This window comes from Falco punctatus (genome assembly GCF_963210335.1).
Source record: "Falco punctatus genome assembly, chromosome: 3".
Lineage (NCBI taxonomy): Eukaryota > Metazoa > Chordata > Aves > Falconiformes > Falconidae > Falco > Falco punctatus.
Window position 1 is genome coordinate 64,517,034 of NC_137582.1, and position 144,179 is coordinate 64,661,212.

Below are 144,179 nucleotides of genomic sequence, written 5' to 3' on the forward strand. Positions count from 1 at the left end.
TAATACTTTAATATTTTTTAATAATAAATTAGAAAGGAGTCTGTGGGCTCAGAAGTTCAGTTTTGAAACTTACTGAGGTATCTGATAAGATCCTTTTCACCCTTAACTAGCTCTGATTTCTGTGGAAATTGAAGGTACTGAATATTTTCCAAGAGTGAAACTAGACAGATAGATCTATAGGCTATAACTTCATATGACATAAATCAGCATCATTCCAGTAAACTGTCCTGATATATACCTCCTGAACTACAGATTCATAAAAGTTCCTAAAAAGTTAGCATGTATTTCTTAAAATTAATGAAAATCTGTCAGTTTTGAATATATAAAAAATATTCTGATAAAGTGTATTTTGGGGAAGAGAGTTCAGTATGGTCACCTAAATTCTTTATTAATAGCGCCAAAATAAAGCTCTCAAAGTTGAAAATCTCATATTAAATATTTAAAATGTATTTAAAACTCTCAGAATATATTTAATTAATTAAACCTAAATTACTTAGAAAAGCCCCAAAAAGATAGCTATGAATGCGAGGAAGTATGTCACTTCAGCATCTGTTCTCTCAGCATTGACGCTCCTGTAAAATATATATATATATTGTATGCCTGCATTTTTTACCCTTGGACATCCGTGACTCATTACTTCTTCTCCTTTCTTTGTCTACAATAGGACCTTCACCAATTAGACCCAACAATATCTTAACAAGATTTACTTTTCTCCTCAAAATATATTTCACAGGCTGTTCTCTCACAAATATCAAACACAATTGTACTGTTCGAGATGAGACATTTTTCTTCAACTGCTAAACTTTAGCGAAGAATTAAGTTATTCTATTTTATCATATCTGCCATCATATCTGTTTTCAGTAATACTGTAACACACACAGATATAGATAGATAGATAGATAGATAGATAGATAGATAGATATTTGACTAGAATTTGGTGAATGTGTTGAAGATGGGCCTCAGTCAGTGTAACATACATTTCTACAGAAGGCCTGAAGGAAACAGGCTGCAAAAACTCTGACTTCCAAATCATCTGTAATTCATTCTAGAGATATATATCTACATTTGTAGTGATTGTTTTGTTTGTTTGTTTGTTTTTAGTTTTTTAAAAAAAAAAAAAAAAAAAAAACCTCTTTAACTCATACTACAGAAATGGGTAATGAATAGTATGTTGTGGAAAGGACACAAATGGATTTCCTGAAGAAACACTAGGTAACTGGTAAACACAATAATTTAAGAGCAATCAGTGCTTAGCTGAGTTCCTCATTATGAGAAAGATTAACCCTCTGTCCCTTGGCTTGATTTCAGAATTGCACCATAGAAATTTATTGGAGAATCTGTGTACATGGCCAAAGAGGGTCCTACACTTCAAAAGTCTTTTCCCCAGACTGTGATGAAGAGGAAACACAGTCAGTGAAATCTAGAGAGCTCTGGATGATAAGGAAAACAACCCTGCAGTCCAGGCAAAGGTGGAAAACCCACAATGCCCTCATTGAACAGCAGTTCCTCAGCCCTGTTGTCCATTCCAAAGCACTCAGAGGGCTGGTCCAACACAGACTGCTTTACTGAACTTCTCAGTACCACAGCCCAATGAAAGGAGAAGAGGATGGAGGAGGGGAGCTGAGTCTTGGCTTAGCTGTTCTAACTACTCTTGAGTGTTGAAAGATGATTGTTTTTTCCTTAATGATTTAAAAAAATTATCTCAAAAACTTCCTTGACAAGTTAATTTTCTCAAAGCTACAACTGAAAGCGCTTTTGAAAGGAACACAAAAAGCCAAGAAATATAACTTTGTGCAATACATTTTGGTTAAAAAAGCAAATTTTGCCTTATTTGTATTGCTTTGTTTTTTTTCTTTTTTGACCTGATGAATCCAGTTCTATGTGCGACACAATCCCACTTGACCCATTTTCTCACAGATCTGTTTTTGACAAGTGTCAAAACAGTTCTGTCCTTCTTTTCTGAATGACACAAAACAGCACAAGCTATAGGTTTCAAGTTAAACACTTAAATATAAAATAAGTCAACATAAAGATTGCCAGAAAAATATTATGCATCTAGCACTGCAATTACAAACAAGTCTGTTTTCGTAAGCATGCTTCCCTAGCTTCAGAAGGGTTAAAATACTGGCATGCATTCATAAACTAAATATAGAAAGTTATTTCAAAGGAGTTGGAATGAATAAACATTTATAAATACCCAGATGATTAATAAATTCAATTTATTATTGTTGTTATTATTATTATTGTTATTATTGTTGTTGTTGCTGTTGTTATCATCATCATTGTTATTATCTCTCTGAGACAATATTTTCCAGCCTGGAGCCCACAGTGATAAAAGACATAGCAAGAAGAATTGTCAGCTTCCAATTTGCATTGCTCTACTTTTTCAGCACCTCTTAATCATGACGTGTTTAAAGGCTCAAACCCAGCCCCTCAGTGTGTGATGGGGTCGAGAAGGTGATACAAGAGTCAAGGAGTCAGGATGGGTCAATCAGGAACACGTTGAGAAGACTAATTTTACTGCACACCACATTCCATAAACAGCTCCAGCCTCTGAAGCATTCCAGACCTAGGTGTGTGGGTTGTTTAAACGCTCCAGAATCCCTCTTGCTGAAGGATTGTACATTTGGTTCTGTACCTGTTAATCAGAACTAGAGTAGTCTTACAAAATCATCCCACCATCTGCATATGTAATGTATACTTCTGGAGTATTCCCATTATAATTGCATATTCTGCAGAAAAAAATAAACAAAGTAGCAATATAATTTTAATAATCTTACATATAACTATTTTAGATTGCAGGAAAATATTATGCTGATACTCAGAAAATGTTTCAAAAATAGTGCTGTATGTTTATCTTCAAAGAGATTATTTTCTGGGCTCTTACTGTTTTACAATTTTTTTTTTTTTAAAATATTTCAATCAATTTCTATTTTACAAAATAGAGGAAAATTAATTGCACTGTAATTTAAACAAAAATGTCTCTAGGTGCTGTTTCTGTGTCCCTTCTCCTGAGAGAAGTCTTTAAAGTCCCCAAAAAAATGCTCATTTGCTACAACTGTCTATAATTAAAATATAAAAATAGCTAAAAATACCCTATTACCACAAAAACAAGCAAGCACTGAATTTCAGACACTGAACAACATGGATGAGTAGACAAAAATATGGTATAAGTTTTTAATCTATTCTCAGTAAATCTCAAATATTTAATATTTTTTTGAAAAAATGTTCAATAACAGTTATTCAAGTTCTTTCTGCTCCTATAAAAATAAAGCCAAAAAATATCACAAACTGTGTTGCTGGTGTCAGCAATTATTATACTAAAAAATCAAGACATTATAATAATATATTATAAAATACAATAAAATATGTATAAATTTTATATGATATAGAAACAATAGATATTTTATATAGCTTAAGAACCCCCAGAAATATAATGTAGCTGCACGTTCTCAGTTTAGTGAAATTTTTTTCCTTACACCCCTAAAAACCCCATTAGATATATTTACATAAGCAGGAAGAATACAGACGATTTTTTATGGCAAAGGATTTATTCCTTAGCAAATACTCTATGTATGTGTATGTGAAATATCCCTGACAATATATGATTGTTATCTTTTCGAGCCTTAGCTGGATATCATCTGCTCATTAATTCAGATTAACGAAAGGGAGTTCATGGCATTATGTTTGAGGGTGACATATCTGGGACATTTTGGAAAACCATAGCATTACCAATAGTGTAGACATATGTTAAGTGCTTATAAGGTTGAACTTCCCATTTCAGGGACAGTATAGGTCATAAATCTGCCCAGAAAAAAAGTGAAAGTAAGATTTTTCTGTGGATATGTACACTTATTTTTATTGTCTTTCTCCCAGCACAGAATATGGAAGTATTTGATAACAACAGACAAAAGATGCAACTCTAGTTTCAAGTCATCTGGTAACAAAACTTCTCTTGACTTTATTTGGGTTGGTTTCTGTGACAAATATAATAAATTAATGTAATGTATAATATAATTTCTTGCAAAGATTATACTGTGACTGCATCAAGTACATTACAATATATGCACAATACCCTTTCTCTTTCTTGGTCTTAGTCTAGGTTTTAAATGCATTCTGAAATCTTAAAATGTAGTTGTTATTTTCCTCACCATGGCAGCAATATTATTTGAGGTTTTATATGCCTAAAAAGAAATGCCAGTATTGGTTTGTCCAGTGTGCTTTCTTAATATACTTAACAATGTATGAGATCTTGTTTGTGCTATCATTCTAGGTGGGTTTTTTTAAAATGTAAACTTAATAGTTCAGATAGGCTGGAATGGGATCTCTAATTTTAACTTGTTGCTGAAGAACCTCAGATCCTGAAGCAAGTGTGCATTTCATAAAGCCATGCAAATTCACACCAGCTAAGACAATAGCCCATTGGCACTAAACCCCTGCTTTCCTCATGTTTCCATATCCTGCTGAGTGAAGAAGGTTAACTTGTCATTGTCTGGATCATTAACTTTTCAGAGAGAGATTTTTGAATGCTCTCATACATAAATTTACATGGCAAGATGAGCTTCTTAACTCCACAACTAGACATTTCAGAATCTCCCAAGGATAACATTCAGAAATCATCATTTTGATTAGTAGACATTTTTTCTAAATGGCACTGGAATACCATTACTGAGGTACAAGGATGATGGATGCACAAGGTAAATAGAGAAGGAAAAGTTCTCTGTTTTCTTCGTGAAAAGGTTAACATTCCCTGAAGACAAATTTGTTTAACATATGTGGAGCGACAATTTGATAAGATGGCTGCAAGTAACTTCCTCTTATTTTTTTTAGTCACTTTTGAAAGACAAGTGTAATGAAGAGAAGAATAAAGTCCTACCACGTTAGCTTTGTATTCAAATGTTACTGAAACTCTATGCAGCTGCGTGCTGTCATAAATTTTCCACAGGTATCTGGCATTTCACCTACTTCATCCTACTGTTGTCGGCTGCCTTGTAAACAGTAACAGCGCTATGCCTCTGCATCTACACACACCAGCTTTTTGACAACAATTAAAATTGGCATGTAGAAGCATTCTGAGATGAAATCTTGTAATTGACAGACTGAGACACTAGCCAAAGGGGTATACGTTTGGGTAATCCCTGGGCTGAAACACTGCTGGTCTGTCAGCCTTTGAAATTATTGGCAATCTCATAGTCCCTGTCTTGCAGCTGAGAGGAAGCGGTGCCAACCTGTGGCAGGCTTCAATAGCTTTAGAAAAGCCATCAGTTTAATTGTCATCTTTAACACTGAAAAGTGCTTAGATGCCATTGTGGTAAGTGCGATAGAAACTGTCTAAATAGAAAAGAGCCAGCAGAGTCTTGGAAAAGGCTTTCTGCATTTACTATCCCCCACCGCTCTGAACTGTCTGCAAACAGAAAGTTTCAAACAACAGATAAGTAACTCATCTCATCAGATCCAAAGCATTATGAGAATGACTTCAATGAATTGGTCTGATTCCTTGTGCTACACCGCACCGTGTCATGGGGAGGAGGCCAAGAGATGGCGGAAGTTTCCTGGGTCACATGGCTGCAGCACAGGACTGTATCCCTCTCCCTGACATTGGGAAAACCACAAAGCAAAAGGGACAGATAAACACTTATTAGAGTGTTTTGTGCTATTGGTATCTTTCTGTATTCTGCGGAGGACAAACCCCCTCATATTCTCAATGTTTTAGGTACTTCAGTACAAAGTCTTCCAAACTAGCACAGAAGTATTAATGATATTCAAGTCATGCTGCACACTGTGAGGCTGATAAGCTTTTTTAGTTTAATGGGTTTTAACAACAAACAGTAAAACCAAACAACCAGACATCTATGTGGCTTTTTCATCATACCAAGATGGTTGCTTGTTGATAGATCACCCATCACCCAAAAGTCTGTAAGTCCTAAGGCATGATATATTAGAAAAAGTCTGGATAATTATGAGCCCATTTCATTGTTCAGTGCCATAGTACTAAATAAAATAAATACAAGAGAGAACTGTGTGAAAGGTTTTCTGTAGCAAAGTATCTCAAATAAATTGTCTTTGTATATTAGCTATTTATTTAAAACAGCCAAACTGGAAACACAGGGAAAAGGACTAATTCTAAGTTATTGATAAAGTAATTGCTTTCCTGCTTTTTCCAAATAATATGACACACACACACTTGTGCTCACACAGAGGAATACTTATTATCTGTCAAACAGAATTATGCATAAGAATTATAAGCATAACACTTGTCTGTCTTGTTTGCCCTAGTGCTTTACGTGCAGAGAGGCAAACTCAGGTTGCATGGGATGTCATTTTAGGGAAAATATTGTTACCTTTTGGTTGATTTATAGTGTGGGGATTTTTTCAAGCTAAGACATGAGTTTCATTTACTGTGTATAACAGAATGGTCAGCACAAGTATGCTAAATTCAATTGAATGAAGATTTTTTTAAAAAAGTCTTTTTAAAGCAACACCTAGAGATCACTGAAAGTAAAATTTTAGGGGAATTTCATATGCATTCTCCTTAGTACACATTGTAACTAAGGATTTTAGGCCAATATCAATAAAGATAATTAGGTGCCTGCTAAGATAGTGTTGGTCCGTATATACCCAGTCCCCAATTCAGTGTTGCACATCTGTGCACACCTAACCTTGAAAAACATTTGAGTCTCCTGCATGACATTGCCTGAGGTACCTGCCACTCTGCTTCCAGGCAAGCTTGGCATTTGTATCTTAGGCTCAGGAGGGGGTTTGTTCCTACAGCTGGGTCCACTCACATCTGCTGAGTCTGGCTCTACCCAAATTGCAGCAGGAGCTAACACTTCCTTTCACAGAGACCTGCTCAAAGAGCTGTGGTTGAATGGAAGAGGACAGTGTTTAAAGTCTGTTCACTCCAGCTGGGGAGAGAGCTGTGCTGAATTTGCTGCTCAGGGAGTTCAAATAGCCTCTAGAAAAGTGTCACAAATACCAAGGTGAAGGCACCTAATCAGCTGGAAAAAGTCTTTAGATTAAAATTGAGTGTTTCCATGAAATGATGTTAGAGATTCTTCGGAGCAGAATGAGAAAAAGGCAAGGGTGATCCACCCACCTTGAGGTGAGATGCCTCTGCTTGAGGAGCTGTGGAGGCTGTGTTTGTGTGGACCCTGCTCTGCCATGCCTCATGCCAGCACCCTGCTTCCTACACTTCTGTGTGAGAGCCTGCCAGCATGGTTCAGGTGATGGCACAGCTTGACTTGAGACAGGGCTGGCAAGTACCTTCCTCTCATAAAGTCAGGGAAGTCCAACCAGAATTTTAGAAAAATAACAAAGAAAAGCACATTTTCTTAGTGGCTTCCTCTACAGATGTCTGTCTTCATTAAAATACCTAATAATTTACCTAAAAAATCACATTATTAAATTATTTTTTTTTAAAAAAAAAAGTGGTTTCTGCTCTGCTGTGAGCAGGTTGAATAACGCGCACTTGAAGCACAGGCGTGACTTCAGCACAGGGCATACACTATGAACTGTTACTAAGATTGCAGATAGCAGCAGGGTCTTTTTTACTTCTGGTTGGTAAGAAGAGTGAAGATTTTCCTTTGAATGCATAATGTTCTGACATCTATCTACATAATAAATCAAGATGAATTAATGTATTATTAAAACATCCTATTTGTAAAATAATTCAGAAGCATCTGCTTACATGTCCTCATTTAGTAAATATGATGCACTTTGGTTACCTGTAGAGAAACGGCACATGTGAAACAGCACCCAGTGGTGTTTCCATATTTTACTAATATACATAAAAGGATATAATTTCTTGCTGCATCCTACTGAAATAATGCTAATGCAATCTCAGGTAAATATGTTCTTTTCTGAATTACCCTAAGATTATAGTTACTTTATACTTCATGCAAATCGGGCTAACTAGTTCACTAGTCTAGTAATGTCAGTTTCTAATTTCAGAATTGCCAGCAACCACTTAGTGTAGATTGGGCATTTGGTGTATATTTAATGAAAAAAAAAGGTTTATGCTGATCATGGTGGTTTTCATTTGTATTTAGTTATAGGAGGTACTTGAAATGGTTAGTGTTTGTTTGTATCAAGCAAAGAAAATAGATGAAGATTAAACCAACAACAGGAAAAGACTTTTATAAAAATAATCCCACCAATTGCACCACACTGCTCCTGGTCAGTCTTGGCTGCTTTTAGTTCATTGCTGTTGCTCCAGTTAAACAGCACTCTTTTCTCATGGAATGCATTCAGTGGAAAGCCAGAAAGTGAGTCTAATGTTTGAAATTTTTATTCAGTACTAAAAGATGTAAAAGGATAATCACTTATATGCTCGGTGAAAGAAAACTTGAATGACTGTGGCAAGTGAAGATTCACTAATAGAATATAATCCAAACTCTGATAGCGAGTTATTTTCATAACTCGCTATAATGTGGTTTTTTCTCCAAAAGTAGTTGTTCTTAGATATTTTTCAATGGTGCAGACAAGCCCTACCAAAAATTCTATAGAATTATATGGACAATGTTTTCTGCAAAAGATCTGAAGAGCTCAAAAAGTGCCATAGAAAGGATGTAATATTTCAGTATATTTTATTATAATTGCCTACCACATTTCTCCCTCTTTATTAATTTTTCTTAGACTTTTTATGATGGAGGATTGAATCCTTTCCCTCATGTGATTCTCTCAAGGAAAAAAATCCCCAAATATATTTTAAATATTAATATAAAAATCAATAATAATAATAATGGTCTTATTGCTCTTCTGGGAATCTCCAAACGCTTCTCCTTTCAAAGGAGATCTAAACTTCCTCCATTACTTTACTAGAAATCTGCAACCAAATATGTATGACTGAAAAGCTTAATATCCTACACTATTGTAAATGTAAAATGATACTTGCCTTTCTACAGTTCTGTTAATAACTAGCTTTTCATTTGGAATTATAAGGCAAAAACACTTAAAATGCATATAAATGAATTTGAGTGGTTAATATTGTTCATGGGTAAAGTTCTCAGGTTTATGAGGAGTGAGAAACAGTAAATTATTTTAGGAGGATTCTGAAGATTAAGTCTTCAATAAAACTATTAAAAAAAAAATCAACTCTGAAAACATAAAATGTGATCTTCATTGGGAAGCCTCAGCTCCTTGGAAATTTCACTGGTTTTCCACCTTTGAAAAATATCTCTACAATGTCTTCAAAATTCTTGTTCAATTCCTAAATTCATTGCTGAATTTCTAGCATCAGTCTTTTGAGTCACTCAAGAAAACCTTTGTCTGTTCACAGTTGCCTTCAGTAGACTGACATGCACAACAAAGCATGTGTCCTTGTGTGTCCCGAATGATGGAATAAATTTCCTTTCTTCACAAACAAAAGAAAGGTATATCACAAATGGATAAAATTCCTTGGATTAGAAAGGTCAGTGATCTCCTCTGAATTCCTAGTATCTAAATCCTGCTTGCTATCCATTTTTTTGTATACTATAACACATACAATATAAACAGTCTTGAAAGTGTATATCCAACTACCTGTGCCCCAGGAGTATAGAGGAGGACAGGCTCAGCTGGTTTTGTTGCTTTTCTTGTTTGTTTGTTTTTTTTTTTTTCCAGTTAGATGCTTTTGAGAAGTGGCTGTTAAGGATTTCTCTTTGTAAGATATAACTTCATGTAAGTATCTGGGTGGATTAAACATATGTCGAAACTCCAGACTTTTCTCAGATGTACTCTTAGGGTGATACTAAGCAGTATTTCCCCTTGCAAACTAAAAGACAATGCTAAGGGAAAAAATATCTATAACAATTACATAATCAGAAAGTATGCAAAACAACATAAGGAAGAAAAAAGGTTAGCCTCTCCTAGAATTCAGTTTTGTAAACCCTGATGAGCTTCTTGCTGGATAGAAAGAGATGGGTAAAATTACCTAGAAGAGTCAGATGACTCAACACGGCTCAGTATTTAACAAAGACAAAAATAAAATAAATGCATATGAAAAGAAAACTGAGAGATCAGTTTTTTGTGAGCAATAAATGGCAAATTTTTGGAAGTATAAACTCAGAAAAGAAAGAATAATAACAAAAGCGTCTAGATTAATAAGAACAGTGATAAACTAAGATGATTAGAATATTTTGAAAATTGGTTTCCAACATGTTCTTCCCTTTATGTGTTATAATAAAAACCTATAATTTTTTTGCCAACAGACTGGAAAACAACAATTTTTAGACATTTGACACTAGACTGCCTGACAAAAAGAACAAAATCATTCTGATTAAGGATAAGAAGATACATAACTGCATTTTATAATGTTAGGGTCATTCAGTGAACATATATATGTACCACATGTAATTGGGTGCAAAAAAATTACTATGTACACAGAGCATACTGTTAAAATGTTCTTATTACTGTTATAATTATTTTCCAAAGAAACTAATGAAAAGGTACTAAACTATACAAAATGCTTTGAATAAATCTTTGTTGAATGTTGACCTGAGCTGGATCTTTTTTTTTTTTTTTTTTTTCTTTTTTTCTTTCCAATACAATGCAATCAGACCAGATACCAATAGACATTGTTAATGAGCATCTTTCTTCTAAACTTTGTGGTAATTAGTGACTATGGCCCTCACTTCAGTAAAACTGGAAACATGATTAACTTTGTTAAAATGGAAACTTATGATGAAATTGAGTAAAGGAACATGAGTTCTGTTAAACCATGATATCTCTGAATCTCTTTTCCTAGGCTTCATCTGCACTGTAAAGTATGGTTGTTTTGAAGTTATTAAATCTGATTTCACCCACATGTCATGACTTCATATCAGCTGAAAGGAGGAGTATGTATCATTCCTAAATTTCTTTGCTATTAATTCCAGTCCCATACAAATAAAACATAGTTTAGACAACTTGCAATGATCTATCAGTTTTCTGATGAGTGAATGAAGAATTTGGGCTTTCTTGTGGTTCTAATTAGAGTATATAGTTACAGATGTAGAAATCTGAACAGGCAAATGATATGGATAGAGCAATCTGCCTGATCTTTTGAGGAGTAATGAGATATTGTAAACATAATTTAATTTTAATTAATTTGTTTCCTATCTGGTGTTTTAGGAAGACACTAGTGCGGACAATAATTCATCTTGTAGTTCTCGTATTACCCCCATTCAAGCTGCTTTTTTATGTGTATTTGCTTTGTTATCTCACGATTATTACATATTGGCTAACTTAATCATATAGCTTAGAATTAATCTTTCTTAAATGTAGTTACCCCAATTTTTATTGTGAAGAATACCATAGTGAGCTGTTGAGTTAAATAAATATATTGTTCTGCGTTTGCATCATTCAGGGTGAAAGAGACTTCTATAAAAAACTGAGTAGATAGACCAGTTGAATGCACAGGGTACTTTAAAACAAATTAGTCAAAATAGAAGCTTTTCTAATTTTTTGAGCACTCCATTTGATAGAAATAAGAATTTTATTTTAGGTTTTTTTTGTTCAATTAACATACTTTTTCTGGACACCTGATGGTCCTGCAAAATTCACAGTGTCTGTTGAGACTTTGGCAAGAACATTATCTTTGGGCAAGGGTGGTGGGGAGGGAAGGCGAGAGGGATAGACTGCTGAGCTGGCTCCTACATTTCACGCATACAGTCCCAGGGTCTCAGATGTCTGTAGGAGGCTACAGAGGGTTCTAAAACACCTTATACCATAGGAGAAGGACACATGCAGCTACCATATCAAAAGTCACTTTGTAAGTCTAGAGAAAGTCTCGTTGACTTGTAAGTTTTCACAGGATGGACACTTGAGTCAGCCTCGGGGATATCTCATATAATTGGGTTTCCTTTTGTCAGAGCTATGATGCACTGAGGTATTTCCCAGGTGCTAGTGTGTGGGAAAATCCCTACATTTTCATCCAGTAATGAAAGGAGTGTTGTATGAAATGGTGGACATATTTCAAGACTGAATCTTTATGGGGAAAACTGAGTTTGTTTCAGGTTCAGCTGTAGAGCAATTAACTTCAAATTAACAAACCATCTACAATTTTTAGATGAGAATGTCTTTTAGCTAAAAGATACTGCTTCAGCATATCTGAACTGAATGGATGATACGTAGCCAACAGTCTTTGATTACTTAAAAAATTACATGTTATTATCTCAAATTTTTGCTATCACAATGTAGATTTTTATGAAGGTGTGCAATGCACCTAAAAAGTTACTTTGCAAATATCATAATAGCATAAACATGTAGGAACTTCAGCAACAAATTAAATAATTTGTTGAAGGTCACCTAAGAAGCCAGACAGATCCAGAACCAAAAATCAAATCTGCTTACGAACTTGTGTTTCCTTTTCTAAGGGAAAAGATTTTCTTCTGATGTCCTTCTCTAGTAAAGTAATATACTGGTCATTAATTTTAAATGAAAGATAAAAGCTCGATGTCCCTTCACACTGTGATGCAAAAGAAAACATTAATAAAATACAATCTGGAAAGAGAACATAACTTTACAAGTAATGCCTCAGCCACAGGGCCTTCCTTAAGCTGTAGCAAAATATTGAAAAACATTAGGTTACTGTTCCTTCTAAACTTTTAATTTCCTTCCCCACCCCCCCCCAAGCACCCCCTGCCCCGACTTTTTAAAATTTCAAATTCAAAGGGGCTGGGGACTTGGTGTCTTGAGTCCAACAAAGAGTTACAATTCCTTTAATAAAACTATGCCTCTAGATTTCTACTAAAAAACAATTTTAGTTTACATTTAAGTGTTCCTACCAATAAATCACATCCATCTGATTCTCTGTTTTTATTCATTCACTGCCTAGAAAAAGAACATAAGCATATGCTGAACTTTGAAATAAATCCAGTGTTTGTTTGCTTGTTTCACTGGTTTTTTTTGAGTCTTTTTTGTCTGCTTCTTTCTGTTTCCTGTGAAACTGGTTTCAGGGTGCCTTATGGGAATATAATCATAGACAAACAATTACAATGGACAAAGATAGAGGCTGCAATTAAAAAAAAAAATGTTACAATAATTGTCTTATACCTAAGTCTATTTTGAAAAAAAAGTCAATGAAAATTAAATGTAATGGAAAACCAGGAAAGATCGGATAGCTATGACCTATTCAGCTGTATTTACCTTCCCTATGGTTTCATTCTTCTACAGATTTTGACATAGTCCCTTACGGATCAATACTTTGTTTCTGAAGGCCAGATCTATGTTACCTTCAAGACTGTGCTTGAGGTCAAATTTACATTTACCGATACTGGCTGTACAGAAATAAGTCTTAAGAGACAGACTTTGGGAAATCTTCCAGCCACAGAGTACAGAACATGGAAAGGTAGGGTTTTTTATATATAAAACCACACACAACTTATTTTTCAGTCTGGCTAAATGATCATCACCATGTTTCAGTCATTATGTACCTATTACGCTGTGCAACCTTATTATGTGACCAGCTTCAGGAAGGAGGATCCCATAAAATTCCAGTGTTTATGGGTCAAGACACTACAGATCATACATATGTGTGGTACATCAGAGATTGTTTACACCTCTGAGCTACAGGCAGCCTGATGCAGACACAGAGATTGCAAGTCTCAGCAGAAATTCTGTACTCACTTCTTGTCTAACTCCATTCAGGCTTGCAACCTACGTGTTAAAAGGCCTAGTTCCCAAATCTTATATCATTTTGGAGACATGAACAGGATTTTTTTCTTAATTAAAACCAATGACAAATCACCTTTTTCCTAAAATCTGCATTGACAAAGTTCTGAAGTGCTCTTACAAGGTTTGATGCTTTGCCATTGTTGTATGACTTGAAGAGTCTAAAAAACACAGCATTTTAATAACAACATAAAGAATGAGAAAAAGGCAAAGTGGGATCTCTACAAAGAGACAGCATCTCTAAAAATATCAGACAAAATTGTGGTAGTGTTGTTGCATAACTAAGAAAAAAAGTACATACTAATTGTATACCATTTATATCTTTATCAGTCTGGAAAGCCTGAGTTCTCATGTGTACTAGTAATGCTAAAAATCACATTTTCCATTTTGTTTTGCAAACACAGCTTATTTTCATCAAGAAAGATGCACATACTTCTCTTGTTCTTTTACAGGGCACTACTATATAAAAAAGCCAGAAAGCAAAACTGTACTGCAAGATCATTAGCTCTCTCATTGCCCCTGTTTTGCACCATTTCAGCTGTCCTCAAAGTAAAATCTAGGCTTGAATCAGAGGACAAGGCCACTCCTAACAGGAATTGTCACACAAGACTCAGAAGATAGATCCAGCATTTTGTCTTCTTGTTTCCCTGAAGGCCTTGTATGTACATGGGCAGTGTTTTGGGTATTTTTGATGGTGTTAACTTGTGAAGTCGTTGAAACAGATGTCATTTGGATCACAATTTCTTTACTACTAAGGGTACCAGGAACTCAGCCATGACTGCCCTAGGAGCTGTGGTAATGTGTTTGAAAGTATATTTATAAAATGGAAATTTATCTCTGCACGTGTATCGTACAACTGCTGTTGCAGCTAAGAACACACTTAATTGCACATCAATTGAGCAGAATGTTGAAGGTAATGCCAAATGCAGATTAAACCCCACAGCTCTGCAAATGCAACACATACTTTTTTCTTGAAAAGAAAGAAGAATTAGTATTCGTTTGAGTTTAATATGGTAGGTGTCAATTTGTTGGTTTTGCAATTAAGAAGATAAACAGTTTTCCTATTTTTTTTCCTTTTAAACTACAAAGATCACATCATCATAGAAAACGCAATTTTAAAAATAGATAATAGAAAAGTAGAAATAGACTACCTGGGACAGGAATATCAAAAAAGAGAAGCAGCTTAAGCTGTGAGTTATGGAAATCTTTCTCATTTTCTTACCTATCTTGCAAATATGAACAACAGAGAATCACAACATGAGGACTAAAGAAAAAGCAAAGCAGGAGAAAAAAAGAGAAAATATTATTTCAATTAAACTGTATTATAAAAACATGGACATAACAATAAAAAAAAAAAAAAAAAAAACAAAAAAAGCACAACAATTTTAAGACAAAAATACTGAACATGCTGAAAACTGTAAATATAGGTTTTGTTTAAAGATAAGCTAACCTCAGGTTTTAAAAGTCTGACCTAGTGGAGGAAATCAGTAGTAACTCAGAAAGGATAAACAGGTGAAAGTGAAGTATAGTGAATAACCTCTTTGACCTCACTAGTTTGCAATAGTTGTTATTAGGGCTTTATGAGAGAGCTGTGCTCCCTCTCTAAACTGAATTCCTTATAATTAATAAAAGGAGCAAAAGCACTAGGCAGAAATCCTCCAGTCAGAGAGGTAAATACGCTACTGAAATTTTACTAATGAGAGAAAAAAGTAGGTTTTCCACATTTTGTGTAATTAGTTCTTGTATAACTACAGTGATGGTATAGAGAGCAAATTTTGGGTGGTGCAGCCTCTTTCACTCATATCAGAAACCATTTCAGACATTCATGAAGATCGAGTGATAAGGACAAAAAGCACTGACAATAAATTTGGCATTCTTGAGTTCTACGTTCATTTTTTAGCTGTGATTTCTGCCTTAGATTTCATCAGTGTCCGAATCAGAAGGCTTTTTAATTGTTGCCCAATTTAACCACCAGATACATATATGCCACCAGGCATATGAAATTCCAGCTGTGTATTCTCTAACTTCTAAAAAATTGCAAAGACCATGCAGTAAACACACAGCCAAAAGTTTTGCCAACTATTATTCAAGCAGAACACAATAATAGTTTTTTATAACTGTTATTTTTAAAGTTGATGCATAAAAAAGCCTTCTTTGTTTTAGAAAATAACATATGCATCTAAAAATTGCTTAATCCAACAAAAAATGGAGGGTAGGAGAGGAAATAATACATGACAGTCTATTTTTCAAATAGTTATATTATTAACCGTTACATGGTAGTTTTAGAGCTGCCAATGAATGTGTCTTTAGCGTAATACCTATTACTGCTTGCAAGTGTCAGATGTTATTTATTGGAAGCCAGAAGAGAAAAAAACAACAGCAACAAAACACACCCACCACACACCCACCCCCTTGAAAAATACCCCTTTCTCTGCCCTCATTATTTGTGATGGTAGATAGGAAAAAAATGAAGGACTCCAAAATAGACACTTTTAATAGAAGCCAGTATTTGATATGAAAAGTGAACACTGACAAGCCTTCCATCAAGTTAATTATCTGAAATTTGTAAATAAATTACTGGAAATTGCCCAGCTCCTCTGTAGATTAATGAAGTCACTACTTGGTTCTCATGTTTAGAATTTGGTGCTAACAATTTATTGCCAAAATGAATTTGGAAGCTAGTCTACGAAATCAACGCCTTTATAAATGACTGGAAAGATATTTCAATGAATGCCAAGTTACAGCTAATTATTTTTCTTCATTGAAATCCCAGGTAATTTTCCAGAATTCTGTTAAGCTTGGAATATGATACTTTACAGTCTAGCAGCTACAAGTGTACTCTAAATGTACCAATTTTTTTTTATATATTATGCACTAATCTAACATATTCTTGGGTAAATTGTACAATGAATTAATTGATGTAAGACTGCTAAAGCTTTTCCACATGCTTAGATGTGTCAGGAAAAAAAAATAATAAAAAAAATTACAGATTACTTCTAATTCAGGAGCCAACTTAAAATGAACTTATTCTGTTCCATACATACGAAGCAGTAAAATATCATTTAGCCTATTTTACAGATATGAAAGTAAATCAAGATTCTTTCAAAGTCATTAGTACTCCTCTAGAGGTTTGAAAGTTGATTTCTATGAAATGCTATCGTGAAAGTGGCATGTAAATACAGTAGAACATAGAGCATAAACAAAAAGTTAAATCCTGGGAGAACTAATTGTGCAACCAGTTTTAGGTACATGAAGGACAAGAAGGTGATTGAGAGCAATCAGCAAGGATTCACAGAGGGGAAGCCCTGCTTGGCCAGCCTGATAGCTTCCTATCGGTGCAGTGACTGGCTAGGAGGGGAGCAGGGAGCAGTGGATATTGCATGTAGACTTCAGGAAGGCTTTGGACTCTGTCTCCTGTGGTAGCCACATAGAGAAGCTGATGAAGTATGGGTTGTATGAGCAGTGAGGTGGATTGAAAAGTGGCTGAACACCTGAGCCCAGGGGGTGGTGATCAGCGGCACAATGCCTGCTTGAAGGCCAGTAACCAACAGTGTATTCTGGGGTCCAACACTGGGTCCATTCCTGCTCCACATCTTCATTAGTGATCTGGATGGTAAGGCAGTGTACCCTCAGCAAGTCTGTGGATGACAAAGCTGAGAGCAGTGGCTGATATGCCAAAGGTTGTGCTGCCACCCAGAGGGACCTCAGCAGGCTGGAGAAAACAGATGATAGGAATCTCGTGGAGTACAGCACAGGAAAGTACGGTCCTGCACCTGGGGAGGAACAACCTCCCTAGGACATGCTGGGCAGTGCTGCTGGCAGCACCAGTATATTCTGGGGGCCGACCAGTTGAAACTGAACTTTGCAGGAAAGGACCTGGGTCTCCTTCCTGGTAGGCATCGACTTGAACATGAGGCAGCCATGTGCTCTGGTGCCAAAAAACCTCAGGGTATCCTGGCCTGCATTAGGCGGAGTACTGCCAGCAGGTGGCAGGAGGTGACCCTGCTCTGTTACCACTCTGCGAGGCCACAGCTGGAGTGCTGTATCCCGTTCTGGATCCCCGGTACAAAAGAGATACGGAGCTGTCGGGCGAGTCAGCAAAGCACCACAAAGATGATGAAGGGCCTGGAGCATCTCTCCTGTGAGGAAAGGCAGAGAGAGCTGGGACTAGTTACTCCGGAGAAGGAAATGCTTAGAAGGGGTATCTTATCAATGTGTGCAAATACCTGAAGGGAGGGTATAAAGAAGACAGAACCAGGCTCTTTTCAGGCAGCCAGTGACAGAGGCAGAGGCAACGGGCACACGTGGAAAAACAGGAGGTTTCGTCTGAACATTAGAAAACACCTTCTTTACTGTGAGGGTGACCACACACTGGCACAGGTTGCCCAGAGAGGTTTTGCAGTGTCCTACCTTGGAGATATTCAAAAGCCATCTAGACATGGTCCAGGGTAACAAACTGTCAGTCTCCCTGCCTGAGCAGGTATGTTGGACCACATACCTCCAGAGGTACCTTTTGACTGCAACCATTCTATGATTCTGTGGAAGTATAGCACTGTATGACAGTCAGTTTCAAATACCTGTTTTGTGAAACAGAATGAGAGTGGTTTCAGCGTTTCATGCAGATCTTTAAAGGTGCGTTCTGGAGAGCTGGCGGGGGAACCTAGAAGCTTTCCTTCCTGCCAGCACCAGATATGCCAGTGCCGGTCAAAGGCTAAATAATACAGATCTCATAAGGAGCACTGTAATATTTTTTTCAGGGGGGGCAGGGGGGAGGAGGGGACAGGAATCTTTCAGATAACTAGTAGAAGAGTGAAAAATTATGAGTTAAATGTAAAAACAAATATTGCAAAATCCCAAAGTCAGAGAAACTATTAGTAAACTAAACCAGAAGTTTCAGAGGGAGAAGAACAAAATATAGATGTATGTTAAGACTTCACACATAACTAGAGAGAAAAAAGCTTTTTTTTTTTTTTTAAACTAATGTTTTCTTGGAGGTTTGTGGTTTGTTTTTTGTTGGTGTTATTTTTTTTTTTATTTCTAGCAATCTTTATCCTGTTTTCCTTATCATAACATTTTTTAAAAACAATATAAATACATGAAATATTCAGTTCCCTAGTTCAGAATTTTGAAATGTTTGTTTTGTTGTTGTTGTTTTTTTAACTTATTGGTTCATCCTTTAAAAACTTGCTTTTACATCTAAATATTTAATTTCTTTTTAAAAATAAAAGTAATTTACTACTTTGACGGGTTCTTCCCACAGATGGATGTTAATATATAACTGAACAAAATATTAATGTCTTTTAAAAGTAATGTCAATTGAAATGATAAAGACAGCAATCAAGGAGGAAGTTAATATTGAAGCCAACACTTGAAAGCCTAGAAAGAGTAGAAGAGAAACACACCAATACAACCTTTAACATAGACTAAGTCTGGCTTGGTCTTCTCTGGGCTCATGTTGTAATCCCATCATACCTGACAAACTCAGATGAATGTCATGTCATTGTCTCAAATTTTCATTAGGAAGACATATACATACATATATATATATATATATATATATATATGGACCTGATACAAACCCCGTAAAACATCTCACCCCAGAAACCTCTACTAAGAACATGAACAAAAAGAAGAGTCTTTTCAATGAAGCTGAATGAGTGCCATCAGCTGTGATAGCTGGTGATAAAAATCCTGTCACATACTGAACAACCAGAATTTGTCATTCCTGCTTGATGCCAATTATCTGTGCTGGGATATCAGCCAAGCGACCTGATGGACTCAATGGACCCTTCATGTACAATTCTGTAAAACAGGTTAAGGGGAAAGGATGCCAACTGCATGTGAGCCTCTGTCAGAATTCCTTACATGGCATTTGGGAATATTTGGTTATTTTTTTATTCCTCTTACACAGACAGTACATGCAAAGCTCATCCTGCTTTAGGGAAGTTCAGTGTGGAGACATGTTCCTTCTGGCTACCCGTTTAACTTTTTCAGCCGTAGATTTGGATTTTTTAGAGCAATCATCAAGCCTAACTCACTGTCAGCCAAGCAAACCACCATGTAGGCAGTGAGGTTTATTTAGAAAACCATGTAGTCTTCAGACACCCTGAGGTCACTGGGCTAAATAGTCTCTGCTTTTCTTCTCTAACCTTTCTTAGTGGGCAAGACACTGAAACAAAAGATGTAGGAACTTATCCCCATCATGCAGAAAGTGGGTTTCTCCTCGCTTGCCCTCCCCACAAACAAATATCCTTAATTTATGATTGTCTGGTCATAAGTTGCCTCTGTATATGCCCCCTAGTGCTCTAGGAACGTGCATCTGCAATCACTATGGGTGGAACTGCTCAAAGTAAGGCCTTTTGCATAAGATTTGACCTCGTTACCTAGGAGGAGGATGAGATGGGTGCTTCTCGACATTCGTAAACTATGCCTCCTTTAAGGGGAAGCTGGTTCTATCAGTCACAGTTCACTTTCTCTGGCCTCTGGCTCTCCTACAGAAACCACTTCAACCCCCAAACAGCAGGACACTCACCGTGGTAGAGAAACAAGGAAAGCTCAGTCCATAACCCGTTTCATTCTCTCCTGGGCTTGGTTTTTGGGTTTGTTTGGTTTTGTGGTTGGGTTGTGGGTTTTTCTGGTTTTGTTATAAGAATTCTTCCCTTATTATTTTCCTTAGAGACGTTTTAAAATAATGCACTGTCTCTGATTTCTCAGTTTGTGCAGTATTTCAAGGCTCTTCATTTATAGCAATAACATTTCTCCATTGGCTGGGATCACTTATTCTTCATTATTTTTATTTATAACAATAATAATGACAAACCAAAACAAACATCTGCCTGACTGCAGTAAATTATCTGGCTTTCCATGCTATGTGTAGGGTAAAGATAGCTGAAGTTTATTTCATAAAGTGAATGTTTTCAGGCTATAGTCTGTCCAACATGAGTACTGCTCAAAGGCAAAATTTAACCTTTGTTCTTTCATCACTGCTTTGAAGTGCTCAAATAGTCTCCAATAGTTTTCAGTAATTCCCAGGCTTGAGTTTCTATAAGTCTTATATGACCAATTAATTAGACCACAGCACCGCTTGAAGAAAGAAGTGATTTATAATGGAAGGTTTACTTCTGTAATTTGCAGTGTTATTGGATGCTGTTAAAGTAGTTAAATCAGAAAACACTAATGCCTGTTCCCCTGAGAAGTAGCTCATTTGAATTTGACCTCTAATAGTATAATAATCCTCCCAGAAGTCTGGGCTAGGCTAATATCAGAGCACCTCTCTGCAGAGAGGTCCAGGCAGGCAGGTCTCAGTATGTCAAGGCAGTTATGTGTAAGCCAGTTATGACCCTGGAGCTGCATACTGGGGCTGTGTTTAGAATAATTTAGCTTACTTTCTTCCTAATAAGGGTTTATTTCTGTGCTTGAATGGTAATATGGTTCCCATATCTACATCTGGCTGGCATCTGGACAGCTCAGGGGATGGTGGGAATATTCAAATGATGCTCTGCACCTATATGTGTATTTGTACATACATACATACACACGAACGAGGGTGACAGGCTACCTCCTGTGCAGACTACAACCTGTTCCACACTTTTGTTGCCATCTTCCTGGTAGTGTCTCCTACAGCAGGTCATACTACATGACTTGTTACGCTGCACTGGTATCACTCTGCACAGCATCAAGTCTTCCCAGTCCCTTGCACAGAAGCCCTTATTGTCTATGTATGCAGTAAAGTGAATAATTTTTAGCTGTTGAGGCTGTGGATCATACCCAAACAAGCAATTTATGTGTTTTGTTTTTTGTTTTTTTTTTTTTTTTTTATAGTTAGCTTCACTATTTTAGTAATTAGACGTAAAAGCAGCTCATGAGGCAGAGAGATGTTGCACTTACAATGGGATAGACTGGGGGGGAGGGGTGGGAGAGGAAGCAAATTTGAATAACATATAATCAAACTGAATTGATGGGCATTATCGAGACAAAATAACAAATCTGCGTAGAACAACCTTGGATTATCCAGGCCTTTAAGAGCTCTACAATGGATCCATACCTGTTTCAAGAAGAATATTACTGTAAAGTATCAAATACTTTAGCCTATCACATACAGAATAGTAATAAAAATAATAATAATAAAAAAGAAAAACACTATCCCATAACCAGAAAGCAGTCACCTTTTACAGACGCCATGCCTCAGGCTGCTGTTGGGTGATAGCTGGTCAGCTTGGGATTCAAAGTCAACCCTTAGAACTGTATAGGTGGACATTTTCTGAACATAATTGTTTTGTTTTGTTTTTTTCTCTAATGTCCCAGAGTCAATAACAGGCGTTAAACCAATTACTTCCCAAAACTGTGACAAGACCTTCAGTATCATTTAGGTCTTTGTTATTTATGATTTTTCTCCTCTCCTTCACCAGCTGAACCTGTATAGGTAAGTCACAAACAAGCCTGACTTATTTAACAGCAGATGCTGCCTTAACAGTTGTGTGTGACTCAAGAGAAAAATCACTTGGAAAGGAAAATAACTGAAATATTAAGTTTTAAAGCCTTGTGTGAGTCTATTTTGAAATGAATCCTTTAAGAAAGAAAAATAATTATTTGCAGAATTGGTTTATGAGAAGATGAAAAAAAAAAGTGGATGCAGAATAAAGACACCTCATAAGAGAATAGTGCATTTCTAACCAAAGTGTTCAGCTGATAACTGACATAAACTTATTAAAACCTAGAATTAAAAATCTCATCCTGCTGCCACTGAAAAGTTAATCGCAATGTGAAGCTAATCCTGGATATCAGGATTTTACTACCAATAAGCTCTGTGGTATATAAAGTAGACCCTACAGTAGCACATCTATGCTTTACATGCTAGTACTTGAACCCATATGAACCATCTTCGGGGTTTAAAGAAAAAAAAAAAAAAAAAGAAAAAGAAAGAAAGAAAATGAAAAAAGAACCACAATAATCAGCATTTAGTTAATATAGGAGCATGAAAGGATGTATATAATCATCTACTTAGCGGAAGCTGCTTGTGCAGTAATTCTCAGTAAGCACTGGCTCTTCAGGTCTCTTGTAAAGCAATAAAAAATCACTTCTTAAACTGAGGAAAAACTCTTTTCTGCAGTCAGCAGAAAAATAAATAAATAAAGTCAGCAGACCTAGCTATAGTTCATTAGGATTGTTTCACTAACTTCACAAAATAAATTCAGTTGATGAGAGCTTTCAACACTGCACATAGCATACTGCAATAGTGAAGACACATTAGAGTAGCGGTTCAAAAACCAAGGGCTTAGTCTTATCACTTCACTGATGTTTTGCAATGAGGTGCAGAAACCTAACAGACAACTGACATGGTTCTTAAAAAAGTTTTTCAGCTAGTCTAGCAATGCAGAATAACACTAATATAAAAGTGTTGGGCAAACATTTTCAGAATTGTTTCAGCAGTATAACAGTCTATAAAATGGCTCAGTGGTAAAGCATTTAAGTATAGTCTTAATGAACCTGTGTGCTTCTACACACAGAATTTGCAGCAGTGCAACTGTGTAGTGATTTTTTTTCGCATCCATTAGTCTAAGCAAACCTGCATGAAACATTACCATCAGTAAATAGCTCTATACTTTCACCATAAATATCCCCACAATAACATTATTTTAAGGACTTTTCTAATATGACTTTTCATTGTATGGATGATTGATTGCTCCGAGCTGAGTATCCTGTCTCAGTAAAAAGAAAAATGCCTTCTAAGAAAATCAGTAGGCACTTCTTTATTTTCTACGTATTTTGCATAGGATAGGGTTAAGTATGTACTGTACCTTCAGCATATCAGTAAAAAGGTGGTAGGGATTTAGAGCACATGTTATAAATTGGTTAATTAGCTTTTTTTGATGAGGAAACATGCACAATAAAAAAAGACAGCTGAGACAAGAAGAAGGAAGGTTTTGAAAGCTATAATGTTAGAGCAAGCTGGACTGTTGCCTGGAATGTGCTCAAGGATTAACTTAGAAACTTGAAGTGTAGATAGCATTGAAGAAAAGAGTCATTCTATCAGAAAATTATTTTTTTCCTATGTTTAAACTGTTGCCACATATGTGCTTTTGAAAGCTCGGAGGATGGACCAGAGGCATAGTTACATTTTAAAATAATCACAGAGGAAAGAAAATAAATGTTTGTATCTAAGATTCATCTCCTAAGGCTTACCTTTCGATGGCTTTTCAAGATCTGTAAAATTTTTTGTTTGCTTCTTTGGTTTTACTATTTGTTGTCAAAGATGACTTGTGACTTAATTTCTAATTTTGGTTTTGAGTTGCATGACTTAATTTCTTTCTTGTTCTCCCACGTTATTCTCTAATGTACAGGCTGTAGGAGTTTCCTTCAGCAGCTACTATGAGAGATAATAGTAAGGAGGCAGGAATACAGAAAGTCCTTCAGGCATACCTGGATTCAATTTACCTTTTTCTGGGGCAGGGGTCCTCAAACTTTTTAACCAGGGGGCCGGCACATGGATGAAGCGGCAGGCAGCCATCTGCGGCTGCTTGGTTTCCCCCCCCCAACCCTCGGTGGTGTGTGTCTGTGTGTGTCTAAATACCGGGGGGCGGATTGAGGACCTTGGGGGGCCCTATCTGGCCCGTGGGCCATAGTTTGAGGACCCCTGTAATCTAGGGTATGCCAGCTTCTGAAAAATGGCAGGGAATATTATGTTCCCAGGAAGTTATGCAGTTCTCATATGTTTTATTGCTTCTAACTGTGATGAAACAAAGAAATAAGCAAGAGTTGTTTGGTTTAGGACAATGTTATTTATCTAAGAAAACAGTTTGTATGCTTTACCTGCATATACATATTACAGTGTTGGCAAAAATTTGCTTACGCCTCTAAAATCATAAGATTTAGATAAGCAGATGGTTATGCTACTTATTGTATACCTTTCCTTTCTCCCAACTAGAATATTTCTGGATGTAATTATTACATTTGGTGAAAATTATCCCTGAAGTTAAATTGGCTAACACATTGTTTCCTTATCTGAGTTAGATAAGCAAAAGAGGTGACAATGAGTATCATGTTAGCATGTGAAACTCCACACTCAAACAGCTGCTGCATCTTCCAGTGTACTGGTGGCATTTGGACAGTGCTTGTTTCGGTTGTTGCTGGTTTTTAAATGTAAATCTTAACAAATGCATTCTATTATTCATAGAAATAAGTGACTCTTGTCAGAGCAGAATAGCTACGAGCAATCACAGAGTAGCTTTTCCCTATGATTTCAGCATACTGCTACCTGTGCCTCTAGCTTCATTAGGAACCTTTTGAGGTTCCTCCCAGTTTGGTGTTGTCCATGAACTTGCTGAAGGTGCACTTTCTACCATTCAATTCCCAGGGAATTTTTGAAGGTGATAAGCAGTATTAAGCTCAGTAACAACCCTAAGGAAACCCACTAGACTGGGCACCACTGAAGTGCAGGTCACAACCCATTCAGACTAGTAGTCTAACCAGTTTCTCACCAATATTGTGGTTTCTGCTTCAGGTAGCATACTTCCTAGGTGGCCCATGAGGTAATCCTGTAACTGGCCCACCCGATTCATATGTCAAACAGCTGTCATCTGTCATGCTGGAAAATCCTGGACTGCTTGCACCCTACTGTGTTGCTTTCCAAGTAGATGTTGAGGTGGTTGAGGTCCAATGGGGCTTCTGTTGCCTTCTTTTTTTTTCTGTTCTTTTTTTTTTTTTTTTTTTTTTTTTTTTCTGTGCAGATTGGCATAAGGATTTGATTATCTTTTCCTTAAACGATTCCTGTAGGCAAGGAATATCTATTCTTAAACATTTTTAAACTGTCACACTTCAACTTTCAAATTATTTAAAATAAAAATAGTAATGATAATAAAAAACAAAAGGAATATCAGATCAGATTTTCTGTGTGTAACAATCCTGGTTCTATCTACTTTAGAAACATCTTTCCCATTACCAGTTCCCAAATAAGGGTTACAAAATGCTTACCAATACACTATCACAAGCTTAAGAGCTACAGTGAAATATCTGTAACATGCCACACCAAGAGAAAAGCATGAGGGAAAGCATCTCTGATGTCCCAGGTCTCAGCAACAGCAGATATGTTGTTAGGTGTCTATAAGGGTACTTCGTGCCCTACAAAGGGAAAATAAAGCTCCAAATTCTGCTTTTATTACAGCTTAAGTTATAGAACTGCTGGTAGGATACGCTCCTGATTGCATTTAAAACTGCATTCCACAGTGGCATTTCTACTGCTTGCTGAGTTTTTGGTTCCCTCCTGCTCCCTTCTTTTTTTTTTTTTTAAAGGAGCACTCAAAAAGGACAAGTGCCCACCTGTCAGAATCCTACAAGCCAATAAATCAATAAGAAGGAGAAACCTGGAAAGCTAAAATTGTTTCATATGATCTTGGGAGTAAACCAAAAAAGTGTGAACTTTACAAGGAATGTCAGGAACAGTTAATTTATATGCTGGAAACTGCACAGAAAATTAGAAAGGGGGTACAAAATCATGCAATTTTCAGTGTCCAGAAATACATTGCTTTTCCTTTAACTTGCTGCTCAGGCCTAATCCATGATATCAACATTACTAACAGCCTGCAAAGATCTGCTTTATCCCCAAGGAATGAAGTGGGGCTCCACAGAGGTCTGCTACAACAGCTGTTTGGTGCATTTTGATTGTCCCCACAATGACTTGCATTACAAAGTTCTTTTCCTGGACATCAAAAGAAAAGCAAACAAGTAAGCATTAGCCAAGTAGATTTTTCTTTGAATCTCTGCTGTTCCAAAATTTTGTAAGTTTATAGCAGAAGCATTCACTTAGTGGATGTTTTTTAGAAGATTTGCCCTCTAATCATCACGTCCTTATTGTCTCTACCACTCTCCAATAACAATGGAAACTAAATAACGCAATCTTGTTGCAATAAGTATTGCACACTGTTTTGCTTTTTTTTTTTTTTTTTTTTTTTCACCTGGTTTGGTGGGTGCGTGGGTAGGTTTTCTTTAGTGATTCTGAACCACCTAGTACATAGAGGCAGTTATACAGCAGAAGGCAGAGGAACTTTTCAGCTGAGAGCAAGATCTGCAAACCAAAACATGTGGTGAACACTCAGGAATTTCATATTGCAAATATACCATGAAGAAATAGCAAGGATGAAAACAGTTCTGGTAAATGCTTACAAAATGCATTTGTTTTAATGTTGGTTACTTTTTCTCTGGTAACTCAGACCAACAGAAAGGTCAGGGTTACCCACTCCTTTTGGAGGTGATTACTTTTACAGAAAAACTTGAAATTGTAGTAGACAGTTAATTCTTAGTTTTTGATTGTGATTTCTGTTTGGAAAACTTGCAGGGATTATACACTTGTAGGTAATAAGTATGGCGATATCACTGTTTGTAAGAGTCTTAGTGTCAGGATAACACAGGCCTCAGGAATCAGCAATTCCCTGGATTTATTTTAGCCTGACTGGAGATATGTTTTGGCTTCTTTAACCATAAATTAATTACCTAATGATTAGGTGAGTATCATCTAATTTATTTTAGCTTTTTTTAGCTTTGTATAATTGTGTGGTGTAACTATATATATTTTCAGGGGGGAGAAAACGTAGAGGGATTTTTAAAGGACTGAGGACATATGTTACCATTGTCTGGGTTGGACAACCCAGGCCTGTTAGTTGAAGCTGCAGAGCAACTTTAAATTGTCCTTGGAACAAGCAGTGTGAGAAAGAAAACAAGCTACGAATTAACAAGAAGCCAGGTGCAGAGCAAGTCCTGTGAACCGTGGAATCAACACACGCTCATCAGCACACTCTGATCAGGCGCCTGCAGCATGCTCACCAGTCAGCGACATGGACGCCAACGTGACCAGAGACTTTTATCCAATCACCTGTGTGTAAAGTCGTGTGAGAGGTTGGTTCAAGTTATAAATATGACCTGTTTGTTTAATGAAGGGAGCACTGCATGTAGCCATATTGGTGTGATTGTCGTGACTTGGCCAACTTTCCATGGGGGACCCTCTTCGAGAAAATAGGCAATGAATTGAATGATATGATGTTAATTTTTATATAATATTGTACACTGTCACTTCTATATGACCATTAGTGTACTGGGTGCCTAGTGGAGCCCATCTCTAACACTTTGGATTTGGAGATCTGAGCCTGACTCCCTTCCAATTGACATATCAACGAAGAATGACTGGTTAAACCAGACCAGTGCAGCCATGACAGAATCAGAACTGCCTTCAGCATGCAACAACCAAACCTTGTGCCACGCTCCCTACCTCGAAGGACTGTTGTAACAGGTGAAGCCCAACATCATAGACTAAATTAACTCAATGAATTTTAGAGAGATGCTCAATAGACTGAGGGAGTGATAATCTATGTATTTATGTTAAAAGACAGGAAAGGTGATGATGCATTGGAAAATGTAGCATGGCGTAAATGGTATGCAATAAGGGGTGGATACTGTCCTGGTTTCAGCTGGGATAGAGTTAATTTTCTTCTTAGCACTTGATGCAGTGCTGTGTTTTGGATTTGGTGTGAGAATAATGTTGATTGTGCATGTTTTTCAGTTGTTGCTAAGTAACATTTATACTAAGTCAAGGACTTTTCAGTTTCTCAGGCCCTGTCTGCTAGAGGGCTTGAGTGGCACAAGAATCTGGGAGGGGACACAGCTGGGACAGCTGACCCGAACTAGCCAAAGGGATATGCCTTACCATAGGATATCACGCTCAGTATATAAACTGGGGGAAGTTGGCCAGGAGGGGCTGATTGTTGCTTAGGGACTAGATGGGCATTGGTGAGCAGATAGTGAGCAATTGTATTGTTTTCTTTTCTCCTTTCCCTTTGGATTTTGTGCCTTTCCCCTTCTCCCTCCTTTTCATTATAATTACTATTGCTATCATTTATTATTATTGTTGTTGTTGATATTATTATTATATTTTATTTTAATTATTAAATTGTTCTTATCTCAACCCTTGAGTTTTACATTCCTTCCCGATTCTCCTCCCCACCCCTCTTAGATGCGAGGGAGTGAGTGAGCAGCTTTGCGGTACTTAGTTACTGGCCGAGTTTAAACCACAACAGAGTTTAGTATATAATGTAGCATAGGATAAAAGCACAGAATGAGAAGAGACTTGTAAAGCATTGGCACAGGGTAATGCCATTGGCATAGGATGCTATGGGGTACAAACAGCTTACTAGTGCTTAACGTCTGACCACCAAAGGGAAATACTGGGAGCTGGGTACATTGAGCTTTAGAACAAAGTAGTATTCAGCCTATGTAAAACAAACCATATAAAGTATATTTAGACTTGTAGACCAGTGAAGAATGATTAAAGTGTAAAGAATGATAACAAACATAGAAAAATGCCCCCAAGCAAATGTTGGAACAAGGAGTAAGACATGACCAACATCAGTGTTGCATTCTTCCTGGCAAAGGACTAGTGATACTCATGACTTGTGGCAACATTCATCCTGTTCCAGATTGAAAACTTAGGAGCATGAGCATAAAAACAGAAAATAAAAAAAAAAAAAAGAAAAAAAAAAGAAAAAAAAAAAAGGAGTAGAGAGGAAAAAGTTTGATTATATAGCACATTAACAGTATATGATTTGAACTTTGAATTTTAACTACTAGACTAATAATAACTTTAATTAGACCAAGAGTAAATTCTTGCTTTTGAATATAACTGTTTCTCTATAACAAGATACTGTGTCTGATAAATTGGTGGGTGCAAGCAACCTACTCTTGACTTAGCTACAGCTAATTGGTATCAAGTCAATGGTGATTTCCTTAAACATTTCAACTCTCTTTCATCTCATTTCCTTTTGCTTCTCCACAATTAACTGTAAATCCTATTCATAGACTGTTATTTACAAAGTTCCTATACAAAAAAGAACATTGTGAGAGACCAGCATTTGCTAAGGCTTTCTGTTTCTTTTAAGGTACAAAAAAGGCAGATCCACATAAGTTACGTATCAGGGAGAGAGCAAGATAAAGTGTTTCCCTGAGATGTACCCTTAACTCATTTTTTTTTTTTAAAGCCACTCATACACTTCTAGTCTAGGTTACATTGGGAAAAAGCATCATAAACAAGAAACAAGCAGTTGCATTACATTCACCTGGTTTGACAATAGTCAGATGCAAAAAGGTGTTCAAAGTGACCTACAAAACAAGAACAGACCAACTTAGGTGAAAATAGAATTTTTATTTTAAATCACTTTATTATTCACCAAGAAAGCACAGCTAGAGCTGCAAAAATATTAACTGCAGCCCAGGGAGCTGAGCAGTGTACTGAATATTTCAGGATCTACAACTTGTTTCCAGCTCAGGACCTGACCAGTTACATGAATCATTTGACTTCCCTTGACCTTGATTTCATGTCTCTTTCACTACATTTGCTGAAATTTGAGATTAAAAAAATAGCTATCTCCACAAGGAGCTGACTTGGAAACCTTTAGCTGTTAACAGAATGCTGTAAAGCAATAATAATCAAAGACTGATGGGAACTATTGTCAAAGAAAAAAAAATATTAGTTTGTTTGTGGTTTGGGTGTTTGTTGTTTTTTTTTTTTAATAAACCCAAATGTACATGAAGGTAAGAAGACAAAGCAGAATCCTTATACCTCTATCAGGTAGGGAAAAGCAGATGAAGCTTTGGGGGTGATTCATCAGTGGGTTAGAGTCCTCAGTGACATTAAGGAGACATAGCAGCAGGAGTTTTTTGCTGTGGAAGGTCCGCCATGTCTAAGTCAGTCCCATAATGAGGGATGCCTCTCTCATTTTGCAGCCAAGGACAGTGTTCAGCCTGCCCAGGACTTCTGGGGTGCCCAAGGGAGTGGCAACATGGGATGGAAAGTTGAATAACTTACCCTGGTTATAGGTGGCTAAGGTTGGGTGAGATGAACTGCAGTGGATGCAAATGCTTTCAGAATCAAACTAGAATGTTTTTATACTCAGCAATAGTAAAAGCAGGGTAAGATTTCTGTGAGAATATGCTGCTTTGACAACAAGAACCTCCATAAAGTATTATTAAAGTCATTATAATATTTCAGAATTCTCTTAAAATATTTGTAAAGTCATTGCAATTGAATTCATAAGCGATGTAAGTAAAGACATTGAAACCAATGAAATGAGATTCACTGAATATATAAATGAATGTGCATATTGCATTAGACGGTTGAAATTACAAAAGGATATATATAAAAGGATATGAAGGACAACTTCTTTTATCACATCTTTGTGGTTCATCAGAGTCTAACAAAAAAGAGTTGTCAAGTAAACAGGTAATTTCATCTAATCTCAATCTAATTTAATGGTCTACATTTTCTTTTTTCTACTGCATTTTCTAGTATAGCTTTGGTTCATATTTGATTTTTTGGGCTCTTGTAGGCTGAATCTTGTTGGCAGCTCATAGTTATTTTAGCAGCTAGAATATACTTGTCCTGTTTAATCACTTTACTGGACAAGTGCCCAGTATAATACCAGATATTTTTTTAGGAACTATTTCCAGAGTGGGTGATCTTTATTTTTTCTGTTACATTTTAATAATTTTCTATTCTCCAGTCTTCAAGGATATCCAGCTCTTGCTTATATCTCAGGTGTCTTCACTATTAATAATGGGGGACATTTATGACATTTCTAAGTCCAACATAAAGAATCAGTACTTTACAAAATTCTTGTTCCAGCCTCTAAGCTACTAAAACAATTCTCCATTATATCCCTTGTCATGATATCCCTGTAAAGTCCCTTTACAGAAGAATTTGTGATGACAGAGATTAATTTACTCATAACAATGTCAGAAGGGAAGCATCACATATCTGTGGGTAGGTTTAGATTTTTTTTTAAACTTTAATTCAAAAACTTGTACTATTTTGGTCACATATATGTATGCAGTTGTTAATGTTTTGCTACAAACAAATCCTACTTGAACACCCACATGTGGAGTATTGTTTAAATTATAAACTTTAATATTATTAAAGACTGGAGGTTAGCCAATGTAATGGCCATCTACAAGAAGGGCCAGAAGGCAGATTCAGGGGACTACAGGCCTGCCAGCCTCACTTCGGTGTCTGGGAAGGTGATGGAGCATATCTTCTTGAGTGCCATCATGTGACCTGTACAGGAAAACCAGGTCATCAGGCCCAGCCCAGCATGGGTTTATGAAAGACAGGTCCTGTCTGATATGACCTTCCTAGTGGGTGAGGAAAAGGCTGTAGATGATGTCTACCTGGCCTTCAGTAAAGCATTTGACACCATCTCCCACAGCATTCTCTTGGAGAAATTGGCTGCTTATGGCTTGGATGGGTGTACTCTATGGCCAAGCCCAAAGAGTGGTGGTGAATGGAGTTACGTCCAGCTGGCAGCCAGTCACAAGTGGTGTTCCCCAGGGCTCAGTGTTTGGGCCAGTTCTGAATATTTGTATCGATGATCTGGACAAGGGGATTGAGTGCACTCCCCATACATCTGTAGATGACATCAAGTTGGGTGGGAGTGTTGATCTGCTTCAGGGTAGGAAGGCTTTGCAGAGGGATCTGGACAGGATGGATCAATGCGCTGTGGCCAGTTGTATGAGCTTCGACAAAAACTGTCAGGTCCTACACTTGGGTCACAACAACCCCATGCAAAGCTAAAAGCTTGGGGAAGAGTGGCTGGAAAGCTGCCTGGTAGAAAAGGACTTGAGGGTGCTGGTTGACATCCAGCTGAACATGAGCCAGCAGTGTGCCCAGGTGGCCAAGAAGGCCAACAGCATCCTGGCTTGTATCCCAAACTGTGGCCAGCATGACTAGGGCAGTGATTGTCCCCGGTACTCAGCACTGGTGAGGCTGCACCTCAAATGCTGTGTTCAGGCTTGGGCCCCTCACTGAAAGAGGGACACTGAGGTGCTGGAGCGTGTCCAGAGGAGGGCAATGAAGCTGGTGAAGGGTCTGGAGCACAGGTCTTGTGAGGAGCAGCTGATGGAACTGGGGTTGTTTAGCCTGGAGAAAAGGAGGCTCAGAGGGGACCTTGATGCTCTCTACAACTGCTGAATAAATATGAGAGCATAAGAATTACTATTTTAAAATGAGTCAACCTTTTTTATAAACATTAATCCACTCTATTTTTCTCTATAAAATATAGGTCTACCAATTTTCTGGTAGAGAAATCTTACAGACTTTGCTATTAGCTACTGATTCTTTTCATATCACTTCTATTTTATTTGTTCATATTCTGGATCAAGGGTAAAATGTATTCTTTTCCAGAATGTAAAAATATATAATCTCCTTCAACTTCTTCTCCTTAGAGAGCATGTATTAGATCTGACTTTGAAGCATAAAATGCACATTGCCTTTTCAAAAATATTTTACTCTCATCTGACAGAGTTACCCCATACAGTTAAGAATGAGTGTTAAAACAACCACATTTCCAATGCAAATGTTAAAAGCAAAGCTAGAAGCATAATGACAGTGTCTGTGAGAAAATGTGGTAGAAAAATTATGTGAATTAAAGACTAAGATTTTCCTCAGTGGCAAGCAATACTGTTTCTTAGTGTTATGATAATAAAAAAAGCCCTACATCATGATGTAGAAAATTATTTAAAAATAAAATATGATGGGTGAATTGATAAACAAAATATTATTTTCAATCACAAGTCTGAAGCCAAAATGTGCTATCAAGTGATTTTGTTTGCATAGTCTTCATTCCCTTGGTTTTTAAATAATAAAACCAACAACACAACATTTTGAATCCCTGTGAGCAAAGAATGAAATAGGAAGCTGATCTTTTGTCAGGTATTTCACCAGTTCTTTACCTTTCTCATTAACATGTTACAGAAAATAAATATACAGGAACATTTCTTCAAAGCAGTCACACAGAAAAGCCTGTGTATGACCATAGTTTCTTTGACCAGTCAACAAGTCTTCCTTATATTCCCTCAAGCAGGTCATGAACAGCTAAATATATTTTTACCATCTGGTACTATACTTGCACTCTTCAGTTCAGTCAGTAACAGCTAATTCTAACTACTAATGAATTTTAAAAGGTAAAGGTAATGGAAGATTCTCTTGGGAAAACCGTTCCACAATTTAATAGATTTCATCAGCAGGAACTCTGGCTTATGATTTATCCTTTCTTTATTTCATACTATTAATTACTGTGATATCTCTTATGTGTTTAATTTTGCTTCCCCAGAATGTTTACTTCCTTGAAAGAAGGAGATACGTCTACAAAACCTTTTTGCAGACACTGTTCAGCTAAATTCAGTGTAGTATATTCAAAGAAGTATGAAGTTACTAGGTAATTTCAGTGATTCTTTTCTCACATGTGGAGATAAATGGACAAGTTAGACTTAGTTTGAAAACCGGGAACCTAATAATATGTGGCCCAGTAACAGCTAGGAATAACTTCTTACTTCAGAGCAAAACATTACCTTTCTCTGCTGTGCAAATACGATCCTATGCCTTTTCAGATAAAGACCATTTAAGACCCATTGTAGGCCATTATTTTCTGTCATACAAGTGTTACTGAAAATGGCATACATTGATTAAAAAAATAACATGACATTGGTATGCACTGGTTACAAAAATTATTTATTGTTAAAGTTCCTTACATTAAAAAGAGGAAATTATGATAAAAGTGGAAATCTGGTTGATTGCTCAAGGCCATTTCCCCACATAAATGGGCAAAATCTCTGGATTGAGAAAGGAGCAGACACTGCTATCCTTTTTGTGCTAAATACAACCTGAAAGCATGAGGAATTCTATTAATGCTACCGGGACCATTGGTGGAATAAGAATTTGTTTAGGGTATAACCCACATAAATCTCTAGACTTAATCCTAAAAATATGCTTTTCACCACACGCCACATCTACAGCAACCAGTGCATGTATAGTTGTTCTCTCTCTATTCCTTTCCATGGAATAAATACTAATATGAACAAGATTATCTCAAAAATTATTTTGCCATATCTTTTTGAGAGCCATTGAACATAATCATTAGTCATTCATATAATGGGTTTACTTGTGCATCTTGTAAAGCTGTCTTGTAGGTGCTTATTCATACTGGTGTCCTAGTGTGAGACTGGGAAGAAACAATTTTCCTTATGAAGCAGGTGCTGGTTCATCTGCACCTGGTTGGGTGACACCAACCCTGTATTTTTCCAGCTATGAATATCATGAATAACGTTTCTGCCCTTAGCAGATCTCAAACTCCTCCACATGTTTTATTTTTAGCTAACAGGAATTTAAACTCTGCCCTGGAACCTTTCCACTTAGTTTTCTTCAATCATCAGCAATTGTAGCAAACATCACAGAGCTTGTATATTACATGCCTTTTTCTGTTGCATTTTTTCATTAGGTTGTTTTTTTTTTTTCTTTTTCCTTGCAAAAGCTTTGCCTGGCTTTTTGTAATTCAGTAACATTTATTTAAAATCTTATTTTAAAAAAGAGAGGGGAAGAGAAAACAAAACAAAACAAAGCAAAACAAAAAAAGCAGCATGTTGCGTAATTTTCCTTATCCTGATGCCAGCTTTTACTTGTGGAAATGTATGAATTGATTACACCATGTAATTTCTGTAAAATAAGTACATCATGGAAGAGAGATGAACAAAAAACAGGTGGATTGCTCCTTCCAGACAGACCATTTTCAACATTTTTGATAACCCTCAGATGCAAAATTGCTTCTGGGTAGTGGTATAACAAAGAGTAAAACAATATTCTGAGACAGATTCATATTCATTACTGAATATTTGGAAAAAATACAGTAGGAAATTAATTTTGACTGACTTGAGTCTTGCAGAATGATTCAGAACCATTTTCAGAAGTGGATTAACATTAAAGCATTTTATTATCTTATTATCTAATGTTATACATAAAGTTTTATAACCATCATCTTAGCATTTTAAAGATTCTTAATATTGTTATAATACAACTGACTGCTGCAGATGATTTTCTATTCCATAATAAAAAAATAAATCTGTGCTGGTAATTCAGTCATCCTTTAAACCCTTAATAAAAGGAAAAATGCCTGTATTTGTATAGCATTTTGTTCTAAGTACAGTAATATATAACGTGGTCGATTGCAGTATTTATGTTGACTATTGATTCTAACTTGAACTGATTTTTTTTTTTCTATCTTATTTGCTAAATTAAGTATTGGTTTATACATTTTCCAATAGTTCTATTAAAAACTAAAATGGCAGCAAATACTTGCTGATGTTGTAATAGGTCTTTATTTTTACACTGATAGGAAAAGACATTTGTTTTAGTTTTATCACCCTAAGAACAATAAATAGATGACTCTATGAGTGCTTCTGACAATTGTATTAGAATATGTAAGGTCCACTTTTTCACACAAGTAGATTTATATAATGAAGCATTATACAAATATGCATGTTTAACACTGGTTAATGAATATACTCAACTGCAACTGCAAAAGTCTGTCTTAACTTTGGAAACAGTTTAAAGCTTAAGGATGACAGAATATTTACAATAACCATTTATGGCTTCTCCTCCTCCTTTTGTACTTGCAGGACAGTTTTCAGTATCCAGAAAGGGACCTATGTATCCAGAGCAGCACGGTTTGCATTTGGGCACCTAAATAACCACAAGATTTTAATACAAGAGTCTCCACCCCCTCACCTCATGACATACCTGGTGTGGTTTTTCAAAAGTTCTTTAAAAGATTTTAAAAGTTCTTTTTCCAGGGAAAAAAACAACAAACCACCTTGGGCTTTTATTTTTCATGCTTAAATGTGGGATGATCACCTTTTTAAAAATCCACAGTTCTTTTTGATGGCCAAGATCTGGGAAAATAAAACAGCAAACCAAAGAGTAACTAATCCCCTGCACTTCTACTGGAAGTGTACATGCCTGCAAGCTGTTTGAAGTGAGGTCCCCAGTTTGTAAGATAGTCATAACTCTGATCCTCATCTGACATATTTGAACCTAAAGAACTGAGGGATCCTGCCAAAGAACCCATTCCCTCAAATGCATAGCATTGAAGTGAGTCATATGGAGGAGCACTAGGGTCTGTATTTGCTTCTTCAAGCTTTTCTGAAATGAATTGCCTGAAAATTGCACTGTCAGGGCCAACCTGTAGAGACTGTCTGTAGAGGCTGTGGATCTCTGTGCTGACCTTCTTCCGAGGTTTGTGCATTCGCATGACGGTACGGGTCCTCAGTGCTGAAATATCAAAGGCTTCTGTATCCTCCTCACCGCCTCCTTCATCATCATACCTGACAATATTTTCTCTGAATTCTTCTGTTTTCTCTGAAAAAGGAGACCTCTTCCTCTGCTGCCTTAAGGCTATGATTGCCAAAAAGAACACTGACAACAAAACAAAACAAAACAAAACAAACAAACAAACCACACAAAGAGAAAAGAAAAGAAAAAAAAGACATAAACAAGGGAAAAAATAAACAGAACCAGACACTTTGAATGTGCTTGGAAAGATTAAAAAAAATGGTAATGTTTCTTAATACTGATGCCATTGCAAAGTGAGGCTATCTTAAAAAAAATATGGAGCTGTAATTCTTATGGGGTTTATGGTTTTGAGGTGAGCATAGTATGTGGTGGGAAAATGGCTACAACGGGACCTGTAAAACAGGTGAATGAAATGGAGCAGTTCTTTTGGTAGATGGGAGTTTGAAACTGATGGAAACACAGGTTATGCTTTTTGAAACTGCTTTGGTTTGTCACATAATACGTCAATTTCACATTCAGAATTTAAATTCTTTATCTCTCACTTTCTCTCAGAACAAAGCCCCAGGAAGATCAAATGAAAAATGAGGCAATAAGATATTTTCCTCAGCTGGTTGAATCATTCAGTTCCATAGACCATGCAGGGTATGGTTCAATTATTTCTGTTATGTTGGTTTGGAAATTTGAACATTATCACCAAATTTTGCATGATGTTGTAGCAGTATTTACTACCAAGGCCTATTTATCAGGGCACCTTGTTTCTTTCATATATGAAACCTTTTTTAGATTTTATTTTAAAGCATTATTTTTTAATCATAACTCATTTCATTTTCAGCTGAATAATCCCTTTGAAACAGTCTATGACTTCACAGAGATTAATGATTTCAGTTTTTAACTAAATCTTACTGCTTTTCTATTTAATAAGGAAGTAGTTTGTGGTGTTTATTTTTTTACTCAACAACTACCAACAATGGCAGGATTCTGCCTCACTTAGGGATATGAAGGACCTGAAGTAGTTCTTTATTTCTATATATTTACTTTATACTATTTCATTTGATTGGGAGACACCAACACCAAACTTGAAAGTGTTGCAAATAAGAATTTCTACAATGTTATAATACATTTTTAAACCCCAGATTGTTTCAACTTTCTAAACCCATTGCATGATGAACTCTTCCAATGGTACACATGATGATACAGAAAAATGGAAAAAAAATTAAACTTTAGTTTTCAGATATGTGCCAAACACATTATGCATAGAAATTTTTATAATTTCATTTCAAATAATCACAAAAATACATTTGAAAACTTAATGCATTTAAAATATGTGTGTCTGTAAGACATTTATCTGTATCCCTGCTTTGGCTTTTGTGATATGCATAGGCCCAGTAGACACCAAGGGCTTATTCCATCTGGAGAGAGGACCTCTCTGCAATAATTTCACTGATGGCTTGGATAATGCAGTGATATAGTTTGTCTGACCCTCAGTCCTTTAAGTGCATAACACAAAATGATGAAGTTCAGATATCCTGCAACAATCAAAAAAAACCTTGAAATGCGTGCTGCAACTACACTGCAAGGTTTAAAACAGGGACTACAATCAGGGGGGCTGCTTTTGAGGCCACTACTGAAGATTGCCTGAGACAAGGAAAGCTCAGATTTAAATAAGGTGACTCTGAAGTGCAGACCAGTCTAGAAACCAAAAATTCAATTGTGAGTTCCTGCTTTCACTGTTGGAAAACAAGACATGTAACTAGGGGAACTAGTACATCCCTGGAGTTTGCTATGGAGTCAAGAAATGGCTAGTGTCTGGCCAGAAGTACTCCTATCTAGACACAATAATTATGAGATAATCTTCCATTGTTTTCGTCCTTGCCCTGTTTATCCAATGTGTTCATAAGGATAAATAAAAGCACATATTGTTTTGTAGGCCATTCTGCTTCTGCAGTTTCCTGCATGTTACCTCATCTTGAGACTTCAAAGCCATATGAAGGTGCTGACTCATAACTGACAGGTAAGCATGCTGCTTCTGGGCAACTCATTAACTGTGGAATTAAATTACAGGGTTCCATTTTAGGAGAAATTTCCATGAGTTCTCACCAGAGATTCAGTCAGGAGGTCAAAGGTACAACAGGAAATATTTAGACCCAGTTTTTATTCCTTATTCTAAGGAAAATAAGCTGTGACCTTGTGGACATAATGCAGAATATGGGTGATTTTTAACTTGTTAAATTTCTTTTTTCACTGGTGTAAACTCAAAATAATCCCATTAGCTTTACTGGACTTGTCTTTCTTGCCTTCTGTTGCTACTATGGCATTAGAATAATGCTGCAAGCCTTCATTTTCTAGCCTCAGCTTTCATGTAGTTAATGATTGTATGTTTGGTGTTGTATGCTGTTATTTATAGGCTAGTAGAGGTAATATTGCGTAACAAGAGTAGAAAAAAGAATGTTCTTTACCCAGCTAGCCATCAGGGGTGGGGTGTGGGGTGGGGGTGTGTGTTTGCTTAAAGTTTTGTGTATTTCTTTCAATAATATAGGACTTTAAAAATATTACTATTATATTTGCTGTGACTGACAAATACACTGTGAAAATAATTTTCACTGAAAGTTTTTTGTTTCTTAAGGCAGTGTAATTTCTGTTATTACTTCTTTCTTTGTGGACATGATATTTGGTACTAGTTATTATGCTGCAGTTTTGTTTTAATTCTGGTCATATTTTGCCTTTTGTAAAAATTTTATTGAAAACAAATTTATGCTATGTTTACCCAATATATAATGATGATGTGATATCACATTGCTTAGTGAAATCCTGATTCTATTGTAATTTTCTTACTTTGGAGTTGTTTGTTTGTAGTTTCACTGGTGGAAGAATGGTTTTACTATATATAATCCATTGATCGTTTTGTGGTATTTTTGGATATGGCACTTTATGAAGCATACTGCTTTATGGCATAATATGGATATGCCATATTATTGCACATTATTGTATATTATTTTTGCTGGAAGAAGACAAATTCACTGTAGCAGGGATACCTGCATGTTTCACCAGGTAAAGAAGCTGTTTCCCTGTGTGCTGTCACTGCAATTTGCCTTGCAGCAGCCATGGCCCCATGCAGAGCAGGAACAGCCAGCCTTGGGTAGTTGGTCTGGTTCTGAGTGCCATTTCCCAGCTATGACCCTTTGCAGCAATACAAGTGCAACTCTTGTGTGCTTAAAATGCTCTCAAACCCATTTTGACACCCCCACAAGCTCTACACTTTAATGGAGGTTAATCTGGTGTCTGCTGAAAGGTAAAAGGGGATGTCCAACATTTGGAGAAAAGGCTGCCTGGCAATACAGCTTTATGAACTCACAGAGAAACTCCCCATTTGTTTCTGGAGTTGCTTTCTGAGAGTATCAGATTCTCTTTTTCTTTCATTATTTTATATTGATCTTACCTCTACATTTGGCATACCTAAGGCAGAACAAGTAAGGTGTTGCTCTTTTACATATATTCTTATACTAGCGAATTTTCTTGTGTAACCCGGTCTTCAGCTTTACCCGGGCTAAAAACAGACCTTGGACTCCCAAGTCTTTATTATTATAGAGCTGGAGGAGTAAGTAGGACCATGATTCAACTAGAGCCAACTTTGTGAACATTGTCTTAGAATTCAAATTTTACTGAAAACTGGAATTGTGGGAGGTGAATTATAATCAGGAAAACAGAAAAATGGATCATTTGCCTTATTGCAAGTTTTCTGAATAACACAGTACTTCCAGTCTTCCAGTCAAGGAAACATCTTTGTCACTCAACCAAGCCCACTGTAGAAGGAAACAAACCAATTTCTCATTCTCATACTTACCGAGGAGTATTAGGATGCAAGCCAAAACAGCTACTAAAGCTTCTGTGCTGAGACCCATGGAATACATGAAAGCCCCATATCGACAGTACAAGGCATTAACTTCAGTGTCACAGTCACAGACAGTGATGGTGAGAGTATTTGTGCTTGACAGTGGTGGAATTCCATTATCCAGAATTAAGATTGGCAAGTAGAAATAAAACTGCTCTTGCCTCTTGAAGCCACTTTTTGCTGTGAAAATTCCAGCTGTGTTATCTAGAAGATAAATTATTATGTATGATACACATTTATCACTTTTTAACGATAAAACTCTAGTGGAATCTGACCTATTTAAAAACAATGGTACTGTGCAAAGCTACATATTAAAAAAGTTAAAAAAGTAAAACCAGGCATTGACATGTGGTGGGTGTTTTGTGTAAACTGAATAAACTGCATTTATTTTTGACATATGTATTCCAGGGGCAATAATAATAATAAAAAAAAATTACATAGAGGCTTTTTTTTTTTTTTTTATGTTCAAAGCTAAAAAAAACCCCACTTTTTCCAGTACCTGAAACCTGCTCAGACTAATTAATTGATTCTTAAAACGATTCCATGTATCCAGCTGCTAGCAATCCAGCAGTTCACAGATGAAATATAGACAGTTTACCAATCAAAAGGCTTCAAAAGTGTGTCTGGCAGCCCACAGAGAAAGCAGGTGGCAAGGAAAAGAAGAGAAAGCAAGAAAAAAGTCCAGTGAACTAGTCTTTTATTTATTTCCCTGACTCAAAAACTAGACCTATCTAAGCTCCTATCTAATTTAATGACAAGCTGCTATAGGGTCTCACCTTACTTTGTATTTAACTATTGGAGTTTAGAAATCAGTTCTGTACCAAACCCAGTAAATGGCTCAAATTCAGTTCCTGTTGCATATCAACTAATTCAAATCTGAAACAGCTTGTTGCAAAACAAATTAGCTCTGCCTAAATCTCTGTATAATGGAAAGAAGAAAAATCTATAAATATATACATATCAGATTTTTTTCATTTTGGCAGGGTGAATTGCTGCATGTGTGCATTCATGTATGTAGGCAAAAAAAAAGTGTTTCTACCATAATCTGTGTAATACATCTAATCAAAGTCTACTGAAGTTAACTCCCTCACATTTAAGTTCTTCTAGGTTTCTTTCATAGTTCAGAAAGTAACTCTGAGGTAAAATTCTCCAGATCTGTAGAGTCACTTTTGCTTTTGCATAGGACGATCCAAGTTCACCCAGCCATTTCTATGAAATGCAGCAGAAAGAGAGATTGCACTGACAGTACCATAATTTAAAAATTTCCTCCTCTGCCCCCTCCCCACCCCATCAATAACCACCAAAAAGAACTGGTTGTATTGCCACGTGTGTGGCTTTGCTTGGGCCTTGCAGAATGAGCAAAAGTGGGAAAGGCTCGTGGCTTGTACACAATTTGACCTCAGTGTAACAACTTATCTCTTCCTGGCACTGAGTGAGATGTTAATGAACCTGGGAACTGAAATACATATTAATAGATTGACTAACTTTAGAGGTATTGAGAGAAGTAGTTTGCTCTTTTAACATAGTCTGAACATTCCAAAACTTATTTCCATTGATTTATTCACCTAGGCAGAACATTCAAATAATCAGAAAAATCAGTAAGTACAGTGTGTACTTTAGCTGAGTCTGAAGAAGCTCTTCTTTGTAGTCTCAGCAAAGTGACTCTGAGCGGTCATCTTCCCTGAAATTCCATCAGATATTGTATCGACGTTTTCACAGCAGACTGGTTTTGTTTGATATCTCTCTATATCATTCTTTTAATAAGACTCTCAATCAATATAATTTCTGAATACATTAGAATATATATAGAAGACATTTGTATGATGTCATCAGTAATAAGTGTATGCAGTTTCAAAAGTATTAAGACATAAGACTGCATTCCTGTTTATCTGTGTTTATAATTTTGGTCTTGCTGAAGGGATGAAGTGATGGACTTACATTAACAACAATCTTCTCTTTCTGGCCATCTTGTTTCTTCAACAAAGAGATAATTTTAACAAGATTCTTGGTATTTCCCACCATATCCTACATTAAGTAAATAAATTTTAAAGAATACCAGTGTATTTTTCATCTCAGCATTTTTTTCTTTCATTGAAATAAAACTGTCTTTTGCTGTTTATTTGGCTGAACAGGGAAAATAAACTTTTTGGTATTATTGAAATGCATGTTCATATCTTATAAAGACAATTTATATTTAAGTGGAAATTTTTACAGAATGTGAGGACCACTAGAAGCATGCAACTTTGATTAGGAAGGTCTTAAAGAGCTACATGAAAGACACTACCTTGATTATCTTTGACAGTAAAATGTGAATTGTTTGTGGCCTCCTGAGCCAATGAGAAGTAAAAATGGTGACCATTTGCTGAGTCATCTTGATCCACTGCACTGATGCTTTGAATTAGCTGGAAACACAGACAAACAGAATTGTTTAAGAATAAAAGTATTTACTTGTCTTTAAAAGAATAAAATAATAATAATAAAAAAAACCAAAAACCAAACAATCAAACATAAAAGTATTTACTTGTCCTTTAAAAGAATAAAAAAACATCTTAGGCATGTTAAACTGTTGTTAGAGATGTGATCTGTGAATACATATTGAGTGCATGTTAAAGCACTCACAAATATATACCTTCTATACCAAAACAGGCTTATTGAGACTAATACTATGCAAATTCTCTGCTTTGATTTTTCATCAATTTACAAGAGGCAGGCATTAAAATCTTGAGAAAATATAAATTATTTGCTGGATCAAAAGACCAGGGGTAAATGAAGTTTCCATAACTGAAAAAAGTAATCATATTTATGGTGTTCTGTACTTTTTTTTCAAGGTGAAAATTTGAACAAATCCTTCTATACAAAACCCATTTCCTTCCAACCCACAAACAGATTGACATCATTCAACTGATGTATTGTAGCTCCAGTAAGTGATATATGGTGACAACGTCATGTGTTCAATTGTTGAAACTGGATATTATAACAGATTGATTATGGAACCTCTTGGTTGCTTTTTCTGAAGAAAGCAAAACAGCCTTCATTTACAAATATGTCAAACTACATAGTCGTTCCAAGATAAAATAAAAAATAACAGTTATCATGCAAAGGAATATCTTCCATCTCTGCAAATAAATAACTAAGTTACAGTTAACATAATCAGCAAAATTTATGCTTTAAAAGAGCTTATTTTTGTTACTTTTATCAGTAAATGTTTAATGACCTGAGCATCAGCATTATTAGTAAGTGATCAGGAGGAAAACAAACTGATGCAAGCCCACCCACTTTCAGAAAAGATAGTATCCAATTTGAACTTGGGTTCTATTTTATCAGTCATGTCACGCCTTGCAGAGGTTTGTACCCAAGAAACTTAAAGCCTCAACTTTCCTTGAACCAGAAAGAACCTGAAAGTTACAAGTGGTGCTCTAAAAGTAAAGCAGTACGTCGATGGAAATGACTACAGCTTTCCATCTGTGCCTTTGAAAATTCTTTCTTGATTAAACCATTTCTCAGTCAAAGATCTAAGACTTCAACACACATTATTTTTCTTTTCAAGAAGCTAAGTTTGATGAAACCATCACAGCAGAGTGCAAAATGAGGCTTACACCCCAGAAGATAGCACTGTTCCCTTTTCATATCTGAAATTTATTACAAATTTATGTTTTCACTCTATGGAAAAATGACTACCCTTGAGATTTTTTTATTGCCACTAATGAGAGGAGTGATTGTTCAGTGACGTACTTCATCAGGGAATTTTTTTCCCTTTCCCCAGAGAAAACAAAACAGCTAAGGTGACACAAAGACAGGTATAAGCATGCAGGTCAATAAATCAGTGAAGAACAATAACTATTCACTAATATTATCTTGATAATAAACCACAGGCTTCAGTTTTAGAAGGGGATACCACTCCTAAAATATGCCTAATATGAACCCAGCCTAAAACATGAAGAATGGCACATTTTTATGATAATATTTTACCATATACCTCCAAAAACTTTTAAAGGCTCTGCTTTGCTGCTAACATCTCCATGGTTGCCACTGAGAAAAAGATTTGTATGGATATATGTCTATCTGTACATTTCAGGGTCTATCAAGCTAGAATAGACCGAATATGAGAAGTAATATAGTAGTCTACAAAGACATCTTAGCCACATCTAATTTGTATTGGTTTGGTTTGGTTTTATTTTAGTGACATGCTAGTGAAAAGTTACCTACCTAAAAAAACAAAACAAAACAAAACAAAACAAAGCAAACAAAAAAACAACCAAAAAACATTAATTATAGATGTGATTTTTATACTTTCACTTTTCAGTCTGATTAATAATTATTTTACTAGGTATTAGCAATGTCTTTGGAAAGTAGATGTTTAGGAGTCTATCATGTTTGAAAATCATAAAATTACTGCAGTTGTGAGTTAGATACTGTTTTGCTATTTCATTGTTAACTTCTGTTATTCTACATACAGAATGTATTTGCCCCAACAAATTTGATTTATATGTGATCCAATCAATAAACTTCTGAGGAGTATGTGGCTAGCTGAAAAACAAACAAAACAAAACACCTTCCCTTGTTTTGAACTGTGCTGTTCTCCACAAACCTAAGACTGTTATGGCTATTCTAGACATATGAATATACCTTTAAGGATTCACCTTAGAAGTAGGGGAATATTTGGAACACAAGGACAGGGCAAACCCTTATTGTTTATTTCTTTCTTACTGTACCACTTCCACTAAGATTCAGAAAAACTCAGATGAGTCTATAAAATATTCAGAGCAATAGGCAGCTCTGATTTTGCTGACTCTAAAGGAAAAATCACCCAGGAGAAGGAAACTGTTTCTTTTTTTCTCGTTTCCTAGGCTTTTGTACATCTAATGTAGGATATTCTAGCCTTTCACCAGGTAGACTGTTATCACAGACTGAAAAACTGCACTTCTTGCTAGTGATTCAAGGTTTAAAAAACCATTACATTTTAGTGTGTAAACAAAGAGTTTAGACTGAATGATTTGTTGCTTCTGCAAGGTTGTATCGGTTGTATTGAATAGGCTGACATTTAATTGCTGTAAAATTCCTTATAGCAGGTCTCATGCATGTAGAAGCTGTAATAATCCAGCAGACCATTTGAAAATGTACATTTCTTTAAAACTGAGATTAAGTCACTTAATTTTTCTTGAAAAACTGATTTAAGTTCATGGTGGGTGGGCCTCATTTACTGTTTCTTTCCAAACACAATGAGATCATTGCTAGGAACAGCAGGAGGCCCTTGGATCAAAGGTCACAAAAAGATATGGCCTGTTACATTCCACTTCCCCTTCCATCTGATTAGGGGGCACTTGCAACTAATAAATGTCATCAGTGAGGGAGTCTAGGATATTAGTAACAGCTCTGATCTTTCATTGACTAATTACTTTGCGTAAAGAGATTTTTTGTAACCCTTCTGTACTGAACATCTAGCTGGGTGTTGTTTGTCTTGCAAATAACAAGTTTGGAGTATGGAGTAGCTGACTGCCAGGTAGTCTTGATGAAAATTCATTGAAAATGTATTTCCTTAACCCTAGGTGGTCTCACTGAACTGGCATTATGGAAATGCCCAGAAGGAAGAAGAAAGCTTTTCTATTATAATCCTTTTAGATTCTAAGAGTTTTCTTTCTACCAGATTCAACTTAAGGCTTAAACTATCCAACTGAACACAAGTACCATTAATTTTCATGCTAAAGTACTCTGAGTGTATAACGTTAAGTCCTTTGTGCATGCTTCCATACCCAGGTATAGTCTTATCATTCCCATCAGACAGGTGGAAGCAAGTAGGCACAGATCTGCCACCTCTCCCTTCTTACTTTAGTTTCTTTTGGTTTGTTTTCCACACAACATCCTTCAATAGGAACTGCTATGGTTTGTAGGATGTAAGATATCAGATCACCCACCTGTTTGGGGAGTATAGAACTGGTTTTGTTCAAATTGGCTAGTGGGATTTTTCTCATTGCTTAATGATATTTGATCACCATCAAAGTTTAGTGTAGGTAGATTAGTCAACACCTGCACTTTCCAGATAGACCTTCTAACTCAAGACTAAGGTTTTCCTTTTCACTGCTTCTATTTCATTTTTGAAAACCAAATTTGCACAATATTGATCTGATTTCACTGGGTATACTGTAAGATGTTTCTTCTCAGCTATAAATAAAATGGTGTACATCTCAGCAAAGGAATAACTATTACAAAGCTCATGCCATGACACTTAGGTGCATTTTTATGTTTGTTTGTATATGCTGAAAAACTATTCTTACCTGTTCCATTCTGCTTTGAGATAATGTTGATGAATCATGGTCTGTATAAAACAGAAAAAGGAATTTTCCATGGGCCAATGTGGCCACTGTTGCAAAATGTCACAAATTATGATCTGTGAATCTGCAGGTATAGCTTAGAGTAAGGGACTTCTAGGATATATGGTGCTTTCACAGCTTCACAATGTTTTTATACTCTAAGTGATGCCCTCATTCTTTTTCTCTTTTTAACGTTTTATTTTCTTATCACTACTGCTCAGATGTTTTTTGTAAATGATGAAGAGAATCTAACAAGGTGAAATAACAAACATTGGCTTACTAACATTTCACTTTCACTTCTCTGCTATCAAAAATCATTTTACATCACGGTTTGTTAGAAATGATCTGTTTTAGCAAACTGCTCATTTATGACATTAATCATAAGTTAAAGATTTCCTCTCTTTTCTTCTGTCAATATTTCATTATGTAGCAAAGTAATATCAAATGAGTACTCCATTTTCACTGTAACACTGTAATGAATGATTATTTTATTATATGCTAACTATCGAGTAAATAAATTTGTTGGGTTTTTTTGTTGTCTCTAACTCAAAGTGCTCTGCATACGTACTCACTTCTTTAGATCTAATGAAAATTACTAAGCAAGCTACAACATCGAAGTCACTTTATATATGACCCCCAGATTACAAGAACTCAGAATAACCAGAATAAATACTCATTAGAGAAGACAGCATTAATTCAGAATGTAGGTGTATTCATTGTAGCTTGTCTTCAGCTGAAATCTGTTTGATATGAAGAAAGACCAATATCCACTAGTGCTGAATTACCATGCATACAAATAGGTACATTATAGATGGTCAGCTTGCTTACACATAACATAAGATATTTGATACAGCTTACATCAAACTTTTAAGCTGCAGTTTCAGGCTCAGTTAATTTATTAATGCCTTGGCAATTAAGCTTTTTGCGTAAAATTCATTCTTGTTGAAATGTCTTTAGTGTTATCTTTGAGACAGATTTGGTCCACTTCCTGTTCTGATCATTTTTATAGAATATTTCCTCTAGAATTCAACAGTTTGTAGTTACTGTACACACACATAAAAGGTAAATATAAAGAATTAATATCACATTGGAGTCATCATTTACTTGCCTACATATAGATATAAAGTCAAAAGGCCTGATCAAAAGGGAAACATGGGTTTGGATGCCTTATTAATACTGTTCCATTTGATCTGATGCCAGCTATAGCTGTATTAGGAGAGAAGTTTATTTTACATAGCAACTTTCATGTTCAAGTAATTTTGAAAATAATGTATTTAATACTGGTGGTACACTGAAAGTGTTTTTTCAATGTGCAAAAGAAATCTTTGGTTCTGGTTAGTATACGGATAACTTTTGTATTATAGGACAGCACAGACCTATAACATGAAATGAATAGTGAAAACTCCACTGATATGAAAAATGTCTAATAAAGATGAAGAATGGATTTAGACAATGCCAAAAAAAACTATCTACAGTCTTTACATCCATTTTTATTGTCAGATTTCAGACTATATTCTCACATTCCAAAATATATCTTTTTGTTTGAATGACTTTCAGAGGTTAAGTATGTCTGTAACTCACAAAACCACTATACAGGGACATGAAGATCAACGCTCCTTCAATAAAGGTAGACAATATTTTTTTTAATGTTGCAGAAAATTCAAAACTTCAAAACAAGCCTTCTTCTCTAGAATGAAGGCACTAATAACTGCCTCTGAGTTTGGATAATTAAACCAACAATTAGTTTTATTCATGTACTATTCTATTCTACACATTCTTTATCATAACCTAGTATACACTAAGGCTATGTGAACTTATTTACCACATGACTCAGCGTTGCTTTTATTGTAAACCAGGCAGAAAAAGTCACCCAAATAAGACAATTTTTTTGACAGTATCTTGCCCTCTGTGGTGACTTTCCTTCCTTTTTCCCAAACACTATAAGCTGTAGGATGCAAATATATGTTGAGGCACCCATGAAACCAGAAAGAACTCAGCTGAGATCAGGGAAGGAAGTAAATTCTAGAAGTGGAGAACATCTCTGAGAATATCTTTCAGTGTATCATTTCCAGCTAAATGGATAGAGATAGCTGCTTTAGAAATTGAAATGCAATAGAGTACCTATACAACTTTGATCTCAACTTATAACATGTAAGCAGATTCCTGAGCTGTTCAGAACTGATTGTAGATATATGACTAAGATAAAAGCCCTTCAACTGCTGTAAGAGATTCTTCTGAAATGTGAAGTAAGTGTGTTATGCAGTGGATAGCCAGGCTATGGATAAAATCAATTTTGAACCTTTTGGCTTCTTGCTGATGAAAGTAAATAATCATTTTCCTGTGAGTAAAAAGTAAAACAAACAAACAAACAAAAAACAAACAAACAAACAAAAACACCAAAAAAAAAAACCAAAACCAAAACAAACACTAAAGGAGACACATCAGCTATCAATTCTGTTTTAAATCATAAACATTAAATAGAAGATCATAAGCTCTGACTGTGATAATTATGCACTTCAATTGCAATTTCCTGTTGTTCTTCCTAAGGTCATTTGTTAATGAGAAGATTATTTAACATTACTGTCATGGTCTCCAAAGGATAAACTAAAGATGCCTGTGACTCTCAAAAACCTATAGCAATGAAAAAAGAAAAAAAAAGATAGAAAAAAAAAATTAGACAAACATTTTGCCTGTCTGTAAAATGGGAAATATATCATGTGCATCCTTCCTTCAGATATTACAGTGTTAAACAGGAATAATTCTGGTTCTTATGCTTAAAGAGTTTATTATTATTGTTACTACTACTATTCTTTACAGTGCCATTTTCACCAGTGATTCTCAAAATAGTTAATACATATATACTTAATTGTTATTGAAATGGAGCCATTAATGGGTTAGCATACAGATGTTATTTGTCAGTAGGTAATTATGGAATAATGAAAACTCTAAGAAATAAATCATCTAGGTTTTTATATTGTAGGCAACTCCAAAACATGGATTACAAATATCCATTCTATAATCCTCCATATTTAATTTGTGGTGTCTTGAAGGCAAGGAACATGAAGTGGCATTTGTTTTAATGCCTGTACTTTGATCTGTTAATGAGTTACCAAAACCCCAAAAGAAATGGCTTGCTGCAAGTACCTCTGAACCAGAGGTAGCCTTTGCAGAGTGGAAAATTACCAAATGCAGAACAAACCAACCAACTGCTGATTGAAGGACACATAAATGGATGAAAGCTGTAAAGAAATTACTTCAGCAACAGGGAAAGAGTTATTTCACTGCAGACTAATCCCGGTCAAAGTAAACCAAGCTGGTGTAAAAAGAGAGGCTCTGCTCTGTGGTTCAGAAATCAAAACACAGCAAAATGTTTGAACAGAACTATCACAGATATCCCAAAGGTCCTTTTCATTTGTCCGAATAATGCTTTAAAGTCTTGAAAAAACATATAGATTTTTCTGTCTATAGCTTTTTGTTGTTGCTTTTTTTTGTTGCTCATTTTGTACTTCTTTTTTTCTTTTTTTTTTCATTTGTTTTCTGTTTGTTTTTAAGCTTGAATAGCCTATTTTTCTTTTTGCAGGAGGAAAACAGAGTCAGTAGTGTTACTTGGGGGATCAGCTGACTGATGTTACTCCATTCACCTGAGAAAGGAGTAGGATATGGAAAAGAATCCTCCAGTGGAGGATACTTAATTCAACAATCCCTTAAGCTGCCAGCTAGAGAAGGTATTGCAAGGGGCGTGACTTAAGCATCTTCATACTTCTACTGAACTAGACAGGTTTTGAATTCAGTTTGCAATAAATGATTGCTCACCAAAGAAAACAATCTTGTTTGAATTATGTCTGAGTCTGGTTCTTCCAGGCTACATTATGCTGTTGCTGAAATCACCATGCTTAGGTCCTACATCTGTGACATTAGCATGAAACAAATCTGTGCCTTACGTTTTCTTTAGAACTTTCTGTCTGTACATGTGTTACCTGTTTTTACAGATGAATGAGATATACTGATTATTTTTTAAGGGAGGAAATATACACATCAGCCTTCCAAAATTTAAATCTAAAACTATACATATATCAACAGAACTAATTTTGGAAATACACAAAATACAGCCTGTGCTCACAGTACTGAAATAATCAATAGTAAAGGGAACAGTAACATATCAGGCCAAATCTTCATTGTAATGAGAAAACAGGTGGCTAACTTCTTCACCTTACCTGGCCAGGAACCGCATTTTCACAAACAAATGTTTCATAATATTTAGGGAATTCTGGTGCATAATCATTAACATCGAGAACTTGGATATACACATTTGCTTCTGAAATTTTTTCAGGATTTCCTAATAGTTAAAAAAAGACAGAAATCAAAAGTTATAAATAATCTACTACATATTTTAAAGTACTGTAGACATTAGAAAAATTTAAGTATATTCTACAGAGGAGAACATAGTCACTGAGACCTACAGGCACATTTTATACTAATTCTTTTTAATGAGTTCAAATACATCCAATACATATAAAAAAATGGCATTCTCTTTCTTTTCTGGGGTTCTGTTTACAAAAGGTGGTGGGGTTTTGTTTTTGTTTTCTTCACCAATCCATCATGTTACATTATAATAGTATATCTTGAAATAATGTAAGGTTATTTCATGTAAAATTTTGGATTTGTTCAGTCTTTCACTTACCAAGTCAGAAACTGATCTAAATGTAAAAAATAAAATCTGATCTGAAGAAATTAAATGAGGTTTCGTTCATGCAGTCTGATTTACTATATTGCAGAACAACACTAGACATATGGAAGGTTATATGAAAGGAGAGTGTCTGCACCTCTAACAGTATCTGGTCAAGGACCTTACTCAATTGCAACAAGAGTTAATAAGAAAAGGAGGAAGCCATAAACAAGAACATAAAGGACACAAACTTTGGGGAAATATAAGGGAGGGGGTAATGAGAGCCAAACCTGGTAAAACACACTAATTGATGGGGGCAAGTGAAAGTGTAAGAATGCTTATCCCTGCGAGGTTATCAGACCAGGGACCTTGCCAGCTGGGAAACCAAGGGAGAAAAAGGGGAAAACAGTCACAAAATATACCAAGACACAGACTCTAAGAAAGCAAACAGAGACTATGACAATAAACAAATCTCATGATAATTGATGGGCTATTCAGAAACCACAGGGCAACAGTTCCAGGTAGGTCAGCCTGGACTATGCAACTGATAAGACTGTAAACCAGAGGGACCTCAGACCCGGAAAGGCACAGGAATCAACGGAGCTGTACAGACCCATGGAGAATATGCAGGGAGAAACAGAGAGGGACATACAGAAAGGGATGTAAAAGGGGCTGGTTACATGGAAAATGGAACCAGCCAGTATACGTGTCTGGCTAAGGCCTGCACCTGATCACCAGTCAGTCCTAATGTCTTATTTCTTCTTATTAAATTTTTTCTTAATTATCTCTCTGTATAATATCACTCTGCCGCTGTGTATGTGTGCCGCAGGGACTAAGTGCCAGATACTGCTGACACCTGCATAAGTGTGAGTGAAAATTGGTGCCAGCATCTGGAGTCAGATGGGGTATGGATGCCCCTGGCCCATGGTGCCAGCTACTGGAGTGACAGGGAGGTGCAAGGAAAGAATATCTGTATCTTCCCCAAACAGTGTGCATGGAGTGTGTGTGTGTTTTTGCTAGCAAACTTTAAGCTGGACTCAACATTTAGTAGGGGGTCCTTTTTTCCAGGCCACATGCTCAGAGGGGTCCACGCTGGTATGCTCAGGGGGGATTTGTGAATGTAGGGTGCACAAGAGACAAGTGCGTGAGTGCTGTGGGTTTGCAAGCAAGCATCAAGCATGCACTAGTTGGTGAGCTGGGGATCCACAAAGTTGATAAGAGGGCCTGGGGTCTGGGCAGGGGTGCTGGACAGATAGAGGGTCCACACAGGTACTGAAGGGGGTGTGTGTCCTTGTGAACCTGGAGAGTGGTGTGTGTGCCTGTGCCAGTCCTACACTTGGGTCACAACAACCCCATGCAAAGCTAAAAGCTTGGGGAAGAGTGGCTGGAAAGCTGCCTGGTAGAAAAGGACCTGGGAGTGCTGGTTGACATCCAGCTGAACATGAGCCAGCAGTGTGCCCAGGTGGCCAAGAAGACCAACAGCATCCTGGCTTGTATCCCAAACAGTGTGGCCAGCAGGACTAGGGAAGTGATCGTCCCCCTGAACTCGGCACTGGCGAGGCCGCACCTTGAATACTGTGTTCAGTTAGGGTCCCTCACTGCAAGAGGGACTCTGAGGTGCTGGAGCGTGTCCAGAGGAGGGCAATGAAGCTGGTGAAGGGTCTGGAGCGCAGGTCTTGTGAGGAGCGGCTGAGGGAACTGGTGTTGTTTAGCTTGGAGAAAAAGAAGGCTCATGGGGAGACCTTATTGCTCTCTGCAACTACCTGTTGTAGGCAGGTGGGGGTAGGTCTCTTTTCCGAAATAACAAGTGATAGGAAAAGAGAAAACAGCCTCAAGTTGCACCAGGGAACATTTAGATTAGATATTAGGAAAAAATTCTTCACTGAAAGAGTGGTGAAGCATTGGAACAGGCTGCCCAGGGAGGTGCTTGAGTCACCATCCCTGAAGGTATTTAAAAAATGTGTAGATGTGGCACTTAAGGACATGGTTTAGTGGTGTATTTGGCAATGCTAGTTTTATTGTTGGACTTGATGATCTTAAAGGTCTTTTCCATTGTAGATGATTCTATGATTCTATACAGAATACCTCTTGGAAGTCCTTTGCCTGTCAGTGCATTGAATTCACATTTACAGAGCACAGCTCTGAGAAATGTCTGCCTTCCCCACAATCTAATTTATTAGTTTAGTAGGCAAGATGTTTCACTGCAATAATAACACTCACATTAACTTGGACATGTTGTTGGCTAAGGACCATAAGGAAGACATTTTTCCAGTTAATAAAATAATCTTAAGACATTCCAGGAAAACTAAATATCTATCAACTTAAATATCTATCAGTATCTCAATCCGCTCTGTCAAAACCAGTTTGTCAATCACAAGAATATTTATTATATTTAAAATATGCCTCATGATGAATGCTAGTGTCACTGCTTCTGACCTGTTCAGAAGTTTTTAAGGCATTTTCTTAAATTAGTCAAATGGACCTTTAAGAAGAAAATAAAATGAACTCCTTTCTGCCTCACTTCAAACTATATGGGTTTGGTTGGTTATTGCATTGCTTTTTTAATGTATAATTCACTAGATGCTTGGAGCAAACATTTGTTTTCTTGGATCTTATGAAATCTGTGCTGATGGCTTTGAGTCTTTTGCCAAAGGAAATGGCAGCAAAAAGCAACTGCTACAGAGATAAAGGGCTAGATACTCAGCAGTTTCACGTTGCTTCTGTGAAATCATTAGAGATGTGCTAATTTACCAAAGCTTATGATCTTTCAGAGTCATCTCAAAAATACTCTTTTGTGAGACAACATTGCTCTTATTGAATCCCAACATCCATAATAACACAATAGGCAATGAAATAGTGCTTGGCTTATTTTTTAAATACACATAAAAAGTAACACACATCCCTTTTAGAAATAATACCAAGATTGTAGGACAGACTTAACCTCTTTTACTTAAGACAGAACTGGATGTGTAGGGCAGATATCTGGCTGGCTTGGCATTGAAAGGAAAACTATCACATTTATTAGGAGGCTGGAAGTACCCTTGATGGCTTCAGTCACGTACAAAGTGGCATACAAAGGAAGGACCCAGATACCTTGGCTTACTCCTGACTTGCTTGTTCATAAGAGTCACGGATACTATATTTTCTTTAAAGCCTACCTTTTTGCTTGCACAAACTTTTAGATAGTACCTTTCAGCCTAGAGCTGTCATTCAAATCTATTTTCTTTCACTAAATACCCCTCCTTCTTTGTTACTGGGAAGTTTCTAAATTTTGTGATATTACAGGTAGGGTTTTTAGGGAAGGAGCAACACATACAAAACCAATCTTGGAATCAGTGTGTGGTAAATATCTAATGAAGATTTTGGGTGAAGCAGAATGACTCCTTCGGTTGCAATTGGGGAAGATGGTAGGCAACACTTACTTAGTCTTTTATCCCTTACACGGGAAAAGAGTCGTCAGAATTTTAATACAGCTATTGTATTCATATCCTACATTAAGCTAAATATCTTTCAATGAGCAGAAAATTTCTTTGATATAATCTCGATGAGAGAGATCAGAACTTGAAAAACAAGGTCTGAGAGAACAGAATATCAAGTGCAATAGGTTGGATCAGTGTGAAAATGAAGTTGATGCTTTAATTACTATGGAGAAATTTAGTAACTTGCTCATTATGGAGCTGGGTGAAAAGAAAAAAAGTGACCATCTCTAGAGACAAATTAGAACTCAGTACTTGCATGGGATTAAAGAAAGCTTAGCATTGTCATCAGCCAGTAAAAGGAAATGTTTAATAATAATAATAACAACAGTAATAACAATACTAATACTAGTAATTGTTAATTATAAATTAGGCTAAAGCAAATTTATTTACTTGCTAAAGGAAAATGACATGATTTTTTTCTTTTTTTAAAAGGACTAATCTAAAAATAAGTCTGTCAACAAAAGTATGTATGACCAAAGTAGGGTGACAATTAGGCATTGAATTAATTATATGATCGATAACTGAAACCTTCAAAGAGCTGTAAGTCCTGTAGTCATGTAGTAGGTCTGGAATCCACTATGAAAGGACATCTGCAAGACCCAGTGGGAAAACTACTGTTGTCTCTTGAGGGTAAGTAAGTTTGCTTATGACTGATAGTGCACTTTTCCAATGAGTGTACGGAGAAATGAGGATCAAAGTAAGCTCAAGTTAGTTGCTGTCACGGGGAATTTTTGTTAATCGTCTATAGTTCAGTAGAGAGAGAGCTGAAACAGATACTCTTCTTCTAAATTAATTAATTGTCAGTCAATTATCATCCGACTCAGTAAATCAGTGTTAAGTAAAGCTGATGACTTAAGGATTTCTTGCTCTCATGTACGGTTAGAATGATGTTTACGCTTCAGCCTTGTACAAAGCAGAAGCTAACTATAACCTAGTAAAAACTGATTAAAAGACCTTTGATTTCTCTTGAGCTAGAAACATCTTAGGCATAAAGTGGAATAAGACTCAACAGATTGCAGGTTCTGACTGCTTACGTTTAAATTCCAATGAATTAGATCTAATTCTGCATACCTTTAAAATATGCTATCTCAAAGTTGTGAGGATAGGATGATCCACACCACAAGCCTGCAATAACAGAGGCAATCTCCTCTTACTAATTCCTGATCCCTGTCATTGCAATGGAGGCAAAAGTCTTGTGTCTTGTACAAATGCCAGGACATCAATAGGCCCCAGGGGAGGTTGCTGTTTTAATGCAGTTTCAGTATCTGTCTCAGCTGCAACAAATATCTTGTGTGGATGAACTGTAATGGCATTTTGATTTGGCTTCAGTGGAGCCACAATGCCATCCACCAAATGTCTCATTCACACAGTGTATGTTATGATTATATTTGAAGGAATAAAATGCTACTAGTCCATGATATAAATCATTTCAGGTATGCTCAGATAAAGTGACCTAACTTCAATGCTTTTGAATACAGTGTTATAGACAGTGACCTTATCATCATTAAAGAAATAAAGAATAAGCCTATGAAGATCATAAGGGCTCGGTTTCCCTACAATAACTTTCATTACTGTGAAAGGCTCACTTTCTTTTGCTGCAGGAGACACTTATTCACTTATACCATTTGGTTCTTTCCTATTTTATTGTTTAACTAAACAGAAAAGTCCAGACCAAAGTCATCCTGCTGTGTTTCTATAGTGCCATTCATGACATGACATGACATGACAAAAGTATGCCAGAGATCAACACCTGCCAGCTGCCCAACAACATGAAAAGTAAAATACATTAATGTTTTAAAAGGCACAGAGAAGCTGAAAAGGAAGATAATGCTATGAATTCCCAAAGACAAATTAAAGACTTCAACGAAAATGGCTACTGACTATCCTGCATTACACTTCTAGCAGTAATATTCTACATATATACAGGGAATGCTCCCTCGCTCCCTTTTGGGAACAGTGAAATTTATGAATATGTGTTTAAAGTAGTCTTAGCAATAAATAACATGTAACTGAGATTCAGGATCCAAAAACATGCTAAAAATATTTGGCAAAACCTGTCTGATTTATTGTTTGGACTCTAGTTCCATATGTTTTTCCTCCTTCCTGAGGATGGATGTAATTAGTTTTTAAACAATATCCCAATAGTCTTGTTAAACTACGTTATAAATCAGTAGTTGTTATTTTTCTAAAGTGTTGTCCCAGACTTAGGGTAACCAGATCACCAAAAGCACAAACAGAGGCAATTTGCATTTGATTTTCAAACAAAACTGACAGGTGAAATCTATACAAAGGATGCTTCACAGATATAATTGTCACTGAAAAGAAGTCTAGCTGATTTAGGTCTAAATTCACAATTAGAGCCAAAGTTTCTGACTGGTGTTAAATTAAACACTGGCTAATTTCACACTAGTCAAAAATCTGGTGTGAAATTAACCAGGGTCTAATTTAACATAAGATCTTGCACTGCAGGAGAAATTCATATGCTTCAGTGTAACTTGAAAGCGTTACAGTCTCTATCTTATTACAGTTCCCTTTCTTTTTTATAAGGTCATCTTTTATGAAAAAGCACAGGACCTTGGAGCTGAAATACATTCCACTTCTGTTTAAGTAATCATTTTAATAATGTTCCTTAACATAGCAAGCAACTGTAATATAATGAAAAAGAAGCATGTATTCGCCACTTAAAAGAAGGTGTATTCAGAGGATAATTACAGTTCACAGTATATAAAACACAGCATTCCTTAAATTTCTTACTCACTTGTTTCTGTGGCTGTAACAGTTATGTTGTGCCAAGAAGCTCTCTCTCGGTCCAGAGGTTTAGTTGTAATGATTGTTCCATTGTGCTCATTGATGCTGAACAATCTCTTTAAATGCTTGATGTGGACAATAGAGTACCTGAACCAAAAAAAAAAAAAAAAAAAGTAAAGAGGTTCCCTAATACTGAAATGTTCCATCAAAGCAAGGACATAGAAAGCTATTGTCAGTTGAGAAAACAGAGCTGTGCATATATACATACAAATGCGTGCTCAGAAAACTCAGAAATCATGAAAAATGTACGCTTATAAACATTTAAAATTCACTGCTGCCAAGATCAAAGTTCTTCCTTTTATAAAACTAAATATATCTCAGATCTATATTAATGCGAACTGAATCTGAAATGCATTATTCATTCTTACTTTTAAGTCAGGCTCACAGCAGGTGAATGACTTCATTGAAAAGAAAAAGCATAAGTGCCACTTGTGAGATGAATAATAGTAACAGCTAAGTGGAGGTATAATGGCAAATCTATTTTATCATTGCTGACATGCTTTGATGCCAAAGGAACAGACATTATAAAGAAAGGCAGACAACTATCTGTAATGAGGTGACACCTAGGCAGGGTACAAAATCCTAATGCAGGACATGATTGCAAACGAGTCCAGTGTTCCTAACTCTTCACTGAAAAGGCTCTGGATGCTATGTCCATACATACATACATACCATTTAAAGAGTTAAATCTAACCAATGGTCACAGGCCAGAGAGAGACTGAATAAGACACCAAAGATACTGGTTCAGAAGGAAAGGGTATTTACCAATATTTTTCATGACGTACAAAAAAAGACTGCATGTCACAGTTCCTAGAAGTGTCTGTTTCATGGAAGTAAAACCTGTTTGAAAAGTTTGGAAATTCCCATTTGGAATTCCCACATGCAACTATTCCCTCTTTTATTGTACCTTTAATTGTGCTTGACAAAGTCTTTCTATCTCCTGTTGACACTTAGGACTCCTGATCAGAATATATGCCAAAGGTTGGATGACTTTCTAACTTATTTATAGTTACATTTTGTCTGTTTTGAAAATCAGCAAGAGGATAAATCAAGCCAGCAAAACAGTCAGTGAAAGTTATTCTCATGAGCCAAAGATCTGACATTTATAAACTTCTATTTTAGGGATTTACAATTCAATTATTTTATTTTATTTTTTTTAATGTGAGTATTCCTCATCCTCTGTATCCAATGCTTGTTTAGGGTTCTCTGACATTGATATTTTTTTGTTTGGGGTGTATTTGGTATTCTGATTTTTAATAGATAATTTTCAAAAAATCCATGTTGGATATTTTTAGTTGTTTGTTATTATTGATGTAGTGAAAATTTGTTCATGTCTTTTTTACTTTGTTTGTTTGATGATTGGCATCCACAAGGCAGCACAGCTGGTTTTCTGTATTATAAGCAACTGCTGTCATTTACGGTAGCAATGGTTTCAAAATGAGATTCATATGCATGGCACTTACCCAACAAATTTATCTTTACATTAGAAGTGACATAGTCTATTTTTTAAAAACTCAGTGATGCAATATATGCACCACTGTTTTGGGACTATGCAGACATTCAGCAAGTTCCATCAAACTATTTCAAACTAAGAAGTCATATATATGCCCTATGTTTAAATGTTTTGCAGGAGAAATTGCAGTCCTCTAAATAAACAAGACTACCCCCACCCTCCTTTTTTTTTTTTTTTTTTTTTTTTTTTTTTTTGGGTGTGTGTGTGTGTACATATATATTTTGTTTTTATTTTTGTTTAATTTAACCTATAAATAGCTTAGTAAATAAAAGAAAATGAATGTAAAATCATAACAAATGATTTGCATTGACCAAACTTCTGAAGACCAAACTATAGGTAGGTAGGTAGATAGATAGACACACACATATATTTCTGCTATTAGGAATATACACACCATAAAGTATTTTGTGAATCATCCATTTTTCCCTGTATGCTAGCCTGTCTAAATCGTACAGTGCACAGTGACGTCAAATAACTTAAGAAGCCATTTTAATTATAAACCGTATGTTAAAGATTAATTACCTGTTTTTTCCCTTAAGAGACAGAAAAATTATTCTGCAAAATTGAAAGACTGAAAGACTCTTTTTATATAGTATCTCTGTGAGGCAGTTGTGGTGGATGTAGGTTTTGGTCATGCTGAAATGAGCAAATGCCAGTGGAGTTGTTCTGTGTCTCCCTCCTAGCAATGAATCCATCTCTCCATATCTCCAGAAGTTATTTGGAACAGACTGGAACACCTCCAGACACTTACAGCTTTGGCTGTGGTACCCTACCTCTGCTGCTATGCACAGCCTCTTCCAAGCCACCGATTAAAACATTACCCCATATCAGAATTATTGCAAAGGTGCACAAAAACGCTCATTTATTGAGACTTTGGGACAGGGGTCAGGATTTACTCTACTTATTGGTTTTGGCTGGGATAGAGTTAATTTTCTGCATAGTAGGTTGGATGAGGGTATGTTTTGGATTTGTGATGAAAACAATGTTGATAACACAAGGATGTTTTAGTTATTGCTGAGCAGTGCTTACACAGAGCCAAGGGCTTTTCTGCTTCTCACCCCACCAGCGAGCAGGTGGCGGGGCATAAGACACTGAGAGGGGATACAGCCGGGACAGGTGACACTAACTGACCAAAGGGACATTCCATATTGTATGACATCATGCTCAGCAGTAAAGCTGGGAGAGGGTGCTGTTCACTGGGGACAGACTGGGTATCTGCTGGCTGACAGTGAGCAATTGTTCTGGGGGGGGTTTACATAATTTGTTTTTCTTGGGCTTTTGTTGTGGTTTCTGTTGGGTTTGGGTGTTGTTGGTTTTTTTTTTTTTGTTTGTTTGTTTTTTTTTTCTTTGTTGTTTTCTTTGTTCTTTTTTAAATTATTAAACTGTCTTTATCTCAGCACATGAGTTTTCACACTTTTATCTGTGATTCTCTCCTGCATCCCAATGGGTGAGGGAATGAGTGAGGGGCTGTGTGGTTCATAGCTGCCTACTGGTATTAAGCCACTAGACGCAGAATAACTTAGGCTATGACAATGAAAGCACGGTTAACTGTAATCATGAACCAAGGAAAGGAACAGAAATAGCCTTTGAAAATGCCAGCTACATCTATATTTGAGGCCTGTCCACATTTTAAGTTAAGTACCTGACTGGGCAGTTATCATCATCTGGATCTCTAGCAGTTACGACGCCCACCACTGAACCACTCACAGCCCCTTCAATGATCTCCATCACATAGTTCTCCAAGGTGAAAACCGGAGGTTCATCAGCATCTTCCACAATGATTTTGACAATGGTTTTGTCTTCAAATGGTCCTTCTTTCAAAAAACGCTCATCAATGTACCTGTTTACAACTTTTGCTTGAATACTGTATCTCCTCTTGCTCTCATAATCCACTCTCTGTTAAGAAAGAGACATGTGGAATATTTCTTGTTTCATATTTGAATTAAATATAATTGAATAGGTGGTGTGAGATTAAAGATAAAACAGTGCTACCCTTCTTTTAGGAATGTTTCAGAAATAGTTACTTCTAAAATTTCTTTTTTATGTTAAAAACACTTTACAATGAAGCTATGCTAAGCCACTGTTTGCTTTCATATGTAGACTGGCTTTAATGTTACAGTTAAATAACACTGCAAAAGAAATCTTCCTGTAGAATGTCACCCCTAAAAAAACCAATTTCTTCTCTTAATACTTTTATTTCCAGCATAGGTGTAACCTAGTGAACACTATTCTTTACTCTTACATAAACAATGTGAATCAGTTAATTTGTAGGGGTTAAACTGAGTATCTTAAAATTTAGTATCTAAAGGAAATATATTCCAGAAGGCAACAATGAGTGTTTGATAAACACATATTTACATTACTATTTTAGATAGTAATTTTCTTCTGTAATGAAAAAAAAAACAAAAACAAACAAACAAAACCTAAATAAATACTTTCCTGAATTGTAATAAATCCAAAAAAGGGAAAAAAAAAAAAAAAAACAAACCCAACAACCAAACAAACCAAAAACCACAAAACCAAATCCAACAAATTTATAGTGTTCAGTTCTTCAGGGTCCTGGGTTTCACTAAAATATCAAAACCTATTATCAGTTCATATGATGACCTGGAAATTCCAAAATAAATCACACAGTATCAAAGCCTCTTAAATATCTTAATTCATAAACTGGTATCTTTTTGAGTGCATTTAGTGTCTTTTCAAAGCTATATCATGACAAAAACTCCACTGTCTATCTAGTACTTTAATATATTCTAGCTTCAGTTAAGTTTAAAAGGAGGTGTTGGAAGTAAAGAAATATTGTGTACAATTTATCAATAAAGAATTTACAAAAGATGCACAGAAGAGATAGATGATTTTCTCACAATGGGATACACTGTGTTGCACAGCTAGGAATAACATAAAAATATTTTGACTGCCACTATTGTATTCAGCAGTAATTTGAATTCAGTACTTCAGAAAGAAAAGCATGTTTCATTTTATCCCCATAATATCCCAATCGAATCATGAAGACTGAAGAAAGAAAACATAGAATACAAAGCAATAAGCCTTTTTAAAACATCCAGGTTGCTTGAGGGGGTTCTTTACAGTATTTAGAGATTTTTTAGAAGGTTTCTGAGATCTCACCTTTTTTAGTAAGATAATTCCTTCCTGAGTCTCATTGTTAGTAATCATGTCAAAAACATCTGAAGTATCTCCTTCAATGAAATAGTTCATGGCTGCATTCTCCCCTATGTCGCTGTCTTCTGCAAAGACCTTGCCTACAGTAGTGCCCACAGGAGCCTCTTCAGAGACACTCATATAGTAGATTCCTAAAGAAACAAATACTGGCACAGGTTAGTGATCTGTCATGGTTAACAGCTGCTGTAGCTATGATGGCCTGAGGCTCTCAGAAAGTTGTGAAAAGCTCCCTGCTTTTATTAGAGCAACGGATCTAATCCATCAATGGATAGATCTTGGAGGCAGAGGACAACAACCTTTGCACTCATGAGTCCTCCTCTCTCAACCCACTTTAGCAGTAAGTAAAGAGCTAGGGACAAGGGGTAATGGTTTTAAACTAAAAGAGGGTAGATTTAGACTAGATACAAGGAAGACATTTTTTACTGTTATGGTGGTGAATCACTGGAACAGGTTGCCCGGTCCCTGGAAACATTCAAGGTCAAGCTGGATGGGGCTCTAAGCAACCTGAACTAGTTGAAGATGCCCCTTCTCACTGCAGGGGCATTGGACTAGATGACCTTTAAAGGTCCCTTCCAACCCAAACTATTCTTTGATTCTCTTCTATGATTCTATGAACCAACAGGGTGAAAAAGCAGTGGAGGGCAACACTTTCCAACTGCATTTCATTAGTTCTTCCTGACAGACCAGCTAGCAGCTCCCATGTCTGCTAGAAACTCCCTGGACAGAGAAGGTCACATCATTTGCCAAAAGGTTTACAATATCTGTAAGCAAAGAATGAAGAGAGGATAAAAAGAAAGAAGCTGAGTGAAAATGGTACTAAATATCCCATTGTCCAGATTTTAGGCTTAGGTACAGCAAACTATATGGAAAACAATTTGGTAAGTCATTTGCTTCCAAAGCCTAGTTATAAACACACCAGGCTTGAGGTCTTCTGTAATGATAGGTTTTCTTTTCCTCTTTACTTTTGAGATTTTGTGTGGGATTTTTTAAATTTAATTTTTATTTAAAACTGTATGATGACGTCAAAGCACAGACCTGTCTTGAACAGTGAACTTAATGGAGTTCCAGTATATCTAAATTTCCTCAAAGCTTCAACTAGTATAAGTAGCCTATACTCACGCTGTTGAAATTTAGGTGGATTGTCATTGATGTCAGAGAGGTTGATGGTAACAGTGGCTGTTGCTGAAAATGCCCCTGCTTGCCCAACCATATCTTTGGCTTGAATGATGACCAAATACTGATCTTTTGTTTCTCTATCCATTTGGGAAGCCATTCTGATGACCCCTAAAAAGGAAAAGTATCATGTAATAACATATAATAGTCTTATTTTTTCCAACATGTGACCATATAATATGGGTATAAAATGCATCATTGGACACAGTTATGAACTTACATTTTAGACCATGCACAGCATAACTGTCCTAATACTGGGAATTAGTACTAGTGGTAACATCTATGCTGTATGACAGATCCATTATGCATACCTAGACTTCTGGCGAACAGAACACACCATATATCTCCTCTCCCATTATAACCAGCTTTCTTCCCCAGAAATCGGGACTTTGGACAGATGTCACATATCTGTGTTTTTTCCAACATAGAGATAGTAATGTCACACAATGAGTCAGAGATGTTAACCCAGAAGCGGTCCCACATCCATTTGTTGTATAGGGTAGTCAGAATCCAGCTCTTCTCTTTAGCAAGATAATTTGTTAAATACATTGTTGATTCTCTAGAGATAAACAATTTCAGCTTCCTATGGGAAAGAAAGTTTTGGTTTTTTTTTTCACTCTAAGAACTATGCAAAGTTATACAAGTGTAGGGTGATATCAGTTGATCTTTGTGTTGAAATGAATGCAGACATTTTTGCTTGCATCCATTTTATGTTAGTTTATGAATGTTTTCAATTTACAAGATCATTTGTAGTACCTGTCTTTGGCTCCACAGAGAAATAAGGCTGTCCCTGAATGAGACTGTAAAGCAGACGGGCACTATTCCCATAAGAAGGATCATCACCATCTGTAGCTGTTACCTGTGTAACTGACGTACCTCAAGGAAAAAATGAAATAGACTATGTTTATTTTCTTCTTATATAAATTACCTCATAAAAGCATAAACTATTTAAAAACTTTTTAACATATATATATTTTATGTATGTATATATATATATATATATATATATATATATATGTATGTATAAAAGTTATATTAGCAAGCAGACCTGAAAATTTACAGAAGCAGACAGCATACAGGAGCAGACAGCACTTCTAAAATTTGTCATTAAAAAGGGAAAATATTTCCTCAGAAACTATTCTTGCTGCATTCAGACTTTCAATTAAAATAAAAATAAATAGTGTAAGACTTTTCAGAACTATATTTATACTGTTTAAAATTCTACATGTCTGATACCTTTTTCCCTAATTTCTGACACATGAATGGAGTATAACAATTTTTTTTCTCCTTCTCTTGTATGTTCTTCAAAGTATTTTATGGAAGTTTCCCATGGGAATAATAAAACACAGCCACTTTATCAGCAGTAGGCCCGCTGGTGATAAAGAAATTAAGTGTTAGCAAACAAAGCAGCCACAATGTATAACAAGGCTCTGATATTTTTTTTTTCTCTTTGAGTCTTTAATGAGACTGTCCTAGTGCAAGAGTGACGGCAAAATCCCCAGTGCAAAGACACAGCAGAATCAGTCTGCAGAGCTTGATTTCATTTCTGGCTGGAAGGCGGTTATATCCTAGATACAAGATTGACAGCAATCTCACAAGCTCCATCAGTGATGATTGTCCTTTGAAAGAAAATATTCACAGTAGCATCACTTTGTAATGTAATCATTATTTTTGTCTTTTTTCCTCATCTAGGTTCTGCATAAGAATACAAATATCACTTGTGACGAACAGCAGGAAATCAAACTACTTTCTAAAAGTTTCTGACATACAATCACATGGTTGCACCTGCTTACCAATACAGCTGTATAGTTATGCTGGAGGAGAAAAGAAGAAATGATGGAGTGCAAGGAGTTAGAACAGAAACACCTTTTTTATGACAAACTCAAAGTTGATAATTATCCCCACTAAAACACATAAATTAATTTCTGAATTTTCTAGCAGGTCAATAATTTTATTTTTAAATGGAAATGAAGATGGCTTTCTCATAGAAGGATATGCTGAATGAAATATTTTGATTATTAAAAAAAATATTTTTTTGCATTTTCTCTCATTTTATTCAGCAACACTTCAAGTGATTCCATAATGCATGTTGTCTTCTCTCAGAGTGGAGGTACACTAAAATGTTATTAATTGCCACCAATTTTAGATTTATATGTCCTTCAAAACATACCCACAATACCAAACTTCTGACCTTTAGGTGTATATTAGATGTGTGCATAGAAGTATACACATATATGCTGTTCCCTATTCCTCTGGAGAAACGTTAAAGATGAAATGACAAATTAATATTTAATCAGGGCACTTATGTGCTTCAGAAGTAACAGTCTTTTTTAATATGACTGAAAAGTGAAGGAAATCTTCAGCTACACAACTGTTAACTTCTCATCAGCTGCAATCTATGGAAACTGTTCTAACTAATACAGGAAATTAATCCTTTAAGACAATTTAGCATGACTAGAATGTAGTTGCTTTGGGAAAGAAAAAAAAAAAAAAGGGGGGGGGGGGGGGAAGAGTGTTAGTTAGAAAGGGATCAAGAACTTTGAATAATCCAATAGGTGTAGTCTGTTATAAATGTCATTTTCTACTAAACCGAGGTACCCGTGACTACATTTCGAAATTGACTCATTTACAGCACCATATTTAATAAATCAGGAATAAGATCCAACATATATGGGACTGCAATGCTTTTGTGCATCTCACTAATTTAAAGGTAGATTTATTTTCTGCACAGTTTCTAACCATTAGAAGGAAATGTTGAATCTAAGCCAGTATTTGCTGCTTCTCTAAGCCCCAGCCTACTTTTCTGCTTGCCTGTTGATCTTCCAGAGTCTAGCAGAAGGCAGGACAGAAGCACGGAATATGTCTAGTGCTCAGTGTGATGCAGCTGCTGGCTACAATAGAAAGATAAGAGGCATCTGGTAAAGAGGGAGCTGACCTGGAGGAAAGCAGTAACAGATCTCCTGCACTCTCAGAAGGAAGGCTATTTCTAAAATGGGATAGCATGAGACCATGTAAAGAGAGGGCTATGGTTTTCACATTTTTTCAGGCCAAAGATTTCATGATTGTTGTATGAACCTCCACATTAAATAGGGACTATGTAATAAACAGAAGAAAAATATTATCCTAGGTTTAGAATACTTTTTCCATTTTTAACTTTTCACTGCTATGAAGCCTGCATTTCTTTATACATTTAACCTAAGCACAAAAAATAGCAAGACGTTTACTGAATGGAATCTTGTTTACCTAGACATTTGTATTTGAGTGATAGAAATTACAATGTTAATATTAGGTACTCAGAAACTCCAAAAAGTCATTTTTGGTAACGCCATGTTTGGGAGAAGTATAGTTGATCAGATACAAATAATATATTGTAGAACAATCCATTAACACAGTCCCACCATCCACAAACAAACAACAACAACACAAAAGAAAACCCAAAACAAAAAACAACAACGAACCACCAAACCCTCAACTCTTGACATTGCAGCCATGACATGATGTAATTGACAGTCAAACTATGATGCTATGATAGAGTTTCACAATATTTATGTGAAAATGGATATCATAGCAGAGGCAAATTAACTAAATATGCCTGTGAGCTTTCAAACAATCATTTTGAATATGAGAGTCTGTGTGACGTTGACATAAAGTTTAGCCTTAAATATATTTTTTATGTACACAGCAAAGTCTTACGCCGGATAGTAAACATGCTTACACATTTTTTGCTTTTTATTATCTTTATTTAAGGCAAACTACATTTTGCTGATTGCTGTATAAGATTTTTCTTTGCATTTCTGCAGCCCTGGTTTTACCCTTCCTGGGCAAAACATAGTGGTGCCGTTTATACACTGCAGGCTACTAGGTAAACTGTAGGGCCTTCATATGGCAAATAGTTATTTATTTTTCTAACTAGAGCTTCAATTCTATAAAAACCTTAAGTATGATATATTATTGCATCTAACTCTTAACCATTCCATCAGATATACTGTATTTGTACAAGTTTAACAGCTATATGGAAAACACTTAACATAAAATCGTACCAAATGCCTGAGGGAAAACCAGTCCTGTGTTCTCAGAAGAGTCCATTTGCTGACAGGCTTTTCATTTACTGTGACACTTGCATATAAAATCCTAATAAAATTTAGTAGTGAGGATAAGTAGAGAGCTAAGAAAGAAGTAAAATGTGTTCTAATTTGTTGACTCATTGGGATATATATATATATATATAGATATTTGTACCTAACTTTAGACAAAATTATCTGTGCTTATTTTCTGTTTTTCTGCAATTCTCTGAGGCAAGTGGCTGGCTATAAATTATTTTTTTATTGCTTTCTTACGTCCAGACAAAATGTTCATTAACAGTGAGCTTTTTTCCCAAGTATCGAACATGCTTCCTAAGTGTGTTTTCTGTGATGAAATTACTAGGAGATCCCAGGTCTAGCATCAGTGAGCTGAACTGATGCTAGAGAAATCTGAAACAGATCAAAGGGCAAGCCTCTCTATTGCACTGCATCACTGACATAATACTGGTCTACATCCCTTATTATGCAAGAGGATGGTTTTTTTTTTACTGAGAGAAAAGCCCTGATATAATGAACCATTATCGTATCAATTATACAAATTTTAGTTGGTTACTGTTTCTATCTACTGGGAAGGTAGAAATCTCCTTGCAAGGATGAATGCTTTACTATGCATACTGAAACAGGTTTCACCTCAGAATTGCAGTCCTTACCCTTTGAGAAGCAGAGCAAGTAAGCCCAGAGAAGTGTCATTGTGTGTGGCTCAGCTGTTTCATGAGTTGGAGTTGATCACTGTTAAGGTATATACTACCATACACCACTCCACTTACATGCTATATGAAAGACATACACATCAGTGTGCCAGTAGTGTTGTAGTGTCTATGTGGAAGAAGTAGGTGAAAGAATGATCTCTGAAATAGCTATGGTATTAGGGCTGGCAAGGTCAAACATAGCAGCAGTGTAGAAAACATTTTAAGATCCATAGGACTGACTTAGATTCACATATCATACACTGGATGATTGCAGATCTGTGTTTACCATTTCAGGTAGTTTGCATCTGACAGAGGAAGTACACAAGGATCTTATTTTGTTTTTCACCCATTCGGAAAAAATGAGAGGTGATGTTACTTCTGGGTTTTTTTCATGTCATATATTTCTATATTTTATTGGATTTTTTTTTTTTAATAATCTTACCAGAATATCACAAAATAATTTTTTTCCAGTTTAATTAATCTTATGCTGGTGTGATACTGTATTTTAGGAATTTAAATATGTAATAGATGACAGAGGAGACTGGATGAAGGCTGGTGAACCTTTCAGTTTTAGGGTATCAATTTATAGCCGACAAGTCAATAAAGGTTGAAACTTCTCATCTGTCAACTGCTTGTTGATGGTTTCAGGTGAGAAACAAGTACATGGGAAAAGATTGCTGCTGTTGGTTTTGGCCATAAGTACTGCCCTACTTAACTTTTTCCTTTATTTTCCATATAACCATCATTAAGACAGGATCTCATCATTAAGACAGGAAGATAAAATAGAAGGAAAACGTAACTTAATTCTTGATATACTTCTGTGAGTAGTTACAGGTTGGCGTGAGTATAAATCAACGCATACTAAATAATCTGCTATTTTAAAACCATTTTTATAAGGACCAAGTCTCTTGTAAGCAATGCTTTATCACAGGGGAAAAAAGAAAGGGAGGAAAAAAAAGAAAGAAAGAAAGAAAGAAATTGTAAATTTGTAAATCTGCATAAACCCAGATAAAAATACCCAGATAATTGTAGACAATAAACTATGTCCATTATTACTGCGAGAACATTAAAAAAAATGCAAATGTCCTTGACAAGGCACCTGTCTTCTATTCTCCAAACTTCAGTGAATGAGCAAGATGCAAAGGCTAGAAGTAACCTCTGAATAAGTGACTGATAACGTTAGAAAGACCAAGGGATACGATGCAGAAGTCTTGAGACAAATATGTCTGTCTGCATGGAAGAAAGTAACAATGAAGAAACAACCATACACCCAAAAGTGATTTCCCTGGTAGACGGTGGTATAAGCAGGGCGACTAGGAAGCAAATTGATTAAACGGATGCCTTTTGTAGCTCTTGCTGGTACCGATGCTGACCTACTGCCTCCTGACAGGAATTAGAATATTCACCCCACTTTTGATTAAACCCCAGGCATGAATATCCTTTTCTTGCAAGTGCTATCCAGGCTGTCAGAAAAAGATTAACTTTACAGCTTCCTGTGAAAGATTCGCTGAATCTATCCTAAAAGTTGAATGGCTAATGCTCAATGAAACATAGGTTTTATTACTTTTTATGATCACTGATGCTGTTACATTAATGACCTCATTAATTCATACAGTTTTAAGTAGTACAATATTTGGATTTCTTTTCAATATTATTTGGTATAGAGACAACCAAAAGAGATAGAGGTTTGAATTTAAAAGATTACTGGGATTCTTTCTGTAAGAATTTGGTTTTCTTCTGAATTTGAAAATAGTTATTTGGAGATAGCACTTTCTATAATGTGCTTGTTTATGTCAGCTGCATTCACACTTCGGGTTTTTTTAAGGATTTAAATGTATGTGTATACATGTTAGGTATACACATGTGCATGTACATATATATATATATATATGTATACCTATATTTCCCAGGTGTTGACTTTGCTTCATTTTTATTGTATTAAGTTTCCAGATACATGACAGATCCTAGTACAGGTCTGTTTGAAAGTGTGGAGGTGGAAAAGAAGAGGTGCAGGAATTAAGGTGCTCCTCTTGACAGAAAATTGCCATTTATGTGCTTAGGAAATTGGAAGCCCCTTTCACACAATCTAATCTAAACAAAGAGAACCTGATAATTGGGAAGAAGGTTGGCAACGTAGATAGGCAGGCATCATACATGGTGTTACTGCGGTCATCACATCAGCCCCACATCAGCTCCATACCACTCCTGCTCTGAATCCATTACTTATAGGAAGGAAATTAACCCTATCTCAGGGGATAGGGTGGGGGTGGTAATTTTGAGTGCCTGTCTTGTGGATGGGATTCTTTACCAGTTGCAGTACAAAATGTTTTATATTACACAGGGTATAATAAAGACATATTGTTTAATCGCTAAGTAGAATCACAGTATACTGAAGGATTCTGTTGAGTACTTTTCAGTTCAACCAAGCTTATATTTATGTCCTTAAAAGAGCCAGCTGAGGTCAGAGGACTTTAAAGTTTATGTGCATCCTACTCCTCTTTCAGATTGATAGAGGTTTGAAAAGCTGACAGACAGGTTGTAACAATAATCATAGACTGACAAATTTTCTAGAGACTAGGATGCTATACTGTTATGGTTCAACTCCAGCTGGCAACAAAATACCACTCAGCCACTTTCTCACTCCCCCCTCACTCAGAGAGATGTGGAGAAGAATCAGAAAGTAATGTAAAACTTGAGGGTTGAGATAAAAACAATTTAATAGGTAAAGCAAAACCCACATGCACAAGCACAGCAAAACAAGGAATTCATTCACTACTTCCCAATGGCAGGCAGGGTTCAGCCATCCCCAGGAAAGCCGGGCTCCATCACGAGTAATGGTTACTTGGGAAGACAAACCCCATAATGCTGAAAGTCATTCCCCCCTTCATTCTTCTTTCCCCAGCTTATATACTCAGCATGATATCATATGGTACGGAATATCCCTTTGGCTAGTTCAGGTCAGCTGTCCTGGCTGTGTCCCCTCCCAGTTTCCCGTGCCACGGCTCGCCAGCCCCCCCAAGCCCTCTCACTGAAAGGGTCCAAGGAACCAAAAGTCCCTGACTTAGTATAAACATTCCCCAGCAACAACTAGAACCATCAGTGTGCTATCAGTGTTGCTCTCACACCAAATCCAAAACACAGCACCGCTAAGAAGAAAATCAACTCCATCGCAGCTGAAACTGGGACATATACTGATTGAAAAAGTAGTGAAATCTGTCAGTCCCAAATCTTTGCAGTATCAACTGGCTATAGTACTCCACCTATTTTGAATAACAAGTACAAATTTCAAGGCTGAATCACTGATGGGAAAGACAACTCTCGATAGTCAATCCAAGCATGTATTCAGATTCTGTAAAAAGACTTAGATACATGTAAGTACCTAAATATTTAAAGTCAAGGATGTTAACTAGAGGTATGCACAACCTTCGGTTTAAGCATATACCTTTCCAAATTTTCAAGCTTGTAAAATACTTTGCTTTCTTCTCACTGAAAAGCAGTCCATAAAATATGCTATTAACATTTTATATCAACATAGCTATCTAGAAAAAGGTCAGGAAATAAAAGAGTTTAGTTCAGGGCATGTCATACCTTCAGGTGACATCTCTGGAACAGTGGCAACATAAGGTCCATCCAAGAACTGTGGTTCATGATCATTGACATCTTGAACCTTGATAATAAATTCTGATTCAGGTTCAACAGGAAGCTGAGTGCTCTTGTTAATTGCTTGTGCTCTTAGAGTGTAGAAGGATTTCTCTTCTCGATCAAGCTTTTGTATCACATAAATTTTGCCATTATTTTCATCAATAATAAAAATGCTTCCAGCTCCCTCCCCAGTCAAAATGTATTTTAGCTTGCCATCCTGCTTGTCTAAATCTGATTTCAGCTGCAAGTAAAAAACAGAAAAATAAGCCGCATTATAAGAGGAATAAAGTTTTGGGATATTCATTTTAGGTTTTCATTGTTTTTATTCTACAGTGAACCCTGTGATTAGTAAGCTTTCTTGGATACTAATATTTAGAAAAGCATACTGTCACATTTTCAGTCAGTCATGGCTCAGTTTTAAAGTATTGATATAACAGAAATATAAATGCATGGTAAACCTTAAAAATGATGCTTCAGCCACTTTGAAGTGAAGGGAATGACTGTAAGTACCTACTTTAAATTGTTGCTTTATCATCTTCCATAAAATTCTTCTGAAAATGATACAAAGGTCATTAAACATTATCTACATTTTTATTATTATGAATGCCAAGTGTACTTTATAAGTTTTATATATTTCTTTGTACTCAGCAATACTAAGTGTAAATGAAAGACACTGGTGTTCTATTTCTGTTGAAATATTGTATTGAAGAGATGAAAAGCCGTTCTATGGTATAAGCCTGTATTATTTATTCTAAAACAAATTGATAGACATTTTCCATTTCTTTCCAGGATGATCTGCATCCTCTGTTTTTTACTAGGACGAACACCCTCTGATGAAGCTGAGCCCTGGACACCATTGCGGTCCAGCTGCATTTGTTTATGCCAACAAAATAGTTCTGTTAATGCTAACAGTACACAACAATACCTTTTTAATAGCAAGCATCCAAAGTTGAATTTTATAGGAACAACAATTTCTATCATATATTTATTTATTTATTCATTTTGGGTTTAGAACAAAAGATATCAAAATCTCTAAGAGCCTGGATAATAATTGAAAAATCCAATGTAACAAAAAGAAAAAAACCAAGTTTTATTAAACCTGCTTCTCCTACAAAGCAGCAAGTTTAAAATTTAAATAATATGTCTAGCTTTTGACTTTTATAATCTCACTGTTCTTCTTTATGTTTATTGACCCCACAGCTCAGTGTAGGATATAAGGCCACAGGATGGGGAAGAAGTGACTATGAGGTGTAAAGGGCACATTTCCCTATTGAATCTACTCAACATATTTTGTAATAGCTTTTAAAGCTGCAAAAATAATTTTAACTTTTCTTTGGAACAATGCCCATACCTTTTGAAGATTTTCATAATGCATAATTTTCTGCATGCATTAAATGGATAGTTTATTCCAAAGGCGATGAGGACACTGCTCTGAGGTATGAGGAATAGTTTTGAGTTCCTGCTCTGAGTTCTGTCACAGTATTTAAACCCTAGATTATACAGAGTTAATTCCTCTTGCCAGTACAAGACAGAATTTTCAAGGCTAGGGAGTTTAGAAACATTTAAAACATGAGCAACTTAAAGCCAAATATTTTCAACACAAGTCGTTGTGTGCAAAACATGGAACAGGTTCACCACTTTATGAGTGATCTGGTAGAACTTAATTTTAACACCATCCAAAACTGGCATATAGATAAGGGGCACCACAGTTTCTTTTTGAACCATAAATCTTGGTTTCCTTCTCATGAACCCCAGGGCATGGAAAAGGTGTTGAGTATCTACACCTTTAACCTAAGATGGGGTTCAGATGGGATCATAGAGTGTATCACACTCTTAGAGACTGGAAGCATGCCTCAGACTGGCTTTTCAGATATAACTTATGTTGAACCACTTCACTCAGAATCATTTCTCCCCAAAAGATTGACTTTGACCATGACAAAGCATGCTGAAGGTTCTCAGTTTACCTGTTTTAGTAAGCTAGACACGAAAAAAAAAAAAAAAAAAAAAAAAGTTCTTCCCATTGTAAATGAGAACTGGAAACAAGAATGTATGTACTTGTCCTCACATATCTGCCATTGCAGTGCTGATGGATATTTTTTTTTTCTTAAACATGATAGTGGGAAAGGATTTATGCATCTATTTTAAATGAAATTTGAAGATTGAGCTCTGCATCTGACTGTGAAAAGATGTTGATGTGGAATAGTGCCTTAAAAACAGACTGTCTACCTTTGTATTTTTGTTGATACAGTTTCCTTCAGGGCCTTATTTACTAAAAATTCATGGTTTGGTCATAGTCTATAACTTAGTTTCCTGAAAGCAAAGTATATTCTACTCAATAAAAAGACACAAGTAAATATGTCTGATTAGATAATGGTTAGACTGTAATAAATTAACCATAATCTTCAATAAAAATTCTCCATGTTTTACCTGTGAGAAATAGAAAGGAACTATTATGAATTTTTTCTAAAGCTGTATGAAAATACATGACATTTATGAAGTCTTTTTACAGGAAGCTGTTTTCCAGCTATGGGAAAAGTAATAATAATTAAAAAATAAGTGTGTCTACACTTGTTATTTCAGAAGAGAGACATCACACTTCCATAGTAGTTAGTTTGAAGGGGCTGTGAAAAAGTAATTAATGAATTTTAAGCACTTTACCCTTTGGGCCAAATTAAATTTTAGTGCTAGTTAATTAGCAGTTAAACTTATTTTGGTTCATTCATCTAGAAAGTGCCTTAAAGAAAAGAAAAGTAGATCTCAAGATAAGAATTACTTCTAGCATACAAATATGAATAACATTCAATAATGATTAATAATAATAACAATAATAATAATAAGCAGAGGGAAGAAAGGCACAGATAAAACCTCATTAAGGCAATTATCTTCTAGCACATTTTTAAAGGAGGGTGAAAAATAATTGCTCACTTTGCTAACCCAACATTAATCTAATGAACCATGCAGATTCCTGTAGTTTCTCAGTAGTAAAAGGATTTAGTATTAATCTGTTTCATTAAAAATTAATGAGGGGTAAATCAGCTGCTACTTAGTGTAATAGAAAATCAGACTAAATACTGTTTGTAAACTACACTGCACTCAGTTTGGCTGCTTTAATGCTGTGCCAAAAATAGCACAAGCAAATTGCCAGATGTTGATAAATGAGTCCTTAACTTTCATTCAGAAGACAGAAAGGAACTTTCAGCTTGATATCTCTATCTGTTGCGTATGGAACTAGTTTTAGTAACACAGTGAATGTGGGGTTTCCTTGACAGCACACCTAGGTGAAGGAAGGTCCGTGGTACTGTCACAACCTCCAGCTCTTGGATCTGTACTCTGACCCTAAGTAAGGTCACAGGAAAGGAGAGATGTTGTGCCCTGATTAAAACTTCCTGAGCTCCTCTTTCTATCTTTCTTGATACTTTCAGGTCACTGGAGATGTTTGGTCTTCCAGGTGAAGGTACTAAACTGCTAATCAGCACAATAAATCTAACCTCGTACCATCCTTGAATGATTACTTATCATACCTGTCCAACGTACACAGGCACCGTTGAAGTCTGCTCCTCAGTCACAAGAAGTGGCTCACTTTTCACCCAGCTACGTTTCACTCTTCGAACTGCTGTGAAAGGCTGATCTGTGCTTTGAACACTGCGGTTCTCTGTGCTTGGAGAGCCAGGCCAGAGCTGAACCAGCATTAGCATGAGAGATAGCAGTGCAGAGCAATTCATGCTGAACCAGTCTTTCAATCAATTTTCATCTGTGGAAGAGGAGAAAAAATAATAATAAAAAAAAAAATGACAAAGCATCACTTTTGGTTTTCTGCTTTTACATATTGATTCTGTGCAAATGTAAAAGCTCATCTGCAGTCTTGAAACTTCCTCCTCTCCCTAAAACGAAAGAGCTGAAACAAAGTCTGTTTCTGATTAAACCAGAGATTGTCTCAGACACTCTGGCATGAAAGTCAAGTATTCAACTTTCCTTTATGAATATCCTACATAGGGACTTTCTATGAAAAAAAGGAAAATCATCCTTCAATTAATTCATCTTCCAAATTAAGCTGGGTAATTGCATTGTGTAGCCTCAGAATAATTTGATTGGAATAATTGTATGTTTCTGCTTTCTGCTTAGACAGGGCTCATTTTAGCAGCAGCCACAGAACTGCCTGAAGGGTGCATATCAAGCCTTAGTGGCCCCGATGAGTGACAGTTGAAATAGAGTGGTGTAGATATTTTTTTTAACCTCTTCTTTCCCTCTTTCCCAACTCAGCAAAATGCCTGTAAAAATGCAAAGGTGGTAGGGTACTATGAAGAAACAGCAAAAATGTACAACTTTCTCCTTCCTGGTCAAAAGAAATCCTCTTAACTGATTTTACCAAGTCTGACATTCTTGTCTTCAATTAAACAGACAAAGGGCAAATGCATCTTGAAAGCTGTAGGTTTCTGCATCTAGTTTCATTGCCACAATGAAAGTATTCTTTCAGAAAATGAAGGCTTTGCACAAACGGTATGCTGTTATTGACTTTTCAGTGATGTAAATTAAACTAAATTTTAGATAAAATGTAATGCTCAATTAAGAATGGTCACCTTCTATAAGGCAAAAAAGGAAAACTTTGAAAATCCTTACCACATACATTTCGGGTCTTAAAACTTTGCCTGGCAAAGACATTAGTGATTTTATTCCAGGCTTTAGCATTGAAGAATAACTTTTCCTATGCAGAAGCAGTCTGTTTTATTAATTTATCACATGCCAGTCAATTTGTAAAACACACTGGAAAAAAATATTTGGCTTTATTTACTTTAGGCCTGAAAAACCCATTAGCCTTTTACCTGTCCAGGATAAAATATGAATTTATGTATTTTAAGATCATGATTTTAAAAGTAATGTTATTGATACCCATGCTTATTCAAAGGGAAATGCCATAATTGCTTAAAATGACAGACAGGTTGTATAGACAACTGTTTCTTTCCTTCCAGCAATTTTACATGATGTTGAACATTATTCTGTTAAAAAGTAATCTGCATATGCATATTTAGTGAGAAAAATGAAGGAGTTCTAATAGTAAGGTATATTGAATTGCCAGTGTTAAAGTGCATGTTCCAGTTTCTTAACATTTTCTGATTTCCAACTGTAAAGCTGTAACGGTGCAAGATGACACTTGAATAGAAGGAATGTGACTTGGGTACTTTCTCATTTCAATTTTCTGTGGAAAATTTGTATTTTCTTATAGCTGCAAGAATAATATTTGTTACATGGAAGACAAGGCCAACAAAGCTCAGCTTGGCTCTCAAATAAAGCTTGAGTGAGGTTTAAAAGGCTTAAGGGCCCTGGAAAGTCTCTCTGTATAACAGGTATATTTAACACTAAACAGTAATTTCCACAGAAGCCAATCCCGAAAATGAACATTTTTATTGCAGTACTTACCAAAGGACAGACAACTCAGACAATGAAAGCTGAATAGTCAAAGGGACCTTTCTGAGGTATCATAAAGAAATTTATTTCAATCATTATTTTAAATGAGGAGACAGGTATTCAGCCTGGGCCATAGCAAATGCTTCTGTCTACCCATTAGCTGGTGTTTTGGCCACTTGTTCAACAAATTATTTCAGGTCTGTGGGCCGGTATTTCATGCAGAGTGAATGCCAAACAGGCACTCATTATCAAACTCACCTGCCAGACACCTTGTATACATATCAACATAGGGAGGGTACAGAATATGGCTACACTGGTCTATCGTTGGCCATCTTTTAGCAATACAGTCAGCAGTTAGCCATCAGCAATGAGGAGCTTAAAGAGCATAATTAATGTTTCGGTCCATTTCAGTGTCGCCTCTTTACTGATTTATGTTAATAGCCTATGATACATGGATTCAAGCATCATATCTTGGACAAACTTGGAGGAAATAAGCATTTTTAGATTTTGACGTGTTGCACATTGTTATCTGTATGAAGACTTTAACTGGGAAAATACAGATGGTAGGCAAATTATTGTAAAAAAAAACCATAAAGCTATGTAGTGGACCTGAGAAATATGTATTTCTGTTTTCTCTTCTCTGCTGTATCAGACATACTCACTTTGCTTCTACTTTCAGGACCTTTCAAACCATATTTTCTTCCAATGTCCTCCGACTCATTTGGCCTTGAGACACTGCCTCCAGCCTCTGGCCAGCACATGTTGCCATTCCAATTACTCACTTGTGAAACAATCACCTTCTTTCTATTCCACAGACTGTAACTCATCCTCACAAGTAGGTCTTGTAAAATATTCAGAATCAACTTTCTTATTCCCTCCTCTATTTCTAGTCTTTCCTTAAAAAAAGTCTAAATTTCAGTGTTACCTGCTTAAAGGCAAAAAAAGTGTTCGCAGTGTTAAGGTAATTCTGTGCTGAGACTGCTGCCAATCACAGTGACTAGTATTGTCTCATCATTCTCTTATACTCCTCTGTCTTTCCCTATCCATCAAGCTGTCTCTTGTTTTACACTCAATTTGTAAGGTCTTTGTAAATGAAATGACCTTGTACTTTGTGTTATAATTATAATATGCAGCACAAGGGAGGATTAGTAAAAGCACAGGGCTTTTAGGTACTATAGTAATGTGCACAAATAGGTAATTGTTAATAGAATAATCTTTCATTGAAAACAAAAAGACAAATATATTTTCAGAGATGAGCAAAAGCGCTATCACTAATAATTTCCCGAGGGAACAAGAGGAATGGGGACTATTGTTCTGTTCCTGTCTTATTCTTCAGGAAGTACATCTCTACTCTCTCACTTGCATTGGCTTGCAATAATAAAGACTGATACTTAGAACAGAGTAATGAGAATATCAATTGCAGTTGCAATAAACAGGCTACTTTTAATGTACTATCTTCCTTTTACACCCAATAAAGATCATGAGTTTCCTGCCTAAGAACAGATTTACCCTCTTTGCACAAAGTTGCAGAGTCCATTGTTAGGTTCATTCTAGAACCACCACTAAGTGACATACTGTCACCATTTGAAACTGGATATTACTTTTAGGTGTGCTGATAGTCTGACTTGGTTCTGAATTTCCTTTGTTTAAATAATAGTGATTAAAGTTGAATTATGACCATGTCATTACATTACAAAACAATACCTGTTACTGCTTAGCATTGCAAGAACAACAATAGGAAAAACAAGAGATTTACAAAATACAGCCTCTGGGATATAGTGAAGTTGGTGGAAAAAGTAAAATACAAAAAAACCAGCCTTCTAAAGCATTAAAAAAAAAATACAAACAAGAGATTACAATAAAGATGAGAATAAATTCTGGTCCAGATATGTTAGCTGAAGAATAAGGGGGAAAAAACCCCAACAAAACAGTTAATTTTGTAACACCACCCCCACCCCTAATTTGATATAAGTAAAGCATTTTAATTAGGAGGTGATAAAATACTCAAACATGGTAACCAGGGTCATGGTAAATACTACTTAACTAGACACCATTAGGACCATCTTGTATAAGTACTTGATCCTGCTTTATATCAGGGTTTTGAAACAGTGGCTTCTGAGAAAAACAGATCTCTCTGTCCTTAAAAGTACTGATCAGAACCAAAAATGCCAGACTAAAAAACATTTCTTTTGTGGAATTTGGTGGGTTTTGCTTGTTTTAATAACATCAAGTAAACAACAACAAAGTGGAAAAAATCATGTAAGCCAATCTAATTCATTAATATGCAGCTTCTGAAACATATTTCTTATCTCAAGAAGTGGCCTACCATGACGTTTTAGTTGCAAGTTCTCTTTTCTCTATCGGTGTTGCTATAATTATAGTGAAAGTTGTCTCCCTTATATGGTGCTATCTTTAATTTTCACTTAATAGGATAAAAAAGAAAGGGTATTTGTAACTAACATCTACACATTACTGTGTTAGGAAAAGCTTAAAAGGATAGAAACCTTCATAGTTTCAACTATACATTTGTTCATTTGTACTATGTCTGTTGGCTGTTTGTCCTAGTTACATTTTATATGGATGGCTGCTGACCAACCTCATTTCAATTGCAGTGCTGCTGCTCTATTTACCTTTCAGAAAAGACTGTATAAAGACTGTATATCGATTCATTTTCATTAACCAGGTTTCATACAATATGGTAGACACCTAGGCTATATTACTTATAGAATTCCCAAAGAATTAATCATATGTATATCAACTAGTTTAATTAATGCATATGTATTGAGATGTTGGTTTGTTGGGTTTTTGGTGTGGTTTTTTTTTTTTTTTTTTTATCTGTATAGAACAATGACAAAATCTTCCAGAGTGTGCAAAGTAGTGGACTTAATCTTATTATTGCTTCTTCTTGCCATTGTTGAATTTCACAGAGAGGCAGATAATAATTTTTACAAGTTTGATGTATTAGAAACTCTTCATTACCATTTTCATTGATTTTTAGCTGTGATTTGATATTTTGCAAACAGTACCAAGATATTTCATTATGTAAGTTTTCCATTCTTCATGTAATTTTAAGTATTTTATTTGGAGGCATACTAAAGCCCTAAGGAGTAAATATGGCATATTCAGCTCCAACTGTGCTGGATTTGCCCTCTGGTTCCACGGATACCTACCATCACAGACTGGCACAGAAGTCACTATTTTGTCAGTAATGTTTAACTGAGTTGATAAAGAGCAACAGTGGGAATAAAAGACTAAAATTTGCAATTTATTTTGCTATTTGAACTTAATGTTTTACTGAATATCATAGTTGTCACTGTGATTGATTGTTTGATTGATTTATTGATTTTTGTGAATGGGTAAATTTGTAAATTTTATACTAGTCCTTTTGTAGCTCAGGTCACCTTTTCTATAATTCCTCTTAGCTTATATTTATCGGTCTGATTTAGCTTCTTTATGATCAGTTTAGTGTTTAATAATGGATTAGTTTTCCCTATTGTTTGTATTGACTCTAAATATTTTGACTTTCTGGCCTTTCACACACTTTTTTAAAAATAAATTTGAACTGCTACAGCTAACAAGTATGCTGAATTTAATTTTACTGTGGCTATCAGAACTAACATCTAAAATGTAATAACGTCTTGACTCAATTAATTATAGCTGTATCAACAATAGTCTTGCTAGTCTGTTGCACAACTAAAAGCCACTACTTAACCTTGAGAAGTCTTCCTTAACACATGACTTGATGTGACGTCTGACCAAATTACATTGACTGGTAGTGCATATTAATACAGTACAACTTCATGTATCTCCACTAGTCACTCAGCACTCCAATTGTGTGGATAGTAATTACTTAGATGTTATGAATGTAATATAAATTTCACTTCATTCTAATTGGTACATTATTTTCTCTATTTTGTAAATATGCTATCACATAATTAGGGAAGACCTTCAAACTATTGCATAGAATTGCCAGAGTAATTATCTGTCTGTTATACAAGGACAAAATAGCTTTAGAGAAATTACTTTTTTAGTTGATTAGTGCCTTTATGCCTGTGGATTTTATTCAGTGTAGAGTTGACTGACTAGAAATCCTGTCATTCCTATTGTTTTTTAATGGTTTACTGATTATCTTTTCAGGTAGTATATTAACACACATTATCCAACTCCAGTATTTTACTAGAATATCTGTGGCACTGTAGAAAAAGCCCAGATGTCACTTCAAATGACAAAAGCCTGAGTCTTTAAAGCATGACAAGCAGTAGCCAGAAGTCTGTCCATACCAGAGATTCCAAACACCTTTTAGAGTATCAAACTGTGTTACTTATTTCTTCAAATCCTTTCTCCCATTTAAAAACTATAGGAACTGTAGGGAAAGGTAAGATAATTCTTTTAAATTAGGGGAAAGGTGTCAAATGTGAAGGATGAGATTTCCTGCAGTGACTTAAGTGCTAGAGCTGTTCCCTGTTCAGCCCACAAGCCAAAGGAGGTACTATAGAGGATGAGGTGACACATTTTGGTTTACAACCTCACACCGCAGCATTTTTGGTCATTCCCATTCCTTAGTGACGCTACATTAAATGACGAGTAAACCACATTTAGAAACAGCCTTTTTCTGAGTTAAAGCCAGTGAGTATTGGTGCTATTCTATTGTGTTTGAACTTAGGCACAGAATCACAGACTGACTGGGTTTGTAAGGGACCTCTGGAGATCATCTAGACCATCAATCTGCTGAAGAAAATTCACCTGGAGCAGGTTGCACAGAATCGTTTCAGGAAGGCTTTGAATGCCTCCAGAGAAGGAGACTTTGAGAAAGGCCTCTTTGGGAGCCTGTTCCAGTGCTGTGTCACCCTCAAAATAAAGAAGTTTTTCCTCATATTCAGATAGAACTTCCTGTGTTGCCCGTTGCCCCTTGTCCTGTGGCTGGGCACCACTGAAAAGAGCTTGGCCTTTTCTTATCACCCTTAAGATATTTGTATGCATTGCTAAGATCCCCTCTCAAGTCTTCTCTTCTCCAGGCTAGACAGGCCCAGCTCTCAGCCTGTCCTGATGAGGGAGATGCTCCTGTCCCATAATCATCTTCATAGCCCTCCGCTGGACCCTCTCCAGTAGTTCCCTGTCTCTCTCAAACTGGGGATCCCAGAACTGGACACAGCACTCCAAGTGCAGTCTCACCAGGGCAGAGTAGAGGGGATCACCTCCCTCCACCTGCTGGCCACATCAGTCCTAATGCCTCCCAGGATCCCTTTGGCCTCCTTGGCCACCAGGGCACACTGCTGGCTCATGGACAGCTTGCTATCCCCCAGGACAATGTATATCATATGTCTATATGTCATATGTCCACATGTCATATGTCCACCAGGACAGCATATGTCATATAAACCTGGCTGCATAGTAGTTATTTCCTAATGGATGTGAGCATACATATGAGAAAGCGAGTCTCTTGTCTTTTTAAACTCTATTCTACCAGTAGTTTTAGAGCTGAGCAATTGGTTGCTGATCTGCAGTTTGCTGGAGATAAATGTAGCTGGGACCAGCTCAGTGTTTCTGGGCCTCGTCCAGCATTCCCATGTTTGACTTCCTTTAGGTCACTGCTGCCACTGCTGTGACTGTGGACAAGGATTTTCATGATTTTGGAAACATGAAATCACTGTTTCACTGTGATGTGTCATATAACACGGAGCTGGAAGTGCAGCCTCAAACACTTCCGTCATGCTGAAGACAGAAGGAGACCCAAGTCTTTTCATTGCAATTCCTTTGAGCTTCTTTACAAACAGCCTGGTGAAGATGGCCCAACCCATCCAAAAAGTCTCTGGGTACAAAGAGAGAGTCATCTACACCATTCCCATCAACAGAACAGAGTGTGTGGGGAAGGATAACCTACCGGTGGCCAGGACTCTGTCAGACCGCTTTTGTCCTGCAGAGGTGACCTTTGAGAACGCTGGTTAAGGTAAGCACTGTGTATGGATGGAGCACGATATTACTGTAAACTTTCCCTGTGAGTGCTTATGTTGTTGTTTTTCTGCTGGAACCAAGATAATATTCAAATTAAATCTGGAACATCAGGAAGTGATAAAGAAAAATTTAAAGATTTCTTTTGGAGTCAACTGAAATCCCCCAAAAGGGACTAGCGGTTATCACTGAGAATGTCACAGTGACACACACAGAACTCCAGCAGATTCCCCAGAGGTAATTAAACCTTTAGGATTTTTTCCTGGTTGGTGTGGCACTTTCACTTCTTTTGGAAGCATACCTTTTCCACATGTAATTAACCACAAAATAGAAGTTATTCAGTGAATAGTTTCATAGACAAAAGACACAGATATTCCTACTTCAGTTTCTTGTAAGGAAGAAAAAGAAAGGAAAACTTAACTAGGAATATCTGTGTCTCCTGTCTAAACATGGGTAACAATGATTGTGTTTAGTTATTTTTCTCAGACTATTTTTCTATACATCCTACTTCTGTCCAGGTGCTTCCTAGCTAAATAAAAATTGAAATGCTTACCTGAGGACTTAACTTTATGAAAAATTGTGTTAATTTTCTACAGTCATTCAATACCTTCAGCAATTTTATTCTGATGAAAAAATCAATTTAGTAAACAGATGCTGAGATGCTAAAAGACTCAGTTATGCCAGTAGTTGTGGTACACTGCACTCTTTACACTAGAAATAAGTAATTGTTTAGTTTTAATTGTAGCTTTCCTTAACTATGACTATTATTTATTTTTAAGAGAGTTTGCACTATAGAAAATTATGACTAATCCCATATCTTTTAGCATAAACATTTTTCCGATTAAAGAGTCTAACACACATACACAGTAAAAACCGAAATTCTTGCCTTCTAGCGTTTGCTTTTTGTTGTCGAGAAGTAGCAAATCCAATTACAAGATGTTTGATTCACCGGGTAAATCCTACTGGAACATTTTCGGCTCTGCAGGATACCACTCAGTACTGAAGAACTACTTGTCAGCATAATGATGTAAAGGACCACATTCTGTGATTCACATTTGAAACTGTTTGCCAAATGATTTTCAGGAAGGCACCTTATAAAATGCCCCAAAACTCTCTTTAGTATTTAGATTCCTTTTTTATTATTATTATTTCATAATTATTATTTGCATACCTTAAAACTAATAATGCAATGAATTCACCTTTGCCATGTTTTTTTGAGGAGATTTAATTCCTCCAAACATGAAACTCCCCAGGATAAAAAGAAGCTTCAAGATTTCAGTTAAGTAGATGCTTTTTGCTATAATTTGACTTTTTGTTAAACTGGTGGTTTTGGCTTCAGAGTCAATTTTCTTCATAAAATGAGGCAAATCAGAAACACCCTTAACTGAGCTCATTCGGTCTATGTTAATGAGAAATTGGACTGAAATCAGACTCATATGTTTACATTTGAGGAAACATACTAGGACTCATTTGTAAAGTCAATAAATAATCACAAAAACAGTCTCTCACAAGCACTGAAACAAACCATACTCCCACATAAAAAAAAAAAAAAAAAAAATCTTTTTTATTTTCATTAACTCACTCTGTGTCTGTTTATTAATGAAACACATTAAAGTAAATAAAGCAGGGAATAATTACTTTTAAGAGTATTAAGAGTTTTTATTATAAGCTATAAAATTTGCTCTGATATATAATAGAGTTTAAAGATAAAATTTCAATTCATGGACAGACATCTCTTGCATACATACATACATGCACTCTGTGCACCACCACAGAGGAAGTCAGTTGGAAAAATGCCGAAAGAATGCACTTCCCTCAGAAAGGTTACAACAATATCAGGTAATAAAGGGTAGAATTTGCCTGCCATTTGATAGAGACAACAAACTGAAGAGCATTTGTATTTTTCAGAATAGTGAGAAGTACAGATGGAAAATACCTAATTGAAAACTTGCTAAAAAATTAATATTGTTTCTTGCCTTTTTATTCTCTTAGTCTAGTTTTCAGCTGATGAATCTTCCATCACTTCCTGCAATAAGCAGGAATAATAAAAATAAACAAAATATCCTCATTTTTGGTTCTGCTTAGGTCTCAGTGAGCAAAGGGTCATCTCTCCCTTATTCCTTTTTTTAATATTTCACTGTTCTGCTCCACTACCAAGAATATATCTTATCCTATTTCTTCACTCATTCTATCAATGATGTTAAAGGCTAATATCCTTTTTTTTTTATCTGTCTCATATACCGAAGATATATTAATCAAATGCAGTTCCTATTTGATTTCATTAAACTTTGTAAGCATTTTCCAGTCACTGAAGTATGCAGAACAGGATAGGAACAGAGCATTAGGTCATCCAGGCAAAATAAAGGGTGTTGTATAATCAGTTTCATGTAGAATATTTTTAAAAAAGGATTTCTTGTCTTTTATGTTCTGTTTCAAGGTGTGGAATAAAATATTCCAGGTATAGTTCAACAAACCCCATCAGATTTGCAAAAGATGCATATTTTAATTTTTTTTAAATTAAATCATTTTATGAGAGTTATTTAAAAAAAATCTTAAAAGAGGAATGATTTTCTAGCTGTTGCATCTTCCAACAATTCTTGACTTGAAAGCCATTTCTATAGGATCTGAGTTACTTCAGACCCTTCTGATAGTTCTATACTCTAACATAACATCAAAGAATAGTTTCAGTTTAAAAAAAAAAAAAAAAAAAAAAAAAGGAAATTTAAACATCTAAGTTGCATAGTATCTGGGACCTAGGTTTTGGCACTCTTCATAGTCAAGTTGCCTGTTCTTCCTGTGATATATCAAAGCATAAATTTTGTCCATTACTTTCATGTTTATCCATAAAATGAAGTTCCATTTTTCCACATTTCCAGGGGAAAATACTGTTTATACTTCCATTATCATTCAACATAGTCCTTACCTCAGATCAAATTAAGATCTCTTGAGACATCCTTATGAATTACAAGACTTCTGACTGAAAAATCCATTAATCAGAAAGTCAGGAGCACCACCAGAATTTGTGTTAAAACTTGCCTTTGTAAAATTGTTCAGGTTGTAGTGTGTTGTTGGGTGATTTTTAATGTATTATATCTATGTATGAAGTAGCCTTTGAAAAGTTCCTAGTTATTATTTCTGCCTTGAACATCCACAGATACTGCTGGTAGTATGCTGCCTTTTTAACACTCGTTTATCTCAGGTCCTTAAACTCTGGTCATTCTTTAAGTGTATTATATTAATTTAGAGAGGAAAAAAAAAAAAAAAAAAAGTAGTGAGAGCAGTGGAAAATTGGATTAAAAATCCAACATGTTTAAAGACTTCATGGTAACCCCCAAAATTCAGCTGATACTATTTCAGCTAATTGTTATTGTTAGTTGATAAGACTAACACTCTTGATAGAAGAAAACCAGACTTACTGTTCTCTTTGAAGCTGGTAAAATATTTTGCTTTTTCTCCATATTTTCTGTTCTATGGGAGTTTTTTTATTATTATTTTTTTTATTAATTCTTTCCATTTTCAACCAGTTTTTACCTTATTACAACATGATTCTTACTCTTCCTAGCCTACGTTGAATCTTTCTCACTGAGAAGCTGAGGCACTGAGGATCCCTCCCCACTTTTTTCCCATTCTTCATTTTAAAAAAAAATCCTGTTTGCATCTAAGATTGATGAGCTACCTACTTATCTATCAGTTCCGTCCCCACTACTCTGACTCATCTGCAATAACAGTTTATTGCATCTTTATCCAAGTTTTTTACCTCTATTTAATCTTCATCTGTCATTATCCCCTTTTTACCTCTGTGAGCTTTTGTTGCTTCTCTGTTCAATGGTATCTCTCAATCAGACCTCTCTGTACAGTTTTCTTTTGATATTTTGCTTCATAGAAACCAATTGTAAAAACATAAATTGTGCTGTATTATATTGTTGAGCCAGGGTCCCTGTGAGACATTCAGAGGGTAATTTTGCCTATTTCAAGAGCGCTTATGTGCTTAGAAGTCTTAGCTTTTATATCTCCAGCTGAGCGGACATCCTCAGTACTTTATGAATTACCAGAGTCAAAATGCACAATCATACTCAACATTTTAAAACTTCATCAACTACCTTTTTCTTTCACTCAAAGAAGCTTCTTAACCCAAAAAGAAAGTGGAGGAAAGAGGCAGAAATAGGAGGAGTTCACACTAAGAGTAAATCCTGGCTAGGGTGACTTTAATAGGCTAGGAATCATGATAAGTGTTAAGTGACAAGAAGTGACAGGCTAGGAGAGCCTGGTGTTTAAAATGCACGACTAGATTTTCATGCACTCATTAGGAAAGAAAGAAACGAGACATGGAGTCAGCCCTGAATTGGAAAGAAGCGCCAAGTGTGTTGTGCCAGGGGCTTTTCATTCCATGGGAGACATTCACAGGATTAATTGACTCCTGATCTATGCACACTGCTGTACAGCAGAGCTGTGGAAACCAGCCAGCAAGTCTTTTGCACATTTCGATTTTCTCCTCAACTTTAAGAGTCAGACTTACCTAAAATCTATAGGTATAGACAGTTTAGCCTAATTGAAATTGCTCAGGAATATTACTTCTTGAATGGTTCTGTGTCCTTTCAAGTGATATCTGTAGGAGCTGCAGAAATTCAATACAAGAGCCCCATGTCTGGTAGAAAGCAGCAGAGCACTCTGTTAAGTACTCACCTAGTTGTTTCCAAAGAATATAAAAAACACCAAAGGCTGATATTGGTGCTGTGACATCAGTGCAGTGTGTTGCATGGTCAAAGTAGTTTCTCCAAAACAGAGGCAGCAAAATAATAGATTAAGAAAATTATATCAGTTACTACTATCAGACCTCGATGGTGACATGGCACAACACATAATACCAAAAGAAGTTTTGCAGTTGAGAAAGAGGCAGATTTATGGAAGGCAGAAGTAGTCTGAGAAGATTTCAAAGATCCATGAAGAATTGTGTTGACAATCAGGAAACAGAAAGCTTGAGAGTTGAACCAAGGAAGAAACATGAGACCTTTGCAAATAACAAACTTATCCACAGATGATGCATGTTTGAAGAGATAACAGCTCCAGAAGTTCTGTGGGTTTGTTTTAGATAAGAATGTGTAAAGCTGAACTATTAATTTCCTGAATAGATTTTCTGAATAAGGAAACAAAGTAACAGGGTGAAGAGTGAAAGAACTAAAACCAAAACCAAACAACAACAAATTAAATGGAATTTAAAAGTATATTATGGGCAAAATTTCCTTTCTACAACTAATTTCATACCATTATCTGTATTAATTTTCTTAAATAGAACCAACCATATAATTGCCAATGTTTGAGTTTGGAAACTCACCTATAAAAATTAGAGACTTACAGTGTTTAGTTGGCAAAATATGACCAGGACTAATTCTTTCATCACCATTTCAATACATTTTGTTGCTAGTTTTATCTGTAACTTTTATATGTCTCTGTAAATTCAGCTGGCAACTCATAGACAATAGCAGGAAAAACAAGCATGGATTGTATTCCCCATCCCTCACTGCATTAATTACTATGTTTGTGAGAAGAGTCGGGGGTGGGAGTTTCCTCTATAAAGTAGTATTTTAAGAAAATCCCAGGATTGGAGATAGGTCTATATTTTTGTGAAATTGATGCGCAAGGCTTTAGGTACTTCTTTCAAATTTCATCCCTTTACAGTGGCTCACAAAAAATTGATGTGCAAGGCTTTAGGTACTTATTTCAAATTTCATCCCTTTACAGTGGCTCACAAAAATTTGTAGTGAAGAAATAGGGCTTTGAAGTCCATTGAAATGAGTGGTACTTTTAAAACTACTTCTTGGCCTTGGATCTGGCCATTGGCATACTTGTTCTGTAGACATTTCTTTTCCTTCATCAAGCTTGAGAGCATTCTCTGGTTTTTATGCAGCTGAGTGGATAATTTCAATGCATATAAACATATGAATATGTATGAGCTCTTATGAGCTCTTGAAGATGCCATGGTTCATTAAATCAGATTGTTTAAATTTGCCCCAACCACGTAAGTTTTTCCAAAAGAAATTACTGAAATAGGTTTCTATGGATATCTCAGTTATTTAAAGCTCGTTTCGTCCACATAATTCCCTTTTTACAGGAGTCTTTCAGAGTTTCTGACTTTAATTCATTGCAAGCCAGCTGAAACTGGGAAGTCCATAAAGTTGCCATAGTAACTGAATGGACAAAGGCTTAATTCACTAGTTTATATAAGCCAGAACTCATATCCTGCAGATAGTAATGGTCTTAAATTATTTAGGTCTATAAAGTCCACTATTAATGGATTATATATATATTTAATAAATAGGTGTCAGTTCCTTAGTTAGTGAAAAATGGTCTTTGATTGCCCCATGCTGTCTCAAAAGTAGTTGTATGTTGGGTAGTAAGCCAAAGCCAATCAAAAAGTCAAGGGGAATGAAAAGGAACAAGAAACCAGCATATGGTAACATCTTTCCATCTTAAGAGAGGATATGAATTATGTTATTTATTTATTAAGAGTTTATTTTTTTAAAATCCCAACACTGAGCTGTTAAACTCCACAAAGTCAATGTGGATTTAACAGTAAAGAGTACAGCACATTTTGAAATTTGCAATCTAATGAAAACAACGGGACAGAACTCAGTTGTTATTGCTCCCAGCCCATGGACAGAATTTGCAGTGACACTGCTCAGGTAACAAGATAGATGTGGAAAAGCAAGACTCAAGGAGAAATCTCTTGAAGAATGTTATGAATCACCTCATTTTGTCATCGGCAGCATGATTTATTTAGGGGCACTGCATTCTTTTGGATTAAAAAAAGTGTGACATAGCCAATGGTTATGCTGGGTGGTATCAATATGGATGTCCCAAAATTAAGCAATAATATATATATATATATATATTGCTCAGTTCAGACAATTCCCCACTTCTCAACTTCTTGTTCATGAACCAAAAGTCTTTTACTTTGAACTGATTTGAGATTATCCACTAACTTTGAGAACAATAACAATAACTTTTTCTGTCTGCTTGACTTTGCCTTCTTTCCCCACACTTTCTGCTTTATGCAACATTTAGCAATTGGGCAGATTAAAATCGTAAACCAGGCCTGCTGCACTGCAACTTTCCTATACAGCATTGGTAAATATTATAATAATCATAAACATTCTTTGGGAACTTTGTACTAGTAAATGGATTGGGACATTTTCATCATCAAATCTACCTATAATTTCAATATCTTAGAGAACAATTCTATATAATTTAATTCCCTAGATTAATGAATTCTATAGCTCTTTTTCATGATATTCCTGAGTACATCAGTTATTCATTTTAATCCTGCAAGCATGAAGAGAACAGCCCAGGTGGGAATTGCCACTACAGCTTTATTGTATTTTATGTTGATTTCATTCTTTTCTTGCATTTTAATTCTACTGCCAGTTTTCAGCAAGATGTTGAAACTAAAACTTTCCCCTGCACATTTAATTCAAAGAGCAGATTGACACCTATATTTCTCCCTGGATGGGATTCCACTGCACATCAGGCGATCAGACTTTATAACTAGATTTGTATTTTGTGTCATGCCAGCCATGTCCTATCATTCCAGGTGGTTTAGGTCCTTTTGTAGATTCTTGCCCAGGATGTATAAATACTGGATAAATGGCATGAGGCAATAGGATGTGGAAAACCATTCAGAGAAATAAAAAGCAGATTGTTAACAAAAGTGAATGAAAACAGGGAATAGTTAGATACTCCACTATCATAAATTTATTTTGCTGTCACATACAACAATATAAGGGTTGGTGTGGTTTGTGATTTTAGGTATGTTTTGCTTTGTCCAGGAGCCTCTCATGAGCTGTGAAATAGCATAGGTTGCTGCCTTAATGACAGGTTTACTCTTGTCTCCCTTCTCCAATCTCCGTTACTGTTCAGCACATTTTGACTTTTTAGAGATCTCTTATGGAAAATGTTTTTTTATAAGAAGATGTTCTATAATTTAGGATTTATGATATAAAATTTACTTGTAAGGGTTTTTTTTTTCACACACATACACACACACACAAAAGGCTGTTACACAGCATACAAAATTTGTATTGTGTGTGTTACAGCCTATGTAGCTTTTAACTTTAAAGAACATATCTGTCTGTAAATCAGTGCTTAAATCACAGAAATATATTTAACTGCTTTCACAAAGGGCATCACCTACCAGTGTGATGAGTGGAAGGGTATTTTCTTATGCAAGGTGTTTGTAAAATACAGAGATGTTCTCAACTGCCTTGGGTTGAAACTTCATTCAGTAGTGCATCATATTTCCACTGGTGCTTTGCTTCACTAGTGCTTTGTTTTAAAAAAAAAAAAGCCTAAATTTAAAGTATTTAGACAACCGTCTGAAAATTTATGTAGAGACAAACTGGGAGTACTCTGTGGTCTCACTGTTTTGCCGTAGAGAAAGATGTACAAAAGAGCACTAAAAATATTTTATTCCTGAGTTCTTGCTGTTATTACCACCAACTGTCAGCCAGGAAAGTAAATTCTGTACATTTCCCTTCTTATTTTCCTTCAAATTACTTTTGTGACCTCACTGCCCTTAACTGAAATATGACTCAAAATGTACGTTGCTAATGCTGATTATGTTATTGTACTATTACACCCTTGCAGCCATGCAGGAACAAAGGAGTAGAAATGGGATACAGTATTGGCGTGGTGCAATGAAATCTTAGGCACGGCACAGAAATTCCCCTCTCTGGGAAGGGGCCAGTGTTGTTATACATGTTAAGACCAGTGGCATAGCAATGTGAAAACAAAAAAAAAAAAAATCCCAACTGGATAGGAAGTATGATTATCCTAACCAATAAATAAAAGTGTTTCAAGCTTTCTTAGTAGAGCATGACAATAAGCTCTACTCTGTAGAGTAACCAATAAATCTAATGCACTGACTGTACTCACTGCTGAAGTAGTCCTAAGAAAGGTTAGGTAAAACTGAAGGAAACAAATGTATGAAACATTCACTTACAACCTCCAAAAGAAAAGAGGTGGTACGTCAGCTGGAACAGGGAGTAGGTAAGGTATTTTAGAGCTTCTGAATTTGTCTTTTGGGATGTCTTGCCATTTTCTCTACCTGGTATCAAGTGAGTTTTACAGAATGTACACAGTAATATTTAAAATAAATAAAAATAAAAATAAAACAAACAAACAAACATCTGCAAGTGTCTTGAAAAAAAAAAAAATTACCTTGAAGAAACAGTTGAACTCTGAGATGTTTCAAAGTTGAAAAATTCCAAGCTGATCAAATTCTCTAAAATGCTTCAAAGGAGTATCTTTCTCTGTTAAAGAGAATAAATCAGAAGGAAAAAAAATACCTAGTTATCTCATACAAATCCAATTAGTTCATACAAAGAGGAAAATCAGGCATTTTTATCTGTGGATCACACCACTTGATGTTGTTTTTTTGAATATTGATATCAGACTGAATGCTGAACTATTTGCAGCTAGGATCAAAAAGAGACCAATCAGGCTTTGTGAAAAGACAATCTTAATGCAAAGCATGATCTATTATGAGGATCGCTGTAATTAGGTCTATTCGGATTTGCAACACCATCTTTGTAGAAACAGCAACTGATTCAGTATACAGGCCACATAATTAATCTACAAAGAAAGCACTTCACCTTGAATTCACTTCCATTGGCTCGTCTTAGAATATCGTTCTGTAAAAAAAAAAAAAATCAGTTCTTTTTGTGCTAAGTGGTAAATGAACTGTAAGAGGTCCCCTTTTACCCCCTCAGAAGCATACCTTCCTCTTCTGCAATCCTCTTACAGGATAGTTTGTAGTTTATAGCTTATAGTTTAACCTAAGCTTTTCCAGTAACACCATGACTTTAGGCTGCCTTTTTTCTCTCTTCTGACACCAGCTACTTTTGTTACCCCTGGTCAGCCCCTGTTGTTGTTTGAACACAGAAATCATGTGCTATGAACTGAACAAACTGGGGGGCATGAGGGGGAGTAAAGAAGAGGTTTCTGCCAAGTTATTTACTACTTGTACAATAAAGGAGAAGGTTTGAAGGGAGAAAATGCCTGAGAGGTAGGAGAGTGACTGGGATGCTTACAGAATGTTTATGACTTCAGCTCCTTAGTAAGGATGGTACTGTTTCTTTTCAAGGTTAAGGCTAATCTCTTCATGTTGCAGGGTTTTTTCTTGTATAGTGTTCAGTCTGTTGAGCACCTTAATACAATATCAAAGAACTACTTCCAACCTCATCACATCTAAATCCACATGCTTCCTCCTTTTTAGAATGCTTAGACAGTATCTCCAAAACAATGGGGGTTTTCTGTGTAGGAAGCATAGGGATGAAAAGAAGTGAAAGAAAATTAGCATTTCAAGATAATGCCTTTTGATAAGATTTTAGCACAAATTTGTAACTGATACATAAATATCACAAAGATTTTCTCAATACAAGAACCAGTGCAACATAGAAAGGATTTGAAGCTTAATCACTTTACCCATCTGAAAATCAAGATTCTTCCTTGCTTTCTCACTCTTTACAGAAAGAGGTCTTTGATTGGGTTGAGTTTAATTGAGTAAATAGAACTCCATAGATTTTGCCTAAGGTTATCAGCAAATGGCAAATTAATCTCAAAATGTGGTAAAAGATTCACATGCTGTAATCGTAACCTGCAAGAAGGTTACAACAGAAAGATGTTATAATTTATATTTTTTTCTTTATTACAGATTTAGAAATGGGAGAGTTATAGGGCATTATGAATACTGGAAAACAAAACATAAAGGAAATACATACACAGTTACTTCATTTTTAGAAGTATTACAGAAGTTCAAAGTGTAAAGTAATTTCCAGCACTAAAAAGGATGGGGTTTTAGCACTCCGTTAGTATCATTAGTGGACTATTGCTGTACAGCGAGGTTGTGGCCTTGTACATGATCAAAAAACAACCCAAACCTTCATTTGCAAATTACGGAGCTTATATGTGATTTAATGAACATGCTATCAAATAATTTCCTTTTTTTTATGTATGTTGTTTATTTTTTAAATAAATTGTAAATAGTGGTGAATGCACAGACCTTCATGTAAACTTACCAATATGTATCTATACCTAGCTATCAGATGGAGAAGTCTTGAACTTCTAAAGCAATTACTGTTGAGGTATGCCCACTAAAACTCTTTACATCATTGTGACTTCATTGTGAATGAAACTTTTTTAAAAAAGAAAAATTTGTTTCTGTGACATTTTATGACCATTGCTTATGAGTATGTTGGTGTTTAAAAATTGAAATGGTGGATTTTGCATGTGAAAACCATACAGTTTAGCATTTTAGTTTTTCAAAACTTGAAAAGTGTTGGTTTTTTCTTTAAATCATTTTCTGTCTTGAGAGATGTATGTGCGAATATAGAATTTAAAATTTGAATTTTAAAATTTATTTTTAACTAATTGTGAACATGATACAATACAGGGCAAGACTGAACAGGTTGATACTAATAACCCTCCTGTGATTTGTCAGCAGTGCAGCTGCAACCTCATGCGTTTGTGGTGTGAGTGGCAGCAGGGCCAGGCTGGCTCAGCATCCCCCAGTTACCTCCTTCCCCCAGCCTCGGGAGGCAGCAAGCCATCAGCATTGCTGAGGCTGTCACCTCCCTTGCATCAAGCAATCGATGTGTCTGACGGGCAAATTCTTTACATTGTGTTTTACACAGATGAACTTGCCACCACTTGACAGACTTCCAACCTTTTACACCTATTAAGGGAGGAAACAATAATGCTGTCCTCTTCTCTCTAGGGTTTTCTGTATGCTACCTCTGACTGTGTCCTAAATTAATCAAGAAATCAATTTGCAGCCTCTCTGCTCAGTTAAATCAAACTTATTCACAGTTTCTGCTGAGTAAAAAACATCCAGGGCTTCTACACAGGTACCTACTGTCACTTTGACAAGATGTATCAGAGCCTTGGACAAAGTTACAATGTTCAAAATGTTTAATTTTCCTCTTTTTTCCTCTTCCTTTTTTAGCTTTACGTGTTGCTTTTTCACTATTTTAATACATTACCTTTACAAATACTAATTTTGTGAATTAATCTATTCCTAGAATCATTGCTTGCTAAATACAACTGCTAAATGAGGTAGAAAAAATAATGTTATTACCAGAAGAACAGAACATAATACAGTACAAAGTTCCTTTTTATTGAAAAATCATGATTACAACATGAAATATTACAGTGTTTATTAGGGACTTGTAGATATTATAGGCCTGCTAATAACCTAAGGGTTTAATTTTTTTCCACGTCTGTGAATGATTATTCTTTATGGCACAGATAGAATTTTTGTTTTAATAGTACAAAGCCTAAGGCTCACATGTTTTCTTAAAGCTGCAGTTATTAATTAAAGCATCTGAAAGTTAAAGACCTAGTGTAATGTGCCTGTGCAGGCCTCTTCAATAGTCGATGGAAAGAGAAAGGCATCTGAGTTTTACTGCTTTGTAAGAAACATAACTAACATATGTAATCTAAATCACCCTCTTTCTGTCCAGAGAGGATTTGGACAGTTAACCTCAGCTAATAAACAGGCCAGATGAACTGCATTCTTAATCTTATTGCCATCCCCACAGAAATATCTTATTTTTGAGAAAGTTCTTTCACTTCTGAGTTCATCTTCATATTAGTGAAGATCAAGATACATCTTATTAAATATGTTAGCACCGATTTACACATAGGTGTATAGCTCAAAGTTCCTCTGTTAGATATATTTTTCATTTTAAGTAGAGATAGACGATACCAGTAAAGGAATTCAGACTGAAACAAAGATGTTTCACAGATTAACTATCTTAAAATAATGTTTGAAATTCACATAAAACACACTATTTATCTTCTTGGAACTATTTTGAATTAGAATATAAGTACTTTATAGAAACCAGTTGTCTCTAGATTGGACTAGAGGAATAATATTATCCAATGGAGTTGACATTTCTTCATGTTTTCCAGTATATTAAAAAAAAAAAAAATCTTTATGATATTTTTTCTCACACATTTTGAATCCCTACTTAACACAGCTGATTACCAGAATGCTTTTCCTCCATATGATTACTATGATCAATATGATCATAATGTCATACTATTATGGTATACTATCATATCCAAACAATAATTACTATGGCATAGTGCAGAAAGAAACGTGTTTCTTTTGAAAGTGAAAAAAAACATCAAAGCAAAACTAAGTTTTCTTTATTTCCTTAATTTATAGTTTTTGGTGATTTTGTCGTGTACATATTAAACCTTTCACATTTTTCATGCATTACACAGGTGAATACAATTTCAGTCTTTTACTGACATCAGTTCACTCTGCAGTGGGTTTTGCTATGTGAGCCTGTAGGCTCATCTCGCTTCCCTGGTTTAGATATAATGAGCATTGCTCTAACATACCCAGATTTAAAAAACAGAAAGCCTACACACAGTTCAAAATTCCTAGAAGTCTAAAGTTGCTGTCAGTCAGTAGGAAGGCCACTGAATTTGTTCCAACAGAGTTTATCTTCAGAATTCCTCCTGAAATAGTATACTTTTTACTGTTTCCCTGATATTTATGGTTAATACTCAGGACTACAGTCTATCATTTTTATGATGCAGCACTTTTTGCTGTGCTGCCTTGTTTTCATTTGAAACAAAATGGACTTAATCAGTTTATAGTAGCTCAGACTTAAACAGTATTTCTTCACTTGGAAATCAGCTTTTATTCTGGAGAAGCTATCTATCAGGGATAGAAAAAGGAAAAAAAAAAAAAAAAAAAAGAACAAAAAAAGGCAAACCACAGAACAAAACCCCCAATGGACAGAAAAGTAAAAATCCATTATTCATGACAACTTACCAGTTATTCACATTTTTGAATTTATATTTCCAGTTTCTATAATATATCTAGAAAATGTCATTATACATTCATATTTCAGACTTTCTTTGAATGCTTCATATGTGCAACAAACTCGTGCTATTATGCACTATATTTGGGGGTAAGTTCTTGCTTTATATTTTCTTTTCTTCTGAGCCGATAGTTCTGTTTGTGGGAAATAACCATTACCTACTTGGAAAAACTTTTTTTTTTTTTTTAATGTAGCTTAATTCTTGGGTTTCGTTTTAAGGACTCAGTGTAATAGGAACTTTTTGTTTGGTTTTGTTAATGCTGAGCTGCTAAGAACAGGCAGTTACTTGTCTGGGTCGTTCAGGTGGTGGTGGTGGAACTACCTACCTCTGCCCACCAAGAGAGGATGCTTCAGGATCTGGCCTTGGGTTAGTACCTAAAGGGGGGGCTCAGGCTCCTAGCAGTGCTGCTCTATGTTAGCTGCTCCTACTGATGTATCTCTTGAGAAACTTGGTACCTGTCCATATGTGCATGGTTGGGCCTGGCAGTGCTAGGATGTGAACCCCACTCCACAGGGGAGCAGCCCTGTCACCAGAAAGAGCAAAGCACCTCAGCCACCATCAGCCTCCCCATGGCTGTGGGAGCAAGCCCACAGGGGCTTGGCCACAGCCACAGCCATGTCCATGGGCTGGTGCAGGGTGTTGAGGAGATTTGGGCAGGGGATCCCAGGCAGATATTGCCTGTGGAACCAGTAACTGATGGGGTTGGGGTCACTCAGGGAGAGTCCCCAGAGGTACATGGAGGAGAGACTCCAGGGGTATGTGAGGGGAGAAATTATTTGGGTAGATGTGGAAGGACTCTAAGAAGGAACCAGAGAGACCCCAGGGACCCCCACGGCGCCACGCCAGGCTGTGCACCAAATGGTAGGGACTGCTGTGCTGAGCTGCCTGGTCTTCCTCCTGGAGGCCACCATGTCTGCACACACACACACCTACCCCCCAGATCAAGGGAGTAGTATCACTTGTAAAACATAGTTTTTTTCAAAATGCTCAGGCATCTGAGTCCATTCAGTCTCTACACTGTCAAATTGTCTTTGATTCTAGGCTCTGTTTTCCCTCAATCTTTAAGTGGAAAAAAAAAATCTTTTCATAAGTTGATCACTTGAAAAAATAGCTGAGATAAAGAAATGAGTAGAATAATATTACATGTTAGGCACAAGAAAATGGGTCTAATTTTGTAACATTTGCACACTCTTCAAAGTGCATATATGAAAAGCTGAGCAATCAGCACAGTTTATCTCTATGTGACATTTCCAAATGCTATTTATACATTTCATGGGTCAGTCTTTTATGAAAATAGCAGTGTATGCCAGCTATCTAATGATCTGGCATTTGAAACCAATTCAATTTATATGTTAAAATTGATGTTAGGGGAAAACCAATACACTTACCACATTTTCATTCTGTAAGTCTGGTTGTCATCTTAATTTGTCTGGAAACGTCTTTTTATTTTTCAGGGGTATCTCATGGGATATAAAGTAGTATAAATCATTCTAGCTCATCTACCACTGGAAATTACCGTCAAGGGTAAATTTTGGTCCAGCCTATATATATCACAGTGATACATAAAAGCAGCACCAGCAATGCCCTTAATATTCTCCAACAGCCATCTGCATCTCATGGAGAAAAGCAGAGTGAGAGATCAGCTGTCTGAAGATGAACAGGGCAGTAATTGAAACTAACACTATTTCCAATTTGTTTGCAAAGATGTGGGGGAGTGTAGTTTGCACTGTATTGGCACATGTCCTCCTCTCCCTTCATTCTTTCCCTCAAGTTTTCTGCAAGCTCCATGGGAAGCTGAGACACCTGTGAAGGGTGTCATGAGCATGACCCATTGTCATGGCTCATGGACCCTTAGACAATGGTGTCTTTTTGTGTTCTTCACTGAAGGATGAAAAAGAGGAGGAATTTGCATGATTTGGAGAAAAATTATCCTATTTCATATCGCCTCAAATGTCATGGATTATCAAAAGGTAACCAAAGTTAGGACTAATAGCCTGTGTCCATCTTCTCAAAAATACATGCAAATACATCAAGATGCCACGGAGCTTCTGTAGCAGTTTGCACATTCATACTCCTTATGCCAGTATGTAACACAGAGCATGGTTTTGTGTATGGTGATGTGTACTTCTACGATCTTTTTCAATAAATTTCAAAAAATATGCGGAGATCATTTAGAGTATTTTGTATTATACAAATTCTTACATCTTGCTGTGTTATGATTTTCTCAGCTTTTATTTATGAAGTTTGTTGTCAGTTGGGGTTTTTTTTGTGTTTTTTTGTTTTGTGGTGGGCTTTTTTGTTTGTTTGTGGTTTTGTTTGTTTGTTTGTTTAATTTCAGAGTGTTTCAAATCATCCAGGAATCACAGACTAATGATTTTACAAAGATTCATATATCCTTGGGGTTTGGCTCCTCTGTTTAGCCACCATGGATAAAACTCTTAGGAAGTGAGCTCTGTTCACTTGATGTGGTTCATCCAGTGTACCACAATCTGTTTACAAAGCAATATAAGACATAGCTCCTCATTTCACCTCCTGACAAATTCTAGTTTGGATATTGAGATGCCATTTAACAATTTCAAATTGTTAAAGAGACACTAAATAAATACAGTTTTCTTTGCAAAGTCTTTTCAGTTTTCTTTGCAAAGTCTTTTGATCCTTTTTTTTTTTTTTTTTTTCCTGGCCAGTTTTGACAGATGGCATTATCTCACTTCAATTTATGAACACAGGATGGAAAAATTTACCATGTTGCCATGTAAATTGTTCCCATATAATCACCATTCTGAAGAGGTTCCCTACAGGGAAAGGAGTGTGTAACTATAGTGTCTTCACCATTTTCCAAACATTGTCTCTTTAAATCCATTTTAATTTTGGTAATCTCTGTATTTAAAGATAAGTCATCAGTTTGTCTACACCATCAGAATGTTAATAATGAGGAGCCACAAACCTTTATGTTGCATATAATAGATGCAATGCATAGAATGAGGGCAAGGTATTTTAGATATTGATTAATATAACAACAAAATATAATATTGCTTAATGTAGTTGTAAAAGCAGCCTTAAACAGATTTTTTCAAACAAAATAAAACTTCAAGAACTTTAATTGTTATTTTATTCATCCATATTATTTTTCACTGACTGTCTTAAAGATCTGTAAAATACTAAAAAAGAGTTTACTGTGCAGAGAGATTTTATCCTGGCTATGTTTGAATCAGAATAAATACATAAAGACAGTGCTCAGTCACAGTGAATTCTGTTATTCATTTGTTATTTATGGTTTACAATTTGCTTTACTAGAATGTGTTTTGGCTTCCAATGTGTCATAATTCCATACAAAAAGTAAACCAGGAAAATGTTAAGTGACACCTTATACTTCCTGTAATGTTTAGTTAGCAATTTTAAGGTTGCAACAACTGTCACTCATAAATTTGGGGTGGGTGGGGGTGGGAGTTGGGAAGTGCTAGTGCAAAGTAACCCACAAAGTTTGTCCTCCACAAATCTAACATTGCATCAGAATATGTAAACATTAGAGTTCTTCTTTAAGAGAATCTTAGTAATCTTAGTTCAGGTATTATCATATTTTTTTAGTTCCAGTACTGTATTTATAGACACAAAGCTTTTACTGAGGTTTTATTTCTTTCTTTTCTTTTTTTTTTTTTTCCTAGTTGTTAATGTTGTTGTTTATTTGAATGTTTATAATGTTGTTGTCTCAATAGGAATTTGATTTAACAGGTAGGTCAGTGGCCTAAGAATGAGGGATTCTAATGTAATATTACCTTCCATTTACAAGGTTTTCGCTATGTTTGTGTCCCTGATAGAAAGCCTGGGAGTAATGTCCTTTTGCAAACATTTTTAACAGTTGCAGCCTCATTAGCAATATCAATTGCAATTCCTTTAATGCTACAGGCAATGCAGCTGTGGAGAAGATATCTGGATCTGTGTATCCAAAGCACATTTATGTTTCCATGCGGTCTTGTTGACATTGCTCCATCCTCATTGACTTCCTCTGTAATGGATATGTGCCTTGCCTACTTAGCAGGGTCTGGAATGAAACGTCCCACAATACTCAGGGTAGCTGAGGCCACCATACACACTCTGGCCTCTCGTTTTATTCATCTTAAGAAACAAGCATTTTACTGGGTTAAGGAGATTGGAAGGATGGGTAAGGATGACATACTGTTATACCTTTTTTCCTTCAAAATGTAGTCTCAAAAGGGAAGACAGTTGAAATGGAGAAAAAATTAAGGTACCATGTTGGAACCCATTTCTACTGTCTGTGTTAGAAATCAAGACTTTCGGTGACTTGTAAAGTAGAATGAGAATAAGGGTTTTCACCTACAAAAGAACTAATACATTAATTCAGTATTATCTATTGTATTGTTAGGTCTGTTAGCAAAATTACCTTTTTTAAATTAAACTGATATAAGAAATAGCCAAATCTTTCTGATTAAGCCAAATAAGGAGTTTCCAAGTATATTTATAGTAAACATGATGCAAAGATTACACAATGGAAATTTCAACCCAAGCACTTATAAAGTATCAAAGCAAATAAAACAAAAGACAATGATTAAAAGGAGCAGGTAGCTTGAACCATGGCATCAATAAAATCTACCTGTATAGCATATCACATACTGCTTCCTGATTTCAGTATCAAAATGTGTTGATTATTTCTGATATTTACTTTTTGTTGGTAATTGTAAATCATTCTGAAACAGGGAGGCAACATGTTGAGTTAATTTTGAAAATAGTCTATATTTTAGCAGTTCTGAATGTAAAATGTGTATTTTTTATAAATTATCTAATACTACGTTAAAATATTTCAGTTTTGTTCTAAAAATGCATGGCTTTCCATAGTAGACTTGTAGTTTTGTTCTTTGGTTTTAAGCCACTTTTCTTATTCTGTGGTCGAGTCCCTCTTTCTTCCTCCCTCCTTTACCTAAAAAATAATTCCAAGTATGGATTTTCATTGTCTGCTAGCTCTTACACCAATGCATTTTTCAGTTTAAAAGTGTAGAAATTCTGAACTCCAGACACAGCCCTATATTTACTTTATGTGAGTGCTTAGTTCAACACTTCTAACAGGAAAATGTTGAACATCAAAATGTATCATTGTGACTCCTATAACTGAGTCCACAGATCAGTTTTTGCACCTCACCACAAATATATTTTGTATAAATTAAAAGCAGTTTATCTGGAGTGCTTTTTCAACCACAACCAATTCTAAATTACAACCTATTAAAAAATAATGACATAATCCAAAAGCCATGAAATTCCTACCAGTTTCGTACCAAAATGATTTCTAGAAATGGACAAGCTGACAGACATTCAGCATTTGAATAACTAATCAAGAGCTACTAAATATCTCTGTGCTGTATTCTACTGGATGTTTCTTGACTGTAGTGTAATTGGGGAGTTAGGACATGAAAAATAAATCGTAGCTATACAATTCTAATAGAAGATTTGTGAAAGAAACATGAAATACAAATATTTTGATAGCATATATACTGCATTGCTGTATGAATATCTTATTTATTAACAAATCACCATTTCACATCTGAGATCAAATAAAAGTAGAAGCATTCCTTTTTTGTCATCTGAAAGATTTTCAGTTGCTAGGTGTGGGTTTATAAAGATAAATGGCCATAGAAATGGGAATGTAAAGTTAAGAAAAGGTGGGGTTTTTTTAAGAGAGTATTATTGCTACGGTAGAATGGAGAAATACAAGGAGTATTTCTAAGTGTTCCTGTAAAAAAAAAAAGAGACTTTTCAGTCTTCTTGACATTGCTCTCAAAGACTTGTAAGCACATTTTAATGACAATTACTCGCATGAGTGTAGATGAAGCAATCGCAAGCAATCTGTCAGAGGTGGGGGTCTTGCAAAAACAGATTCATAATCAGCATGAATATTTTAATGTGCAAGTTGAACACAAAACAGACATAGTAAGTATGATAAATCCAACTTAGAAAGTTGCATTTCTACAGCTATAAAAGTTAGTCATTGGACCCAGAGAAAACAGCAAAGGCACGTTTCTTCTTTTAGAGATTTTGAGTGACTGGGGTTTTTCTTTGCCTGTTGTGGTTTTTGCACTGGAAACACCCAGCTAAATGTTTTAAATTTTATTTTTGAAGGTGGTAAAAAAGAAAGATAGAGATCTTACCTGTGTAACCTCAGGGCCTTCAAGGTTTCAAGAAATAGGTATCGTAAAAGTTGAATTAAACATCTGATGCAAAGAAGTAAGCAGTTTTTTTGTACTTCACAGAACCTCTGAAAGCTTTAGGAGTTACAGCTTCCTGCCAGTGTAAGTCACTTCTGCTTTTAGTTTTGAAAACTCACAGTATGACACTGCTTATTGCATGCTATTTTGGGTGCCCTGAGTAAAACTATGAACACAGGCACTTTTGTGCAAAACATCATAAGGCCTCTCTGATGTTCATTCAGAGTTCAGAATTAAAATGCGGGAGGCTCCAGCAAGCAAAATACAAGCTGATTTTCTTTTTCCTAGTGGAAAAATAAAGTACTCCCTGGCAAGTAACCAAGGTGGTGGGAAGGTAATTCATTTTGTGAGAGAGTATTTTGCAAGTGAAAGGGATATGCCCTCTGTTTAGAGATTAGTCAGAGAAACAAGTGATCAATTTAGAGTAGTTACAAAAGTTAGTCAAAGAAGAGAGTTTCTACAGTCTGGGTTTTGCCCTCCAGCCTTCCCCCTGCCCCCAATTTAGTTTTAAGAATCATAAAATCTTCATACTGAGGGGGAAAAAAAACCCTAACACATGCCGAAGATAGCGGCTTCTGTCTTTACATATTTTGGGATACATTAAATAAATTCTTTACAACTCTTGCAACTGTCTATAACAGTTTATTTTTGTCTACTAGCTAATGTTTGAAAAATATAATGAACATAATCATAAAAAAAAACCAAGAAAACAACCCTCAAAACCTTGTGGAAAAATTATGCAACAGGTTATATTTTTTTCATAGAATTAAGTTTTATCTTAAGTCAGTTTAGAAATTTTTAAACAATAACTCAATTATACCTTGTCCATTCCTTGTGCTTTCAAAAAGAAAAAAGGATATATTGGCAATAAACAAGAACTATGGATTACAGTAACATTTCTGTAATTATTATGAAGACATTTATGGTGAGATAATCTGGAGCTACATCAATTTTAGCTCCAGGCCAAGAAGACTTCTGAGAAGTCCTAAATGGTAAAACAACAAACATGACATTTTGTCAATGTATTCTGTTAAGGATAAAACTAAAACAAACAACAACAACAAAAAAAACACCCAAAAACCTTCTAAAACCATTTTAAATTTTCCATTCTAAAATTAGTAGCTCTAAGGAATAAATATGTTAGATATTTTTTTTTGTCCCAAAATTGCGTCTGTCAGGCAGAAATTTTTGACATCTCGAGAAAAGTTACCTCTCCCTCTTCCTTCTTCCCCATCCAATCTAGGAAAATTTAGCAACTGTTTCTATGTAGAAATTGAAAAACTCTTATCTGTACTGTTATCATGTATTTTTAACATATTTTCTTCTGGAAAAGAAGGAAAGTAAATTGTGACCAGCCCTGTAGAACTGCCTTAGAATTTCAGGAATCTCATGGCCAGAAGACAAAAGATTGTGAACAAGGAAAGGTGATTCTTCAGTATATGTAATACTACAAGAAGACATGACTATAGTGCTGCCAAGTCAGAGAAGAAAGCAGAGCAGAGCACTGTCTGCAAAGGAAGCACTTCTGGTTGATCCATATGTGAGCTCTGGTACCTTGGCTAACACCAAGTCACTGTTTACTTTATTCATGTCTAGATGTCAGGGGCAAATCAGCTGGTTCCAAATAAATACAAGCCCCTCTAGTATCACAGACCTTAAATCTCGAAATGAATGGGCTTGAAATGATACAAGGAAAACTGTCCATCCATTATGTCCATCTTGACACAATTAGAAAGTCTACTCTATAAATTATTGTGTACACTATCTGGGCAGCTGGATTTTTGTGAGAATATTCAGAATTACTTCTCAGCCTTTTGAGAATGATCTCCTGACAACTTCTTGAGGACTATCTCCTCCTAACTACTTCAGTATAAGTAATACAGTTTCTGTATCAGGCTGAAAATGAACACAAAATTCATCAAATTATATACAGTTTTATCAATAAGTAGATAGACTGGCTAATATTTTTTTCTCAAACCAGAGCAAACATCATAATATTATACAGCTTAAGGTTCTTTGAGAAGACTGTATTCTTAGTATTTATGAAGTTAGGTATTAAAAACAATCTGACAAAGTTTTCTTTCTGGTGCTCTTACCTCAAGCATTTTTGCCTGTGCTAGGTAAAACTTGATTTCTTTGTCTAAAGCTTGATGTTAGATTTGAGTCAAGGTATCAATATAAACTAAAATAACATTTTCATATCTTCTACAATTTTTATCATGGTTGGTTGTTTAAGAAACAGGAATGTTTGGGGAGAGCTGCTTTTTAGTAAGAATAGTTGCATTCTACATTTGCTTCATGGTCTGACATGACCTCTGCACAGGGTGAGGTATAGCTGATGCAAAATAGAAAAATGGGAAGAGGTGAAAGACTCTTTCTTAAGATCTCTGGAAACTGAAAAAGTGTAATTGAAATTCAGTTATGTGTTACCATTTACCAATTGGAAAAACGGATTTTTTACAAATGCTGCTTCTCACTGGCTTTCTAGCAGTACAGGAGAGGTGACGTTTCATTCACCGAGCCAGAGTTAACTATACATAGGTGTAAGAAAAGGGTAAAACAGGTTGACAGTTGGCAAACAAGATATGCTCATTCATTAAGAATGCTGAATCTTGTCACAAGATGAAATCTAAGATGTGCCATGTGAAGGGAACAGAAATGAGCAGTAGGGATCATATAAACATGAAAGTTTCTTGGAAATGTTTGTTGGAGAACTGGTGAGGCAAACTGGCCAGAACAGGAGGGATTTTTGACAAGGTACAGATAGAATGCAACAACAAGGAAAAAATAGATTAGTTGTGTGGTCTGCATCTTGAAAAGAGAAATCAAATAAGAAGGCTAGTTCACAAAGTTATAAGAAACATTTTTCAGCTGAGAAGAAAACACGTACTTATTGCCAGTACAGTGTTCCCATGGGATAAACAGTCTCTGCTTCTCTTTATCTAGGCATCTGTTAATGACAGGCAGGCTTCTTGATATTAATATTGAAAGGAAACAATTTGGGCCATCACATATTAAGGAAAACAGTTACCCTGTTAGCTCTAGCCTGATTTCACAGACCATGCTATTTCCTGCAGTGAGGGATCTCAGCAATATGGTAGCTTTCAGCAGCCACTGTCACAGCATCTCTCCAAGGTGTGTTAAAAGCTTAACATCATCTTGCTTCACAGGGGAGGCCTGTTGCTTGCTGACAGTAGAATTAATAGCACAATCAACATGAACGGGCAACCCATTTCTGAGGGAACATGTGAGGAGCTCTACTCATCGGCTGAGCAAAACCTTACTGGAGGTTTGGAAGAGTTGAGTGAACTTTATTTTACCTAAATAAATAAATGAGTTGGCATATAGACACTGGAGACTGAGACAGAAACTTAGTAATTCCAATTAAACTTTGGAGTAAATTCCTTTTTCATTATATCTATTGTGATTAAAATTAGGATTTTTATCCATCCAAAAGCTATAGCTTGAATTACGTGTTTGCTTAAGGGCAAGAACTTGATAATAAAATTGGAATTAAAATATCTATACAATTTAAAACTTGGATTTTTTTATGATATCTATTAATTCTTTTTAACGTTAAATTTAACGTCAAATATAGTGACCAATCATAATTTGTGGATATATATGTTTGTGCTATAATGACTTGAAGAAAGACAGTCCTAAGAATCCAGTAGAATTAATTATCTTTTCCTAAGGAAAATCTATTAAATTTTCTGAATACTAAAGAAAAAATAAAGATGGTAAACAGAATAAAGAGCACTGTGTGGAAAAAAAAAAAAAAAAAGAAAAAAGAAAGGATTAAAAAGGGATCAGTTCTCATTCAAGATGATGAATGAGACTGTATCCTCATCTTTGACACTTGCCTAATTGGACTGATGTCAGAAGATTTCACTCCCTTGGGTTCATTCAGTGGGACTACAGGTAAACAGATCTTCCCTTAATCACTTGCCAGTATGAGGAGAATTCAAAATACAGACAGATGCTTTTGCAAGGGCAAAACGCTTTCCTGAAAAATCTTCGAAAACTAAAAGGGGAGAGAAACTGGGGGGGTGGACGGTGGGGGGAGCTGGGTGACAGAAAGAGAAAAAAACCCTTAATTTGTTTCTTCTTATTTTATTTTATTTGTGGTTTAATTATTGTTCTACTGTGTTTGTGAGCTGCATTTACCCAATGCAGGGGTTTAGAGGAAATTCAGTGATGGGATTTCAGTCCTATCCATCTGAGGGGGAATCTCTTTCATAAAAGACAGGGAAGAAAAAAGAGATTTTATACCCAGAGCAAAACTAGATTTTTTTCTTTCAAGGTATTTTTCTCTAAAAGGTGAAAAAATGAATTAATATGTTGCATGTATTAGTCTGCAGAGAATAGGAAGCCATGGGTTTATCTACCAATAAAGGTGATTAATTTAGAAAGGAAGTAGTTTTAAAAGCCTCATATTTTGTCAAAAGTTAAATGAAGTTAGTCAAATGTCTGCTGAGTTCATGGCAAGCATGTATAAGAGCAACATATGTGAAGACTTATCTAGTCATGTCCTCAGTTTTGCATAGGCATTCATTGATCCTGTGAACTAAAATTAGGGGGAAGAGGATGCATTCATTTCCCTATTTGGTCTCAGAATATTATGGAGGTTATGATGTTTTTACACTTTTACACATCATTGGCATGAAATACGAGAAGAGTGAAGTTGTATTCTTTGATTTTTATATATATATTATGTTCCCAACTTCTAAATAATAGCTTATAACCTTTGCAAATATGACAAAGAGAAAATAAGGCAGATTATTCAAATATCAATCTGATATCAGAGTAAGCTGAATTTGCTTAGTAAGGGACTGGGAAGGAGAGGGACAGAACTCCAGGTTTCAAGGGGGATGAATCTCCCAGATCACCTATATCCAAATGACGGTTCTTGTGTTTCATATAGGTGTTTGTCATTTGCATCAGGCTAAGCAGAAATATTCCAGGCTCAGTAAGCAGGTGGCACAACACTGCTAAAAGGTGGAGAAGGTGCTGTAAGAATAGCAGCAGTGGCGTATGAGCAACAGCAATGAGAGCATTAATAATATCTTCATATCTGGGGACTCAATACTGAATTTTGGGGATCTGTCCTGAGGGTTTTCTTTTTGTTTGTTTGATTGTTGGGACCTTTGCCATTTCTACATGGACATTTTATGGGGATTCAGATATTCAGCTTGTTGCAGAGCAAATCTTACCTATTACAACTTAAGGGAGACACAGCTCTGAAAGGAGCCAAGTGGAGCCAAGAGAGAAAGGAGAAGTGGGGCTTTGAGGGCTACATAGTTCTGAAATGCAATAATATTTTTTTTAATTCCTGAGCATATATCTTGTCACTATAGATAATAAATATAGTATCAACAAATGAAAGCATTTTGTTGAATAAGTGTATTTCTTTATTTTCCTTCCATTTCCTTAAGAATTCTACTGAAACTAAAATTCAGTTCCCAATAAAATGTTATAAACCACTTCTTCTGGAACAGAAGTTAGAAACTACACATAAGGCAGTGTAAATGCAAGAATGGATGGATTAATCTACAGCACCAGTGAGACTGATTTGTATGGAGTTACTTGGAATCAGTTTCAAAATCTCTTTGTGTCTTAGTTGTTTCATTATTTATCAGTTTGTGTGGTTTACATGGTTCTGTGCTTGCTGTGTTATGACATCCTTTTTTTTTTTTTTTTTTTTCTTTTTTTTTTTTCCCCCCTGTTTCTTTGTTTCTTTTTTTTTCCCCTAGAGGGGAAAGAAGTTTAATGAATTGCAACAAAGCATAATTACTTAAGACAAGTGTGTACCTAGTAGTATGTATGAAAAGTCTGTGGAAATGGTGCATAACCTTCTTAATTAAAAGAATCTAAATATCACACTGTAACCAGGCCTTCCCAGAGATGATTCTTTTCTCTTTTACTTTCCCTTCTCATTACCTTTTCCTTTCCCAGTGAATATTTTTATGATATACTACGTTGTGTTTGGAAAATAATACATAGACATGTTTTTATAATTTCCTGCTTATAATCCCATGACAAGATACAATCAATAGGAGGAAATTCTGAGCAGGAAAATGTTCAAGACAATCCCCTGAAGGAATGGAGCTCTCTTATTCTCTCAGTGTTACACACTGTTTAGATATAGATTGAATAAAATTGGGGATGTCATCTCATCTCTGTCTTTAGCCCAAGGTCTCATGCTGATGATCACATTCTAAGAGCCTGAATTCAGCTGATTTCTGTGAGTAACTAGTTTATATTGTCCCACCTGTCTCTTGCAGAGGTGACAGCAGCTGCTATTAGATACAGGTCATATATAGCATAAGACAGAATTCAGTCATGAATCATTATAGAATATCTTGAAGAATAACAACACATATTTATTTCCATTTGGGTAGCTATGTAACCCTCATACACTTTTTCAAGTACATGATCAGTCTGCTGCAAATATTAGAAAGCTATTTTACCTTTACGGTAGGTAGCAAAGTATGTATTAGTATACCTGTTTACATGTAGGAAAAAATGAAGCATGAATGTAGAAGAAATATTAGAAATATTAAATACAAGTTCATGAAGACCAAATATATAGCTGTGACTGATCAGCCCCATGTTCTGCTGCATTACAACCTCTCCGTAAGCACAAAAACTAGTGTAGAGATTAGTATGAGAACTGGTATAGAGATTATATGGTCAAGTCAGCCTAATTTGGAAAATACATTTATGCATAAATTTCAGTGGCAGAAAAATAATTCTGTTGGATTAGTTCAACAAAACTAAATGAAATATTCCAATTTCAGAAATGTCAATGTGTTTTGGCTTTTTTCTTTCTTTCAATTAATGCCCATGACATTTCCATTCCAAAAAAGAAATGAAATTAAATAGAACAAAATAAAATAAAATTAAGGATTCGCATCTGAAGAATTTAATAATGTCAACATTTCATTCCATATCCCACCAGCAAAGCCTAAATATTAGCTTAGAAGACAAATGTGAAAAGTGAGAACCCGTTGAGATGAGCTGCTGGGTAAAGAAATGTTCCAAGTAGCATCCCTCCTGCCAAGAGGGAGACAAAAGCACAAAACAAAATTATTTACTTTTTCTTAATGGATGCTAAGAAGATGATATAGGACAAGGTGCCCTCTCGTTATGATCCATGGACAACCCCTCATTTCTGCACTTGTTTTGATTTCTAGGTACAGGGTAGGGAATAGCAGTAAGGCAATCTTTTCTGAGCTCTGTTTTTCTAGAATGAAAAATTGGGCTTTTCTGTTACACCCTGAGAAAATGAGAAAAGCGAGCAAAAATGAAACCTTGATTTTTTTGCCACCAATTACACACACACACACACAGAGCCATTTTTTTTAAAAAAGGAATACCTGCCTCTTTTTATTTGTTGCTCTAATTCAGAAGGGAAAATCTTGGGGGTGGGGAGGGAGGTTTTTTTTTCTTTGCAAATTGTGTTTTGCATTGAGGTTCAGAGGCAGACCGTTGACACAAGAGAATTTAATAAAGAGTTTACAGTTGCATTAAGGACACAACAATTTAACCTCAACTGTCATTGCACGACACTAATCCTAATGTTTTCTTGTGTTTTTACCTATAGGGTATGTGATTGCTTGCACTATACTAATACCTATTGCAGACTGAAAGGATTGCTGGTTTAGTTACATAAAATAATGACAAAAAAGCAAACCCAATCTGAATTTAAAACATTTTGGCCTCCCAAAAAGAGGGCCAAGTTAATAATTTCAGCTTAAATAATCCACTGTACGCTCTGTAAAATATCTGAAATTAAGTTTAAAGTGTGATTTATTTTTCTGTTTCTCACTGTAATGTCCACAGTGAGATTATCTTCAGTATCTGTGTACAATTGTCAGTATTAACAGCATGTCCTGCCTAAAAAGCCGTGTGAAGTTTCACTAAAATCAGCAGAAAACCCAAAGCAACCAGCAGATCAGTTTATGTGGGCTAAACATCAAAAACCTGAATTGTTCATAAACAATATCAAATTTTATGTTTTGGTTGAAAAAAAAAAACAAAAACAAAAACAAAAACAAAAACAAAAACAAACAAACCAAAACAAAACACAAAACCACTACCGTAATTGTTATTAAAGAGTTAACATAGCATTACTTAACACAAATTAATAGCTGGTGTAGTGTAAGTCTGTCCTATCTAGCATCTGACACTGTTATTGACACCCTTGTCTCTAAATTGGAGAGACATGGATTTGACAGACGGACCACTTGGTGTATAAGAAATTGGCTGGATGGTCACACTCAAGGAGTTGCAGTCAACGTCTCAATGTCCAAGTGGAGACTAATGACAAATGTCATTCCTCAGGGGTCAGTACTGGGACTGGCGCTGCTCAACATCTCTGTCTTCAGCATAGACAGAGAAAAAGGGTACACCCTCAGCAAGTCTGCCAGCAACACCAAGTTGTGTGATGTAGTCAGCGTGCTGGAGGGAAGGGATGCCATCCAGAGAGACCTTGATAGGCTTGAGAGGAGGTGGTTTTGTTTGAACCTTATGAAGTTCAACAAGGCCAATTGCAAGGTCCTGCACAAATGCAGTCTGGGCAGAGAATGAGCAGCTGAGGAGAAGGACTTGTGGATGTTGGTGGACAAGCTCAATGACTTGGAAATGTATGTTTGCAGCCCAGAAAGCAAACTGTATCTTGGGCTGCATCAAAAGAAGCTTGGTCAGCAGGTCAAAGGAGGTGGTTCTTCCCCTCTGCTCTGCTCTTGTGACAACCCACCTGAAGTACTGCATTCAGCTGTGGGACCCCCAGTATAAGAAGCACAGGGACCTGTGGGTGTGAGTCCAGAGGAGGCCCACAAAGATGATCGGAGGGCTGGAGCACCTCTTCTATGAAGACAGGCTGAGAGAGCTGGTGTTGTTCAGCTTGGAGGAGACATATGAGGAGAGCTTCTAGTACCTAAAGGGAACCTACAAGAAAGCTGGAGATGGACTTTTTACAAAGGCATGCAGTGATAGGATAAGGGGTAATGGCTTTAAACTGAAAGAAGGTAGATTTAGATTAGATGTCAGGAAGAAATTCTGTACTGTGAGGGTGGTGAGACAATGGAACAGGTTACCCAGAGAATTTGTGGATGCCCCATCCCTGGAAGTGTTCAAGGCCAGGCTGGATGGGGCTTTGAGCAACCTGGTGTAGTGGGAGGTGCCCCTGCCCATGATGGGGGGGCTTGCAATTAGGTGATCTTTAAGGTCCCTTCCAACCGAAACCATTCTATGATTCTATTCTATGATTCCATAGTCTTTAAATGTCAAAGACATGTCAGATAGATAGTACTGAGTAACTGCTGCCTATAAAATGCTCCTATTTGATGGGTAGGATGGGCAGATGTAAACTTGCAGGAGCGGGCTGGAAATTAGGACCATACGTGGCAATCAGTTAGCTGAGGGGAATGTGCTCGAGCTTGTATAGACACAACAATTAAAGTGATGAGTCATGCTGAGAGAGCATAGGGGAGTGGGGGACGGATGGTGCCAAGGAGAGGTAACACCTTGCTGTTAATTGATGGTAGTTAACCACCAATCGGGGATTGCCTAGTATGCAGTGCTTAGCTTCAAGAACCAATCTGTTTAAAACGTGCAGCTTCTGAAAGTATATATAAACTTGTGTTTCTGTACAATAAATTGACATTTGCTTGCATCAAGCTGTGTCCCATCTCTTCATTCACCGCAAATTGGTGACCCCGATGTAATCGGGTTAAGGATCTGATGTGAAGGGCTCTCGAATCGCCTGAGCGACTTGCAGCGAATCCCACAGAACTTTGAATGGACCGCTGAAAGGGAGCGGGAGCCAGCTGGCCTGAAATCCCTCCGGAGTTGAGAGGTGAGCTGTGGGAAATCCGTAATGGGGAATCAGGCTTCGTCCCCAGAAAGAGACGTATATGGACTCATAAAGGGTCTTCTAGTCAGATCCAGGAGTCCGTGCCTCAATCTCCTCAAATGGTGACCCTTATGGTGGTGTTCCAAAGCCTTGGAAGAATAAGGACGAAACTGGTCGATAAAAAAGACAGCTCATGGAAGAGGGCTGTTTTCCGGAGGAGACGTCTTGGCTGAACAATCGTCTTGCTGGCTGGACCAGGTGGACAACCTGCATCGAGACAGGTGAGCAGCCAAGAAACTTTAGAGACTTCGAAAGAAATGAAAGTGTGTACATACAGCAGCCAATTGTATGATGCTGCCGTGGAGGGGAACTCCATGTCGGGAATGCACTTAACATCTTGGTGGCAAATTCTGACTACTCTTTGCCAAGTGTGGATTAATTCTACTAACGGTGCTAAACCAGAGGAAGCTGTAAATTCCACCGACAGCGCAACTCTTCTCAACACACCATCAATGATGGCGATTCCGTCCACACCTCCTCTGCCCCCAAAGCTTCTGTCACTGATTGCAGCGACCCTCAGAACACAGGACCAAACATGAGAACAGGACAACTCGGACAATGATTCCATTGACACTGATAAACCTTTTGATCCAGGTCCTATAGATCTGGAAAAGGAGCTAGACCTTTCCCCCACCGCCACCCCCCTCGTCTCTTCCAATGCATTGATTGCATTTTTGAGGAAGGTGAATGGGGGTCTGAGGGGTTGGTGGCAGGAATGCAAGTGGGAAACACTTAAGTGAGGTGTTTTGGGAGTCGCTATGATAAACATGGTTATCTAGTGTTTAATAGATGTCTGCATGCTTGTAGAGATATAAAGATAAGTAACTACATGACTGATTTTTGCCCTGAGCCTGGTGGTTCATATAGCTGTGGTTTGTGTCCGGGCTCAGAGATGTAAATATGGGCTTCTCTGTTATGGTAAAGTGTCTCTGGTTGCATAAAAAAAAGAGGGAATGAAGGGAATGAACCCAGAGGTATGTTCAGAGAAAGCATGCCATGTTTTGAATGTATGTGGGGAATTAAGAATCTTACTGAAAGCCTTGATATTTGGGATAATTGATTACCTATGTATAATGTTAATCCAAAAGAAGTTGATATTGTTTATACTTTGAATGTCGATAATTGTCTTTCTGTAGATGCTAATGTAGTAGGAGGCTATGATGGGAACGTATTGCAGTGGTTCTTCTCTTACCCAGAGTAACAGCAGGGAAAGAGTTAAATCACCTTGTTTGGTAGGCAGTTAAGAATGTGAGTCAAAATTGCCACTGCTTTTTGTTGTTGGTTCAAGGACATGGCTGTGAGGATTTTGATGGTATCTGCTGCGTGGATTTTAGGCACCCCATTGCAGCAACATGTTATCAAAATCTGACAAAATGTCAGCCTTTTTGGCATCCATTCACTCAGTTGGCAATATTGTTTGTTTGCTATTACCTTGGTTGCTGTCATGTTTGCAAGGGCCCTGCAGAACATGGCAAGCCTGGTACTAGCTGTTCAAAAACAAAAAGGGGAAATTGTAAAATTGTACGGAACAGAGACAGTGGGTTGTTTTGACATTGGTAATATGTCTTATTTGCTTTTTTTTTACTTGTTCTATTACGAAAACTAATGACTCGTTTGGTTTCAAAGGTTCTTTTTGTGCAACAGGAAGGAAGAGATGCAGGAGCGGGCTGGAAATTAGGACCATACGTGGCAATCAGTTAGCTGAGGGGAATGTGCTCGAGCTTGTATAGACACAACAATTAAAATGATGAGTCATGCTGAGAGAGCATAGGGGAGTGGGGGACGGATGGTGCCAAGGAGAGGTAACACCTTGCTGTTAATTGATGGTAGTTAACCACCAATCGGGGATTGCCTAGTATGCAGTGCTTAGCTTAAAGAACCAATCTGTTTAAAACGCGCAGCTTCTGAAAGTATATATAAACTTGTGTTTCTGTACAATAAATCGACATTTGCTTGCATCAAGCTGCGTCCCGTCTCTCCATCGCAGCATAAACTTATCTAGCTTCATTGACTGCTGTGTAGTCCCAACCAATTAGAAGACCCTGATGTGAATACTACATGAGCAACAGCACGGAAATGTGTTGACCTCTAAGAGTCAGGGGCACAGTCAACTAAGAGACAAGACTTTGTGTGATAAAACCTGAGGAGAAAAATCAGCCTAGTTTCCCAGAGATATTTTATAGTAAACTAAAAGTATTCTTAGAGGTTCTTCCTTTTTAAACCATCATCTGTTTATGTGTTTTACCATTTGATACCAAGAGAATAAGATGTTCATATGGAATTAATTTTTATGAATGTGTGTTATTAAAGGGCTTTACCCACTGGAGAGAGACAAAGAGATATGTGTGTGTAGTTGATAGTGGAGCATCAAAAGGACAACGAAAATAGAGTAAAACTATAAAATAAAGATTTTAAGCTCTTTGGTGGTTTGTTATATGTTTTTGGTTGTTGTTGGGTTTTTTTTGGAGGGGGGAGCCTATTATTACAAAACAGGGGGGAGCCTATTATTACAAAACAGCAGAGAATAAACAGCAAAGCAGGGCAAAAAGCAGGGCAAAGATGGAGAAGCAATCTTGTCAGTGACAATTTCACGGTATTTAGCAACCTTTCTGCCAGCTACTGGAGAACAGAAAAGGAGCAAAGGACAAAAATGGGAAAAAAAAAAAAAAAAAAAAAAAAAAGAGAGAGAGATATTGAGAGAGAGTGGGGGAAACAGGCAGATTTCCTCTTCACAATTATGCAGAAATCTAGCCAAAATTAAATAATTTGTAGATGCAGTAAGTAGGCTGGGGAGATAGGGTAGGGAGAGACTGACTGTTCTAAATTAAGAACATCCAGTTCATCTTTCCAAGGATAAATCAGATGGAGAAACTATGACTGGATCATCTTGGACACTAGCCAGAAGGAGGACCAGTTTTTCTGGCTGTTGGTAGAAAGAGAAGAGCAACCTATGCAAAGCACAGCAAGGTCTCAGACAGATGATGTGGGTAGCCCAGGAGCAAGGTCAGCCCTGCCTTGGGTGCTGGCCAGCTCACTGGCAACCAGATAGAGAACAGCTTGTGCAGCTGTCAGGCCACTGCCTTCAGGAACCATCCCACCTCCCGTGCAAACAGCCAGGCTGTGGGGTTTCACACAGGGAAGGAGGCTGATAGGAGAAGAAGCTATCATTGCCACTGGATGACTCTACCCTTTAGAAGGGGTTTAGGGATTCAGGAAGCTAAATCTATCAAGGGTACAACAGAGATACTTGAATTCTATTGTTTGGTACAAAATACTGAAGCTCTGCTTTTTTTTGACCTTGGCCAAACACCTTGCCTCCTGAAATGCAAAAGACATACAATATTATTACTCAAATTGCCCAGTGTTTTCAAGATCACCAGTAACATTATAGGTCCAGTCCCAAATATGACTGCTCCTTAGAGAACTTAAAAGGAGCACTCATATTGTTACTGCTAATAAATTCAAACGTTTGATCTTTATTTCACAGGGGGGGAAATGAAACATTTTGCAGTGTTCACTTAAGATAAAATGTATTGCATAACTTTCATGGCTATAGTACTGTTATTTATTGGTGGGTTTTGTTAATTGTTTAATTCTTTAATTGTTGGTTTAATTGCAACATGATAAATTAAAATAATGCTTAAATTGCAGCCCCAAAATAGTACATTTGACCACTGGGCAATTTTTTTTTTTTCCATTTTTTTTTTAATATGTGAATATTTTATAAACTGTAAAGGTTAAAACTTCCTTTCCTTTCAACAGAAATGTCATGCTTGTATCTGAATGCAGACTTGAATTCCAAATGTTTACACCATAAAACTGTGCAAAGATGCATGAGATAATGGAAACCTGAGTTAGTAAGCCTAGAATCTAAGACACAGATATGATATATACATAGATTCTTCCACAGACACCAAGTACCAAAGGTACCAAAAGGCAGGGTTTATTTGCCTGATTACGCTTCTGAGCTTATGTGATTGTATGTACCCTCATGTCCTGGTTTTGGCTGGGGTAGAGTTAAATTTCTTCACAGTAGCTAGTATTCAGCTATGTTTTGGATTTGTGTGAAAACAGTGTTGATAATTCAGAGATGTTTTAGTTATTGCTGAGCAGTGCTTACACAGAGCCAAGGGGTTTTGTGCTCCTCACCCACACCACCAGCGAGCAGGCTGGGGGGACACAAGAGGCTTGGAGGGGACACAGCTGGGACAGCTGATCCCAACTGACCAAAGGGATTTCCTGTACCATATGATGGCATGGTCAGTGTATAAAGCTGAGGAGGAAAGAAAGTTTCCTCCAGCACTGATATCTTCATTTTACCATCTCTATAGAATTATAGTTTCTCAGTGAAGTGAATTCTAAAATCTAAACATTGTTTCATATCTTTGCTACTATCAGTCTGGACTGTATTTGTTATGAAGAAACCAGCAATTTCAAGATTTACAGCTCATTAATTTAAATTATGTTACAGAAAATAAAATCAAATGGCACATGTCATTGTAAATTCTGTCTTACAAATGTGTTCCAGGCCTGACCTGTGAGAGAATAATTTCTGCATAGTTATCCACATGGGCCTATATTAATAGAAACAGTATCTACTATACTGGAGTCTACCAAGACAATCAGTTTAATCAGTGTTCTGTTATCTTGACTTCTTGGATGACTTCAGAAAAATTAATCAGCCAGTCTGTGATCCTACAAATCAACATCAAGCGTCTTCTTAGGACCATCTCTTTCAAGAAAACAAGCACAGCTGTCTAGCTCAGTAGAATGACATCATTGCTTGTGATGAGCTACAGGCTTTGTGTTAAGAAAGCAACACATGCTCTAGGACTTACAAGGCTTTGTCTGGACTCATCCCTGAAGACCTTTTTTAGCTTGTTTAACCATAAAAGCAATTATCCAATTATCAGATTTGTAATTATCAGATTTTTTATCTTTGTTTAGTTTCGTACAATTGTGTAACTATGTTTACCTATGCATATGTGTTTATGTGTATAGCTATAAACACTTTGGTAGCTGCTTGACACTCATACTCAGCAACTTTTTGGTGTAGAATGAACTGTCGACCTTGAAGGGAAATGCTGCATAGAGGAGGGGAGGCATGGGATAAGAACAGAGGCCTTAAAATTGTGGGCATAGGATGGCACCAGAGATGACCTGGGTAAACATGTAAAACATACCATATATAGTATATTTGGATGTTACACGGTCTTGCAGACTAAGGAAGAAAGAGCAAGGTACTACAAAAGTAAAAAACCCTCCACTCAGGCAGTGAGGGCGAAGACGTTATCCATATGAACATTTAGCTCCTTCCAGTGAAGGGCTGCAAATGCTAAAGTTTCAGTACAATTTCCCTCAATCCAAGGCCATTGACCTCAGCACCCAGCAGGGCAATGGAGGGGTGAACCTTCATCAAAGAAAAGTGGAGCATATTAGGAAATCTGAGCATATTAATTTTAATTGTATATCTTTTGAACTACAACTTATCAAAATATTAATTAGGGTAATTATTATTATTTCATCAGACTCTGGAGACTAACTACAGTAATAAATTCTTGCTTTTGAAGATAACGTGTTTGTCACCCTTTGTTCATAACAAGATTTGGTAGTAATTAATTCAAAGGAATCCAAGCAACCTACTCAACAACTTGGATACACCAAACTGGTAGCACATGTACGCATGTGGCACAGTGTTTCAGAGTTTGAGAATCTTTGTTCATCAGATGAGTTAATATTTTCCATATAACATGAAGTTTTTGAGATTATGAAGCAAAAAAGTAAATGCTTATGAGTAATTTATATTACTTTGTTTAGCACTTTGAACAAAGCAAAAAAATATTTAGGATATATACTCGACATATTCAATTATTAAAAGAAAAAAGTAAGAGTAAGCTTCATTAATTTAATAAATCTTTATCTGAATATAATAAGCAGTAAACTAAATTCTTCAAAAAATGGGATGCAAACAATGTATAACATCAATTGATTGGAGTAAAAATTGTTATTTCCTCTTGGATCGTAAAACTCTGGAACCTACATGGTAGGAACATTGACATTCAAATATTTCTTCTTTAACACAGTAAATAAATTCAGCTTGTAGGCTAGTAATGATATTACCAGTGAAATTTAGATGTTTTTGTGATTAAATGCCCAAAGAATCTCTCATACAAACATCACAGATTAATTTTTCTCAATTAATTTGTCTGACTAACCAGCTAGGGTGGGTATGCAAAATATTACATGCCAGTAGGACTATTTCAAAAAGGCCATCTTCAACAACAGCAGAAACAAAGTATTCAGGATAATATCCTAAGATTCATCAAACAAGGCAGTGAGGCTTTCTCATCTTTATGTTTTAATGTCACATAACAGAAAACTTACATATCATAGCTATCTTGGTTTCAGCTGAAATGATTTTCTTCTTAATAGCTGGTGTAGTGCTGTGTTTTGGATTTGGTGTGAGAGCAACGCTGATAGCACACTGATGATTTTAGTTGTTGCTGGGGAATGTTTATACTAAGTCAAGCACTTTTCAATTTCTCGGGCCCTGCCAGCGAGAGACCTAGAGGGGCACGGGAAACTGGGAGGGGACACAGCCAGGACAGCTGATCTGAACAAGCCAAAGGTATATTCCATACCATATGATGTCATGCTGAGTTTACAAACTGGGGGAAGACGAAGGAAGGGGGGGGGGGGGGGGGGGGGGGGGGGGGATGGATACGTGGAGTTACAATGTTTGTCTTCCATTTGTCTTCCCAATTATCTGTTAGGCTTTGATGGCACCCTGCTTTCCTGAAGATGGCTGAACACCTGCTTGCCAATGGGAAGTAGTGAATGAATTCAAAGCAAATTTTGCTTTGCCTCCATGCACAGCTTTTGCTTTACACCTTAAACTGTCTATCTCAACACACAAGTTTTCTCACTTTTACTCCTCTGATTCTGTCCCCCGTTCCACTGTGGGGGCAGTGAGCAAGCAGCTGTGTGGGGCTTAGTTGCCAGCCAAGGTTAAACTATGACAATAGCTTAGCACTTTTTTCAGCCTAAAATTTTACAATCATTCTTAAAATAAGCAATATAGAAAGGGAATGTAAAGCTGCTCAAAACACAATTTTTAAATAATAAAATTAGCATTCCTTATTACAAGGAATAATATTCATTCTCTAGAGGTTGATGAGAAGATGTTTCATTTTCAGTTGTATTTGACTTTCTTCCCTTTTTGTTTCTAAGGCCAATACATTGCCACAAACCAAGTCACTCTTTCTTTACCACTTGTCTTTACCACTTCATTTTATTTCATAAAGCCTTTAAACTACTAGAAATGTAATTATGTAATAATTAAGGGCATAGCTCGAGAAATAAATTTATTCTGAAGTGCTACCCTACTGGGTTAATAAATTAATTTTTTTTTCATATTATGTGCAGTAACATCTAGGAGACTCTAAAAAATAGCATTTTCATTGTGTTAGGTACTGTACATACAGAGAAAACAGTAAGTTCCTTCATAAAAAAAAAAAAAAAAAAAAGTAATCTAAATATTTTAATGAAAAATGAGAGTTTCTGCTGCTTTTTTTAAAGGTTAAGTCTGATATTCTTAAATTAAAATCATAATTCATCATCTGTATATGATCTGTTAATTTTAAACATAATCAGGAAAATATCAGAAAATTGATTTTCTATCAATGGTAAAAATAAAGATTGCAAAAGTTTGTATGTTCAGACCAGAGCACTTCCTTGTCATCTTTGAATTGTCCAGTATCTGTGAGTCTGAAAAGCTGGAGATTTTCCAAGAACATATGTTTGTATAAGGTTTTGAATATTCTGCTCAGTGACTCTATCAGATCAGACACAGGAAAGAAAGTTATGAGATCTCAGCTTCTGTGCCTTGCCATTCAGGAGGTATAGCTGTAAGCAGAAACGAAAACTAAAAGCTTAGGTTTTCATTCATATTTTTAAAAGTAAAAAAATATATATCCATGTCTATTTTGTATTCAGTTCTTGATTAATTCAAATTACTTTCCTGGTCTGTAAGAAAAAATAAAAGTTATCTAGGTCTTTTATACACATAAAATGGATTTTGACTGTATTTGAATGTGTTTCTACTATATTAGTCATTTATACAAGCTTGCAAGCTATGTTATTCATAACTGAATGTAATTGCCAGCCTTCTTTATCTAAACTGTAATAAACTTAGCAGGCATAACCACTTACAACCGTCTTTAAAGATGTTTGTGCATGACCATGTCTTCTTCAGGGAATGTTTACACCCATGACTTTCAAGGTTACTGAAGTTACGTTCAGCAGAAAGTTGAAAGAGATCCAGTATGAGTATGCAGAAATGCTGGAATAGCTACACTGGATGAGACCAAGGTCTAGCAAGAAAAGGAGTCAATCTTCAATGGCTGGTGATGTTAACCTATTCCAGGAGTTATGAAAATGCTGTACAAAGTGATTGTGAGAAAATATGATTTTTTTTTTCCTGAACTATCTGTATCGAGAGACTGATCAAATCTTTAGGTGGTTTCATGTTTCTTTGTACCGTTCAAATATGCACATAGCTTACATGCTGATATTGACCTGATCTTGCAGACAAAGAAAGGCAAAAAATGTTTCCTGCAGAGTAGGGTAGATGTGGAAGAGAGGTCAAGTTTTTCACATGGGGGTAATACTGTACACTGGCCTGAATAACTGAAGCCTTTCCACAAGGTAAGTTGAAAGTATGTGTCATGATCCCCACTACTGGGGGTGAGGGACTCTGCTTGGGCACAAGGGCTAGTTAGACTGCATTGCTTGAAGAAATGGAGAGCAAGTTAAGATCTGAGCAAATAACTCCAGCAAAGTTCTAATATGTAAAAAAATGGAGAGCAAGTTAAGATCTGAGCAAATAACTCCAGCAAAGTTCTAATATGTAAAAAAATGTTAACTCAGAATTTACTATATGACCCATAACATGCAAGACTTGGGTTCAGAATTGTTCTATTTCTTGGGTTTGCAGCAGGTGCAGTAGCAGTCCAGGCGTTGGAGGTATTTCCAAGCCTGATGTAAATAAAGTATCATAAAGGTGCTCTGCTCTTAAACTAAAAATCTCTTTATAGTAAAAGGCTAAACCAGTTTTCCAAAGTATAGTTAAAAAAGATATTAAAAATTGGGGGGGGGGGGTGGGGGGGTGGGGGCTGGGGAAAGAATACTTAGCTCTGTGTAGAAGAGGAGTTATCAGGAGAAAGCAACACCTTTACATATGCAGCACAGATATCTCCTAATTCTAGTACATCCAAATTCCTGCTCAGGATAATGGCAATATGTTATGATTGTTAGTTTCCTTTTTGTCATTGAATTTTTGAAATAAAGTTGTCAATGGAAGCAGATGATAAGGAGTACTATTAACTCCATCAAGTTTATCCATGGTGAGAAAAATAGTAATCTGTTATAAGCTAAGAATCAACTATACAGTAAAAGAAACAAAATCAGCTACCTAGTAAAAAATATATTGATATGGAATACAACTTGATATTAGAATGGAAGGCTGGAAGTGGGTTATTATTTTTAAATATGGCACCAAATTAAGGAACAGTTGGTGTTTGCAAAGAACAGATGTTAAAGATCATTATTATAACCACTGGCAATATTGTATCTTATAATCAGCAATATATTAGCACAAAATAGCATGGAAGCAAAAGGAAACCTATGTTGACAATATTGAGTTTTATGGGCAAAAAACTGTCTTGATTAATGTTAATTGAGATCTTAAAAATATAGCATATACCTTAAATAATCTCAAAAAGTCATGCTTTGCTCATAAAAAGAGGAAGTAGAAATAAAGTTCACCAAACTCTCTTAATACAGAAAGAAGCATAAAGAACTCTGAGAGTGACACCTCATTATGTAGTGCTAAGTGGGAAAGAGCTTCTCACATCTGCAATGAAGCAGATGACAAACATCATTATTGTGAACATCAGTATCAGCATCTAAGTTATACGGACATTTGAACAGCACAAAGGTACTACTCCCAATGGGAGATGTCACTGCCTGCTGCTAGCCAGCCAAGGGAAAGAACAACATTTCCCATACCCCATTTTAAATACACTCTTTTGGAATCAATGGGCCATTCAATGGAGAAATTAAAGGAAAGATATGAAAATTTAAACCAGCAAAGTATCTAGCTCACAGCATAGATAGCTAATATAAGAAACACAAAGAAATTACTTGTCAGAAAAGACATACACAAACAAACCTCAGGAAGTTTCTGGAAAACAAAACCAAACAAAATTGTTTCAAGACAGAATGTGTCCTAGCCTTAGTAACTCTGGGGTAGATTCGGGGGGTGGGGGGTGGGGGTGGGGGGGTGGATATGGGGTGGTTGTTGTTTTGTTTGGGTCTTTTTTTTTTTTAACTTTTTTTTCCTAGAGGTATGGACTATCAGAAGTTGGAAGACTAGATGGGCTTTGAGAAAGAAGTTCTGATAATGATCTGTCTTGATCCTCCTTACTTCTGCCTTTCCCCCCACTCCACCTCCCCACAACTGGTTTACAAAGAAGACATTATCAAAGAAGGTATGCACCTTCTTTTTGTTGATCATAGCAAGTTTCAAAACTATAGGCTACTGGTTGGAAAAAAAGGCAAACAACATATCCATGTAAATTAGAATAAAGGCACTGGAGTTTTTCCATTTTACATGGGAGAGCCTCAGCTACTTGCACCTGTGTGCAAGGGTTTGGGCCATTGTTTTCAGGCACTTAAAATATCTTCTACAGCTTAAACCTGAGTTGGCAGTCCCAAGTTTGTGTTTTAGTACTGCTGCTTATTGTATTTTATTTGTTCCTTTCCTACCTTCTAATGAAGAAATTGAATCTGCAAGGATAAAAAAGGCAGAAGGGTAAAGACATATAATGTGATTCATACAAAAGTACTGTAAGTGGCTCATTTAGATATAGTTTTGACGTATGGGCTAAATTAAGACTTTAAATTGTGTAATACATCTTTTAATGCAAAAGAAATAGAATAAATGGGACTCAATTAATGAGCAGAAAATGTAAAAGACATTCTGGAAAAGCTATAAATTGCTTACTAAAATAAACTGGCAAAATTAATAGATAATGACTCTTGCAGCTCACTGTCATGTCCTCTTAACCACAACATCCATCAGATAAAAAACATGCTTACACCCAGTTATTTTTCTTATTGAACCTACATGGGTGAACACTGAGGAGAATAATTGAGTCTCCTTAATTGCCAACACAGTGGTAAAGCAGGACTTTGGAGAAAAAAAAAAAATAAATAGATAAATAAATAAATGAAAGCTTATCCTTCCAGCTGCATGTGTTCACCTGTGGCTCCCTGCTTCTGCAGTAACAAAGAGGCATCTATCAGCAATCTTTTGAAACCTCAAGGTGAGGGGGTAGATTCTGGTCCCTCCTTCTGTTCCAGGAAGGGTCTGCCTGCCTCCCATGTTGATCCTTCTGCAAGAGCAGGTGACCTGAAGACGGATGGCGGAGCAACGCCACAGGAGGCAGCCCTGTGGGAAGGGGAGAAGCACAGCGAGAGGCAGGGAAGGGGCAGGTGTCTGCTGCAATTTACTGCCACTGGTGCAACCTTCCCCAGAGCCAGGGAGGAGAGACACAAGGCAGCAGGACACATCACTGTGTGTTTAGCCACAAAATGATTAACACAACTGATTTTATTTTCCTTCCTGTAAATGTTGATGCTACTTCTATTACAATCTTCTGAGATAAAAATTCACCTCAGGCTGCAGCAATTTTATTTCATGCTTACACAGGAAAAACTGATGAGGTGCTGTGATTATTTATATAATCTAACTAACAACCCGAAACAATATATAGTTCTGCTACATGTGATAGTTACCATCTCATCTTTTATTAGTGAACTACTGTTTAGCTCCTAAAAGAGCAGCAGATTCCTTTTTTTATTTTTTCATTTTTTCCTTTTTTTTTTTTTTTTCTCTCAAGACAGGTATGTATAATACAAAATATTAAAATTATTTCCATTCTTTGACCTATTTGTATGAAGCTTTTTTCTTGTTGCAGTATTTTTAATTGCTTCTAAGGCAATCTAGCCAACCATGCATCTAATGCTCCACCACTCTAAGCAGGGCCTTAGACTTCAGTGAACCTTTTTGTATTATTATTGATTTTATTGGGTTTCTGGCATAACTACAGTCCTAGGGTGGGGCTTTTTCTCCTACCTGCCTTGTTGATGGTTATCATACACATGGTACTTTTTGATTATCATTTTATATGTCATTTACTATAACAATGTTTCCGAGGTGGCTAGAATGATCTCATTTATTGTTTACAGAGCAGATTCTCTGTGTATGCAAACATTCCTACTTTTCCCCATTAATTCTTTTTCCAGTTCTGTTTTACACACTATTGGAAATGGTCATGCACTGATATTTCAGAGGCACAGGAGAAGAGAGGAATTACATCAATAGAAGTAAACCAGGCACAATATGCCCTAACATCAGACTGCAAATTATGATCCAAAGGGTCCTTAATCTAAAACTCAGCAAAAAGAAAAGACGACTTTTTGGAGAGAATGTAGGCTCTGGCTTTCGGTAAGCTCCTAATGACAATAGACATCCATATCTTTCTTCAAAGTGTTTCAGATTTGGCAAACTCATCTTTTCACTAAATTTCTCTTTAGCAGAAATGTTCACATCATTTCTAGTCCTTTATAAGCCCTGTCATTCAGCTACACTGGGCATTGCTGTTCTTTTAAAGTGACGGTGTCTTTGACAGGGAACACATGGGATGTTGTGGGGAGGACAGGGTTGCAGTATTTCCACAGTGACAGTGGAGAAGGATTACAAATGGAGGGAGAAACATGGCAAATTATAAGTCTGTGGACATATCACCCAGAAATATAACTATCAAAAATTAAACTGCTTATGATAAGCCACAGAAACATGGACATTTGGAGGTCTTTATTTGTACATACTATTTCTATGTGCTATAGATATCTATGTTTTCTTTCCCACCTTGCCTCACCCCATACCTTTTTCTCCAGAGGAAAAGACTGAGAGACCTGGCCACTTAGGTATCTTTGCTTTCTTTTAACTGCACACATTCACAGGCCTGAACCTTTCTATCTGTAGTGTATTTGTGGTTAATTGTGTTACTTTGCTTTGGTTACAGTTTACTAATTTTACATTTAAAGCAAAGATTTTTCTGTTTGTTTTGGGAGCTTCATGCAACTACATAATATCAATATTGTTTGGTCATTTCCACAATCCCAGAGTTAACAGTGTAATGACTTAGATGAAAGTTGGCAGTGCAGCAAAATGTGATTGAGAGCAAATATTGGAGTCAAATGCTTGAATGTAAGGGAAAAACAAGCTGTTTTAAAGGAAATTAAAATATCACGATAAGGGTAACATTTCAATCAAATGGGTAGAGATAGATAAAGAGCATTACATGTGAATGTTGTTGAACCACCCAGGCAATAAGATCATATTATGGATATGATAATTGTTCCATAGAACTGAAGAAAAGCTCATCATGCAGAATATTTTGAAATACATACCCAGTTATTTTGGTGTTTAATAAAGAGGCTTAATCATGATAGGGAAGTATGTTACAGTAAGCGAATGACGAATGACGTAATGATGCCTTAAGGTCCATCCCACTTTTGTTTCCTGTGATTCCAGGGTTCTGGGATATGAGGTCATCATGTCTTTTAATATCAGAAGGTTGCCAGAACAATTTGTTCCAAAAGTCAGTTTTCAACAGCGTAATAATTGTCCTCAGCCAATCCTTCTGCCCATTATCTGTCTCTTAGAGCTTTATTTATAATGCATGGCTGAAAATATTTTCAGTCTTCAGTAGTTTTTAAGCCCATTGAATGAAATGCGGAAAGAAGCACCCTTTTATTTTAAACTTTCTCTCTGAAATCTTTTAAATCTTCTTACATCATTGACCTCAGAATGTGGGGTTTATTCCATTCCTGTTCATGCGCTTTCGTAATCTCTTATCAACATCAGATAGCCTGGCATCAAAACTAGTAAGGACAGTGATTTTGATTTGCACTAGTGACTACAGCAGCTGGACTTAATTTGAAACTGTGGCCTCATTCTGAGTTGATTATAAGATCTGTAAAAACATAATGCTTTCTTTCCTTTCTAGATCATGAAGACAGTCTAGCAAGGGGTGACCTCAACTTTCACAGTTACATCCAACATTTGTTTTTAAATATCAGTGAAATAGATCAATAGTTTTTCTGTTAATTTAAAAACATTCCCGAGGCTTCAGACCTTGGTCGGATAGAAATTACAGTTTTGAGAACCTGTCAATGAATGTGCTGTTCACTCCTACACAGAATTAAATAACTATGTCAAGTCAACCAAACAAAAGAGCAAGCCAGAAAGTTTGTTTCACATATTTACATAAATGCATGTATTTTTACATTAAATATTTGAGAGTGGAGTACTGCTGCCAGAGTGTGAGGCTTATTTTTAATATGGAAGTTTATCCATTTTAAATAAAAGACCCTGCACAATGCCCAGATGCTTCTTCTGCTCAAAAATAAATAACCTAGTGGCACTTATGGAATATCCTAAAGTACTTTACATCAACAAAAGTTACTATCGTAGGTATTTGGGTGAATTTTTATTTCACACTAGATTATTATTTATGTCATCCCTGCAGAGATATGACTCTTCTACAACATATTTCCATTACAATTTATTAGGTTATTCCTAATGAGTTAGCTTCTTTCTTTCCTTGCACTTTTTTCCCCATAGTAGCAGTAGTTACTAGATAAAATACTATTTTTAAAATAGTGTACCTCAGTGACATTTTGTAATGGAGAGTATGTTTCTGAAATGTTAGAAGAGCAACATTTAGCAGATAATATCTCATAAAGGTTGACGTACTCTCTATTTTTCATGAGGTAGTATAGTAAGAAGCAACATGATAAGTTGGGAGAAAGAACAATGAAGTGGTAGCGACCTGCATAGAAATGAAAAATGGAGGGCAAGAGGTTGAGTGACCTTGCTCTGTCATATGTGTGTCATACTCCCAGACCAATGATCAATTCTAGCAGGACAGGCACTTGCCTTAGTGACCTCAACTTGATGCTGCTGGTGGGTGTCAGTTACTGTAGCAAAGAATAAAAGAAGAGGTGGATTGCTGAAAAGAAGAGAATGGAGGGGAGAAAAAAGACTGGCAGTTGGGTAGAAAACTCCAGATAGCATGAATCCTTGCAGAAGGGCTGTTGACCCAGCAAGTGTCATATTTGCTGAGTTTTCTTTCTTTTTTGGTGGGGGTGTGTGTGTGTGCAATATCATGAAGCTTCATTCTCATACTAAAAGATGTATTTCACATTTGTGTACAGCCTACTATGCTTTCTGAATTGTAAAAATAAGAATTATTCTGATGAAAGCATAATTGAATTCAGCACTTACATGTCTCTAAAATAGAAGTCAAACAAAGAAATAGCTTAGCAATGCACAGCAATACTTTGCAAAGAAAAGGAAACGTGTTTTGTTAATTAACTAAAGATCGTATCAGATACAAGATTAAATAGCCAAACTGTTTTATTCTGGGTTTCAGTAGACTGTGGGTCTTTCTGAACTCCAGTATTGTCAGGGAGATGCTTGAATAACTACCTGTGTTCCAAGTTTCTTCATTGTCTAATCCATCAGTTGTGGTTTTGATCTAAACTAGAAACCCTGTAATTGATGTAATTTTTATCTGCATTCCATATTAAAACCAGAACAGCAACAGAACAACTCAGGATGAGAATATTTAATTGCTTCTTCTGTGTAAATTGAACGCAACCCCAAAATGAGTGATCTAGCTTTGTGAAGTATACAGTGATAATAAAATGTGTTTAAAAAGATGCAGTGATATATACATAAAGATTAAAGATATGAAGATAGATCTAAAGATATAAAGGTAGAGATAAAGATATAAAATAAACTCCACATTTCTTCTATAATAGACAATTTTCACCTTCCATGTTTACCTATGGGAAATCTCGTGAGGCAGATCAGATGAATTCCTTAGTCACTGCTAAACTGTATTTTAATGTCCAGGAGAAGTTCTAATGTTGTTTCAAAAATCCTTCATATTTTCAGCCCAATTTAACTTTAGTCTTTAATGTCTGTCTTTTCACACTTGAACATGATGCACAAAAGGAATATTTTATTTCAGCATAAAGAAAAGCTTCCTTCTTGAATGCTTTATATTGAACAAAATACCTATCCATGTAATTCTGCTTGGTGAATACAATCTTAAAGCACTATGCATGCTTGTTGGGTTTCTCTAATTGAGCAAATATGAATTAGTGTGAGCAAGGGCTATAGCCTGGTTCTAAAGCATTGTTATGGGTGTTTTGCATGTTGTAGCTTTGTTACTTGCTGTTCTCTTTAGTGGTTATTCCTTCTTTTTCCACACTTGCTGGACACAGGCAGCCTCATATGGTATTGGGAGATTACACCCTCTGCCAAGCAGCATGTCTCTGCCCTGGAGGATGCTGAATAGTGCATCTGAGCCGGTTAGGAGAACACATCAAAATCTATGCTCTCACTGGATTGCCAACGGTACTTACATCCTCACCAAGCAAAGGTTTCAAATCTTTTACCTTCTTTCTCTTTTAATGAATCTTTCTCTTCTTGTGAGAGCTCTAACTGTATTCTGCTCTGTGTTTAGTTTTGTGGAAGAGCCATGTTTAGGCTTATGTAAATAAGAGTTATAGAAATAAAGTAAGTGCCAAGACCTTGAAAATGTATAGACAGACAAAACTACACACCCAGGTACATACACATATGCACACCTATTTGCATCCAAAATCAATACTGACAAGCATTGTTACTTTTTCCTGCAAACAGGAAAACAGAATTTCACACAGATTATTTTGAGCTTGGCGAAGATCAGTTAATGAAAGAAATAGTTTAAAGGCTAAAACGCATGGATCATGTGAAAGTTGACTGCCTTTATCATGAAAGTGGACTGTTATCAATGCAAGCAGGCATCTGGCTGTATTCACTTTGATTTACTCTGCTAGGCTTTTTTACAGATGTATAAGTATTTTACCAAGACAAATAGAGTGGTAGATATAATAAACTAAATGCTCATTGTATCAGAAAAGGAATGGTGTGATGATCTCGCTGAAGAAGTAAAAGCCCCATAAGATACAGTTTTCAGCTCTCCTAAAAGATAGACTCCAAAGACTGAATAAAAATTAAAAATCATTCTGGAAAACAAGAAGCAGTGACAAAGGTGCAGGGACAGGGCAAGAGGGCCAGCTCTGCTGGGGTGAAGGTTCATCAGACCTGCCCTCCCCTCCGCCACCAGAAGTAGCTCAGCAAATGGTGGCAGATGTCACCCTGACAGGGAAAGTGGCAAGCGGCCATCTCATCTCTGCTTGCAACTTCTTTCACAAGAGTCAAGCTGTTTTTTCCACTCCATTCAGCATGTTTGTGAGTGCTGGGTTTGTTCAGAAGACAAAAAAGGGCAAGAGCTCTAGAATTCAATAGAAGGTCAGAATCGCAATCTTTTTTACTGGGTCGGGCTTCCTTTTATGCTGTGACATCTGGTGCCGTTACCAGAACAAATTAGAGCAATTCAAACCACCAGCAGGGGAGAGTGGCTTTTCTGTTTTTCGTACAGCAGAGCTACAAATTTGAGAAGGGGCTCCCGACGACTCAGCATAGCAATAGATTTGCTACACTTGTTTTACAGATTCACACAGCAACAAATGTAATCACTGATTAACTTAAACATGTCCATCCTTCAGCACAGCCTCCACAAAGGGAAGAGAAGAAATAATTACACTGATGAGTTTGCACTTCATTTTCAGCCTGTTACAACATGAAGCACTGACAGTTCCAAGGAGGCACACTGCAGAATACATAGCATGCTTCCCCTTGCCTTGTCTGGCATTTTAATATCTGTGGCTAATTTAATTGTTTTAAATTCTGTATTCCAGTAAATAATAACAAATATTTTACTTATAGATAAGGGTGTAGCCTCCTTAGATGATTTGGAATCTGAAGTCACTGACTGATGCTAAATATTTTTGAATATTTGGGCATTTTTAAGGCTTAGCGTTCATATTCTCCATTTCCTCCTATACTTAAATGTAACCAAATTGTTTCTACTGTCTGCAGACAGGAGAGCTGTGCAGTTAATACATCTTCTAGGTACATTAGCTGCAGGCAAAGCCAGGTCTTACACATGTAATCTGTACTTGTTAGTGGGACTCTTCTGTAAAACAATTTATTGTGTCAAATTGGACAGAATCTCACTTTCAGGGGACTTTTACAGCTTTTATTGTTAAAATCTTTTATCTGTAAGAGTTCTATTTTCATTTTGATTGTATGAGCTTTCTTTACAAAATAAACCTTGCTGTGATCTTTCATTCAAGCAGAGAAAATTGGCTTTGATGAGGCTGAGCAGAGTTGAATGTGCAATACAAAGGTCCCTGCTCCATTAATAGGAAACATCATTTTCTTAATATCACAGACATTATGCCACCCTCTGTTAACTCAGCATTTGTAAAAACATCCCCTTCAGGCACAAATCTCACCTGCAGCCTGAGAACCTATTCTGACACCTCTCTGACACCTTGGTATTGGGCTGATGGACAGCAGATGATGCCTTTCACTTGTAGTACTGAGTTACACGGACTTCAAATCAGTTGCAGTTTCTTTTAAAAAACAGATTGTTTGACTGACTACTATACCCTTACAGATGGCTCTTGAATAGATTTGTAATATATATTTAAAAAAAAAAAAGCTCTTGAAAGTAGGTCTTTGAGAATACCACACCTACCCTTTAAACAGACATGAGCCACTTGTTCATGCTTGGATATAGAAGAATTGCACTCAGTGCAGATTGAGTAGGACTGAGGGACCTAAGAGTTGAGTTCCAGTAACACGGTACCATTAATCCATCATTAATCAGGGAGTAACTGTCCTAAGTCTACCAGTGATAGCTCGTTCTTGTTTGGTTTGTTGTTTTTTGTTGTTTTTTTTTTTGTTGTTGTTTTTTTTTTTTTCTCCTTTCTTTTATATTTTCAACTGCTAATTATAATTTTCCAGAACTGTGATCTCATGAAAATAACATGTTACTGACTTAGTTCATAGGGGCATAGTCCAAAGTTTTCACCTTGCTGCGTATTATCTGCCCATGTTTTCTCACTACATCGTCTGCAAGCAGACATGATGCTGTTTTCTCAACACAACCCTTGACAGTGAAAGACATCAGTCATCAAACAGATCAACAGCATTTTATAAAGCTGTTGGGAGACTGGTAAATGCTTCCTCATCATCTAGATTGTTAGAACAAAACCATCTTTCATTACTGGTTATCCAGAAGACTTCAAACACCACTTTAAGATTAAGACATTGTGAAGAGATTATTGCTTGTATAACCTGCAAGTGGAATCACTGTAACTAGATTTTTGTTCTGTTTTGTTTGTTTATTTTTTGTGGAGCTGGACAAAACCTCTAGAAAGACGAATGCAAGCATGTTCTGGTGGAAATGTAGTGTAAGCCAAAGCACTTTATACACTATTTTAGGTGCTAATCCATAAAACTGCCAGAGTTAGTATGTGAGAACTAGTTAACAAAGATTGCATTACTTCTTTTCTTACAAAATAATACCGGTAAAGATAAATCAAGACTTCCACCATTAACTACAATTGAATATTTACTTGCTGGAATATGTCAGCCTGAGCATACACTTGCAAATACAGAGAACAAAACTGAATTTACCCAGATATTATCTGTTTATCCTTTCATCTGATGCAAAGGCTCACACTACAAAGAGTAATTTACAAGGCTGCATTTGGCCCTTGCCAATACGTGGGATTAGTATTAAAAACCACCTGAATTATCAACAAAAGTCTACAAATATTGTTTACTCAGAATTTGGCAAGCATTGATGAGTTATTGGCTTTTAAAAGGGCACTATGGCTTCAGCTAGGTAAAACAGGTACCAAGTTGAGTTTACATTTTATTTAGTACAAGCTGTACCATAACTTGTTTATAATAACCAAAAGTCTTAATTTCAGATGACATCTAAAAGTAAACGCTATGTCCTCAAATGGCCAGCTCTATCTAAGACCATCTTAACATAGTGTATATGCCATATACATTTATTAAGAAAAATCTTACCTCTTTGGAAGTACTCATGCAACTCCAGTTTAGGATCAGTGTCAGCACAAGCATATATAGGGCTTTACAAGAGTTGCATTTCACAGAGCATATTTTTACCTAGAGGCATTTATTTAATGGAACTATGTATTTCAGAGTTAATATTCTTTGTCTTTATTGTTTCATCGGAATATACAGATTCCTGCAAATAATTAATGTCAGTGAGCCCTGAGGAGAGGAGCAAAACTATCCAGGGTCTCCTTTACGATAAATAATTTCCTGACTTTTGACAGTGACAACTTCCTTAGAGAAATTTATGCTTTAGGGTATTTATTTTGCATATTTATTTCACATTCAAAATTACATGCATTTTACGTCTGCTACAAAGAAACCTACCACTTCCTTAATATGCTGACAGAATGTGAATCATATTCAAAGTTGATAACACACTTTTACTGTTCAAAATGCACGTCAACCAAGATAGCACACAGTTCTTTCAACTATCATTCCTCCTATCCCCCTTTAAACAGATGCCTTTAAAATGCTCTGTAATTAATGTTAAACTGGTCTGGGTAAAGCAGAGGACAATATCCTTACATGATTCATATCACACCACGCTTTTCTCCAAAGCTGAATCAAATGACCTCTGAGAAGTACTTTCTACTCTCTATTTTTAAAGCCTTGCATGTTCAGATCTGAAGACAGTGAGCAGAAAGTGTAACTTGGACCTAAACCAAAATGCCTGTCCATCAGTATCCAAAACTAAGTGCATTGGTTGTCTCAGGCAAAACCAAAGCTATGTGCCTTCACACACAGAAACATTTTTCTTATTCACTAGGGTGGATAGCCTTGATTATTGTGCAGGTAAAGGCCTGTAGAAAGCCAAGGCAGAAAATCTCAGCTCAGATGTTCAGGGGCATGTCACCTTTCCAAGGGTAGGAATAACTGTCCTTTCACTCTCAGGACACAGACAATCAAGATTTCCCTTCTCTAATGAATGAGAACACACCTATCTGAACACGAGGTTTTTCTACTGATTTGTTGTAGAAAATTGCAATCATGGCTATTAAGCTGAATTTCGCAGAGAGGGAAAAAAATAATCTGTAATTCTTTGTTCTGTATGTGCAGAGTAGCAGTCAGACACAGTCCTTATAACAGTAGTCTGGCACAAAAACAGCTTAGTTTCGCTCTGGGCTTACAGCCAAACATTTTGTGCAGGCTAACAATAGAAAATGATTTCATAGGCACAGGGTCTGCCCTGAGCTCACCCAGAGGCTTGAAGTCATTTACGCAAGCTCCCTGTTCCACTCTGTCCTTTCCCCCTTGTGCCCTTTATTGACATCCAGAACACAAACCTTCTTGACTAAATTCAATATTTATATGAAGCTCTCTCTTGCCTACAACCGATGGATTTTCAGTGCCTTTAAGTACATAGCTAAAACCTCAATATGAAAAATTGGAATTCTGAGACCCAACATATTCAACATACTATGCATTTGCCAAATGGGATAGAAATATGGTAGCTTCTTCAAAATGGACAAATTAATTTTCTGCATTCAAGGGCATACTGATTCTAAACAAGGTTTAGACTTTGGATTCAGGTTAATGTAGCAAAGGCATTGGGTGCCATGAAGAACCCTCCTAAAACTTCAGTTCTCACCTGACAATACACATACATGGATGCAGTGGTGAGTCACAGGTCCCATTGCTCTGACCTGACTGGGAGATGCTGCTGAAATATTAATTTCCTCACTCCAATAAAAGTGCAGGGAAGTCCCATTTTCCATATCTTCACAGCTCCCTAACTCCAGGAGCTGTACACTGCCTAGCTGGAGTCATGGTTCCAAGGGAAAATTCTCATGGATATCTTTGGGACCCAGACAGCCACTCACTATGTGTAGTGGGTGCAGACTTCTAAAGGAGAAGAAGAATCCTCTTCCATCACAGCCCTTTACACATTCATTTCAATTTTGCATGTCAGGAGTGAAGTAGCGCACAATGTATGTTTTACACAGACTTTGTTTGAATATTTCAAACACTTAAAAAGAGGGCAATGCAGACTTTGTCAAGGTTGGCTATCAGATCCAAGGGGAACTTAATAAAACTTTTCTTCAAAGCTTTGTGTTGTGGGGCATTTGGGTGGTTTTAGTTTGTTTTTATTTTAAATCTGCCTATTCCAATGAACCTGGAAAGTCCAGGTATGATAGCTTCCCCCTTAAGGCACAACTTCAACCTCCCAAAATAGTTCTATTTTTAGCAGATGAGGGTATCATTTTTATAATATTATTTCATAGATATTCTTTTCTTCCCAATGCAATTTCTTTGGCTAAATCTAGAAAAACAAGGAACTGTTAAGAATGAACTGTGTCCCACTATATGCAAGCTAAGTTATCTCCTAGCTGGTTTAGTGACAAAGAAAAACTGAAGTATGACTAGCTATCTTGAAGGCATTCCTAACACAAATCTTATATTAGTCTTAATAACTGGGTATGGCTTATCTCCCCAGATTTTTAGAAGTGACCTGGAAGGCTTAGTTGGAGAGTTTTGTATACTTTCCCTTACTTTTGTCACAGAATCACAGAATGGTCAGGGTTGGAAGGGACCTCTGGAGATCAGCTAGTCCAACTCCCTGCTAAAGCAGATTCACTTAGAGCAGTTTGTACAGAACTACGTCCAGAAAGGGTTTAAACGTCTCCAGAGAAGGAGACTCCACAACCTCTCTGGACAGCCTGTTCCAGTGCTCTGTCACCCTCAAGGTAAAGAAGCTGGTCCTCATATTCAGAAGGAAATTTTCGTGTTTCAGTTTCTACCCGTTCTCCCTTGTCCTGTTGCAGGGCACTACTGAAAAGTCTGGTCCTGCTCTTTTTGACACTCTGCCTGAAGATATTTGTATGCATTAGTAAGATCCCCACTTGGTCTTCTTGAGGTTAAACAGGCCCAGCTCTCTCAGCCTTTCCTCATAAGGGAAACATTCCAGTCCCCTCATCCCTGTAGCTCTCTGCTGGCCCATCACCAGCCAGATGGTTCCTTGTCTCTCTCAAACTGGGGAGCCCAGAACTGGACACAGCACTCCAGGTGCAGCCTCACCAGGGCAGAGCAGAAGGGCAGGGTCACCTCCTTCGACCTGCTGGCCACACTCCTCCTAATGCACCCCAGGATTCCTTTGGCCTCCTTGCTCACCAGGGCACACTGCTGGCTCATGGGCAGCTTGGTGTCCACCCAGGTCCTTCTCCTCAGAGCTGCCTTCCAGCAGGCCAGCACCCACCCTGTACTCGTGCATGGGGTTATTCCTCCCTAGGTGCAGGACTTCATACTTGCCTTATCTTTCAGTTAAGGAAAGGAAAAAAGTAAATTTTATAGCAGATTACCTTTTCCTTTGTAAGTGTTCCTTTTAGCATGCTGCTTGGTTTTCCTCTTCTCCATTTCTAGTATTTATTTAGCTTCACCACAATGAGATCTTAGCTTCAAGGGGCAGAAATGGTGATTGTAACTTGTTTTGCATACCACACATTTTCCTCTGGTTTTAATTATCCAGCATGGTTGTTGCATATACATATTGTCTTTTACACAGCACTGGTACAGTATTTCAAACACACTTGTAGTATACTCCACAGGATATTCAGTAACCGCTGCTATTTATAGCAACAGTTCATGCTAAGCCTTCGGAATTACTGTGAAACAAAAAAGGTTGTGTTTTTTCAAATATTACACTTTGAACAATGGTTATTTTCCACTGAAACATCTAAATGTGTTTTTAGATACAATGTCCCAGGTTCCTTACTCATATTGAACACTGTCAGGAGGGATCAGTGATGGACATATAGAGCAGAAAGCAAAAACTGTGCTAATTTGCTTTATAGACTAAGAAACACTCCTTGAAGTTGTAGAATTATGCTTGTGCTGTACCTCAGAGGGAAAAAGAGTAGATTCCAAGGAAAGTGAAAAAGGAGAGATAGATGTAGGTGTTCCTTTTTATACCTGTATGATACATATGGTGAAAAAATAATGTATATATTTTAATTATATTTACAAATAGAACATAAATTTGACTTGAATGCATTTTATCTAAAAGTCGTGGTTTTGTTTGGGTTTTTTTGGTGTTTTTTTTTTTTTTTTTTTTTCAAATTAGGCTAAATACTTAGCTGTAAATTTGATAAACTTGGCACAGGAAGGAAAACAAAATATGTTTAGATTTAATTGAGTACCCTTGCTTGAACACTACAGGACTGCTGTGAGAGCTTTTATAGACTTTAAATCCCATAAGTCATGAGTTTTCTGGTGCTGTATATGGATATTCTCTATCCCTGCCTGAGATACATAAGATATGAGCTTCCCCAAATGACTTTGATAACTCTTTGGCACCAAAGTGTCCAGACTGACTGGGTCTGAGAAATAAGGTTTGCCATTCCCAGCCATCCCCAGCAGCTCTGGTAGAAGGTGAATTTTTCATTATTAAATTTAAATTTAATAATGTCAAGAATTTGTGGCAGGTATGAGTATTACACATATTGGCACTTTGCTCATCCTTGAAAACAAATTACTGTCAGACTGCAATTCAGACTACATGAGCAGTACTGGACAAAAACAAACAACAAAACATCCTTCTCTGCCTTTAGTGGTCTCATTGCTCTGAAGTGTTCTGTAACACTTCTGGAAGAATACTCATGCATCCTCTGCATTTCAAGGGTTCTATAAAATCAAGTATCTTCTGTACTTGTACATTTTCTCTTGTCATGCCTGGTCCTATAATTAAGCCAGAGTGGCATTTTACCTCCTCTCTACATCAAGACCATAATTTCCCAAATGCATGAAGTCAATTATTTTCCTTCCCTTTACAAAACTTTCTCTGTGTGTTTGCAGATTTTACCCATTTTGTCTTATTTCCCAAATAATGTGTTTCTGCCATTCTGTCTTACAGATTTCCACTGCTCAAGTTCTAGACCCACAAAAGTTAAATTCCCACTGAGACAGATATTGTAACAATCCCTTTGAGAGCACACCGACTCCCAAGGACATCTCAATCGCCTGATGAGAACACAGGCACTATCACCTCTTTGTTCCTGGCCCAAGAAATATTTGTTTCGGCTTCTCTTTAACAACAGGATCTTCTACATTTGGTGAAACATTCAATGATACAACAGGTAAAAAGAAAATGAATGGAACTTTGGAACCTGTATCTGACCTCCTAAACTGTGCTGCCATATTGGTTTTGTTTGGTTTGCTGGAGGAGTAGGGAGGGAGCTGAAATTTTGATCACTGGGTGATTCATCCTCTTAGATGTTTGGGTTCCATTGAATTCAATGTTTCAAAACACGTCCTCTTGGCATATTTCATTCCTGGCCATTCAAAGTACAAAATATGCAGCTAGATTTGTTTTAAGGGAGTTTCAGTGTTTTCCTGCTTATCACAATATCCACTAGCCAGAAGAGGAAACTTTATATCAGAAATCAGACTTGTTTTTTACACTGACAATAATTAAACACTGAAATCCTATCATTAATGTGCTGTTCAACTTTGCCTCTGCAAGTCTTTAAGACCATTTCTAGAAGAAATGTAACTCCACCAGATGTTATCTATGCTCACATACTACAATACTAAGTAACAATGTAAAGCCTTAACACAGACGTAAGAATTTTGGAAGAAAAACTGCCACCTTTGCTATTCACAGAACAGTAGAATCACAGAATGGTCAATGTTGGAAGGCATCTCTGGAAATCACATAATGCAGCCCCCTGCTAAATCAGGTTCACCTGCAACAGGCTGCACAGAATCATATCCAGGAGGGTTTTGAATGTCTTCATAGAAGGAGATTCCACAACCTCTCCAGGCAGCCTGTTCTTGTTCTCTGTCACCCTCAAAGTAAAAAAAAAAAGTTTTTCCTCATATTCAGAAAGAACTTTTTGTGTTGCATTTTTTGCCTGTTGCCCCTTCTCCTTGTCAGTGGCTGCCACTGAAAAGAGCCTGGCCCCATCCCCTTAACACTTGCCCTCAAGATATTTGTACACATTGGCAAGATCCCCTTTAAGCCTTCTCTTGTCCAGGTTAAACAGGCCCAGGCCTCTCAGGGCTCAGAACATTAGATTAAGTGATCAAAATTAACTGACCTTCCTGCTGTTTCCTACCCATAAACACTCCCTAGCCTACAGGGCTATCCCACTGCTTCTCCGTCCTTGCCTACCCCTCCTTGATTAGTTTGTAGCCATCCGTTGCAGCACTCCAGTAACGTGAGTAATCCCACTATGTTTCTGTGATGGCAACTAAGTCATAGTTTTCCTGCTGCGCAACGATTGCCAGCTTACCCTGTTTGTTGCCCATGCAGTGTACATTGGTGTACATGCACTTCAGTTAGGCTACTGATCCCATCCCTTTTTGGGGGAAAGAAGCCTTAATTCCTACATGACCACTCTCAGACACTTTTGTGGTTTCTAACACATCAATAACCTTGGTGGCTTTGCTGCTGTGTAGATTTCCATCTCCTACCTCCACTGAAATGGCAGAGTGACAGACCTCACTAGCACACCAACCCTCAAACGTATGTGCTACCCTCAGGCTTATCTCTAGTGAGCCTGGCTTTATCCCTTTCCAATCTAGTTTAAAGCTCTTTCAATGAGCCCAGCTAACTCCTGTGCACAGATCCTTTTCCCTTTTAGAACAATTGTACCCCATCTGTCACCAGCAGGCCTGTTCTCATGTAAACCAACCTGTTGTTCCAGTTTGAGTTATAGCAGTCAGGCTTCCTTCTCTTCATCCCCAATGGCTCACCTCTCCTGGTGTCTGACCCAGATCCCCAGGCTCTCCCCACCTATTTCAACATGATCCAGATCGCAGGCTATCCCCACCTGTCTCCTCTACATTGGGCACCACCGTCACCGCTCAAAACTTCAAATGTCCCCCAGCATAGCCATCACCACTGTCACTGCTCATCACACTCAGTCTCATAATCTAAAGGTCCTGAGTTTGAGCCTCACATAGGGCACTAATTGTTGTAGCACTAGCAAAACTAGCTTGCTGCAACAAGGCTTTTACCATCCCATACCAGGTTAATTGCAATAAGTAGTTCCCACACCTTGCCCCAGCACAACCACCAATCCCACACACATTTTCAAAAGTTCATCTACCGTCCGTGCTGTTTCTTCTCTTCAGGACAGTCCACCCTGCTTCTTGCCTGTGCCACATCTGGAGTCTTCCTTCTGGCTCCTCTTCCAGCCAACTTCTCCTCATCCAGGACCTCTTCTTCTGCCAGGGACCTCTCCTTGTCTCTCCTACATGCAGGGCACTCTCTCTCTCTCTTCTCTCTGCTTCTTCCAGGTCTCCCTTCATCCAGCACTCCTCTTTCACACCCCATAGAGCTATTTAACAGCTTAGCAGGAACCAGCCACAGCTGCACATGATCCAAGTCAGCCAAGCCACCGCCCATGAATCAAGGCCACAGCGGTATATTATCAATGTTATTTAACCTGCCTTCATTCCTCTATAATTCCTCTACAACCCATGGTCAAAAACTCCAAAATTCTGCTGGTGACACCAGGCTCAGAGCCAGGTCTCGATCTGCTGGCTCTCCCTGTTTCTTTCCTCATCATTCCCTGCAACTGGAAGGATAGAGGAGAACGCTACTTGTGCTCCTGATCCCTTAACCAGTCATCCCAAGGCCCTGAAGTCTGTCTTGATTACCCTCACGCTTCTTGTTGTAACTTCATTGCTGCATGTACATGATACATATATTATGAACGGTTAATATTTAGGAACAACATGGTAGCTGGCAAATTGGTATCACAATGTTGGAGAAATGATGTCTAGAAAGTGGAACATAGCTGGTTTGAAATCTAATTCTTAATTCTGCAGGTCTTGCCTGTAAGTCAACTATTGCTGCTTCAACACAAAATCCAAACACTGCAGCTCAAATAAAGACACACAGTATATTAGGACCAATACTGTACTCTCACGTACCTTAAAAAATGCAAGATATCTTTATGCTGAGTTAGTATTATTATCAAGATTAAACAAGTAAAAGGGAAAAATGAGAGCAGCAGATGCACCTGGAATGCTGTCAAAGGAGAAGGCAAATCTTCTTCTTATATTACTAATTTATTTTTTATTCAGGATTTAGAATTTACTGATGAATCTTTTTGTCACATCATCCATCATAGCCTGGCATTAGAGAGAAGGAAGATAGAAAAATTAAAAACCTGCTTGTTACTGTAAACTAAAGAGCATGAACAACATCCATCAAAGGCAGACAGAGGAGAGATAAAAAAGTATTAGCTAGAGCCAAGTGATACATGCTGATTTTATTTTAAACATTTATTAAAATGCTCTAAATGCAGATTCACTTTCCTTTGCTAAATATTTATTGTTATTTCTTTTGCTATGGACTGGAAACCGCAAACAGTGATAAATTAATTGTAAAGGACTGTGATTTTACTCTTGCTTTTATAAACACATTTACATCTTCTGCTGAAGTTCTATTTTGTAGCTTTGAATTAGCAGAGATGCATCCTATATTAGCTGTTAAACAAGATGCTCTTTCCTTTTCTCTGCTGAGTCACAGGAGAAGGCATCTGTCATTAGTGGAGGAGAGACACTGCACAAGGAACGTCATACAAAGCTAGCTGCTGCCAGTGGAAGTCTTTTCATCGATTCAGTAGGCTTTAGATCAAGCTAGAGATCAACTCCTGTGTACCCCCAAACCATAAGTATCTGAGCTTTTATTTACAAAGAAATACAGCTTTCTACTTCTTCAGAGGTAGCCTGAATGCCAATCTATTTCCAAATTGGAGCTAATGCAACCATAACCTCAGATTATGCAGTATCAAAATGTAGACCAGAATGGCTTGTCTTTGTAGATAAAATTACAAGATGATAGCAGTGCTACTGGGTCATAGACAGCCAAAGCAAGGAAGGACTGAGAGTGTAAAGACTGCTTTGACACATAAATACACAGTGGGAAACCTCTAGCAAAGGAAACCCAAGCGTGCACAAAACAAAATTTGTAGGTCCTTGCTGAGAGGGAGCTCCAGTAGCTCTACCCAGCAATTGCACCAACAGAGCTGAAGGGAATGGAGAGGACCTCTTTTGGCTACAGGGGAAAGGAGTAAGAAGTATTTTTGAGGAACTTCACAACTAAAGCAGAGAAGAAAGAAAATTAGGAGAGTTGGGGAGGGTGAGTCGAAATCAAAGACAGCGTCATGAGCTTAGCCCATGTGCATGTTAATGAAAGGCAAGGGGACTGCATGAAAACAAAAATAATGAGACATGCCAGGAAACTACAGTCTAGAGCAATGTGTTACCCCTACCAGGGAAGAAAACAATTTCATATAAAGTAATAGATTTAGAATTACTTTTAACCTAACAGGAAAAAGATATGTGTATCAACACAGATGGTATGTTGAACTTGGTTTCTCAAGGCAAATAAATGTCCAGAAAAGCTAATAATTTTCTATTCCATTAGGATAGCATAGAGAATAATATGAGAAAGTATGTTAGTACAAGTTGACTCTCATTTTCAGTACAGGACTGATTTGCACTACATTATTCCAGTTTTGTGTCAGCAAAGCTTCATTAAAATCGTATACTATCACAAAGTACAGATAGCCAGCCAGCTGCATTACATTCTGTTTGCAGCAAAAGAGTTCATCTTTCAGCAAAAGCATATTGGTTGCTGGCACAATATGCTTTGTAAGAGACTCCTGCCTCTGCAGTTGTCTGTTCTACAAGGTCAAAAATAATCCCTTCACCTTATTCATGGCCATCACCTTAAATATGGGCCCTGTGAGAAATTTCAAGATCCCCGTTTCTGCACCGGGTCCTCAGGGCTGTGCTAAAATGAATATTCATGTATTAACCTCATTTAACTTTGGTTATCTGATTTAGAAGTTGGTGGGCTTTTAGGTTCTTTGCTAAGTCTTGAATCATCCTTTGAGAAATCTGTTGACATATTTAGAGACAAAGCTTCATTTTCAGGCACTTAAGGTACATATATAAAGATAGACCTTATGTTAGGACTGTATGTGGTTAAATGACCACAGAAGTAACATATTTACTATGTAAATTCCCATTCACCAAATTTTAAAACACTTACCTACCAACAGAAGGAAGTCTGAATTGTGCTTATTTTTAGTCACTAATTCCAAACAACAGAACCTAAAGGTAAATGCCTCCACTGCCTTCCAAAATGAATGGCATTTGCTAGTTTTCCTGAGAACTGAGTTTTATTTTAGTTGTGCCACTGGGTTTAGAGGAACTAGACTGCAGTAACAGATCCCTAACCCGACAAGAGTGACACAGATAGAAGCCTGTAGCAAACATATCCACGTACCAATAAAATAGAAGAAATATACTTTTCTCTACCTAAACATGCTTCCTGTGTGAGATTTCTTCTGTTCATCTTCCTTGTGACTTTAAAAGATAAATAGAAAAAAAGCACTCTGAATGTCTTTTTTTTTTTTTTTGCTGAAGTGTAAATTCAGGCTCCAAC

General features: G+C 36.5%; 1 protein-coding gene across 9 annotated transcripts; it reads right to left on the reverse strand.

The window, feature by feature from the left end:
• Positions 1–35,403: 35,403 nt before the first annotated feature.
• LOC308060573 (cadherin-19-like) lies at positions 35,404–111,016 on the reverse strand. Of its 9 annotated transcripts, none has more exons than XM_080379482.1 (15): positions 103,614–111,016; positions 93,213–93,251; positions 92,779–92,870; positions 83,498–83,635; positions 75,735–75,964; positions 72,160–72,454; positions 64,557–64,676; positions 63,747–63,911; positions 62,574–62,758; positions 61,090–61,343; positions 57,885–58,021; positions 51,196–51,317; positions 42,958–43,075; positions 40,626–40,877; positions 35,404–36,907 (listed from the first exon to the last, which is right to left on the reverse strand). In XM_080379482.1, the coding sequence occupies exons 5-15, from the start codon at positions 75,933–75,935 to the stop codon at positions 36,417–36,419; spliced, it is 2,340 nt and encodes a 779-aa protein (XP_080235608.1). In that variant the 5' UTR covers positions 75,936–75,964; positions 83,498–83,635; positions 92,779–92,870; positions 93,213–93,251; positions 103,614–111,016; the 3' UTR covers positions 35,404–36,416. The 9 variants fall into 9 exon arrangements, with proteins under 9 accessions (XP_080235608.1, XP_080235605.1, XP_080235607.1 ...); XM_080379479.1 differs by lacking the exon at positions 83,498–83,635 and adding an exon at positions 93,651–93,872; XM_080379481.1 differs by lacking the exon at positions 93,213–93,251.
• Between the last annotated feature and the right edge of the window lie 33,163 nt (positions 111,017–144,179).

Excerpts from the sequence above, each read along its gene's own strand:
- LOC308060573 (XM_080379483.1), bottom strand. The coding sequence starts at position 75,935 with ATGAATTGCTCTGCACTGCTATCTCTCATGCTAATGCTGGTTCAGCTC. Across the intron at positions 58,022-61,089 it reads GATGATAACTGCCCAGTCAG|GTACTCTATTGTCCACATCA; the intron begins GTACTTAACTTA and ends TTTTTGGTTCAG. Across the intron at positions 36,908-40,625 it reads TTGCATCCTAATACTCCTCG|TGTTCTTTTTGGCAATCATA; the intron begins GTAAGTATGAGA and ends TTTTGTTGTCAG.